This window comes from Triturus cristatus, chromosome 7 (assembly GCF_964204655.1).
Source record: "Triturus cristatus chromosome 7, aTriCri1.1, whole genome shotgun sequence".
Taxonomy (NCBI): domain Eukaryota; kingdom Metazoa; phylum Chordata; class Amphibia; order Caudata; family Salamandridae; genus Triturus; species Triturus cristatus.
Window position 1 is genome coordinate 779,957,460 of NC_140590.1, and position 144,179 is coordinate 780,101,638.

The 144,179-nt window shown below is 44.9% G+C and overlaps 2 protein-coding genes across 2 annotated transcripts; one reads left to right on the plus strand and one right to left on the minus strand.

Moving 5' to 3' along the window:
• Window positions 1-10,849: 10,849 nt before the first annotated feature.
• On the minus strand, window positions 10,850-62,418 carry LOC146810543 (tetratricopeptide repeat protein 1-like). Its single transcript, XM_085617583.1, has 7 exons — window positions 61,911-62,418; window positions 41,623-41,683; window positions 21,875-21,987; window positions 13,798-13,834; window positions 13,280-13,428; window positions 12,621-12,675; window positions 10,850-12,195 (listed from the first exon to the last, which is right to left on the minus strand). Exons 1-7 carry the CDS (start codon window positions 62,118-62,120, stop codon window positions 12,059-12,061), a joined length of 762 nt encoding a protein of 253 aa, XP_085473709.1. The 5' UTR covers window positions 62,121-62,418; the 3' UTR covers window positions 10,850-12,058.
• Window positions 62,419-62,834: 416 nt separating this feature from the next.
• On the plus strand, window positions 62,835-69,360 carry EIF2AK4 (eukaryotic translation initiation factor 2 alpha kinase 4). The gene has a single exon (XM_085617582.1). It carries the CDS (start codon window positions 62,949-62,951, stop codon window positions 67,947-67,949), a length of 5,001 nt encoding a protein of 1,666 aa, XP_085473708.1. The 5' UTR covers window positions 62,835-62,948; the 3' UTR covers window positions 67,950-69,360.
• Window positions 69,361-144,179: the final 74,819 nt, after the last annotated feature.

The following is a 144,179-nucleotide window of genomic DNA, read 5'->3' on the forward strand; positions in this document are numbered from 1 at the left end:
TTTATATGGTCTAATAAAAACTCTAGACTATCTTGGAAGAAGCTAAAACGAAGACTGCTAAAGGGTGGATTAGCCCTTCCAGATGTGCTTTTGTATTCTTTTGCCTTCCAGTTTAAATATATACATTCCCTACTCTCTAGTCCTGTTGATACCAATTGGGGGAGGATCTTGAGTGTAATGGCTAATTCAGAGGGAAGGGGTATCGGATTCTTGTATAAATTTGGGGCACCAAGGTTTTTAAGAAGGTCCGTTTAAGGTTTTAAAATCTGCACTCAATGTGTGGTATAAAGTCAAGGCGAAATGGGGGATAAGATATTATTCAGACTTTGCCCCAATTTGGGATTCCCCAGGATTACCCGTATGTCTGAAAGACAGTTTGGCGTCCCCAATCAGAAAGGCAGGAATTAGGATCTGGTCTGATCTAATTTCGTCCGATGGAGTTCCCCCCTGGGAGGTTCGAATATCAAAAATAGGCGACTCCTTTTCTAGATTCAAATATTAGCAATGGTGTTCCTGGTTTTTAGCAGAGAAGGAGTCTATAGGGGGAGATTGAGACTATACTTCAGAATGTAAACTTAAGAAAAAAGGAGGTCGGATTCTGGTATAGGAGCCTATTAGACGCTGAGGATGAAGAGCTTCCCCCTTCTCATCTGGTATGGAGTTCCAATATAGTGGGAGATGCATCAGCCAGCTTATATGCTCTTTCTCTCCAAATCCTATATAAGTTTGTTAAGTCAGCATCTCTTAAAAAAACCATTTCTACGTGATTTAATAGGCAATATTACACGCCTAAGAAGATTGCAAAATTTGTTTCTTGTCCATCCCCTAGGTGTCCCAGATGTGACTTGGTTGAGGCCGACGATATGCATATCTTTTATGACTGCACACGTGAGAGACTTTTGGCATAATCTGGAATGTGCTATAGAAAGCGTTTTTAAATTTAAGATGCATATTAACTTAGTTCGAGTAATCTTTGGATTGGATTATGAGTTTATAAGGCAGCTCTCTACGATGCAGGTGGGGTTATTCTTTAGCTTGATTTTGATTGCTCGTAGAGAGATTTGTAAGCTGTGGAAGGACCCTAGACCTCCGTCTTATGAGAGCTGGTTGGGTGTAGCACTGGGCACAGCAAGATTGGATCAGGGCATGTTGGTCAATGAGGATAACAACATCTGGTCACCATTGATTCTTTGGGGCAAGGAAATGAGGCTGGTTTAAGGCCTCAAAGGTCCTATGATTACACCAAGCCTCGTACAAAAGAAGCTGGCCTGGTCGGCCTAATGCATAGGCAATAACATAAGCCCAGGGCGCCCAGGTCGAAATGGGGTTTTATTGTTAATTTAGCTGATGCAAATGGTGAAATGAGGACTTCTATATAAAAAAAAAAATATATAAAAAAAAAAATGGAGTTGTTACCTACTCCTTGGTGACTCGCACACCATTTGAATTGCCTCAACATATGACTTGTCCTTCTAGAGTACAAGGCTAATTTACATTAGATAACATAAATCAACATTACAGGTTGTTACTTGCGCCTCGGTGACTCGCACACCTTGCTCTGAGTTTTACGTTATTCATCTTTAACCAGTGATTCGCACACTTGCTTTGCAAGTTACTTCTTCAACAGTGACTCACACACTCGCACTTTATACATTCTCAGTCATGCAATCACATGGTGCTATTGTATCTCCCCCAATTTCTTTGGCTTCACCAGGTCCTCTTTCTATTGAGGGGAAAGACTGGCTAACCATATTTGAAACTTATCTAGAAGCCTTGGACAGAGTTTGGTTTAGTGCTTCTCGGAAGGAAGCTTAGCTTCTGAACAACTTGGGTTAAGAGGGCCAACACATATTTAAGTATCTACCACCTGCCACTCAACATAATGGTGACCCTATTGCAGATGTCTATGCAGAAGCAAAGAAAAGACGAAAGCTCAGGTATGCTAAGGAGGTACATTTGGTTATGAACCGTTATAAATTCTACACTCACCAGCAAGTAGAGGGTCAATCAATAGAGGACTTTATCTCCAAATAAAGAGAGCTTTCACTGAAGTGCAAGTTTGGAGCCATGAATGATGAATTGGTTCGTGACCAGTTGATTGTCCATTGTAGGTGAAAAAAGACCCAAGAACGTCCGTGGGCAGCCAAAAATCCATCTCTCAAGGAAGCCATAGATATTGTCAAAGTAGTTGAGCAAGCTCAACATTGCATGCGTGAATTGGACAAAAAAAGAGGGAGCCAGTATGGATGTCCCTACAGTTCTCTGAGATGATTCAGATGTGGTTTCTGTATGCTGGTTATAGATGTGGTAGTGCCTTTCACACTGCTGATTATCGCAAATGTGTGACCTTAGATAGAACTTGTAGGAAATGTGGTCGCAAAGGCATTTTGCAGTAGTATGCAAACAGGTAAGAAAACCAAGAGTAGCTATTGTAGAGGATAACAATATTTCTGAGGGACAACTAAATAGGATTCGAAGTGTAGGTGGGTCTTTAGAGGAAACAATAGACCCAAGGCAAATTTGGTGATTAATAGGAGAATGATCCAATTTATGGTAGACTCTGGTTCTATGTATACTATCCTTCCTAAAGTGGAGTTTGACAAGCAGTGGTTTGTAGTGGAGTTATCTCCGAAAGATATCAATCCAGGGGAGTACCTACGGGGTGCCATAGACTTGTTTGGGTTACATGGAAGCAGCTATAGAACCTGGTGGGAGGACAATACAAGGAAAAGTTTATGGCAGTGGATGGTCCACCCATTTTAGGATGAATGCACCAAGATGACCTGTGTATAGTGGTAAATCCCAGAGCTTCCATTCAGGTGATGGTTGTTGAAGACTTTGGGTTAAGAGATATACTAGAAGAAGCTAAGTCTTTAGAGGGGAGTTGGGATGTTTGGAAGGGTATGTTCACAAAATAGTACTGAAACCTGATGCAGTACCTGTGCAACACAAGGTGCGTAGAATCTCTTTGGTGGCTCGAGAGGCTGTTAAAGAACTACTCAACGATATGGTGCAGTCTCAGGTAATAGAACCTATTGAAAGCTCAATGTGGGTTTCTTCTGTTATTACTGAAAAACCAGATGGCAAACTTAGGTTTTGAATTGACTTACTGTCGCTGAATCAAAATATGGCGATGGACAAGTATCCTTTACCCAATATAAATGAACTGATTTTAGCTTTGAGTGGAGGGAAGTATTTCTTCAAATTAGACTTGAAGAATGCATATCACCAAATCAAACAGCATGAACAGTTGAAGCCAATCACACCGTTCATCACTATGGAGGGAATATTTCAATGTACAAGGATGCCTTTTGGAATGTGTTCCGCACCAAGCGTCTTTCAACGCATGATGAGCGAACTGCTTAAAAACATGACCAATATAGTTTATTTTCAAGATAATATTCTTGTGTTTTGAAGTATTGTTGAGCAACATAATTTAATTTGGAGGCAAGCCCTGCACAAGATAAAAGAGGCAGGGTTATCATTTAGATGTGAGAAATGCAAATTTTAGGTTGCCAGAGTGGCGTATCTGGGTTATGACATATCCGCAGAAGGTGTTAGACCAAGGGAAAATTTAATAGATACCATCAAGTTAGCTCCCACACCTAGTGACAAAGACCAGTTGTGATTTATTTTTAGGTCTCATTGAACATTATTCAAAATGTGTGCAGAGATTCTCAGAGAAGACAGAGATTCTAAGGCTACTCTTAAAGAAAGGAACTGCCTTGCGTGGGGGGAGCATCAGCAATCTTGCTTTGATATGATTAAAGAGGAAATTTGCGAAGCTGGTATTTTCCCACCCATCGACACTAAATTGAAATCCATTCTCACAGTAGATGCCAGTGCCACGGGTCTGGGGGCAGTTTTAGCACAAATGCATGGGAGTCACGGGAGGACCATAGCTTTTGCATCCAGGTCGTTGGCAAGTTCTGAGAGGAACTATTCTGTAATCGAGCGCGAGACTTTGGCATCAGCTTGGGCTTGTGAATATTTTAGGACCCATCTATGGGGTACAAAGTGTGTTACTATCGGACCATAAACCTCTGTTGAAATTATTATTACCGGGAGGTACAAGTAAATGTTCCGCAAGACTTGGCAGGTTAGCTACTCGGTTAAAAGAATACGGTTACAAAGTGGAGCACGTTCAAGGATGGAGAAACATCCAAGCTGACTGTTTGTCCAGACTATCTTTGGAGTGGCAAAAGGTGGGCGAGCCTTCGGTCTTGGACAAGAGAAGTAAAGGTGCAGTTTGCTGCAGGCCAGGATGTTTTAAGTGTTGTAGTTGCCCATGCGATCACAAAACAAGAATGGATTATGGAGATGGAATCGGAACTTACCCTGTGGGAGGTGAAGAGTTTGGTGATGCGAGGGAGCAGGAGACAGAGTACTGTGTCACTTGGGGTTAGGCCTTACATAAAACTCTTGACTGAGTTGTCTGTGGTTGATGATGCTGTGATAATGACAGGCAAACATTTTGTTCCTCGCCAAGGATTGAGGAATAAACTCATTGAAATAGCACACCAGGGGCATTTGGGACAAACTAGAACGAAAAAAAGATTACATGTAGGTTGGTGGTGGCCCGGCAGGGATGTGGAAGTAGATAGGTGGATTGAGAAGTGCAGTGTGTACAAAGAAAGTGAAAAACATATGTAAATAAGTGCACAGGCAGACGTAGGGCGCATAATGGACCCTGGGCAGCTGTGGCATACCATCTGCATGGATTTTATTGGTCCAATGGATGAGTTGAGGGCAGATTGTAGATGTGCCATGGTGGTTGCAGATGTGTACACCAAGTGGCTAGTTGTGAAATGTATGCGGGAGGTTACCACCAGAGCAACTGTAAGCATGTTGAAAGAGATTTGGTATAAGGTATGCATGCCTTCCACGATCATTACGGCCAATGGCACACAACTTACCTGATAAGAGATGCGGGCATTTCTTGAAGCTTCCGGCGTTAAGCACAACCATACCTCTCTTTACAATCCCCAAGTGAATAGTATGGTTGAGAGGGTGAACCGCAAAGTCAAAGGGGCTATACAAATGGCGTTAGTTAGTGGAAGAGATGTTGGCATTTTGGTCGCTGAGATGGTATGGCCTATTGCACAAGTGTACATGGGGTGACGGGCAAAATCCCCTTTGAATTGAGGTGCGGGAGATCACAAGCTACAAAGTTGGTTCCCACGTGCATGAAAGAAATTGCTCATGGGATAAATCATCAGGTATCTGTTCAGGAGGATAAGCTTGCTCAGCGCATTTGTCAAGGTGATAGGGCACACCTACCACTCCTCAGTTTTACCCAGTCTAAGTTTAGAGGTCCGTTCAGAGAAGCACAGGCTTTACATCATGTAGTGGCGTTAGAGAATAGTGAGAGATGGAACTATAGGCTTGTGACGTTGTATAAAAAAAAAAATTAAGTTGTGATGTGGTTGTGAAACACAATGCTCAGCCTTCTAATAGTGCTCACATGATGATGTTGGATGAGGAACTGATCCTTCCCTCCCGAATGAGCTCAGGCGCTAGTGCATCCTCTTTGGATAGACGAGATGCCAATGACAATGGAGGTCACAATGACACCACAGTGGAGATAACAAGGGGTAGGAGAGTTTGCCACCTTCCCGGATATCTTGGTAATTATGTCCTTAGGTGAAATTTAGTTCTTACCTGGTTATTGTTTGGATTTATCATGTTTATGTTACATGTGTTATTTAACCATTTATTTCTTGTTTACATGGAACATTTTGTCATTTTTTGCTGTGATAAGGGAAGGGGGATGCGTTATACTTGTGTAGCACTTGTATGAGGGAGGAATGTGTAATCCGATGTTGAGTTCCAGATTCCTGGGAGCGTGATGAGGTTCTAATGAAGTCAGTTGAGGCAGGCAGAAAACCAGCTACCGGATGTCGCAGGGGAAAGTTCGTGAAGTGAATAAAGTACATTTACCACCTTACCTGCTGTGCCGCCTTTTCTTCATTCTCCTGTTTCAAGAATTTGCTTCCCTAATTGCCTATGACAATTACACCTCTCTAAACAACCTGCTCTTATGTTTCAACCCACAATTGAAAATGCAATAGATCTTGCCTTTTATTAAGTTAAAGCCATTTGCTTTGCTAATGGTATTATATAGCAAAGTAAATGGCTTTAACTTAACAAAAGGCGAGGCCTTTTGCATTTTTAATGCTTGTTCTTTCTAGTATTGGTGTTATCATCATTATCTCTGAGGTCCATCTAAAAAAGTTCATTCAACCATTCATTCATTCGTGTGGCATATTCTTTAAAAAAAAAGAAAAATTAAAAAAAAGAATAGAAGAGTTATCTATTTTAAAATTGCTGCATTATGTTTTTCCATTTCGTTGACATAGCAGTCTTTATGAACAAGGGTTTCGTATAGCTTTCTTCTTATGATATTGATCTGTTACATGTTTCCAGAGGGGAACTTTTTATTAGTTTAGGTATACGAGTGGATAACCTACAGTCTGTAACAAACGTTTTCATTATTTGAGTTATGCATGACCAACAAAGTTTGTTGGTTCAAAACGTGTAATTTTTTCGCTTAGGTAATTTATCTGTTACAAGTTCCAGATGGGAATGTTCATTAGTTTAGGTTTATATATAGCCTACTACAGCCAGTAACAGAATTTCTATGGTATGCATACATTGCCGTGTCATTTCACTTGTACGTGGATATGTCACATACGTTATTACTGTATAGTATTTTACTCATCTGCTCAGAAATAATTTTCATTATTGATGTATGCACTGGATCATAATGTGGAATTTTTCCCTTAGCTAATTAATCTGTTACAAGTTTCTAATGGGAATTTTCATTAGTTTAGGTTTATGTATAGATAGCCTTTTAAATTCAGCCAGTAATAGAATTTTCATGGTACGCATGCATTGCCTGTGGCATTTCACTTGTACATGGAAATGTCACATAAATTATTACTGTACGTTATTTAATTTAACTGCTTGATTATAATTTTAATTTATTAAGGTACACACTGTAATAGCCTCCGGCTATGTGGTCTTCCACCGGTACGTGGATTTCTCACCTATCTTTTTTTGCATTATTGTGTATCGCTCACAGTGCTTTCTTCGCATGTTTAGTTAAGGGGTTGCCATTTTTTCATGTTTACGGTGATATCCACTTTTACGTGGACAGGTCACTTTCAGGTATACATTTTGAAAGCCTAATGTCTTTGTGATATTCACTTGTACGTGCAGATATCACCTGCTGTGTTTCTACTTCTTATTTCTTTACTTTACTGGATTTATTCACTTCTCTTGGTTCTGGTACATGATTCCACACCATTTTCTGTCACGTTGGACTTATTTTATAGTTCAACAGGGTGCAGTTTTCACCCTCTTAATATACTTTTTTTCACAGTCTTTCCTTATATTTCTATGAATTGCTTGATCTTTCCTACCTTTTTTTTCTACCATTTGCTATTTCTTTCCTTCATTTGCTCCGTTAATGGGGATGAGGCATGCTATGTCTTTTGCTCTTAATTAATGCAATGTATTTTCTTTTATGAATTATTGCATGTCTTTTTCCTTTGGATGCAGTGCTAGCAATTTTACCGCTATGTTGATTCATATTGTTACTGTACTTACAGAATTCATTGTTTCCGTTTAAAAGGGGGAAGGTGATGTAGTAGACTAGTATTGTAGGTCTTGCTGCTCAGCCAGAGTGGAATGTTGGTGTGTGGTTAGAATGGAGTGTTGGAATGCCTGAGTGCGAGGATCAGTTGAGGACGGGCTGAGCAGCAAGTGGGCTGCTCCTGGTGGGGCCCCCCTTGATACTTATCTTCTGATTAATAAAGCATTCTTCATATGCTACACCTCGTCTAATTCCAATTATTTCATCTTATTACAGTCATGTTGCAAGGGTTCCTGCTTTGAGGGGATGATTATTTTTATGCAGGAAGGGACACCTTCCTGCATAAAAACAATCTTTGATGGCATTTTCCTCTTTATATGCGTGCTGTATTCTGCAGCACGCATAGAAAGAGAAAAAGATGAAGAGAAATACAAGTATTTCTCATCGTTGCCCCAGTCCTACACCTCCCCTGGGGAAGCGTATGATTCTCACTCATTGCCAGTTTTACAATACGTTGTAAATCTGGGAATGTGTCAGGTTGCGTGTGAACGTCCACAGCCACACTCATGGAACGCCCTTTTCACACAGAGTAATAAGTAAAACGGGGCACAGATGTACAAGGCCATGAGCAGTCACACAGGGTGACTTTACGTGGCCTTGTAAATATGGGCAAGCCCATTGCACTGCCAGTGCTTAAAAAAAAATTACGCACCGGTGGTGCATTGGGCTTGTAAACGAAGCACCTGGGGTCTTATTTATAAAGCCCTACGGGTGCTATTGCGCCGCCGGAACGTAACTTTTTTGACGTTCCTGTGGTGCAATGTGCCACTTGCATATTTATAAAGCCACGTTATGTGGCTTTTCATGGCCTTATAAATATGTCCCCCTTTCACGCAGAAAACTGCGTGAAAAGAGCGTTCCACGGGTGTTGCTGGGGGCGTTCCCAGCAACATCCAAGGCTTTTGACGCTGCCCCAGGCTTACAAGAAATCGTAACTCTGAGGCAGCGCCAAAAACCTTATGTAAGGGAGGCACGAGGAGAAATATCTTTATTTATCCTCGTTTTTCCTCTTTCTGTGTGTGCTGCATTCTGTAGCACACATAGATGCTGCATTCAATTGTGTTTTGGGTGATTGTACTTTCACCAACAGCTGCTAGGAGCACCATTAAGGTGGAAAACAATTAGGCGGGTGGGTAGAACTCCCTTGATGTGAGTGGTTTGCTGGCGACATGGTTTAACAATTACTAGTGTTTAGAAGAGGACCAGCCCCAGCAGTCAGCACTGCACAAAAAAAATGCTGCATATTACTCGATTGTTCACGACACACACCCTTGCAGTACACACAAACACAGATGTCCAAGAAAACAGGGATCACACTTAATTTCAACGCCAGCATACCCACTGAATCAACGTGTGTGACCCTGAGCACATACATTTATCCTCATAAAAGACGAACGCTCAGAGTCCGGTGATGCGCTATACTTTAATAAACCATTCATCCAATATAGACTCGTATTTCACCACGCGGCAGGAAAGTGCGCCATGCGCAAATAAGCGCTTGGATATGGTTTATGTAAGTGCAACGTATCTTCATACGGGACATACTACAAGTATAACACAGTCTAGAAGTGATGTAGCCCCGATCCCTTCTGCAAATCATAACACAATGTGCCTGTGTGGTTAGGGAGGAAAATACATGATAGGTTTAAACACACCACATATCCCTGCCCCTGTTGGTCTAAAACGCGAAGTGAACAAACTTAGTCCCCGCTTTTAAGCACCTCTTTCCGCATCCAGAAAGAGAAAACTGACAACCCCAGTCCCAGAAAGGAACGGCTGACACAGCCGTAAGGAACCCCGTCGCTTTTACGACAAGAAACCTGCTCTTCCTACTAAGGTTTTGAAACCCTGCTATTTTGATGGTCTCGTGGTCCTTTGTGTGGAGGGGTTCTCTTATTAAAAAGTGGGCGCAGAGAGGTTTAAATGGGTCGAAGAGCGCTATGGGGCGATCCCGGACCGAGCGAGAGATGCAGAGACCACGCTGGAGACGGTCATGAAGGGAGAAGGCAGGACAGGTAAGGGTGCCCAGGTGGGAGCAACGCAGCGCTGGGAGAACGAGGAGGCAGCCACGTTAAGGACTGTGCATCAGGTCCCGTGCTAAAGTGAGCTAAATCAATGCGTCATTCACCAACATAAGTCCACCCTGGGTGAGTACACGGACTTTAGGCGGCCAACATAAGTGCGTGCGCGCGCTGGTCTTGAAAGTGCTGACTATCGCTTCGTAAACTTTGAGGAACGAGATTCCTCGGAAGATTTCCTCTGTGGAGGGCTTCGCACCAAACAATAGAACAGGTCTGTGCGTGTTGGGGTGGGGGTCTTCCCAGTACCCCCACAAAAGATACGCATACTTACCTACCTAAACGTTGTTGGAAATAGCGAGTGGAGGGCTTGACGAGGTTTCACGGAAAGCGTAATAAATGTTGGCAGACTTTTTGGGGGAAAGTAGATCAAAATACGTCGATGTGAATAACTGGTACTACCGTCTTCACTCAGGTCAAAGTGGGAGGCAGGGGTCCGTTCTAAAGCTAGTGAAACAAGGGGGGAGATTATTATTGAAGTCTCGGAGGCGCACACGGCAGCGAGCATGAGCAGCGCTGCTTAAGATACAGAGAATTGGCCGCACGCGCGCCTCGCGCTTAAAGTAAAAAAAAACAAAAAATGAAAGACAAGCCTGGCGGAGCGTGGGGGCGGGGGAGCGGACCCTTTGAAGTGCTCCCAAAAGGCGGATTGCATGGCGGCACGATGCGCGTGATTGTGCGCGTGCTAGCAATGCAATCCGCTTTTTGGGAGTACTTTTCAAACCCGCTTTCTATAGTCTCGCTTTGCGATCGCTTACGAGATAGCAAGGTCGAGACCTAAAAAAGTATTGACTATTGCCCTGCTCACTATGAAAGCCTTACAACAAACTACCAGTAGCTGGAAAGAATCTTCACAACGCACCCGCACGCAACTAAGGAATTGAGTTTACTGTGTTCATAGAATATAATTCAAGCAGACCCTATCGAACAATTCTAAGAGAGGTATGCGCACCATTGAGTTTCTAACAATGAGATTCACTAAGCTCACCACTTAAGTGCCTCTTCAGAATTTACTCCGAGACGCTTTTTAACAAACTTCAGGGACTGAAGCAATAATGAAATCACTGAAATCAACATATATGCATCTTATTATTCATGAAATTAGCCAATTAAATATTTTAATTAAGGTTTATTATGTTCTGCCTTCGTACCAGTCAATAAAATATGCACATGATGACACTTTCTCCTTTCCTGTTCTCAACATTTGATGAATTTGTTAAAAGCTTAATAAAAACTATTCAGCTGAGGAATGCTCACGTAAGTCACAGTAAACATGCTCTAGTGCCAGCTGGCACACCAGTGGAAGCGCAATAGTGGCAACTTATCCAACAGTAGGAAAGCTTTGGTATTCACGTACACACTAATACAGCTGTTACAGTGTCATTTTGCATTCCAAGAGTGCTTTAGTCTGATGTGCATTAGGTCTGTTGTAGAGTTGTCTTGTAAAACAGGGACGCTCAAGTATCAGCTTGAACATGAGAATTACTATTTTCTGTTTTGCTGTCAGCTTGCCTAGCTGAAAAAATGCCTGGGCAATAACCTGGCCTGCTCAAACAACAGTAGTACTCCAAAGTCAACTCACAAATCACCAGCAATGCTCGGTCAGGTCACAGTTTGTGTATTCTAGTGTCAGCATGCACACAGGTAGCAGCGATACAGCACTAGCTTGGGCCTCAGGGAGTGAGATATAGAGTAGACTTTGACATTGGTAGCGCTCTACTGAAAAGAAAATCACAGAGCCAGAGAATCACTCAAACCATGCAGTAAAATGACGTCAACTAAAGGATATATAGGACCCACATGAAGTGGAATCAAACTAATAAGCACTCTGATCAAATAAGCAAGTTTTTTTAAGTAGACAGACAAGGGAGGCAACATATTTAAAGAGTGGCATATCTTGAAAGAACGCTGGAGATCCCTTCAGGGATTCCTTTAACGTTCTGTAAAAGCATCTAAGTCAGTAAAATAAAATCCCACCTTTATTTGATGAACTCCCCTTATTTGCCGAAGTAGACAAGCGTCTCATGAGAGCCCGCAGTGAAGGAAGATAGAAGTTTGCCTATCTTACATTCACAGTGTCCCTAATACAACGCAGATGAGTGTGTGACTGAAACATTTTATTGTATTGACAACATGAACAAGTCATTTCAGTTTTCGGCCAGTCCACTTGTTCAAACCTCGAGTGCATACAGGAAATCCCAAGCGTCCACATGTGGGCTATTGTCCTGGTAACTGTGAAGTCTTTGGCTGGATGCAGCAGATTCGTTAGTGCAGACTCCTTAGCCCCCTCAAGTGTGGATACCATCAAGGAGATACCTGTGTGCTATCTGTTGTTGTTGTTTGGATTTTGTACAAAATTGACAGAGTAAGATCCACTGTTTGAATCCTGATTCACCCGAAAGTTCTCAGTAGACAATCCAAACGGACGAAGAACCAAGTTGCCCAGATCTTTCAGCTTACCTGTGCAAATAGAGGAAAATAGCACATGAGAGCATGGACAGATTGCAGGTGAGGCACAGGTCTCCAGAATCACAGGCAGTCACTCCCAGAATACAGAGGTGTACGTCTGTGGGAGAATATTAAAGGAAATGCCCCACCTCACTCTAGAAATGACATTACGCATTTGGATTTGTATATCCTCATGTGCAACATACAGAGAGCCATGTAACGCCTTTAATATCCTCTGTAGTGCTCCTGCAGAAGGAGGGCAGCACAACCGAGCAAAATCCCTATATTAAATATAAAAAATCCCCAGAAATAAGATGGAAAACATGTTATGGTTAGCGCTTTTATTAGTCTTCACATTAAGTAGGTTGCTGTAGGGAATACAGAGTCCCTATGAAAACAGGAGAGATAAAAATCGAAGTCTCTATAGCACAACTTACTGATCATCTCTTCTTTCATTTTCTCGTTCCTTTCTTCAATCTGTTTTGGTAATCGCTGCAAAAGGGGAGGGAAGAATAAGAGTGTATTCTTCATAGACATATACAACTATGTACAGCATTTAATAACAATGAATTTACCAAGCTCTCTAACAGAGCATTCCCTCCCTCCCGAATGGAGCTAAAAAGATGGATAATCAACTATATTCACAATGGACCTTCCCAGAACTGATGCAGTAATATTTCACAATGAAATTTAAGAATTAAAATTTTATAAGTGTAGAAAAAATGAAAGAGTATTTTTCAAATTGAAAATCTTATGCACATATTATGAAACATTTAAAGCCTGGAATCTCTCCACTCTAATGCAGGAGTAAATTAAGACATGCGCCATAATCTGTCTTCAAATCGGTCTACCATCTACAGCAAAAAAGTGGAGCCTTTTAGGTCAAGGTTGACATGGGAGACCTGGCGGTGGCGTGGCTGCTGCAGTGCTTGCTTACATTTGTATTACTTTTCACAATATTGACATAACAAAAATACATTTGTAGTAAAATGTAAAAGGAAAAAAGGATGCTTATTTTTTTGGGTGCACGATTGCCCGTCTAGGACTGAAGGAAGGAATAACTGGCACAAGACCAGTTAACACACTATCTTTTTACCATGCAGGCCTCTCTGGCGGGATGCACAGAAGGATCTCGCTCCAGGACACGTTTGTAATCCTCCAGGGCCTCCTCCAGTTTGTCAGTTTTCTCATAGAGTTCAGCTCTCCGCAGTAATGCACGGATGTAATCCGGATCTAGTTTGATTGCTGAAATATAATGTAAAATGTAACCTTTACACCCAGTAACTAATGTAATGATGTCGCAGATTTGTAACATTGTTTGTATATATTTGTCTGGAGACAATAAATTGGTATTATTACACGTTATGTTGGTGTTAAACAGGCATCTAAAATTGAGACCGTTTGGCTAAAACACTCAAAAAAAGATCAATCTGCCTGGCACCGTCTTTAAGCAATGCCCGCTCCAGGCACTAGTCTGGGTTATATTCTCAGGGCACACCTGCCGCAGTAACATGGCGGACACCAAGGTTTATTTCGTCTAGTCATTTGTAGTGCATAACAGATCATTTAATTAGATTCACCAGTCCATGCTTTTGATCTGACAGTTTTCTTTACCTTTGCTGCAGTCGCTAATAGCAGAATCTTTCTTGTCCTGAGAAACAGAGTGAAATAAAAGTATATTTCAAATAATTGATTTCAAATTAGTTTTAAATCACACAAATTAGATCAAAAATCCAAAACACCTTGCTTCAACATAATTACATTTAAGCCAATAAGAGTAGCCCCCACAATAAATACTTATACTGCCTCCCTCTCTCCCCAGAAAACATTTCAGCTGCTCTCAAAGAGGTTAGAAGGTAACCCCTTTCAATTAACCAAAGCAGGAGAGTTCCAGAACTATCATATCATTTCAAACTTAAAATACTTTCCACAGTGGTGTAACACGTGGCTTCTCGAGCAACCCATGGACAATGGGGTTAATAATTAAAAAATCCATCAACTGGACACTAGGTGGGCGGTCCTTTGTCTGCCTCAGAGGAAACGATTTGTCCAGATATCCATAAGGTAATATTACCCTTGCAAAAATTCCACGAGGGCACTTATTCTCCTATGCCTCAACTGTGGAAAAGTGGATTGCAACACCTTCGTGTGCCTTCAGTTGTGCATGAGAAACACTAGTGCGCACTCAATACATTGAAATACATTTACACTGGAGGCACATTGATGCATTCCACTACTGGAACGCTGCTAAGAATAAGGCGAGTACTAAGGCAATGTATGCAGGGTGACAATAAGGGATAGATTTAGGTAAGGTGGAGATGTAGGCAAAGCTAAGGTAAGTGTTTGAGTAAGGTATTGGGTTAGATATAGGCTCAAGGGTGATTCATAGATGCAAGGCACTTGTTAGGTTTGGTGTAGAAGGGCAGGTGTTTTAGAGTTATCGATGTAGTGGTCGATTACATTGCATACTTACCTTTTCCCTAATGCATTAACATAGAACCTTCAAATGTGAGCCCTCATTACCGGGTAAACACTACACAGATGTACAGTTAATTCAGAGTCACTATTTCCATGCACAGCATTTCTGAAACTGGCATTATATTTTGAACAATTCCCTAAACACAGTAACCTTTCTACACAAACTGAATGCTTCCTTTATCAGACCACTCATTATGAAAAAGAACCTCAACCCATCTAACCCTGCCAATTAGCAACTTACTTCCAATGCCCTATTACCAGCACATATCAAAATGGGTTATCTTCCAGCTCTGTTGAGGAGAACGACCTAATCTCAAATCGACAATCCCGATTTCGCCCAGGCAGAGGCATGGACACAACACAGATTACATTCTCAGCCAATTAGCAGTGGACAATAGGGTAACAGCAGCACTACTTTTGGTACCATCTGCAGCATTTTACACTGTCCATCACTCAACATTATTACTGAGACTAGAACATTTGGCACACAATAAACTGCCTTAAATTGATCTCGTGCCTCACATACATGCCACGCAATGTGATACTTCATGCCCTACACAGCAACATCCCATAAGGGTAATTTTCCCACTTTAATTCAACCTTTAACTCACCCAACTACTGGACATGAGCAAGTCATTCAGCCTCAAATGGCACAACTTTGCAGGCCCTCAAGTTGGCGACCTTCTACTGATGAATGGATGAAAAACAGTTATTTAAAACCCAACTCTGCAAAAACTGAGATCATGACCTGCAGACAATGGAACAACTACCAAGCTACAACAATTTGTATCAAAGAATTGCTCTAACAGCAACAGCAAGTGAAGTAAAAAAATAAGTTAAAAAAAACTCAGATTTACCACAGACTCAAACCTATATTCAACCCACACATGTCAATAAACTACCTCGAACCTAGAGTGGTCAATTTAGCTCTCAAATCTTTTCTGTCAGCTTTAAAAGATGAATCAACCATTCAGATAGATACGAACAGAGATCAGGCAGATGCTACAATGGGTTAAGAGACCCTAAGAAAGCTATTTTAAGTATTTGTTCCTCTCTCATGAACGTTTTAATTTGGTCCTTTCCAAGTAATTCTATTCCTACTGCTCAACAGCCACCATCTCAAGGGACCTTTTTTAGCTAGCTGTTTTATGTAAGTATTTATGACTCAATGAAAATCCTACGAAGAAAAAGTTACTTGCTTGTAGTCCTGGTTCTGAATCATAGGTCTCTTCATTAAAGACATAAACAACCTGCCTGCCAGCCCAGCTGGGTAGGGGTGAGAAATAAAAAGCAAATAAGTAATCTAAAACTTCATTACTTACCTTTCCAAAAAAAAAAAAAAAGATCTGTCGCTCTGAGGTAAATGTCAGTAAAGCGCACTATGGGTAGAGGAACATCCTGGACTCTACAAGAGACACAATGTTTTTTCTCATTCTGCAATGAAAACCTACCAGGCTGCATTTGATTTGTCTTCAATTCAAACAATTTCACCTTCCTGCACATTAAATACTGCAATACAGGCTAGAAACAGTTATTCATATTCATCCTATTCACCCACAAAAACAAACTGAGCCTCTGATCACAGGGCGTCGCTCATCATCAAGATCGATGGACATTAACACCCAGTGTAAATTTTAAATGAACAATTATATCTATAAGAAGTGCTCCATAGTCCATGCAGGCAGCGCAGAATTATTCTAATGGGTATGACTTTAATGAAGATTTCTACGATCTAGAACCAGGACTACAAGTAATTAACCTTTGCTAACCCACTCGAGCAAAATTAATTTCTAATCTATAAAGTACAAGGAATTAGGCCAAATGTATGGTCAGCTACACCCTCCTCCCAGAAACCTGAAAGGCAGAAACTAGCAATCACACCTGAAAAATCCGAGATCTAAAGGGCTCAGTTGATACTTAAAAAATGGGAAGGGGGCGGGGAACATTGAGGAAGAAGAAAACTAGGACTTACTGGTACACACTGGGCCTATACAAATGAAATGCTACATTGTAAAAATATTCACTCAGTGTAATTTTAATGAAAATAATAAAATAACTAGTTAACATTCAATACATTGTAGGCAGAGACTGTTAAAAACCCACCCACCTCCAATAGATAACTCATATGTGAGTGAATGACCAAGTGGCTGCGTTGCAAATGTCTGTTAAAATAACTCATTTAAAAACCAGCCCAGGAGGGGAACTCCTCCTGGTCAACCCCCTGAACAGAACCGGACAGTCTCCCTGGAATTCATAAGCTTGAGAAGCCACAAAACCGATCCAAAGTCTTATGGTTGTAGCGGTGGGGAATGTGGACATGTTCTTAAGGACCACATGTTACACATAATTAACCATTCCTGCAAATAAAAGTGGTCTTAGGGCCTTATTATGAGTTTGGCGGTCTGTGGACCGTGGTACCTGTGGTACGATAACCGCGAGCTTGTTGGTCCGACCGCCGTAATACGAGTTGAGTGGATTGCATTTGGGAAGACCGTGGCTGAACCGCCAATACCGCCAGCACTCTGCAGACCACCGGGGTCGCGGTCGGGGAAAGGTAGCTGCCTTAGGGCGGTACAGGGGAGTTTCACCGCTGTCTGTATTAGAAGTTGGCTCTACCACAAGCTGACTGCGGCAGTGAGACCACCAGCTTCAAGTCAGCAGAAACAAAGGATTTGGGGTGTGTACTCACCCCTCTTTTTTGTTCTTTCCGTAGAGTTCGCAAGGATCCCTTTCTTTAACTCCCTCCCCCCCCCCCCTTCACAGCAGCATCTTCACTTCGAGGATTACAACCCTGTTTGCGGCGATGTACAGGTGAGTACTTTTTGTACCATATACCCACTGCCTGGACTGCCACCATAAGGGCCCGACACTGGCAATGGGTAGGTGGTATGTTTCCACATGTATCATGCATGTGTGTGCATCAGACACATTTGCAGTCGAAATGCTCAAACAGCCATCAATACATGTGGAAAAATAATCACCACCGCTGCAAAATCTTTGCAGCTACACCGTGGTCAACTCTTAATACGATGGTCTATAGACCACTGGCGCTGCGGTCGCTTGGCGGCCGCAGTGTTCAGGCGGTTGGACCGCTAAATTAGTAATAAGGCCCTTAGTCAGGATCATAGAGTTGGTCCTGTGTAAATATGCGGAATGCAATAGTCCTTCTGATTGAAAGAATGGAGAAGGACAAAATACAGGTAGTACATCCTGAGAGCAATGGGATGCAAAATAAAATTTAGGCACAAAATCAAGAGACAGCCTTAAACTGCCATGTATGAAAAAATAGTAATCACATAACAAGACCTTTCAAAACCGATGACAAATCCCATGAAGAACAGGAGAATGTATCATTGGTCGCTAAAGCAAAAAACTGCTCAATAAGCAAGAGGCCAACTCTGCAACTGGGAGAACTTCAACCTTGCTTCTTCGTGGAGCTGAAAATGTCAACCTCAATAAGAAGCCATCTTTCAGAAAATACAGGACACAGCAATCACGTTATCCCATGACGCAGCCACGCAGCCCTTAGAGTAACACCATTACTCAAAATACTTCTAGTATAGGAATATTTCTCATGTTTGTGATCACCTAAACTGCTGCACATATAAAGCAGTTTCCGAAGAGCAACCCTGTACTTTCACAGCTACACTCTCAAGCCTCAAAGTTCTACCCTCAAACGTTTGAGGCTAGTGTCTGTAGGGGTGATGGAATACTTGGAAAGAAATAGTGAGGCTGGTCCTCTAACTGTACAAGCAGATGAACATCAGCCCAAAATACCTAGTAACAATACATAGACCTTGTCCTCCAGAATCTTCTTCAGAACTCTGGTATTTAGGGGTATGGGAGCAAAGAAATATAAGAGACCTGGAGGTCAGTGCATGGAATGGGCCATCCATCCCACAAACAAGAGAGCAGAAGTTGGGAAGTAAAGCATTCTCCTCCTAGGTAAACCGATCAAACCCAGGATGGTCATATCATGCTATGAGCTTTTGAAACAGAATGGGGCTCAATATCATTGTAATTGATGTATGTTGGTAAGGCATGACTAAGGTGGTCTGCAGATCAGTTCTCTCTCTCTCCAGCAAACACACTGCTGTTGGAAAGAAACACTTCCCCCAACCATCCATTATCCTACCCTTACTAACTTGATCCAGAATACTTCCCTGGTTAACTGGACAGATGAGGATCCAACCATGGCTTTTTGCCATGATTCCACACCCTTCCCTCATATCAGTCTTCTCCTACAACTCTTTCTCTCCTTCGGGCAGTGTCTAGAGCTACACATATGAAAATGTTAAGAATTAACTACCTTAGCTGTATTTTTGACAACTGAGTCCCAGTGATCCATTCATATGACAACCCATATACAAATACAACAAGCCTTGGCATAGCCAATAGGTCTCGCCTTTGGGACCTTATAAGTGTTTAGTTATCCAGAACAATATCCTTGGTGCAACAACATCAAGTGTTGCATGGCTAAACACTTATAAGGTCCCATTGGCGAGAACTATTGGCTATGCCAATGCTTGTTTAGAATTGGCAAATGGGTACGTCACAGATCGTCGCTTATAAATAAATTAGGGACAGGAGTTTATACAGGGATTGCAGAATCCCATATATTGTATGTATCTAATTATTTTATTTTCTGCAATAAATGCTAATAAAGGGTTATTTCCAATTAAGTAATGCTTTTGAAAAGGCATGCATCTGCGTGCTTGACCATATCTGTTCTCACTTATTCCTGCACCAACTCCTGCTTAATTAAGCATTTAATTAAGTACTACGAGTACGACATAATTAAAGCATGTCCCTGAGCAATATGCACTAAGCTCAGTGCTTCTTGCAAAGACCATACAAGTACCCCACAACTTTCCAACCGTACACTCGAAATGGCTTCACAGTTAGCCAATCACCATCAAAGTGCTTTCTGGCCTCGTCAGTAGTAGGAAGCGCTATGTAAAAGCTTAAACACAATATCAGTGGTTGGCCTTATTGTTAGGATGTCTCGGTTGGAATTAAAACACTCTAATTGAAGTCACCATTGAAGCACATCAGTTTCTTTGCAAAGACAGCCTTCAACATGCAATGGAAATGGAAACGCGGTAGCAGTAAAGTGGTCTGTATGGGAAGACAGCAGACTGTGCTTAGAAGACAAGGGAAAGCCACTGCGCTGCACTCAACAGCTTCCGATTCATAACACTCATTGCATATTGAAAAAATGCATGATTTAACTAACTGTTTCTAAAATATCACCATCACAGCACTAAGAAGCAAACGTTTTCGAATTCAAAAGTAAGGGGGCAATGAAATGCCAATTCATCCTGCGTCATCGTGCGTGGCGTGGGCGAGTGTGCACGACTTATCCTGCATATTTGATTTACATTATATTGACCCACAATTTGCACACTCACACACTACATACGAATGAAGTGAATCCCCTCTGGGGAGGCCAAATGTGCACATAAGGACCGAGGCCAAACGCGATACAGTGATGTGTCCAGCATCATTCAATTGAGTCAAGGGAGTTGTGATTTGAACCCGCATCTTTAATGCAAGAGGTCAGCAGGATTGCCACACAGCGTTTCTCAGCCACACAGCACATATAGACACGCTCAACGTGCACATACCCAAACATACATCCTCACACCTAACCCCATGGCCCAGTCAAACTAGCCGACAAGCACGTCTGTGCACCGATATGGTATCTCAGTACATGGATTTAACCCCTGAAACTCAAGGTACGCTATTTAATGACCAATTAGCAGCTCTGTTAGTGCCAGCAACCAGCAACAAATAAAACTGTTTTTCTAAAGCAGGCACATGCATAAGTACAATAGCATGCTAACTGAAGCATGAACGGGTACACAGATAAACACACAGAAATGTGCGTTCCATTACCATTCACTCACATGCCCTGGTTAAATCAAGCACACATCCCTCCCTCTCCTATTCCTCGACGTGACTTAGAACCCCAGGGTGGCAGCAGCTATGCTGAATGAGAGGCGCCCAGGGTCTCTTCATCAGCACTTGACGTGCCCAGCTGCCATTGGACGCTGGCTGGCCCAGGGGTGCTAACCATTATCTGAAAGGACAGTCTGCTCTACACAGAGCCTGAACCTTTCTGACAGGAATCCAAGCAGCACGCCCAGTAGAACAAAGTGTTTGAGTGTTTTTTTTATTTTTTATTAAAGTTTATCCAGTCTAGGGGCTGCTAGGATGTCGGCTATGTAAACTGGAAGCTTACGTTTTTATCCTAGCTTATCAATTTGCGAAACGTGTGTGATCGTGCGCAAATCAATGTGTCAGTTTCCATATCTGCAAAAAGCGCGTGCAAACAGGCACACCCTCGGTATGAGTAGCTGCATTAAAAACGTGATGTGCCTACTATCAAGTAAACCGACTGTAAATGTATGTGTCTTGTAAAGCGCACTGCTGCCCTGAGGCTTCGTGGCGCTGTAGACCGCTGGGGAACCCGTCCTGGCTATCCCTGTGAGATGGTCCCTCCTGGGTATCTCCAAGGTGAAACCAGGCATCCCCGGCGAATGTGGGGGGCCGTTGTGGAGATGAGGCAAGCTAATGCCCAGAGTTGCCGAGTGTGTTCCTGGTTAGAGTAGGTACCGAGGCGAGAATTATCGAGTCCGTTTTTGACCCTGGTCCACGACCCTGCCGCGTCGGGAATTGAACCCTGGTCCCTGGCCGATTCTCTGCTTGCGGATCTGCCGCCTCTAACCAGTGAGCCACACCTCTCCACTCACCTAAATACTTATAAAACTTGCAGGGTATTAAAATGAGAGGGCTTTGGCTTCGATTAAAACAAGCCGCTTTTATTACTTGCTGGGAAGCTGCGTCCCCGAAGACCCGGCGGAGGCGAGCTGCTTTACGGAAGCATCGCCGTCGCAATACACATTTTTAGGTCTCACTGAGTCAGCGCGCATGCGCTGCTCGGAGAGACTTTAGTAGGTGAGTTTTCCAAGTGCTGCTGAAGGCTGGCGGTTCGCGCGTACACACTCGCGTGAACGCAAGCTTGTCGCCAGCCAGCAGCACTTTGAAAACTCACCTACTAAAGTCTCTCCGAGCAGCGCATGCGTGCTGACTCAGCGAGACCTAAAAAGGACCCAATGGCCTTTAGCTCTTTAAATTATGAGGTCTTCATCCAATTGTCCAAAAAGCCACTGCATTACAATTTGGAGAGCAATAATGTAGGAGATCCTACCTGTTTCATTCTTGCAGCTGCTCTGTTCGAGAACAGAATGGCCCTGTCCTTCTGGTAACAGGCTGGACATATCTGCAACCCTCGTGTGTAGCAATCTTCTGCCTCAATGTATTCTGAAAATTGAGAGATATGGAAATGAATATAATACTTTAGTGATCAATATTCCTTGCAAACCAACCAGACACAACACATACCAATGGCCATCAGCTTCTTCAGACCTTTAAAAATTTGTTTTTTCTCTACATTTCCTACATAATTTGGTTATTTGGGCCATCTGCTGCAAGTCTTTTTGCCCAAAAGAGGACTGTTTTACTGCTTACAAGTATCCCCAGTCGGAGGTCAACAGCTTAAAATATGCAACAGGAGCTTGGTAAATATTTCTTCATTTATCAAGCGCCTGTTTACCTTGCATAAAGGCAAACACATGGTGTTGATGGCAAACTGTTGGGAAAAGGGACACTCTCTGATGGATTATCTTACTCTTAAATGTTTTTCCTGGCATTTTTTTGCATGCCTCAGCTCCTGTCTGAGTGCGCGTTTGACATTTTTCGGCTGTAGCAGGCTGTCAATTGTTTGCGCGGGAGACGGAGGTTTTGCTTCTGAATGGATTCACTTGTTCTTTTCTGGCTCTTGTGTTGCGGTTCACCCACTGGAGCATTCCCTACAGTTAAATATCAGCTTTGGCCCCTATAGGTTAATTCCTCTTTTGGGGTGTTTTTTTTCCCCAGCACCGAGCCAGAAGTCTTGGTTCTGCATAAATTGATACTACATTTTTCTATTTAATTACTTACCTGTGGTTTGGATACCGGCACCCTCATGGCGTCCTATGTAGCTAGCCGTATTCGGAAGCCAATGGACCAGGAGGTCCGTGGTCGCCTTAGGGCAGAGTGCCTCCGGCCATCCCTGCCAAACAAAGTGACTTGCACCCCAGAAATCGATGCCAGAATGGCCACCTTCATTGGCAAGTTCATCAAGGATCCGAAAAAGGGTCTGGATCGCTCTTGGCGGGCCTGCCAAGATAAGGTCTTGGATTTGCTGGGGCCACTTACCAAGATATTGGACATGGCAGAGGATGCCAAGAAGACAGGCCATCTCATAGACCCCACGATCCTCTCAGGTTGGGCGCAAAGAGCCCATTGTTTTCTCATTAATGCAAATTGCGCATTATCTACCAAGCGTAGACGCTCATTATTGATTAAGATTGAGCCTAGTCTTGGGAAATTGGCCTCTACTGAGGCTGGGTCAGTAGCGAACGAAGGTCTCTTCGGAAATCCGTTTATTATGGAGTTCTCGGTTCGTGAATACCTTCTCACTGGATAAGGCCCAGCAATCGATTAAAAAAGTATTCAGTCAGCACATTTTTTGGGTCGGCCGGAAAAGGTATGGGGCGCTCCACCGGCGGTCCTTCCAACACCAATGCCCACAGGGCTCAAATCAGAAAATCCATGCAGTGGCAGGACCAAAGGAAATTTGGAGGGTTCTAATCCTCGAGAAGCCGCGGCAAAGGTTGCGGGGGAAAGGCAACCCCTGTGGAGCCAACAATGCACCTGGTGGACCCACCGTTAAGGAATACCCCTTTTTTCCGACCAGAGGTGGGGGGGAAGGCTGCAGTGGTTCAGGCACAATTGGGCAGCAATTACAGGGGATTTCTGGGTGTTACAGACAGTGATGGGTTTTTACATAGAGCTCCATGGAACCCCACACCAGACTTCTCGCCCCGCACCTCTTGATTTTTACCAGAGAAAAGGCGCGGGTGGTAGACCGAGAGATACAAGACCTCCTGCAGAAAAGGGCTATCGTGCACGCAACCCTTCACTCAGAGCAATATCTTGCTTGTCGAGAAGAAAGACAAGGGTTTCAGACCGGTAATCAACCTACAGGACTTCAACCAGTGAGTGGTGTATCACCACTTCAAGATGGGAGGTATTCACCTTCTCAGAGACGTGCCCTTACCGAACGACTGGTTGGTTCGATTCGACTTGAAGGACGTGTATCTTACGGTACCCATTTTCCCACCCCACAGACGTTTCCTACAATTTCAATGGGACGGACTCGTTAACGAGTTCACCTGTCTACCGTTTGGTCTGTCATCAGCCCCTTGGTGCTTTACAAAGCTGTTGAGATCAGCCATGGAGTGGGTCCGGGCCCAAGGCATGCGCCTCAGTCTACCTCGACGATATTCTTTTGATGCACTAGGAAAACAGCGTTTTGATTGCCCAACTCAGACTGACTCAGGATCTTCTTTGGAATCTGGGTTTCATTCTGAACCACCAGAAATCGGTTTACGTGCCGGCACAAAAGTTGACCTTCTTGGAGTTCCAAGGTCGATACAGTACTGCAATGCCTCCGACTGCCCCAATAGAAAATGCGTTTGATTTGCAGGGAACTGAGAACTCTGGTTCGAGAGGGCAACCTCCATCTGATGGGTTGGAGGATTACAGGGGACATTGGGAAGTCCCAGGCCTTTCGGAGACAGCTTCATCCCTTATCAAGAAGGCATGGGCAGAAACTACAGTCAAGCGATATAGATCTTCCCTGAGGAAGTGGACATGCTGGTGCTTGCGACTGGGTTTTGATCCCAAGGAGACCGATGTGATCAATGTAGTTACCTACCTGTCAGAATTAGTCGACAGAGGTTTGGCCTATCGCTTGATCAATGCGAGTAGTTCAGTGATATTGGCAGGTCACATGCCCATTCAGGGAGTCCCGGTAGGGGAACACCCTCTGGTATGCTGGTTGTTGAGAGGCATACGCCTTGCTTTCCCACCATTGCCGAAGTATTCCTCCATGTGAGAGGCAAATTCAGTGTTACGTTTGCTGCAGTCTTGGCAGGATAATTCTCATCTTTCCCTTAAGGAGTTAACAGATTAGCTGACGATGCTCCTTTATCTTATCTTGTGCAAACGGGATTTGGATGTCCGAGCCTTGGAAATTACGGCGCGCGTGTTCACACCGGAAGGGGTGTCGTTCACTGTTGGTCGTCGCACAAAGTCTAATACTAGGGTGGTTCACTACCCGGCTTTTCTTTGTGTGTGGTTCGATGTCTCAGAGCATACGAAATGATGATGGATGAATACAGACTTCCAGGGGTCTCTCAAATTCTTATTTCACTTAAGAAACCTTTCAAAGTGGTGACGGCCGCCAAAATTGCCCGCTGGATGAGATGGGTGCTCCAGGAAGCTGGCATTGATACAACGGCCTTTGGAGCCCATTCGACAAGGGGAGCCATGGCTTCCAAGGCCTTTGCCATTGGTGGGCGATTAGAGGACATTCTTAGCGCTGCTATTTGGTCCTCAGATTCTTCCTTAAAGGCCTTCTATTTTAAACCCATTTTGGGCATGGCTACTCTGGTGGTCGATCAGCTTTGAACTAGCATAATCTGAACCTCCGGTCCGGACATAAAATATAAAAATTCCTAGCTATTGTGAAGGAAAGTTTCAATTCTATTAAGGACGCGGAGGCGAGGATTATCCCACCCATTGGACTCAAGTCCCGTCCCTCCCGGACAGTTAGAGTCTGCGTATTGGTTAAGTATCTTATTTTGGGAGGACTTCGGATAATGCTTGGAGTCTGCTTTAATGCTTAGAGTGTCAATGTTTGTTGATTGACCCGATTCTTTATTGTTCATACAGGGATACTAGATGTTTTCCCTTTTTCTGATGCTACCTTCTTGTCTTTGCAGGATCGGAGCAGAAACAACACTATTAATGGAAATGTGGGATCTGTTGTTTCGGCCGAAGAAAGAGGAAGTGTTGTCCTTTTGATATTGTTTATATGGGAGAGGAGATGGCCTAACGGCTAGGGCGCTCGACCTCGGACCTGGGTTTAAGTCTCGGTAATGACGCTGAACATCCTGTGATTCTGGGCAAATCACTTAATATCCCCAAAAGATGAATGTGTGTCCTCATGTAACGTAACTAGTACTATGTAAAGCGCTCTGATACCTGATTGGATTCGGGTCAAGTTCGCACTATATAAAAACTCTGCCAAAAAAAACTATGGTTGTTTTCTATTCCTTACAAAGACTCATGGGATTTGTAGTCTTTGGCTGTTTGTTTCTTAAGGCTGCTGAGCAATAAATATGAGAGAGTAAAGCATAATCCTAGCCTCCGCGTACTTAATAGAATTTAAACTTTCCTTCACGATAGCTAAATTTTATTTTCTTATAAATTTTGTTCAGATACCTAGATCCACAAATACAAAACGACAATAAACGGGGCCTACTTGATTTGATGCTCACTCTGGCATGCAAAATAATCCTGGGTAACTGGAAAACTTTCAAGTTAGTCTCTTTCAAGATGTGGCAGGAGTGGCTAAGAGGCACTGATAACACTACTCTACAACACACCCAGTGGCGCCCAGCCTACAGGAAAACGCGGAATGCTATGGACTCTTCCTCCTTCATCTTTAAACCCCCAAGACAACCTTTAACATTCGATTCACCAAGGGATACATTTGACGATTGGCGTATTCTAGCCGCACAATACACTAGAATTACCTCGAATCCACATCTCAGACTCTCCTCAAGTGCAGCTTTTTTTCAGTAACATGAACCATTGGTTTTATTATTATTATTTTTGTTAACTATAATTTAATGGTGTTATAGCAAGATCTAACTTTAAGTAAAATGTCCTATTTACTCTTAAATTGGCACTGGTACCACTGTACTACTGCATATGCGAATACTTATTTTACGATTTCTATTGCTAACAGGTCTGCCAAAACATGTAGGACTTTGTCCTGTTACAATTTTATAGAATGAGAGATTTGTGCACTAGTAGCCACTTGCTGTTTATTTCTTTTGTTAATTTGGTTCACCGTCTCATTTCCTTTTTGTTGTAATTCTCTTAAAATTTCCAATACAAATTATTTGAACAAAAAAAAATAATGTTTTCCCATTGTATCTTCTTACTTTACAACCACACATTCCTCCCCGTTCTTGAAAGTTAGTTAAATCTAGGGTCTTTTTTTGTAAGGTGAATTAACCAACTTCATGTTTAACTTTCTAAGAAATAAACCCCAAGAGGACACACCGATTAAGTGCTGGAACCCACAGTTAAAGTAGTGTTCACAGGGAGGAACAACAAGACTGCTTTGGATCATAAGATTGACACAATGAACAATGAAATAAACCTATAAACGACAGAGCTGTGGAAAATCAGTGAAAGAGTTGGCCAAACAGCACTGCTTTCAGGTGCAACTGCGGATATAAAATCGTCGAATGAGCTATAAAATCACTACAGTCAGAATATTAAATAATGAGTGCCTGGCTGGAGCACTCATATGGAAGGACAAGGAGAAATAGTTATCTGGTGCAGCTACCAGAGAGAAAGTGAGCAACAGGATAAAGTGCTTACCTATTTATGGAAAACAGAAATACTAATGTCCTCAAGCCCAAAGGTCTCTCAAATGTTTCCCCATAGGGTGCCACTACATCCACTAAGACCAGGAGCATCCCCAGGAGCCATAACAACCCACCTGTTTAATTACAAATGTCAAGAAAAAAAAAAAGGGGCATTTAAGTACGAAAACACTCCCCTTCATTTTTTTCTGAACTTCACACTGGTGGTGCAGAAGCGAAGGAAAGAAATCAATACAGTAAAACAAGCATTTGCAATGCAATAGGTCTCGCATTTATAAGAGTTTGAGCTATTGGCATTGTAAAATTACAATGGCTTTTATTTATGTTTTGGTTTTAAAACAAATAAAAGGCATTGTCATTTGCAATGTCAGTAGCATAAACTCGCATAAAAGCAGTGTGTGGAGTGCAGCAGTGTGCGGCATGCAGCAGTGTGCGGCAGTGTGTGGCGTGCAGCAGTGTGCGGCGTGCAGCAGTGTGCGGCGTGCAGCAGTGTGCGGCGTGCAGCAGTGTGCGGCGTGCAGCAGTGTTTGGTGTAGCAGTGTGTGGCATGCAGCAGTGTGAGGCGTGCAGCAGTGTGAGGCGTGCAGCAGTGTGCGGCGTGCAGCAGTGTGCGGCGTGCAGCAGTGTCGTTCAGCGTGCAGCAGTGAGTAATGCAGCAGTGTGCAGCAGTGTGCGGCGCGCAGCAGTGTGCGGCGCGCAGCAGTGTGCGGCGCGCAGCAGTGTGCGGCGCGCAGCAGTGTGCGGCGCGCAGCAGTGTGCGGCGCGCAGCAGTGTGCGGCGTGCAGCAGTGTGCGGCGTGCAGCAGTGTGCGGCGAGCAGCAGTGTGTGGCGTGCAGCAGTGTTTCATGTAGCAGTGTGCGGCGTGCAGCAGTGTGCGGCGTGCAGCAGTGTGTGGCGTGCAGCGGCGTGCAGCAGTGTGTGGCGTGCAGCAGTGTGCGGCGTGCAGCAGTGTGCGGCGTGCAGCAGTGTGCGGCGTGCAGCAGTGTGCGGCGTGCAGCAGTGTGCGGCGTGCAGCAGTGTGCGGCGTGCAGCAGTGTGTAATGCAGCAGTGTGCGTCGTGCAGCAGTATGCGGCGTGCAGCACTGTGCGGCGTGCAGCACTGTGCGGCGAGCAGCAGTGTGTGGCGTGCAGCAGTGTGTGGCGTGCAGCAGTGTTTCATGTAGCAGTGTGCGGCGTGCAGCGGCATGCAGCAGTGTGTGGCGTGCAGCAGTGTGCGGCGTGCAGCAGTGTGTGGCGTGCAGCAGTGTGTGGCGTGCAGCAGTGTGTGGCGTGCAGCAGTGTGTGGCGTGCAGCAGTGTGCGTCGTGCAGCAGTATGCGGCGTGCAGCAGTATGCGGCGTGGTTTGTAAACAAGAAAAGCGGACATCAAAGGAAGGGTGGGAGGGAACGAGCATATGGGGTGTGAGTTATAACGAAAGTTAATTGTTGTAAGAGGGGATGCAGGAAGTGAGGCCGAGCGCGCGCTGGCGAAAGCAGTCTGCTGCTTTCAAGTCCGGTGCCAGATGCCAGCTTCGCGCTTGAATGCCTCACATGCACTGGCCATAAACCGCATTCCTAAGGTCTTGTGCCCCTTACTAAATCTCTCTGAATCAGTGGTCGAAGTGGGCGGGAACGGCAGGGCACTGCCTGAATGTATCTTTGTAATTTGGGGCTTGTTTTGTTTCCCCAGTTATGAACTCAAGACTATAAATACCATAACGCAAATAAAATCAGGACTGGATGACCTTGTTGCTCCTGGCAGAGTGGGATATAAGAGCTTCAGAAGAAGCAAGACAATATTTAAACAAGGAAATCATCTTGACACATATCAATTGATCCCCTAATCAACCTCCGCTGCATTAACTTTAAGAAAGCAAGCGGTCCTGAAGAAGGTGGATTGAATGACAGGTATCCACTGAAACGTGCGTCGGCCTGTTCCATTCTCCAGCTGGCGGCATTACCATGGTACTAAAGAAGAATCTTCACCAGGAGTTCTTTCTGTAGCAAGCCATTTTTAAGCTGGAAAACAACGAATGTGATGTGTGAATGAGAATGTGTGGTATGCTATGACTGGATGTGAGGTTTGTATTAATGAGATATTGATATGGGGACAAATTTAATATTGTTATATTGTATGTTTTTTCTTGCACAAATCTGCACATTTAATAGTACTGTATTCATGTTTGCACCATTTGTATTATATATATGGACACAGAAAATTATGGTGACTTTTATTACCACCTTAAAAAAATGTATTTATAATTCCCAAAAAAAAGAAGACAGATAGAATTTGCAAAAGAAAATAATAAATAAATTTGAAATGATGTAGATTCTTCTGTAGATTGTTTTTGATATTTCTAAGCACAGGGATAGCCCAATCGAGCTGAATTCAGCCAATGGATAGTTAAGAGTTTTTAGCCAAGCAGCACATTAGCCTGGGTGCTGTGCTGCCAGGGATTGAATCGATATACAATTACTACACACTAGGTCATGCAGTCTACTTCAAGAATACATGCTCTGGAAACATTTATAGATACATTCCAAAAAAGACAAGTGCGCTGATGCAAGTCAACAAGACTATAACATTCTGTGTACGACTGCACCACTAGTCAGATGAAAACATGTTAGTCACAAAGTGTGCAACTATATGGATAAGGGATTGGGCTTAATTCTAGTCAATCTGTGGTGACATTTCATGGCAGTATTCAACTAAACAAATGCATACATAAATAATACCCAATTAAAAAAAAATGTGCTTTCATACGAATAACCGTATCCATTACCTTGAGAGTTTTCATGTACAAAGCTACAAATATATGCAGCCATTTTGGAGCCTGTGCATCAACATTGCAACTAAAAACAGTATATATGTGGGGGCAAGTATGTCATCATGTCTTAAGGTATTGAACTAAATATGTGGACATTACAAGGACACGTTTCATCTCATTCTCAATGCCATGCAGAGAAAATATAATACTCAGGGCACAGTGCATGCATGCCAACATGTGTAGACACGAAAGATGTAAATTTAAAATTAAAAGAATAAATAAATGGGAGAATTTATTTCCCCATTAACGTGCATTGAAGAGGAGGTAATTTCAGTTAGGAGAAAGCAAAAATAAAGTAACTTTTGGCTTTAAAAATCGGGGTCTCCCGCCTGAATATGTGTTTTGGCAAGTATGAGAGTGTGGCTGATGTGCAAGATGGGTAGGGGATGTCGATTTGTCAGAATGCAGGTAAAAGCTGGCTTTGGCAAAGGGCATGCGAACATGAACCTTTTTCCAGTGCATCACCAATTCAAAGTGTAAATTGGGTAATCTAATCATCTGCAAAATCCTCTAGGCTGGCCCTGAAACATAACGGACAACCGGACAAACCAATGCCTGAAAGGAGCTCACCCAAACAGACAAAGGTTAAGAAGAAAAACATTTTTTTAAAGCGCCGCTTCTGTCACCTCTAGGTGCTTTAAATAGAAACGGCAACTGTTGCCATTACACATTGTAAAGCTGTAACATTTACCCACCTTAGAAGTATGGTCCTCCTATAACATCCCAAGTCAGCCACGATGTTTAACTCTCTGAGCCACTTTGTACTGTTATTATGTTTGTGAGATAGCTGTGCGGTGACGAGTGCATGTATGTACTGAGTACGTGCTTTAAGTTTCATTTCTCCTTTTTAATCCAAATTAAATTCCAGGCAGAGGCACAACTAGAGCTAAATTTCGGGGGGGGGGGGGGGGGGGGGGGGGCTAAGCAAATATTTCGGGGTGGGGGGGGAGCTGAATCTTTAAACAGTAGGTAGAGTGGCGCTGCTTTTGGGGGTGGGGGGGCTGAATCTAGGCGGCTGCAGGGGCTCTTAGAAGGGGTGAAACAACAGCGAAGCGTCATTAACATGCAAATGGTCTTTTAAAGACCTGTGAAGTGCTCGGGTGCGGCTGTGTGTGCACCGGGAAGCGGTCTCATCCCGGGCTGCCACACACGACAGGGGGGGGGGCTGAAGCCCTGTGAGTCCAATGGGTGTTGCGCGCCTGATTCCAGGTATGCCAGAATGTGTTCACCCTCATTGGCACAGAGATTTGTACATGGCGTTCTCTGATGGGAAGCTGCCATTTACAAGGGATGACTGAAAGTTCCCCTCGTGAGATTGGGCCATTTGCAAAAACATATTTTAAATGGGCGAAAAATAAGTGATCCATCATACACGGTCAGAACGTGTGAGGCAAAATGACACGCAGCTACAACTTGTCATCTCTCGTTCTGTCTGCTACGATAAAACGCAAGTCAAAATGTAACAAACTGCACAACAAACATTAGGCGGATTATAATTCCTCTCTTCTCCCTTTTCTTTCTAACAAAGATGTTTCTTAGGTAATATTTTATTGTTTACCTACCAAAAGCACCCCACTAGCTGCAAAGAAAAGCGTAGACTTGCAAGCAAAGATGCAAGAACGCGCGCACAAAGCCAATGTGTAGTCCTTACCTGTGGAGTATTTGAATTCAAATAATGAGTAGTTAATGCAGACGTGCTCCGCGTTTCAGACAATATTTTGAAACATTGAACTTCTGTTGATCACTGAATATTGATAAAACGGGAATAACCAGTTCATCTGGCTTTGGGGGTCGGGGCTGAAATCATGCAGCTTACCTGATTCAAACGGCGGGGGAGGGAGAGAAGGCCAGGTACGTAAAAACAAAAAGGTAAGTGAGAGTGAAGATTAAGTCCCTGACAGGAGTCCGAGCTAAGAGGGGAGGGGCAAGAAGTTGGGGCCTGTAAGAGGCTGCAGCGGGCTGGGAAGCAGTCTCTGTCACCGCAGTTGATTTCAAGCAAAAGACTGTCTACCCCCTCCCACCCAGCCAAGATTAACACCACCCAGCCAAGATTAACAACCTTGTTTACAGTGGAGGAAGGAAAAAATGCTTCGGAAGCGGCAGTCCTGGGTAGAGAGAAGTGGAGAAATTAAACGAGACCTATGCTTTTAGTAACCAGCACAGGCGGCATGCAGCGCTCGTTACTAAAAGTATATAATATTGAAACAAGCGCGCACTGAAGCAGACGAGGAGGGAGTGGGAGGGGGGAGTGGGGACGGGCACAGTGGTGCCGGGAGAGGGTGAGATTGAGAAAGGGAAAGATAGGGATCGAAGGAGAAACAAAATAGATAGAAACCACAGGAGGCAGCGCTTTAACACCTAGCTAGACAATAACAAGCAGGAAGGGGGTGGCAAATGGTGTGCACTTTGATGTCCTCAGTGGCCGCGGCTCACTGAGGACATCAAAGCGGCCGTGAAAGTGATCAGGCAGTGCTTTTCAGGCCTCCAAATGGTGCGCGCGCCCGGCGCACATGCACTGTATTTGGAGGCCTGAAAAGCCACTGTTTGCACTTCCAAAACTCGCTTACTATAAGTCTCGCCAGAGCAGCGCTAAAGCGCTGTCTCAGGCGAGACCTAAAAAGGCCTTTGAGAATGGCACATAATGTACATGATCTTATTCCCAGCCTGACTGTACATCGTCTTTCAGGGGAAAGACATGGAACTCTGAAGAGCCAGATGGGGCCTGGGTCTGGCTGTTGGGTTGACCACACAATACAGCCGTGGGCAAACAACAGCCTTGAGGAAGGGCTTTGCAGTGAAACGAAGTTGACAGGGGCAGGAATGACCTCTCTGTGGAGCAATAGGGTGGCACACACCAGAAGAAGCAACAAGACAAAGCCGCAGATTAAAACACTTCGAACGGACAAGGACACTTCTCATGCATGCTGAAGAGGCACAGACGAGATTGGTCCATGGTCTCCTGCAAGGGCATTATAAATCATTTAACCCTAAGGGAACCACAATAATGTTGATGACAGAAAGCAAAAATACTGCAAGTGGGTGGGGTGTTTAAATGGGCCACTTGACAGATGGACGCGGTACCCCAAGTCTGCTAAACTGTGGGACTCCAACAGCTGGAACACTGGAATAAAATACTGAAACGTTTATTGATTGCAAAACAGAATATTTGTGAAAGATACTGGGTGAGGGAACATGTCATGCAATTTTCTTTTATACTTAAGCATACTGATAATTGTGAAGTCTTTAGCGAAAACCCAGGTGGCTTCATGGTCCACCAGAACTGCCACTCGGTGACAAAGATGAGCTAGACACAATGTTAGGGTGAAAGGCTCATGGTGCACTGGGGAAAGTGTGAAGTTATAGGCCTGCAGTGCAAGTGGTGGCATGAGAGGGAAGAGAGTTTTCACTAGTTACGAGGTTCGTAAGTGCATATGATAAAGGGGAAAATGCACATCAGTAAACTGGAGACAAGCTTGCAACAAACTGACAACACACAGACTGTTGCATTATCAATAGGAAAGATAAACACCTTGGCGTTTTTTGTGTGAAATGGATGGAGATTGAAGAAAAGAATAAAGAGGGGCTGGTGCTAAGAATGCGGACCAAAATGAATACAGAGTGAGTTTTCCATGAGATGGGCAATTACTGGCTTTTTATTGGCAGGGGCAAATTTAGAGTGGCCTGCCAATCTAGGTTCACTTCACCCTCCAGAATAGTGGCATATTTTAATAAGGAAATCAACAATTTTACATGCGGCGAAAAAATGGGATGATATGGATGGGAGATATATAGCACCAAGTTGCATGGAGGAGTGAGAATGCTTTTAATAAGCTAGGTGTATAGATATATGCCACTGGGCTTGCAGTCCACAATGTTAGGGGTCATAGAGAGGCAATGGTTAGATCTACTTCAGAGAAGGCTTATCCTAGAAGAAGACTTTATTATGGAAGATGACACAAAGGTGGACAGTCAGACATCAAGGCATATACAGCGAACACCCCATACCAGTCTATGAGGCTCATGAGTTCTCTGGGACTACATCATATGTGGAGAGGCCTTCATGGAACACATATGTAACTCTCATACAACTTAGAGCACACAACATATACTCTTGTATTGACTGCATTTTCAATCAAGGCCCCAGGCACATAGTTTTAAAAGCCCTACTTGTACAGCTAAGGGAGAGTCTGATCACACACTCCTACTGGTTGAGCTGACATCGCCCAAACAGAAACACTTTGGAGACTTGAGGCTGGACCCATGGTACATTACCATTAAGACGACAGCGGAGGTGAAATAGTCCTTCATGAAGAACTTTGAAGATGGTAATGACTCATTAGAATGTGCATTAACAGTATATGAGGAGATTAAACAGGTTAAGCACAACAGGAACAGTCAGGACCAGAAAAGAAAATGTGTTGATCTCGAGACTACTTTCAGAAGATGTATGCATCCAAACTGACAATAACTGAATTGGGGTAGAGGAGTTTCTATTAGACAATCATATCCCACATTTAACAACAGATCAAAGATCCTCTCTGGAGGAAATCATAATGACAGAAAAGGTGGACGTTGCTCTGACGTAGCTTCAGATAGGGAAGATACCAGTCCCCATCAGAATACTATAAGAAGATGAGAATGATGGTGATGACACAAATGTTGACAGTGTTTGAGGAGATGAAAGATATGGGCAAATTACCACTTGACTTACGGCAGCGACAGCCCTGAACATAAAAATCGGAAAAACGACATAAGACTACTCACTCTATTGCTGCTTAACTAATAAATTAAAATACTGGTAAAAACATATTGGCAATAGGTTAATCCTGAACCCCCAACTTGATACATCCGCATCAATCTGGTTTATACCACAAAGGTCAACACGCCAGCCTGGATCGACTGCATAATAACCTGGCAGGTACTAGCAGATCTGGTGAACCCACAGCCATTGCATCAATTGACATTCACAGGGCTTTTGATTCCATCAAGTGGCCTTTTCTGTTTGCAGTGTTGAAGGGGTGGGTTTCCGGGCACACTTCCTGCCCAGGGTGAAATTAGTACATGGAGCTTCACTTGTAAAGTTCAAGAGTGAATGGTACTCAGTTGAGTACTTTCTCAAAAAGAGAGGGGGGGGGGATCAAGGCAGGGATACCCTTTGTTTCCATTACTGACAGAACCCCTAGCAGAGTGGATAAGAAAGGATTCATTGATACTGATGGGAAGTGGTGTGAGCCTGGTATGAGCATCTCTCGTTATATAGAGCAAATATTTTGTTGTATGTAGCTGACCACATCTAATCACTAACCGGATTGAACCTGATCTTCTCATTTTAGTGGATGGGGGGGGGGGGGGGGGGGGAAGGGGGAGGGCTTAGGGAAGCACTGGTATCCAAATAAACTGGGAATAATTGCTGCTGTAACCCAGGGGGTGGGACTCCCCAGCAGTTCTCCCTATGCACCGCAAAATAGACGGCAGTTCACTTTAAATAACTGGATATCAGGATCTCAAATGATCCTGAAAAGTACTTTGCAGGTAATCTGGCCCCCTTGCCGAAAAAACTAGTATCAGACACTGGGCATTGGAAGGAGCAATCATTTACCAACCAACACTCGAAAACACCACTAGGGGGTGGGAATCATAATGCAGGAGGTGAATGGGTTCCACGTCTGGGGCACAATAGGTATCTTTACACTGAGGAATATATGGACTATGTCAGATTTTTCTATTTGCATTAGGATATGGAGAATTTGCAAATATTCCATTACCTATAGATTAAACATCACATCAAAGGGAAGAAAACGGAGGCAGGTGAATCTCCCGTGGGAATGTGGATTTCTGGAACCAAAACGATAAAGAAGGCAGTATCTTGTACATACATTATCCTAATGTCTAATACTCAAACCTGTTTTACTTCTTAAAATGCACTGAAAATAGATCTGGGAGAATTTGAATAAGTCCTGGGATTTTATAAAGAGATGTACAGAAGATCAAACGTTATATTGTTGCAATAAAAATTCTACGTACACCTCACTACACTGCAATCCAATAAGAGAGGTATGGAAGTGTGACACATGATAAATATATGAGGGACTCCAGACAAATGGGATTTACTTATATACAACATGGAGCTTCCAATCAATTATTGAATATTGGAAGGACATCCTGAGGGAAAAAGGTTGAGGTGTTTGAAACACGGCTAGAATTAAAAACCCTCACTATCCCGCTGGATCTATTCAGAATAATAGATCAAACTATTTGTAGACCAAGGGATAAGAGTGGCAAAAAAGGAACGTTGTGAAAAGGGAGTGCGAGTTCACAATCACCAGCATTAATGCACTGGAGAAGATGAGAGATTAATACAGCAGGACAGGGCTGCCCCACAAAGTTTGAGATGGTTTCGGCAGCATGGATAGTAAACCAGGGGCTCGCACTATGAGACGGGACATAGCAGAGACATGCAATATTAACTGTCTTGATTGTATTACATTGAACAATGTAATTCTATGCACTGTGTATTGTAGGAACGCTTCCTCCCTCCTTAATGCATCTGCAAGCAGTGTGGCTGCTAGTAGGAAGCCTTTACTACAGTTGTTTTTATGTACTCTGATGTAGGCTTTGGTTGACCATTCCTATTGCCCTCTTCTAATTGAGATCTGGAAATGCACTTGTTTTTATACTTTTAGAGATTGTAAATAGACAAATGTTTTTACTTTTTGTACACTTTGATGGTTTTTGAACAAACAACCGAATAAAGTTATTTGATGATGATGTTAAGTTTTTGCATTACTTAAAAATTCATTAAAATATTTTTTTTTTTAAAGTTGTGATCTTAACTGAATTGATGGGCACACAATCACACACACAGGATTTGGGATCACTTTATGGAAAAATCTATTTTTAATAAATGAACATACCAGCCAACCTGGCTCCAATTTTTAAAAGGGCAAATATGAACATCAAAGAACTTAAGAGCATTCTAACAATTTTTTTGTTTGTTTAACTTTAGCAAAACTATTTTCTGTCACCAGGCTTCAGTCATTGTTCTTCTCTAGGGGCAGTTTTCACATCTCATTAATGTCAAGAACTAACAGATGGCATGCTAATGCCAATTAGCCTCCAGAAGCTTCAGGCAGGTAAATGGTAACCTTCTAAAAGTTACTTTTCCTAAAGAGTTACAAAAAAATCTAACTTTACCACTAGATTTATATTGTAATAAATATTAGAAAAACTGTTGTTTTTTTTAAAATTCTTGTCCCAATCCAGAGATAGCAGAATTAATACTGTAATCTGTACTCCAGTTTTCCACATGTGAAAATTGCTTTTGGTAGCCTGTCTATGCAAGTACATGGTAGCATTTTTAAATACCATGTGACCAATAGGTTTAAACAGGGATAGTTTAATAATTAAAAGGAAGGTTTTTCCCCTGTGAAAAGGTTTATTCTGACAGGTGGGGGATGTAGGTTTAAATTGCAGCAGTCAAGCTAAAATGATAGGCCTGAAGCCATTTTTTCCTTCTCATACTAATGGGATGGCAGAATACAAGCTGTGGTACACAGGTGACATTTAACTTTCCCTGCCACAAGTGTAGTTTCTTCACCACATACAGGGCCACTGGAATTATGCAGCAGGAGAGGATCAAATTATAAGGCAGGGTTGAGTAAATTATGCAGCAAGAAAAGCAAATTATGCGGCATAATGTCGCATATTTTGTGATAGTATTACTGCATGATTTTGATATTTGAATGCTTGTTAAAACTGTCTGGACATTGGTTCCACCTCATTAGTAGCAGTTTAACACCCAAATATTGCAATAAACTACAGAAAGATTACCAGCGAACCTTTTCAATGGGCCTTTCCTGTGCAGCAACAAGTGTTGCTGTGTCTTTAGTAATTTTTTAACCACTTGAGCTAGAAACAAATTCATTTTTTTTTAATGTCCAGATTATGCAGCAGAGAATGGATTAAAATCTATAATTAATCGAAACGCCGCAGCCAAGCAATCGCATAATTCCAGTTGCCCCAACCATATAATATGGTCTTACAGGAGAGTTAAATATGGCAATCGGTGATTAGCCACGTTTTACGTACATTGTGCAATGGGCAGAGGAACCCCAGGATGCAGAATTTAAAAAACAGCAATAAAATTTAGCAAAAAATGGAGATGAATATGCAAAAAGGGTTAATTTCTCACATCAAGGTTCTCTCCAGGATTAACAGACAATTACAACTTTCTCGAGGCGCATCAATCCAGTTTCTGCATTCGATGCAGCACAAAAAAACACCCCATAACAATGCAATTTGTCAAGGACTCCCTCCAAATCAGGGCAGAAGAGGAAACTGGAAACCCTTACACGTAGGACGTCATTGATGTCTCAGCAGCCTTTGTACAATATCTATCACCAAGTTCTAATGGACACCCTCTCTGTCCACATGGCCATTTCTGAAACAGTCCTCAACTGGTTCGTCGAACTAATAGGATGCGAAACGTCCAGATGTACTCTTGCAAATTATCCACTATCCCTGTCAAGTATGGAAAGCCCCAGTGCTCCAATCTTCGCTTAAAGTATACTTAATCTACTCTTGAGATCTTATTACGTAAATAGCATGACACTCTACACCAGTATGATGACGACTCCAAAGTGTTGCTGGCAATAGACATCCTACACTTTAGAAACTGTTTGGACACCATTAAATTCTGGTATGAGCAGTTTTGCCTGATGAGAATTTAACTTGGTCTTGGTGGAAATTAGCATCAACGAGGACAAAAATCAACAACAAACTGACTAAGGTACTAACTATATAGAGACAAGCATCCCCTTCAAAATAGCACATTTATATAAAAAAAGGTTCTTGGCAATTTGGCACCTAATTAGCCTCTTTTGCAGGATAAAACCCTTTCAGCGCATACAATGGGCTCCACAGTGCATGCGCTGATGTCATCAGTCAGGCTTGGACAACGTCCTACTCACCAACCTCTTTGACTCCAACCGGAACTCCCAATAAACACTTTCCACGCAACTGCCACATGATCAACAACGTCCTACTCACCAGCCTCGCAGACTGTACCATCAAACACCTAAAATCATCTTCCAAACACCCTGCTGCTGAACACCACCAGCACAAATTCAACCACATCATGCCTGCATTTCAAGGAACCTCAGCAGCTCAAAAAACTTAGGCCAGTCTGTATAATTTCCAAAGCCATTCACACCAACAAGGCTAAACGTTTCAGGAAAGCTATCTATCTTTAGCCACACTTGCAGCACAAACGTTGTGACATTTAAAAGTTTCAAGCTATGAAAAGAGACGACACAATGGGAAATAGTCGGCTAGTGTGTGTTCCAACTAATAAGGTGTCCCTTAAGTCAGATTTCACAGCATACAATATAATGCATAGTATTTCCACTTATTATAGATATGCCCCGTTACAAAAGACTTCTGGGGAAAAACTATTATAGTTGAGCGACAATTGCCCAGGGGCAACTACTAGAGAACTAATCACCAAGTTGCCCAAAGTAGAACTACTTACCAAGCGGCCCTACTGGTTCTACTCACTAAATTACCCAAGGTACAGATTCAGTTTCTAGGTCTGGCTTGGATCCTGGGTAGGAGAGGTGCTGGATGTAGCATGGATCCCTCAGTCATGCAGCAAACGTGATAATATGGCTACGGGTATTGAACAGGAATTTTATTTACCAGAATGAGGCACACTCAAAACTATGCTCAAATGATATACACGGAGACTATCAAACCTGTAGGTCTAGAATTCAGAAGGAATGATAAGAAAGGAGTACTGACAATAGGAATATATGAAGTACCCTGCTCTGTTACTTGCCAATGATAATGTACAGTCACGTGCTGATGCCCTGCGTCATGATGGGCTAAATTTTGATTTACTGTCCAACGTTGAGATGACCTGAAACCAAATACGATTTACAAAGAAAAAAGTAGATAGTGAAACAAACCTTTTACCCTTCTGTCACCTCTTTATGATATGCCCCTTCATCAGAGACCTCCTCTTCACTACTGACCTTCAGGAAAGTCAAGAGGGCCCCCTTCTCCATTAATCTCCTCTCCTGCTAATATCCCAAAGATCCCTTCCCATTAAAAGATATGTTTTACTTGAAATACAAGCTTCCAAATAAGCTTCTAGTTTTCATACTTCGACCATGGCTATGTTGTATGCCTCCTTTGAATTATGTAAACATGACAGTACAGCTCTCACCTGAAAGTTTCTGCATGCTGTTCCATTGCATTAAATTTCTCTATTGAGGGCCCAAGTTATATTAATCGCCCAAGTAAAATAATGCTTCCTTGCTTTCAGAATCTCAACTTTGCAGCTAAATCCAACAATTTAAGGTCCTTTCTCTTTTCCAACCCATTCACTCAAGCAGGAAAAATTGATTTAGGTTAAAATAGGTTTGTGACCGCATCAAAATAAAAACTCAAGTAATCAGAAAGTTAAACATCTCTTTTTTCAACTATAGTACTAAGCATACAAGATCAACTAAACTGAGCTGTGCCCACCAAGATTGAAAGTCTCACCATAGAGCCAACAGGTCCTTCCGGGCAAACCTCGATCTAGGGATAAAACATCCACTCCCGCTCTACCCAGAAATAAGCCCAATAGTGAGATTTGCAAAGCATCCACAGAAGTCTGGCCACACCTTTGCCAGGCACTATTCACCTCAACTTAGTTCAGAGTGGATGCTGCAGTAAGTCAAGACTCACTTTAAAAGCGTTTTACTGAATAGCTTATCCGCAAATCTGTTTGTTGTATTTCAGGTGTTTACCTGGCTTTTCATTGTAGATGAGCTTGCTTTTCTTTTCAGGTTTGCATAAAGGTAAATGAAGATCCCTTGATGGAATCAGAAAAGCTACTTACTTGCTAGTTCTCGATCATGGATAACTTTACTGAACTCATTAGCAAGCCTCCTTGCTCTGCAATAAGACAGGGACAGCATTTTTTAAGGAAGCCTTCAAGATATTTTTGTCACAATATGTTCCATTATGAAAAGTGCTGTTAACTGCAGTATTTAGTGTCCAGGGCATGCAGGCTGTCCTAAAGTGTCACTTTCTTGTTTTTGAAATGGAGATATGTCAGTATCTTCCGCTTTTTTATACTTTTGAAACAGAGCACTGAAAAGTGCAGAAAACAGCACAATTTTGCTTGTAAAGTAGTTTCTGATTACAACTGCTTATTACAAAATGAATTTGAAGCTAGGAGCTCACAAGCAGAGGCAAATCTAATCAAGTGTTTGAGTTTCATTAACTTACCTAGGATAAAGAAAAAATAGGTTTTCATTACCAACTATCATGTGCTCCATATTAGGAATGTGTCCCATAGACCCAGATAAATACAGTATGTGACTGCATTATTCTGAAGTATAAATCTGTGGAATGTGGCATGTACTCCGTTTTTAGTATCACAAAACAGCTGCACAGGTAAAGCTGTCCAGATGAGATTTGTTAATAAATTCTTGCTCAAAAGGTGAAGCTTAACACACCAGAAAATTGCATGATGTCTTGGAATAGCATAGAAATGCTAAACAGTGCAGACACTACATAAAATAAACAAACCTCCTTTTTTAAACTCGGTGTTTCCTTGATCCTTGAACCGCCCACTCTCTTCTTTCCGCCTCTGCAGCAGAAAAGGAAAAAAAAAACGTTTACTGCAACATATATTTGCACCTCCATCACCACATACAAAAACTATCTCCTGAAACTTACACCTGAAATCCTTGCATTCAGAAAGGAAATTATCCTGGTACTAGCCTGAATAATTTCGGTTTGAAAAAAAGATTTCAATGCTAAAACGTATCACCTGTGAAAAAGACAGGGCCTAAAATTGACCACTGTATAAAGAGCGACTCGGCAATCGAGGGGGAGGTGCTCCTTTTAAAACGGCACATTTACCCTATCTTATCAAAGTTGATTGCAGTCTACCAGAACTAACAAACTAGTCAGCAGCCATTGAGTGCAGACTGCAACATTAACAGATCGTACACATAAAAACTGTGTGAATATTTAACAGTAGCTGTCATTCAATTTTGGTGACCATTTGGACATATGCAACCTGACTCAACAATGATGTGTTCCAAATGATCATGCGAGATCAATGACACCCAGGAGCACATTAAACAGTCTTGAAGATTGTCAACACTTAACTAACACAACGTCACAGATTCTGCACATCTACTATCATGGTTAATGAAAGGCAACTTTGCATTCTTGGTACGCTGGTTATATAGCGTAGGCTGCACCCTGTATAGAGAAACAAAAAGAAGAAAGCACAAACCTATAAAATGGGACAGGAACATAAAGTTACAGGTAGAAGAGTGGGTCATTAAGAAAATGACGAATATGAAACCCAAGGCACCTGGGGAAAGGTACTGGAAACGTATTCCTGGTGTACATGATTTATAATATGCATTCTGTTATAATCAGCAATATAGAAATGCACAATCAGGAGGACTTTCTCCAGCAATTCAAGCAAAATGGCAAGGCTTGTTTTCTTGATTAATTTTGACTGTTTCTTAGGGTGTAAGAAAGATATCGAAGCTATACAGTATTTGAATTTAAGATGACATTTGTTTATTCACAGTTGAATGTATTTTGTTTAAGAATCATTTTAAATCTTTGGACCATTTGCTCCCTCAATTTTAAATCATACTTTTTTCATTGAATATGCATCAATACGTGGATTGTGTAATGCAGTATGATTTATGTTCATTAAACGATAAAACACATCCTTTTACCTATCAAAAAAGCATTACATAATCCACACGTCAATGTCCAATCCTTGCCCATCCAAGTTAGAAATACAAGGAAAAAAAAAAAAGATATTCTCTAGTCTGGTTTTGTGGCGCCTGCTGAAGCAACCGGTTAGCAACTTTCAAGTAGGGAGACTCCGCTTTCCATTGCGCAAGGGCCTTTTAAATCAGTATCGCTGATATGGGTAATAGCAACATTGGTTATTTATACAGTGCTGTGCAGCTGCAGTAGCAAGTGGTCTATAATTATAACATTTTATTTTCAAAAGATCTGGATTGAAGGATTTTCACTGATAGTCATGAACGTAGAATAGTCTGCGTGCGAGGACACCAAAACACTTCTTTGTACATATTTTGTGATGTTGGAGGTAGTCACCTCAACGTTGAACAGTCTGGTGACACCTCTATAAGTCTAAGACAGGTCAGCTTTAACTGCATTCTTTTCTGCTGAAAAAATTATAGCAATATAATTTCGATTATAAATCTAAACCACTTTGCAGCATTTAAAGTAGAAGTGTGCTCCATAACAAAAAATAACCCAATTCGCTGCTGTAGCTGCAGAAATAAATTAAGAGAACGGTGACTGTCCGGTCAAATGTGCATTAGCTCCACTTACTGTACACTGTAGCTTTAAGAAGAGCCAGCAGTTTCCATTACCCACCTTGCATCATACTGGTAGTTTGCCTCACAGGCTCAGTTCTTATTTCCAGCGTGTGCCGACTTGTTCTCAGAACACTTCAGGGGGATAACCCTATCTATTTTTCTGAAGTTTTATTCTTAAGAAAGAAATCTTTTCATAATTATCTCGACGTCTTTGAAGACTTTAACATGTTCCCTGTTTTTTTATTGTCCTATGGGAGGAAGAAGCCTCCCACATGCGTGGTCTGTTTACCTCCATCTCATTCTGTAAAAGAATGTCCATTTTGTCAAAAAATGACAAAAGGTCTGCAAAGACAAGGAGAGAGGGAAACTGGAGAAACCGCTGCAAAAGAAACAGAAGACAAAAGAGGGTGCTCCCTCCAATACACCTAGTTCCTCCCATGACCAGGATCCCCACAGAGGGCGTTCCAGGGAGAAGAAACATAAAAGGCACCATCATCATGTAAACACTATCGCCAATCATGAGAGCATTGGTCAACGTCAAAACCATCAGCACCCACATGCTTGCTGTGAAAAGGCTTCACGACTGCTTCAACACATGAAGGTACCATTCATCTACCTTATCAGTACCGTTACCAATGACGTGGACCATCAACATCAAGACCTACAATGTCAACATCGCCACCTGAAGAAGTCATGTGTCCGACGCCGTTAAGACTGATGCAAATACAATCAAACTCAGTAATACCTAAACGACACCATTTGACGTTAAAGCACTCCAGGGCACCATCATCGATGTCGAAACAGACTAGGTCGCTATCACCATCGACACAGACATACAAAACTGACACATACAACATTGAGACATTTGAAGTCGACATTCATTTTCAACAATCCACTTCATTTCATCAGGAGATGCAACTGATCATGGTGAAGAGCCAACTATATCAAAAAGACCAAGCCTCATTATTTCAGCACAAAATCCTGTACATGTTCCTCTTCAGCCTTTAAATCTACCACCACTCCCACATCCTAAAGGAATTTACAGCACTTCGGCTCCTCTATCTCTGCAAGGACCCTCATTCCCATTTATGCCGAGACCTACAGACCCTGTTACACCTCCACCACGATCTTCTGACAGGCGTAAACAAAAGAGAATAACTTCAACATCTCAGAGCTCAACTCAATACGACACAGATTTATCATATACACAGACGTCTCCCCCAGTTTCTCCTCATGCAGCACCAGTAGATGATGCCTTAACTTTTCAAGACCTACTTATCAGAAAAGCAGCCAATTTAAACATACAGACAGAAGTTCCATGTATAACAGTCCCTTTCATTATGGAGGCCTTGCAGCCGATGGCTTCTCGGATACCGGTACTTTCACTAGTGCCAAGATTTACAGAACTGGCAGAAGAAAAATTACCGACTCTGGCTACTCTAAAATTGGAAACACCAAGACTTCTTAAAGTATAAAGCGGCAGAACAGGATCTAAGTTATCTCAAACAAGAACTGAAACCAAGGACGAAACCCCCAATTGCCTGTGATTTGGAGCCGAGGTTGGGTCATTTCTACACACGATATGGTCTTGTCCAGAGATTAGCTCTTACTGGAACGCTATAGTGCAGGATCTAAACAACATATTGGGTGCATCAGTCTACCACTAGACCCCAAGTTCATATTGTTGGGGATATCCCCAGAGGTGTAAGTGCCCAGGAGTAAACTTATTTTTAGTAACCCAAGTCGGGAAGCAGGATATCGCCTAGCATTGGGGTGCCTGAGCCACCTTCTTTAAGAGAACAGCAGATAGAAATGGACCTTAATGTGGCCGCAGAGAGAGCCACATACAAGACAAGGGGGTGCCTTGGGAATTCCATAAGGTTAGAGGGCCCTGGCTTACAGACTATGAAATAGATGTGGGGTGGAGAAGGAGAGGATGTAGTATACTGAAAGAGGACGAGTCCAAGTAATTTTCCATGAAGATTTATTGATTAGCAGGTTATTTGGAAAAGAAGAATAAGAGTATAATAAGAGCCCCACCAGGAGCAGCTTCCCTGCTGCTCAGCCCATACACCAACTGACTCAGGCACTCCAACATTCTCTCTCGCAATCATTCTGGCTGAGCAGCAGGATACCACATATCTCCTTCCTTTACAATGGAAAAGAAGGAAGAACTAAAATACATCAGAAAATAAGCAAGAAAAATAGAGAAGAAAATACTCCGGAAAAACATGAAATGAAAAGTGGAAAAGTAGGAAACGCAAACAAGAAAAGATGAAAAGAACACAGTGACTAATGCACCAACACCCTTTCTCACAGAAAGATAAACCCACATCCTCCCTCACATAAATAACAAAACAAACCCATGTACAAAGATATGAAAGCTGGCCAGGCAAACATAAAAATATACAAGGGTATAAGCAACAAGGAGAAGGAGAGAAAAAACAGAAGCAAATACAGTGAAAGGGTGGAAGCAAAAGGACAGTTGCCTTTGACTCAAGCAAGAGTATGGAAAAAAGTCCCCAGAAAGACAGCAAATCCTGGGTATGGCAGAAAATGCCACACGGAATATTGCAATAAGTAAATGCAAAACAGAAATAGGTGTGGGAAGAACCACACAGTACAATGCCATACAGAATGTTAAAACTGGTGTGACATAAAATATCACAATAACACACGGTATGGTGTAAAATACCATACAGAAAAACACAAGGTATGGCGTAAAATTCCACTTGTAATAATGTAAATTGAAACAACAGTGAAAATAGGTTTGGAGCATGCCACACGGCAACGTACAGCAAAACTATGCAAGTGGAGGTGTGGTTCTCTTCCAGGGGATCCTCATCAATAGTCATAAGCATTAGAATATTCCCGCCCATGTGCGGGATCCCGGAAACAGTATATTATATGTGCCCCACATATATATATCCATACATATATACCTATATGTATACACAAGCAATTGCAGCCCATAACACCCTAGAGCTGAACCATGCTGTAAGGAATTTCCACTATACATAAGAAAATAGCATTATAAACATGAGAAACAACATTATAACTTGTTTGGAAACTGTTTTAATGCTTAGAAAACAGCAGAAATTCTCAGAAAACACTGAAAGCATAGGAAGCTCCCAGGCTGCATTGCAAATACCCAGTCTAAAAAGACTGAAAAGCTAACTAATAGCTGCATAGCAAAAAACTGACACCGTGCCTTTAAGGCACACCTGACCCCCACCTTCCCATCATGCCTCAGGGGTGGCAGTTAGGTCAGTTGTTCTTTCCGGCTCCTTCTGGGAGGATCCTGGCAACAGAGCTCCACTTTTTTCTGAGTTTGTCAGAAAATATTGTCTATTTTTCAACTGTTTTTTCCCTTACTTGGACGTTTTACATCTAAGTCAGTAAGAGGCTGTCTTTTTTAGGCAGTTTTGGGCATTTTTTCCAACTTGAAATGCCTTCTCTTTTCGATCATTGCCCTGCTTGTGGCAAGAAGAAGGCCAGGACTGAGACTCATAGGGTCTGTATCCTGTGTGTCCCGGAGGATCATGATTCCAAGACATGTCCTCACTGCCAGAGCCTGTCCACGAGAACTTTGAAGGACAGAGAGCGAATTCGCATTTATGGCCTGGCACAACCATCCAGAGGCCGATCTCCGGTGAGGAAGGGCTCCAAGAGGCCTAGAGATTCATCTAGGAGCAAGTCCTCTCGTCCTTCCGCCTCAGCGTCGGGCTCGGTGCTGAGGAAAGATGTTCCGGTAGGTCGTGTTTCCAAGAAGAGACTTTCGACAGCGGGCTCGCCGTCGAGAGCAGGTACGTCGGCGACGTTGAAGTCCAGACCGCCTTCGTCAACTCGGCGACGATCGGCATCGAGATCTAGAGCCTCTCCGCCGTCGTCAACCCGGCGACGATCGGCGTCGAGAGACACCACCCCTCCGCCGTCGTCAACCAGGCGACGATCGGCGTCGAGGAGCAGGGAACCTCCGCCGTCGCCAACCCAGCGGCGATCGGCGTCGAGGAGCAGGGAACCTCCGCCGTCATCTCGACGACGATCGGCGTCGAGGAGTGTCACCCCTCCGTCGTCGAGGGCACGATCCCCTCCGTCGTCAAGGCTCCATCAGCGTTCGACGTCGAGACAGCAGGATCCTCCGCCGTCGTCATCCAGACGGCGTCGAGGTTGGCATCCGCGTCGACGTCGAGAGTGGCAGCATCTCCGCCGGCGTCCCCACGGCGTTGAGGAAGAGAGGGCCTCCGTCGTCGGCTTCACATCGCCGTTCGACGTCGAGGCGGCATTCTTCGCCCACTGAACATGGCCGCCGGTCCACATCGAGGCGTCGTTCGACGTCGAGAGAAGAGTCCCGGCGAGAAAGAAGGCGACGCCACGGATCGACGTCAAGACCACACTCGACGTCGAGACAGGCCTCGGACAGGTCGGTGGTCCTGGTGACAGAGTCGGCGTCGCGCCATTCCTCCTCTCACTCAGGGGCATCTCCACGACCGGCAATTCCACGAGAGCCTGCCGGCCAACCCCGTAGGTCTTCCCCTCAGACTCAAGGGACCATTTCTCTGTCGCCCAGATGGCTGCTGCCAGCACATCATTGGCAGGACTCAGGGGCTACAAGGAGGCTGCGGGAATACGTCAGTCAAGTGCATGACTCTCCGCTGCAACGGCTGGTGGCGGCTGTGGACAGAGCTAGCCCCCCCAGGCCAGCACGTCAGAAGTCGCCGGACAGCAGGCGACGCAGATCGCGCTCCCCCAGGCGGGAGGGGCGTTCAACCGGATCACGGCTCGTGATCATCGCCGGGAGCGGAGGACTCCATCATCGTCCTCTTCCTCGTCCACCAGGTCCTCCATCAGGGACTATTCACCCACGCTATCGGGCAGCCCAGTGTCCAGGGTCTCGCCCATAGACGACATCAACACCTACCAGGAGGTTTTGAAGCGGGGAGCGCAGAAGCTGGGGATTGAGATGTCAGTCCCCCAAGTCACCACGTCGGTGATTTTTGAAACACTTCACCAGAAGTCTGCCTCTCGTCCACTGCTGCCTTTGGTCCCAGGAATCATGGAACCAGTCATGGACACCTTCCTCACCCCGGCGACCGTCAAAGCGGTTCCGGCTCGTATCCTCAAAAAATACAAGCCAGCTACCTCTGACCCCGTCTTTGTGAAGATGGACCCGCCTGCGGACTCCGTAATAGTGGCGGCTGCAAGAAAGGGTTAGACGGCGTCGGCCTCCTCTTCCGTTCCTCTAGATAAGGAGAGCAGAACCCAGGACTCCTAGGGACGCAGGGCCTGCTCTTCCGCGGCGGCGTCCCGCAAAATCTCCAGCGCGGCGGCGCTTTTGGGCAGATACGATAGGGCTCTCTGGGACTCGATGGAGCGATTCAAGTCCAAGCTCCCCAAGGAGGACCAAAAGGACTTTGAGGAGATTGTTAATGAAGGGGCTCTGGTGGCTAATCAGTCGATTAGCACAGCGGCGGATGGTGCGCTACTCTCAGCCCACTCTTACACACACGGCGTGTGCACCAGGAGGTCGTCCTGGTTGCGGCTGACAGGGCTCAAGCCAGACGCACAGCAACGGATTTTAAATCTCCCGTTCTCTGGCAACTCCCTCTTCGGCACTCACACGGATGAGGAGATGGGGCGCATGAAAACTGAGCTAGACACCCTCAAAGCTGTGAGCTTGGAGAAGAAAAAGGAATTCAAGCGCCGTTATAGACCCACCCAACGCAAGGGGCCTCAACAGAGGGTTCAAACCCCTCAGTGGTCTCAGAGTAAACCCCAAGGAAAATCGCAGTTTCGAGGCGGAAAGTCCGGCAGGGGCAGAGGTGGACACCAGCAGCAGTCCTCCACTACCACAAGAGGAGGAAAGTCATGAGCTGTGGCTTCCTCTACGACCGCTGCCCACTCCAGTGGGAGGAAGTGCGTCACGACATCTAGCAGAGTGGGACAGCATCACAAAAGATCGCTGGGTGCTGAATATACTGCGAAATGGATATGCGCTACGTTTTCGAGCGCATCCGAAAGACATCCTGCCAAAAAGGTCCCGTCCTCACCACTTAAAACTGCTCCAAAAGGAGGTGAGGGCCCTTCTGCAAAAACAGGCCATAGAAAAAGTTCCTCCTTCGCAGGTCGGAAAAGGAGTGTACTCCCGGTACTTCCTTGTGCCCAAAAAAGATCAAGAGCACAAGTTTTGGCCGATTCTGGACCTTCGTCTCCTAAACAAAGTCATCGTCAAGGAGAAGTTCCGCATGTTGGCGCTTCACCAAATATGTCCACATCTGCAAGTCGGGGATTGGATGTGTTCGGTGGACCTCCAAGATGCGTACTTTCACATTGCAATCGCGAAACATCACCGCAGGTACCTGCGGTTTGTGGTTGGAAGCAAGCATTATCAGTACAAAGTCCTTCCATTCGGACTCAAGTCGGCTCCGCGAGTCTTCACCAAATGTATGGCAGTGGTGGCGGCCTGCCTACACAAGCAGGGTCTCTTCGTCTACCCTTACTTAGACGACTGGTTGCTGAAGGCTCCATCCCAGCAGCAGGTGAAGAAAGACTTCCAGATCTGTCTGAGACAGTTGCACGCTCTCGGCCTTCACGTCAACATGGCAAAGTCCGTGCAGCAGCCCACTCAGTCCATCCACTACCTTGGCTCCGTTCTGGACACAAGCGTGGGAAAAGCGTATCCTTCGGGGGAGAGACTGTCTTCAATGAAGAGGAAATGCAGGCTTATGCAGCAGATGCAGAGGCCGTCAGCCCGGCAGGTAGCATCTCTGCTGGGATCCATGGCGTCCTGCATTTTTCTCATTCCCAACACCAGACTGCGAATGAGACCTTTGCAGCAAGCTTTGGAGGACCAATGGGATCAGTCCACAGGCCGTTGGGGAGATCGAATCTCTCTCTCCCAGGTGGCGAAATCTTCCCTTGCATGGTGGACTCGTCAGGACAATCTGTTGGTGGGAGTCCCGTTTCACCACCCACTTCCGGTGCAATCGGTGGTGACAGATGCATCGCTGCAAGGTTGGGGGGCCCACATGGGGTGCCTCCAAATACAAGGTCGGTGGTCTGCAAAAGAACAGGGCTACCACATAAATATGCTAGAACTTCGGGCAGTCCACCTTGCTCTAAAGGCGTTCCTCCCAGCAATCAAGGCCGACTCAGTCCTAGTGCAGACCGACAACACCACGACCATGTTTTACCTGAACAAACAGGGCGGGACTCGGTCACGCCCCCTCTCCCTGGAGGCAAAGGCGATCTGGCACTGGCGGCTCGCCCGGAACCTCTCGGTAGTGGCAGTGCACCTGCCGGGGGAGTTGAATATCAAGGCAGACGCACTCAGCAGGCACTTAGAAGATCAGCCCGACTGGGTGCTGCACGACGACGTGGTGGCAGACCTGTTCCGTTGTTGGGGTCGTCCAGGAATCGATCTGTTTGCAGACGGCGAAAATTCAAAATGCCACGCCTTTGCGTCCAGATTCCACCGTCCAGGGACCAGGGGGAATGCTCTTTTGATGGACTGGTCAGGGACATTTGCCTACGCCTTTCCGCCCCTGCCTCTGATTCCGAAGGTGGTATCCAAGCTGCTCAGATCCGACATGAAGATGATCCTCATAGCTCCGGACTGGCCGCGCCAGTGGTGGTACCCGGACCTTCTCCATCTCTCAGTGCGACCTCACAGGCGACTGCCTTGCAGGCCGGACCTGCTGTCCAAGATGGGCGGGAGGATTCTACATCCCAACCTTCCCTCACTGAACTTAACAGCATGGCTCCTGAGGTCCTGCAATATGGACATTTAGGTCTACCACCTGACTGCATGCATATTCTCAAAGAAGCGAAGCGACCCTCCACAAGAGCGTCTTATGCGTTTAAGTGGAAGAGGTTTTTCATTTGGTGTAGGGAGAATCACCTTGATCCTACAAAGGGGCAGGAGGACGTCATCCTTCCGTACCTCCTTCACTTAGCTAGATCAGGCTTGAAGTATGCATCCATCAGGGTCCATTTGTCTGCCATTACAGCTTACAGGAGGTCTCCCAGTCAACCTTCCTTTTTCCAGATGCAGGTGGTCAAGGACTTCTTGCAGGGGTTGAAGAAAGTTTACCCCCCTGTTCGAAACCCTTCTCCTCCGTGGGAGTTGAACTTAGTGTTGTCCAAGTTGATGGGCCCACCTTTTGAGCCGATCCACAGAGCTTCCTTACAGCATCTGTCGTGGAAGGCTGCTTTTCTGGTAGCCATTACATCGGCACGCAGAGTAAGCGAAATCCAGGCTCTCTGTACTAAAGAGCCGTACACAGTTTTTCACCAGCACAAAGTGGTCTTAAGGGCACATCCATCTTTTCTCCCTAAGGTAGTGTCTGATTTTCATATTAATCAGTCCATTTCTCTGCCATCCTTCTTCCCGAATCCAGCGACCCCGGCTGAGCGGTCGCTCCACTCCTTAGACCTCAAGAGGGTACTTAAATTCTACCTGGCAAGTACCAGAGGCATTAGGAAGACGGATCAGCTGTTTGTCAACTATGGCGCCATGAGAACAGGCTTCCCAGCAGCTAAGCGATCCATTTCCAGATGGATTGTTTCCTGCATTACCCTAGCCTACCAGCTGGCGAAAAGGCCCTTACCTTTGGCCCTTAAGGCTCATTCTACTAGGGGGAAAGCGGCCCCAGTGGCTTTCTTGCATAACGTTCCAATGGCAGAGATCTGCAAGGCGGCCACTTGGAAATCGGTTCACACCTTTACCAGGCACTACTGCCTCGAATCCGATTCCAGGGCGGATGCCCAAGTAGGCAAAGCCTCCTTGAGGAATCTGTTTGGGTAGCGGGGTCTATCTAAGCATACTGTTCCTTCTCTGTTTTTCCTTTCCTTTGCCCGCAGGGGGATGAGGTGAGGCTCGCTATTCTATTCTAATGCTTATGACTATTGATGAGGATCCCCTGGAAGAGAAGGATTAGTTACTTACCTGTAATCCTAGTTCTCTTCCAGGGGTATCCTCATCAAAGTCATAAGCAACCCTCCCGCCTCCCCGGGCAAAGGTGTGATAGTTTTCAGAGGTTATTATTTCTTTGTGCCATGACTTTTCAGTCTCCGCAAAGAACAACTGACCTAACTGCCACCCCTGAGGCATGATGGGAAGGTGGGGGTCAGGTGTGCCTTAAAGGCACGGTGTCAGTTTTTAGGTCTCGGCTGCGAAGGCTGCGCTTGCGCAGTCTCGCTCCGAGATTTAATGACTTTGAGAAGAGGGGCTTGCACCCGCCCCTCTTCTCTCCTGTTCTCCATTGGCTGGCCTCTTAAATGCTGGCCAGCCACTGGAGAAGAGGTCCAGTCACTCCGTTGAAGCCCCGTCCTTTTCGGATCGGGGGCGTGTTTTTTGCGAGAAGTCTCAGGGAGGAGACAACAGCAAAACACGCCCCCAAATCCGAAAAGGACGTGGCGTTTCTCCGAGGCATTTTCTGCTGTGCCTCGGAGAAAGGCGGTGGTGTCCCGGCGTTGCTCCCTCACCTGATCTCCTAGAGAGGTAGGACAAACTCCGGAACCTCTTGTGTTATTCTCGTAAAACTCAGGGCCCGTAAATTAGAGATTATAATCAACAATTATAGGCAGAGAGGTAGGACAAACTCCGGAACCTCTTGTGTTATTCTCGTAAAACTCAGGGCCCGTAAATTAGAGATTATAATCAACAGACTATTTGTCATGTTAAAAAGCCATAATGACTAGGGGTAATATGCGAGTAGTTTAGGTTAAGCCAATGCTCAACCTTCCTATCCACGTTTGTTTTCTTAAATATGCGGAAACTTTTCTATAGCATTATGTTACCAGCTGGCGTCTGACTATGGGTGGGTGGCTAAACCAGAAATAGTTGAGGTGACTGCAGCTGTCCGTTTCTGCCCTTTCTTTGTATCCGACAGCCTTGTTTCAATATGGCGGCGCCTCTGTCGAAATAGGATAGTCCGTCGTTGGTTTTGTACCGCGGTGTCGCCGCTGGCGCAGCTCGCACAGACGGTTGCAGCCAGAGCCGGTGGCAGGGAGTTCATCTCTGGCTGTCTGCCGTTTAGTGCCCGGGCCTGTCTGTAGCGCCCGGTTCTCCTCCTCCCCTCACCGGTGCCTCTCTGCTTTAGGATGGGGCTGCTCTCCCGGCTCTTGGGCTGGCTGCGCTCGCTCTTCTGGCGGGAGGAGATGGAGCTGACTCTGGTCGGGCTGCAGTACAGCGGCAAGACCAGCCTGGTGAACATCTTAGCGGTGAGTGCCGGAGTTGATGGGGAAGGGAGATAATGGGGTTTTGGAAGAGGCAGGTGAGAGCGGTGGGTGGAGGCTGGAAGGGAGCAACTGGAGGGGTATGCGGTGCTTTGAGCAGGTGGACAGTTGAAGTGCTGCAATAAACAACCCAAACGTATTTTATGCTGGAATACAGTAGTGTTTACAGATGTGACTGTGCTTCTACTTGGCGTTTATCAAACCAGCGAGTGCATTCTGGGGAGTGTAGTCATGGTTTAGCTCTCATGGAAACAAATGTATATGCCGAAGGAAAACGCTATTGGAAAACGTGTGTCCTTGGCGACAGCCATCTGGTAACCTCAGGGAAGAGTGGCTCATCAGTGCTCGTTCTCTCGATCTTCTCTTTTTAGTATTTGTAATCGATGACACGATGAACCATTCAAACCTGACATCGGGCAACGTGATCTCACTATAGATATAGAACCTGACCCCGGATGTAGAAATAGTGGAAGCTGCCAGCCAAGAACACAATGTTAATATTGGTTGAGGCTGACTGTATTCAGCTCCAACACATAAATAAACGGATTAGGGATCCGGGGGAAGGACAGCCAATATCATGACAATGTTTTTTGTTGTTGTTTTTTTTGGGGGGGTGGGGGGGGGGGCGTTTGTACGGGACAATTGCACTGTTAAGTGGACCACAAGGACCAACACGGCAAGTAGAAGAAAGGACAGTGTTCACTGGTGTGCCAGACATTTTGAAGCCAGTTGGTGCCTCCCTATAGAGAATGCACAGCGCAACAACACGACTGACATAGCCTCTGTAAACACACTGACTCGTGGTGGAAGGAAGGTGAAATGGTATAGAAAACCAGAGCCACGTCACATTTACTGTTGTACAATTGAAGGAAAATACTTGAAACCAAAAGTAGGCAGCGTGTAGCTCACTACATCTGGGATCCACTGAACCATTGAAAATAGGAAGGATTGTTAGGTCAGCGGAAGCAGATGTATAGGCATTCATGGCAAGAATTCTTAGTCATTTGTTGCAATTGCATACTGGGCAGATGGCAGCCGGACACGCATGATCCAGCCAACTACATAAGTGATTATAGCTCTGTGCTACGACTTGTTTCCCCCTGCATGCATGCCTTGTTTTTCTCAGATCAGTTTGCCGGTGGGCTGGGCCTCGAACCAGGTCCTGGAGATTTGTCTGTCTTTTTGTTACATTCTCCGATCTAATAAAGATTGTTGTTGTATAATGGACACCGGCCCCCCTTCAACCAACCTTGTGACATCTGCCCTCCTCCAGGTCGTTTAGGCCAATCAGCAAATGGATTGTTGTGGTAAATCCAGCAGGCAGGTTACGCGCCCTCTGGTCTTTGTTCCACTTCCAGGTCATGTTGTTGAAACCGAGGGACATGCATGACGAGGCTTCGAGCAGAGCGTTTTGGTGTTATCCTTAGGAAATAAATATATCTCTAGCTGTATCTGTTTTGGCTGCGATTACATTGGCAAAGGTGTAGGATGTTAAACCGGCAGGAAGGGATTGCGTGTAGTGAGATAAGTAGGGAGAAACCGAGACTAACGAGGCATCCTCCCCATCCCCCAAGGTGAGAGCTTTGAAACGTTTCCTATTTTTTAAACAAGAGGGCACAGGGATACCTTTCGCTCTGAGCCATATTCGAATACATTTGGTATTTTTCTATCCACATCTACAATCTACCCTGTTCTTTACCTTCCACGTTTTTTTTTAACTAAACAGTGCAAATTCGACCCGAAGGTTTTGGAGCGCCTTATCACAGCATCATTTATATTACACAGGATAGGTTCATTTTTTAGACACAAAGCAATTACGTGATTTACCAAGAATCCCAGGATATTGAGCGATGCTGGGACTCGAACATGGCTCCTCAGTTCTAAACTGCATTCATAAAGCCACCCCCCCCCCCCCCCCAATCGCTACAGGTCATGTATCCGCTTTCTGCCCTAATCCACGTATTTCTCCACGATTTACATCAGTTCTCTGCATCCTCACTTAACCTCTCCGCATTTGATCTTGACTCTCCTCATGTTGCCTTTCCAACTTCTATGCATGCTCTATCATCTGCACCCTGAACTCTACATGCTCAGTACCTACGCTATCACATTTATTCTAACAAGCATTTACAATGCAACGGTCTCGGCATTGTTAAAGTTAGAGCTATTGGCATTGCTCATGACAATGCCGTTTCTTTAAATGTTTGAAAAACAAAAAACATAAGCAAAAATAATGTCATGAGCAATGCCAATAGCTCTAACTTTACCAATGCCGAGACCATTGCATTGTAAATGCTTGTTTGCTATGCAGCTATTAGTTAGCTTTTCAGTCTTTTTAGACTGGGTATTTGCAATGCAGCCTGGGAGCTTCCTATGCTTTCAGTGTTTTCTGAGAATTTCTGCTGTTTTCTAAGCATTAAAACAGTTTCCAAACAAGTTATAATGTTGTTTCTCATGTTTATAATGCTATTTTCTTATGTATAGTGGAAATTCCTTACAGCATGGTTCAGCTCTAGGGTGTTATGGGCTGCAATTGCTTGTGTATACATATAGGTATATATGTATGGATATATATATGTGGGGCACATATAATATACTGTTTCCGGGATCCCGCACATGGGCGGGAATATTCTAATGCTTATGACTTTGATGAGGATACCCCTGGAAGAGAACTAGGATTACAGGTAAGTAACTAATCCATATAACCACACAGTCCTAATAGGTCCTGTAAAACTACTACAAACGCAAGAAAGATGTGGGCAGGCACCACACAGTACAATACAATAAATAGCAATGTTACGCAAAGAAAGGTTCCCTAGAAAACAACAGCATGTAAAAGAAAACTTGCAGTATTGTAAATGAATAATCCTTGTAGTGCAGCAGGTTGAAGCCTTGTAGCGCAGCAGGTTAAAGTATTGTAGAGCAGAAAATTAAATAAAGATGAATAATCCTTGTAGCGCAGCAGGTTGAACAATCCTTGTAGCGCAGCAGGATAAAGTATTGTAAAGCAGAAAATTAAATAAAATTAACAATCCTTGTAGCGCAGCAGGGTGAATCCTTGTAGCGCAGCAGGCAAAGTTAAAGAACTAGATGGCACAGTAGAAAACCAAATACATTGAGTGTGCTATTAGTGAAACTGTTAGAATTGCTTCACATCCAGAGTCATTCCCAGAAAAGAAGGCTTGAATCAAAGCTCAGCGCAGGAGGGGCAGCAAGTTTAAAACAGTACCTGCAGTGAAATACAACCATGCTTTGGCGATACGATGTCTTGGTAATCAAAGCACACGTTGGAAGAAAAAACTGTAACAGGTGGAGGCGCAGAAGGACTTCTACAGCCTCACGATACGATAGCTTTATTTTAGCAGAAAAACGTGGTTGGCCCAGGCGAAATGGTTGGCAAAGATGTTTAGGCAAATCCAAAATGGCGGCACGCACGGTGACGCCGAGCTGGGTGGCTCCCGGCATCACCGTGCACCAAATATGCTTAGTATCCAAAACCAACTGAAGACGTCACAGTGGAGTGAAGAGAGAAATCACGAGGCAGCAGGAGGAAAGTAATGCTGACAGAGGTAAGGCTGCGCGCTCTGTATGTGCTCGTGGCAGATTTTTAAAATGAAGAAGCGGTTAAACTGGCAATCGTGAAAACGAAGTAAAAATGGGCAAGATAATTCAAAGCATTCAATCAGCCCCAAAATTTCAATGTCGCCTCCACTGAGAGAAATTAGGCAGTCACACAAAAGCACACAAACAGCATCTGCGCCGTGTTCAAATGTCGCATGAAACTAATTACCAACAATTGACAAGGAGTTGAAGTGAGAACGGGAACATTTTCCTTCAACAAAACGAAATTGCAGGCAAACAAAATTCCCACTAACCTCCAGAAGATGAAAGCAAATATCTAAACAGTTCCGTTTTAAAAACCAAGAAAATTAGAGTGCTGTTTAAATTGTCGAAGTCTGAAATTGACAATGCAGCTGGCTTTTGAGCTTGTCAAACGGCCTCTTGTCATGTAAAATTTCTCTGGTTTCAGATTTCTTTCGCTGATATTGAAAGTACCGGTTTAGATTTCCCCCAATCTGGGCTCTGTGTAACCTGCTCTGTAACCTGAGCAGGAAACAAAAAATGAGGGCGAAGGATGTCGTAAGAACTGCAGACAGCAGGCAGGAGGTAATGGCAAAATAAAGTGGTCTCAAGTCTGCGGCAGGAAATGGCAGGCAGCAGGAACTGGCACTTTTAGACTGGGTTGTGGGCGACCAATGGTAGGGTCACTGGTGGGGCTCGTTGGTGCCAGTTAAATTGAAGTGCTCCTCTTAAGTTTCAAAGGAAATACTTGATCTTGATTGTGGGTTTTTGTTCTTCAGCCTCTGCTTTTCAGACTGGAGACACCCCACTCCTTGTACCAAAATGTAGTATACTGAAAGAGGACGAGTCCAAGTAATTTTCCATGAAGGTTTATTGATTAGCAGGTTACATGGAAAAGAAAAATAAGAGTATAATAAGAGCCCCACCAGGAGCAGCTTCCCTGCTGCTCAGCCCATACACCAACTGACTCAGGTACTCCAACATTCCACATCCCAACATTCTCTCACGTAATCATTCTGGCTGAGCAGCAGGATACCACAAGGAGCCATCCAATACACAAAGCACCTGAAGGGTTCAATTATAGAATACAATCTTTTTAGCCATGAAGGACACACTAAGTAGCCTTGTTGTTTGCGGGGTTTTTTTCTTCCAAAAACTAAGTGATATTTTTTTAAAAACAAAAACCTGAAACCAGCTTCTGTTACTGTTGCTACACTCTGGTAAAAACACCCCTCGTGTCCAGAATCTTAAGTTACTCCAGATAAAGAGAGCAAGAAGATGGATGCAATGGGAAGGAAAATCTGCATCTGCAGATCTTCCACAGCTCTCAAAACAGCCAGTGATTCAGCACTATTAAGTTACAACAGAGCCTTGTGGGACTCCTTTCCGAATTTTGTAAATGACTTGCCAAAAGAAAGAAAACCAGACTTCTCAGGAATTTCAAATCAAGGTCAACTGGTCTGAAATCAAGTTAAATGCGCTGCTCTCGATAATACAGACCTAGCAGCGACAAATTATCGTCACTCTATTTCCATCAGATGAGCTTCCTAGCTTACTTTCATTACCCTGAGACCAGATGCCCAACACAAAATATAGAAATCTCCGGTTTTCAGGCTCCATACTCTTCGTTCCTCATGCAGAGATGAGAAAATTGAAAGAATGAAGAAAACGTCGGAGATTCTTAAAGAGGTAGGACTGGAAGAGAATCTTTTTTTCATTCTTTAATCTATTTCGCCTCAGGGATACCAGACAATATCAAAGACCGATATTTCTATCCCCTCAATCGCCCTATTACACACAACAGCAAGGCCTCAATCACAACAGCATCATCAGTATTCAAGATGATCATATATAAGTTGAGGTCAAAAGCCTACACAACCTTAAAGAAACTGAACTTAGGCAAAGTCTTGTTCCCAACAAAATAAGCAATGAGACCAACACTCCATCTGCGGTGTTCGCCACTCCAGTGTGGAGGAGTCGAGAAGATTTATAAACAGACAAATGGGTCTTACAAATTATACAGAGCAAGTACACCCTTCAATTCAAGTCTCCGCTGCCCTTGATACCACCAACAAGGGCTCTACAAAATCATCTGCCCCTACTAAAAATGGAGGTTTCATCACTACTTCAAAAACAAGCAACAGAATCCAATTCTCTATCACAAAGGCTATCTATTGAAGATATTTTTTTTGTTTCCAAGAAGGGCTCCAAGCAAGAATTGTAAACAATATTGGTTCTGAGAAGCCAACAAATATATCAAACATCAAAAACTCAAAGATGTTGGCACTTCTTCAAATCTATCCCCAACTAGTGAAGGGAGAATGGATGTGCACAGTGGATCTCAGAGATGCTTATTTTTCAATTCCAACTGTGTCAAAGCATAGAACGTTTCTCAGATTTTGGTCAGCAAAACCCACCACCAGTACAAAGTTCCCCTCTTTGGCTTCAAATCCACCCTAAAACCTTTTTTAAAAGGCATGGCTCTAGTAGCAGCTTTTCTTCACAAGAAAAAGATTTGTGTCTACCCATATTTAGACCGGCTGATAAAAGCTCCTACATCATTACAAACACAAAAAGACTTCAACTACACACTCAAAGTATTACACCTCTTAGGACTACAAGCAAATGTGGAAAAATCTAGCACATTTCCAGTTAAGTACGGTCCTACCTGGGAGGATCTCTAAATATGATAACAGGAAAAGTGTATCCTTCAGAGGAAAGATTATCTACCATTTTTGTTTTTTAAATGTCTCCAGCTACTACATGCCTTAAATCCAAGCGTAAGGAAAGTGTGTTTGATTCTAGGCTCTATGGCCTCATACATTTATCAGGTACCCAGAGCTAATTTCTACAGGAGACCTCTGCAACAGAGTTTAGAAGGTCATTGGGCACAAGAACAAGGAGACTGGGAAGACACGATTGCTCTGAATCTACTCAAATGTATTGTTTCCATTAAGATCATCCAACACAGACCGTAGTGACCAATGGTTCTCTCTTAGGCTGGGTGGGGAGCTTGCTTACTTATCAGCTACACTAACAGTTTGATGTCAATGGTTTCCACAGATACAGATTTACCATATCAATGTTTTCAAACTAAAAGCAGCCCGTTTGCAGCCCATTTCTTGCAAACGGGTGTCTGATGTTCATGCTTTGGACTTGGCAGGTCGCCGTTTTACACCTGAGGGTGTCACATTTCGCCTTTCCAAACGTACCAAGACACATACTTCCGAGATTACCGATCCTTCTTTTCCTAATCATCCCAACCTTTGCGTTGTTCAATGTGTCAAGGATTATGAGGTAAGTACTGCCCCTTTACGTTCAGATATGCATGGTCAACTGTTGATTGCTTTGCAGAAGCCTTTTTGCCCTATCACCCCAGCTACTTTGGCTCGCTGGGTTAGATGGCTCATGTCTGAAGCTGGCATTGATGTTTCCATTTTTGGTGCTCATTCGGCACGTGGGGCTATGGCCTCTAAGGCATTCTCCATGGGTGTTACTTTATTTGACATCATGAAGGCCGCAGATTGGTCTTCTGATTCAGTGTTCAAAACTTTCTATTACAAACCAATTGATCATATTGCTTCTGTGGTGGTGGATCAGCTTTGAACAAGCATAATCGGAGCCTCCTGTCCTGACATATAATTCAAAATGTGCGAACATACGTGACAAGAATTTTCAATTCTATTAAGGACAAGGAGGCGAGGATTATCCCACCCGTGATTATTGTTTTTGCACATGTTATGCATTTATATTGTTGTTTTCTGCATATGACTTATGTTTAATGCAATGCACTATTTCTCTACCCCCCCTAGTTATGACTTCATTCTATATACTGGGTGTGTATTACGGCTGTTTGTCTCTTTTCAGGTTCTGACCCGAAGTAGCGGTGTTGCTGTTCCTTCTGGTTTATCCGGTTTTCGAAGCCCTTCAGTTTCCGATACTCTACTGCTGCCGAGTCCTGTGTTCTTTGAAGTGGACTTCTGCTGCTGCTGAAAGTTTTTCTATCCCTGATGTTCAACGTTTTTCTTGGACTTCCTGTTTTAACTTGAACTGTTTTTCCTCACCAAAGAAAGAGGATACAATACTTTCTACATAACCTTTTATAATATGGTTCTCTATGGTTGGTCACGTGATACCCTGGTGTTCATGGGTACTGTAGTTTTTTTATTTACCTACTGTTTTCTAATTGGCTGCGGAGCATTTCTAATAAAGAAATGAGAAAGCATAATCCTCGCCTCCTTGTCCTTAATAGAATTGAAAATTCTTGTCACGTATGTTCGCAAATTTTGAATTCTATGCTAATGAGCGCTGTCATTGTGGACGCTTGGTTCAAGTAAAATTGTATTCCTTTTTTGCATTAATGTGAAATGTCCGGTTTTTGTCTTTAAAATTTTGGTCACCCTGAATTAAGCATGACATGTTCCTATTTGTTGTGGCTACCGCAGCTGAGTCTTTGTGAAAACCTCGAATGTTGACTGTGAGGAAACGACAGTTGGAGTCGGTAAAAGAAGGGTGAAGATGTTTTTTACAATGCCGCGGGGCTGAAATAAATGAGTACTTTACTACAACAACTTCCATGAGTCTGTACTACTTCTCGTTTAAAAACTTTTTACTGAATGTTTTGCCATCCTTACACATTATTTGTCTCTGGCAGGCGATCACCATACTCACCTCTCTCTCTTCATGGCTCAGCTCTTTCTCCAGATCGTACAGCGTTTCCTCTTCAGGCTCCTGACTGCATTCATGGAAGATCTCCGGTTCTTTGTCTCCTTCTCCGGGGTCAGGCTGCCCCTCAGACGTCGGAGGCGTCCTTCTGTCTCCAACTTCTGGCAGCGCTTGCTCCTCAGACACCGGTGTTTTCTCATCTACAGCTCCTTCCATTTTAGAGGCTAGGGCAGACTGTCTCGACTAAGTGCAGAGCGATAGCGCATGCGCAGTGCAGAGTGGGTCCTTAGATCAGCACTCTGCTGACAAACGTAGAGTTGCTGACACGGAAATAGAAGACAGGCGTCAAAGCGAAGACTAGAACGAAAGCGAGTCACCTGGTGCTAGGCCAAGGAAAAATAATTATGTGTGGTTAGTTTGTAGACATTGTATCGGTGACCTGCTAAAGACAGAGAAAGAAGAAACATGTGCGGATAAAAAGCATTGCTGCCCCCTCGCTGTGGCTTCCTCGATCGTGAACATAGAGAAGAGACTAGCAAACCAGGCGAGTCACCGGCGGCCATATCGTAGAGTGAGCATTTTTTAGTATCTATGCTTAGAACGTATGTTAAGCCTTACCTGACAGGCACGCACTTGCATTGGAGACCTATTCATCTATGAACCCATGGCGCAAGCAGGTTAGGTTGTTCCTCGCTGGCGTAGGCATGTTTGGTTATTCCGCTCTCATGAACAGCTCATACCGTCATTCCCTTTGATTTGAAAAATAGCCGCCCTCTGCACAGCAAATTGTGCATTCCCTTAGGGTAGTGTTTCTTTTAAATCCAGTGACGTTATGTGGTAAACCAAACGTTGTATGTCCACCGCCTTCCTCTCTGACCATTCCGATATTTGTCTTTTCTCTATGTCCATGACTGGTCGGTTAGTCCGTCATCCCTGCCAATGCTGCCTTGCTGGAAGTAGCTTGTGCTGAGTGGCTGGTGGCTGGACGTGTTGGATTGACTCGTGCATGGCTCCCTGTGAGGAGCTGATGTAGTGCCATGCGATATGTCCGGGGGCAGAGGCTGGGCCATGCCCCTCTCAAGCCCAGAAGGTCCCGATACAGAGACTGCGGACAGTCCTGCCTCTGAGCCCCACGTCAGCAGGCAGCAGACGGAGCTGCAGGTCTTGGAAGCAATCTATGGAGAGGACTTCATTGACCTCAGGCAGAAATCTGTCTGGAAGCAGACCATGCCACCAGAGATTCTTCTTTCTCTGCGTCCCCAGGGGCAGTTCGAAGTCTATGTTGGTGTTGACCTGCAGGTGCGTTGCCCCCACGAGTACCCAGACGTGGCCCCGCAAATTGAGCTACTAAATGCCAGGGGTTTATCTCGCGACAACATCAGTTTGTTAAAGACCAGCCTGGAGCAAATGGCTGAGAGTCTGAGAGGTGAGGTCATGATATTCCAACTGGCCGACTTCGCAAAGTCCTTCCTCAGCGAATATAACAAACCTCCCCCTAAATCCTTTCACGAAGAGATGCTGGAGAACCAGCAGAGGCAGCAGGAAAAGCAGGCTCAGGAGGAGCAGCTGCGCATTCAAGAAATCCGAAGGAAAGAGGAGCAAATGCAGCGTGAAATCTTAGATGAGATTCAAAGGCGGGAGGAGGAGAAACGAGAAGAGCGCAGGAAGAAAGACCTGGCCAAGTTGGAGCGCATGGAATGTGTAAGTATCTCAAACTCAGAAGGGCAGGTTGGAGACCACCACGCTAGCCTGAAGTCACCCACAATGTCTCATGGAAGCCTTGCAGAACAAGGCGGACACAGATCTCGAACTAGTTCTGCAGGGCGGTCGAGACGAGATCGCCAGTATTCATTGTGCAGCAGTGAAGAAGCCCCTGCATCTTATAGTCTTTTGCACTTCAACATTGGTTGTGCTGGTCAGCTAACAGTGCATAGAGGTAAATGTATTGGCCAGAGCGAACAGCTTGGGAAGTCCGTCTTCAATGCTTTAGATGTAACTTCAGGTAGCTTTGTCATTGTGTATCAGTGGGCTCTCCAGTGGAAGAAAAAAATGGGCAAGTTCTTGACCAATCAAGAAAAGGAAAAGGTGGATAAATGCAAAAAACAGATTAATGGTGCAGAGAGTGAGTTCACCTCACTTGTTAAACTAAGCCATCCCAACATAGTGCATTACATAGCAATGAGCACGAATGAGCATCAAGAATCTATTGTTGTTGACATTTTAGTTGAACATGTAAATGGATCAAATCTTTCAATATTCCTTGGGAAAGAAACACCAGTTCCCGTAGACCAGCTTCGTCATTATGCTGCTCAAATATTGTCTGCTCTTGAGTACTTGCATAATAATTCAGTAGTGCACAAGGTGCTTTGTGCTTCAAGTATCTTGGTGGACACAGAAGGAAACATCAGATTGACAGACTACAGTATTTCAAAACGCTTGGCCGATGTTTGTAAAGAAGATGTGTTTGAGGAAACAAAAGTTCGATTTAGCAATGATGCTCTGCCGAACAAGACTGGAAAGAAAGGTGACATATGGAAATTGGGCCTCCTCTTGCTATCTCTGAGCCAGGGTGAACTCGCAAAAGAATATCCTGTAATTGTTCCCTCACACTTACCAGGTCTATTCCAAGATTTCTTGAGGAAATGTGTTTGTTTGGAAGATAATGAAAGATGGAGTGCTTCACAATTGTTAACGCATGATTTCCTTAATACTCCATCACCACCCTCCCTCGGACCAGACAGCCCTGATTATTACTTAGGAGTCGACTGCATTGAGACAGTTGTGCCAAACAGTCAAGTAAACAGAGCAGCATTCATTATGGAAACTCAACACCAGTTTTCACGTTATTTCAGTGAGTTTGAAGAGATCCAGTTATTAGGGAAAGGAGCATTTGGAGCTGTTCTCAAGGTCCAAAACAAGTTAGATGGGTGTTACTATGCAGTAAAACGTGTTCAGATCAATCCTGCAAGCAAGCACTTTCGGAGGATCAAAGGAGAAGTAACATTGCTTTCTCGTTTGAACCATGAAAACATTGTACGGTATTACAATGCCTGGATTGAAAAACATGAAAGGCCGTCTCTTAGCACATCTGAACTGAAAACTACTGAAAATAAAAAGAACTGTGTAAAAATGGAGGGAAATGTAAAAAATGAGCTTGGGCTGTCTGATGATATTGAAGCAAATGCCCCATCTCCCATTTTAACAAGTTCAGTTGAATGGAGCACCTCTTGTGAGAGATCTTCAAGTGCAAACTGTAGTGGAGTAAATGAGGATTCCAGTGATGAAGATGATGATGAAGTGGATGTGTTTTCACAGTCATTTTTGCCGGATAGTGACTCAGACAGTGAAATACTTTTTGAAAACGAAGATGAAAATGTGCAAAAAAGCCTTACTAAAGAGCGTAACAATGAAAATACCCCAGATAAAGACCATCCAACCGAGCCAGAGTCGGCGCCAACTCTTCATTATCTGTACATTCAGATGGAATATTGTGAAAAGAGCACATTACGGGACACTATCGATCAGAATCTTTATCTGGATACAAGCCGACTTTGGAGACTTTTTAGAGAAATTTTGGATGGATTAGCATACATACATGAACAAGGCATGATCCACAGAGATTTAAAACCTGTAAATATCTTTTTGGACTCCGAAGACCATGTGAAAATTGGAGATTTTGGTCTAGCTACAGATCACCCAGCTTACACAAGTGATACAAAACCTGCTGATGAAGAGTTGTGTGGTGAATACACTGTTAAGTCAGACCCAGAAAGCCATTTGACAGGCATGGTTGGCACTGCCTTGTATGTGAGCCCAGAAGTCCAAGGAAATACCAAAGCCACCTATAATCAGAAAGTGGACCTCTTTAGTTTAGGTATAATATTTTTTGAGATGTCATACCGTCCCATGGATACAGCTTCTGAGAGGATCTCTGTTCTTAGTAACTTAAGGCAGCCTGCTATCGTCTTCCCAAAAGACTATGCACAAGAGAAGAATGAAAAGCAAAAAAGAGTCATACGTTGGCTTTTGGATCATGATCCTTCAGCCCGCCCAACTGCCATTGAGTTGCTAAAGAGTGAGCACCTTCCTCCACCCCAAATGGAAGAGTCTGAACTTCATGAAGTGCTTCATCACACCCTAGCAAATGTCGATGGGAAAGCTTATCGGACAATGGTGAGTCAGATATTTTCCCAGCGTGTTTCTCCAGCAGTGGATTATACATATGACAGTGATATCACAAAGGGTTTTTTTTCACCTCATGCGGTTAAGACACAGCAATATGTTTGTGAAATAGTTTGCAGGATCTTCAAAAGACATGGGGCTGTTAAGTTGCATACCCCCTTGTTGATGCCCAGAAACAAGAAAATGGAAGAAAGTAATGAAACTGCATGTTTTATGGATCACTGTGGGATGCTAGTGTCTCTTCCTTATGATCTCCGGACTCCTTTTGCAAGATTTATATCAAGAAATAATATCTCCAATTTAAAAAGGTACTGCATTGAACGAGTTTTTAGACCAAGGAAACTACACAGATATCATCCCAAAGAGCTAACGGAATGTGCTTTTGATATTGTCACATCATCTACAAACGGCTACTTGCCAATTGCTGAAACAGTATATGCAATTTCTGAGATCATCCAGGAATTTCCAGTTTTGCAGGATAGAAACTATAGTGTTTATCTGAACCATACGTCCTTACTGAAAGCCATCCTTTTACACTGTGGTGTACCAGAGGACAAGCTTAATCAAGTATATAACATTCTTTATGATGCCATGACAGGAAAGCTAAGCCGAAGAGAGGTGGAGGCAAAATTTTGCAACCTGTCGCTTTCGCCAAATAATTTCCAGTTATCTCGACTCTATCGCTTTATGGAGCAGAAAGGAGATTTGCAAGACATGGGGCCAATGATTAGCACCCTAACCAAACAGAAAACTGGAATCAGCTTCCTGGCTAAACAAGGTGTCAAGGACCTTGAAGAAGTTGTTGGGATCTTAAAGAAACTTTGCATAAAACAGCAAGTGGTTGTGAATTTGGGACTTGTATACAAGATCCAGCAGCACAATGGCATTATCTTTCAGTTTGTAGCATTTATTAAACGTAGGCAAAAAGTTGTTCCAGAAATTCTTGCAGCTGGTGGCAGATATGATCATCTTATTCCTCTGTTCAGAGGACCGCAAACAGGACCTTTGACGTGTCCTTTAGCAGTTGGTGTGAGTATTGCTTTAGATAAGATATGTGTGGCCGTTTCTAGTTTGGAGGAACCTTCCACTGTGAGCTGCTGTGATGTGCTGGTCGTGAGTGTAGGACAGGTGTCCATGGGAAGAGCCATTGGTATAGTTCAAAAACTATGGACTGCTGGAATTGCAGCAGAACTCATGTATGACTGGTCACAGTCCCAAGAGGAGCTGCAAGAGCATTGCAGGTGTGCTGGAATTGCTTATATTGCTTTTGTATCCGATAAAGAAGGAAGCCATGTGAAGATAAAATCATTTGAGAAAGAACGCCAAAACGAAAAACGTATTTTGGAGTCTGAGTTAGTAGATCATCTAGCCCAGAAACTCAGGACCAAAGTCTGTGATGAAAAGAATTCAAGGGACATTTGTGAGAATTCTTCAGTGCCTAATTCAAAGGGATCCTGTTTTAGTACTTCAAACATGTGTGAACAACATGGAACTGCTGCTGTGTCCCCAAATGTGAATGTTCTAGCTCCTGATAAGCTGTCATCCAGTATGCGGAGAAGGACAGAAGCACAAGTGCTTTCAAAACTCCAGACTTTCCTCACAAACTTTTTGCAAAAGAACACCGAAATTGAAATTTTAGCACTTGACCTACCAAAGGAGACTATCTTAACACTGCTGTCTTTAGAATGTGAAAAAGACGAACAAGCCTTTTATGCTTCTGTGAAACAATTATTGTCTGGTTTGCCAAAGCAGCGTTACCTGAAATCAGTATGTGATGAGATTTGCCGTATAAAAATTGAGAAGCGTGTGCCTATGCTCGTTTTGTACAGTTACAGAGATGATGCTTATAAAATTTTATTTTGAACACATTCTTGAGCTAGCCTTTGAGTAAATTATATTTTATTAAAGGTAAGCTTTTACATTTCCACTTACTTTTCCCGGATACATTTCCAAAATAGTCACTTATGTTTGACAGTTACTGAAATTGCCTACCTTGAGTCTCTTCCAATCCTAGATTGATCTAAAGTGTAGTTTTATCATTCCTTGCTTATCTGAAACAAACTGTTATGTATGTGTAGTTTCAAGCAGATCATTCCATAGTACTGATAGGGAAGGGGCTCATAAGCCTGTAGAGGAAATTTACATTGGAGTGTATCTTTAATATGCGAGTACACGTCGGTAATGGATTGAAGCAATTCTAGAACTTTATTTTGGTATACAGCATTGCTACATTTTATAATGTTAGTGAACAACTACAAATATATAGCCTAAAATGATAGTTAATATTATACTTTCTAATGTCTTAACTTGATCAGTTAAAATGCCTTTGTATGTTAAAAGCATCAGACGGTGTACCTTTGAAAAAATATTTTTCTGTAAAAAAATAAAATTGATGTTTTGTAAACTTGATAAGGGGGTTGGTTAGTGTGTAAATTGAAATTCTCAGTATTTACCTAATCAAAACAAGATGGCCCACTTGTTGCTACAAATCTGATAGTTTTGCTCATGGTTTGGTAATCTGATCAGTCTAACTGCAGACATTTACGTAGGCAGCTTGAGGAACACCAGAACAACCTGGGTTTTGTAACATATTCACATTTTTGAGCAAACGATGCACCTATTTAAATCAAGTGATGTCAGTGTTTTCCTTTTACTTTATAATTAATCTGATCAAAGTTGTGTGGAATATGTCAGTAATTCAGCACCGATCCCATGTTGTGGGGGCGTTTACATTATTTTGCCAGAGCGACAGTGTTTGTAATAGCAAAGTGAATCTGTTAACTTTGCTTCAGAATTGCAAAATGTTAACTCTGAGAATGAATTGGCTGCATTGTCAAATGCATACATTGCACACCACGTGTTAAATATATGTTACATTTCAGTAAGGAAATTAGCACAATTTAAAACTTATTTTCTGTCATACAATCGATGCTTTAATGTGCTCACTCCATCTTAGATTTGTTGGTTAATGTGCTTCATAGGCTTTTGACTTACTCGTCCAAATTCTAACACTTTTCTTCTCCGTGTTTCTCATAGTAGTTTATCTAAATCTACAATTGTTGGGCGGTCCTGTGCTAGTGATTGGTGTGAATACGAAAGTCAATTTTACACTAGTTGATTTGATATTTTGCAGCGTGTCTGCTGTGAGTCCAGCTAACATGGCAAGCCTAAATATATGATGTTGTTGACGATGCCTGGCAGAGTATGTGCCTGTGGTGCAGATTTTGTCCACTCTTTAACAGTTAAATAAATAAACCGCATTGCTTTAATTGTTGATAGTATTTCAGAAAGCTTAATTTAGATTCCTGTTTTCTGTCTAACCGTCTTAAAGGCCATGTCACCTAATACTGTAGGTGTTTATTATGTCCCCCTTCAAATATATGCAAATGCTCTTTGTGACAAAACCATTTTTTGTGGCAAATCACTGCTTTTTAGGGTCCCTTTTCAGTGCTCAAACATATACTCATGTGGAAGTTTTTTTCAGAATTGCAAGCATGGGTGAAATTAGTAAAGGTAAGTTATTCCCACAAGGATCAAGTGGAGTGGCATTAGCTGCCAGCCTTTTAGTTTTGTCAGTGCTCGTTTTGTTTTGTTGTGGGTTTTGGGAAACTTTGTTTGTGGAGCTGCCCCCCAACATAAAAAATTGGCAAAAGTATTTTTTGAGCGCTTATTGTCATAGCAGTCCTTGGCATTGAAGGGAACTACTTTTTGTGCAGATGTACTCCTTGTGACAGAACAGATTGCTGTCATTCACAGTGACGCTTTCCTAAGGCTGAAGTGAGCTGACCCATTGCCTCATGTTCTATATTGTAGTGGGCAGAAATTAAAAGGTTTGGGCTGATGCAAGATGTAAAAATTGCCATACTTTTTTTTTACTTCCTCCACTGTGAAAAGTGAGGGGAAGATAATCACACACTGCTCCTTTCTAAGTTGAAGCCTACCAAACAGCCCAGCAGTGTGGCGGTAAATAGACATTAGGGACATGTTAAAAGCTTTCCTACAAATGCATTCCTCCCATTGCTTACCATTGGCTTTCTGTTTTCGTAAATAACATTTGCTTGCTTTCTATTTTTGCTTTATTTGCTTTAGGCTGTCCAGCATGTCTTTGTCCCCACTGTAGAACATACTCTGTTTACCAGCTCTCTGACTGGCACTTTGTATTCTTTCACAAGTGCTCACTTTCTGGGAACCCTTTTTTTTTTTTTCTTTCGTGAGGCACTATGTAAGAGTACATATGTTTTCCGTTGTGTCGTTTGTATCCTAGTTTACAGCAGTACACATGCTGTATTTGTTTGAAAAGGTTTCCTGCCTCCTATCTTTTTACGTGACTAATTCTGCTTATCTTTGCCATTACCAGTTTATCAATTTTGCATGCTTGTGAGAAGCAATGTTCTGCCAACGAGTGTTATGTTGGTCAGTGATCTTCACCAATAGCAGAACTTAAACAATCCTCTTCCTCAATTTCATGCCCATGCCATAGGTGCTGGAAGTGGGGGCAGGGGGGTGCTGGAACACCCCCAAAATAACCACGCTGGAGGTCCGAAGTGAATGACCAATAAACAAGTATTTAAATTATGTTTTTATCTTGTCACATGATTTGCTGTGCATTCAAAGACAGAGGCCACATTTTAGGGTCTGTCTTTAAAGGGAGTTTGGTATGTACTTTTCTTTCTCTGACTGCTTTGCGATAGAATTTGTGACAATCTTGTTGGGGGCGGGTAAGGGAATGCTCTAGGAGCACCCACTCCAACGCTAGTTCTCTTTGATAAAACATATATACCAGGGGAAGTGAACTAGCTCCAGTACCTTTCCTCCCTCTCCTTTTGATTCTTATTAATGCTCTAGGACAGGCATCTCCAGCCAGTAGCTTGTGAGCTTATGGTAGCGCTCCAGTTACCCATAGAAGCTCGCCTTTGTGCAACACAGCCTACTAAAGTAGAAGCTTTTCCTTAGTTGCATCAATATATGTATACCAAAATTGAAAAGCATGTATCCAAGACGAAAACATTTGAATTTCCACAACTCATAAACTGATGATTGGCGAAATATGGTTGCATTTGCAGAATATATTTATAGCCAATATTTGAGTGATAAATCGCAGGACGTTGGAGCGACTTATTACTAATATCATTGCCTTGGTGGCGGGCACATTACAACTGGAGCTGTTATGTATTGTGCAAGTAGAGGCATTCCATATTGGCGCAGCATTTTCTTTTCATTGCCCGTGGCGACTGTGCCAGATGCGCTGAGGTGATCACTGTTGGTAATCTATGTGGAGGCCACTAATGTAATCCCACCAATTGTGGTCACTACTGCAACACTAATAATATTAATAGCTCTGGATGATTCTCATTGAACATAAGTAGCTCTTGTTACAAAAAGGTTGGAGACCCCTGCTGTAGGGTGTTATTTTTTTTTCAGGCAAAAACAAATATTTTAATATGGTCAAAACAAATCCGTACACTAGGTGATGCTGGTTTCCACATATTATCATGTGTGCTCTGTATAGTTTTATCAGTAAAATTGTATGTCTGTGGAAATGTAATGGTCATTTAATTTGAAATTGGTATCTGCAATGGCAGTGCCCTACCACATCATGCATACTCCACTACTCTCCAACACTCCCATCTACTACACTCTGACATACCACAACACTCCACTCTACTAAACTCCAGTCTACGCTACTCCAAACTACTTTACTCCAGTCTATGCCACTCCACTCTACTCCAATCTGCTGTTCTTCACTCCATGACACTACTCTATGCTACTTTACTCCACTCTATGCCACTCTGCTGCACGACCCTCTGCTCCACTCCACACCACTCAACTTTACTCCCCTCTACTCTAGGATAATCCACTCTAAGACACTACTTCACTCTATGCCACTCCATTCTACGCCACTCCACTCCACTCCATGACAGTACTCCACTTTATGCCACTCCACTAAACTTTACAGCACTCTACTCAGACGCTATACGACATTCTAATCTATGATACTGTACGTCACTCCACTCTACAACACTCTACTCCATTCCAGCCTACGCCACTCCACAGAACTCATCACCACTCTATTCTACAGCACTCCACTCTTTTCCAACTCCACCACTAAGCTATGGCCATGCTGAACAGAAGCCATGCTGGTGTATCACCTTTCTAAAGCACATTGGTAAATAAAGCCAATAGCTCTTGCATAGGCGAGACCTATTGGTTTTGTCATTGCTTGTTATTTTAAAGCTGTTGCTCATGGTGAGTTGCATAGCTCTTTAATGAATAGCATACTAAAAGGAACAAGCAGTTCACTCTTTATGTTCAGTCTTCAGATTAGCTGAAGTTGGAGCCTGGTTGATTTGAGAACTAACTATGATACGCAAGTGTTTCAAATGTCAGGATGGCTCCAGTAAATGTGCTATAGCTTTTGTGTGTTTTCTTATTACTTGAGCCATGTTGCCTGTTCTCCTACTCTGAAGTGTAAGCACCATGGATCTGAAGGAGAACCCAGGAAAATAGTGTTATAAATTCTTGCTTTTATAAACACCGGAACCTGTTGTTGGCTACACCCTTTGTATTTGATTCAAGTGGGCATGTATAAATGCTCCCAGCACTGGCATGTTGGGCTTTTCTTTCCCGTTTCCGAATTCCCGGTTAGACATTAAATCCCAACAGAGGACTGTACAGAGTGGAGAAAAATTACGGTTCTAAACTAAATTGTTACATCCAAACAGAAAAGAGTGATACTGTATTTTGATAGGTAGATGTCATAAAGGGAAATGACCCCGCAACAGCAAAGTGCTCCAACCATATGTTGGAATTCACTAAGAATATATTGTCTCTTCAGTATTGTATTCATGACTTCTTTATTTTAGAAAGGGAGTTTGATGAAAGGACGAAGCCTTCAATGAGGTGAGTTAAAGTCTTTATTGCCGGTCTCCTCTCTTCACCAACTATCAGCTAACTGACATACCTGAACATTCCAAGGTAGCCTTCAGGGAACAGAGGGAGAAACCAGGGAGGAGAAGGGGGTGAACCAAGGGAGGAATATACCAATAATAAACAGTGAGAATAAGAGTCGGAAGTGACTCCAAATAAACAGAAGAATAAATAAACTGATATAATAAATACAGATTGTAACGCATCTTCCCCCTCCAAAATGAAAAGAAGAAAGAACTACAATAAAGAGATCATTTAGACATAACGTAGTCTTGTTGCCAACTGAGTGCCTTACGGATTATTTGTGTCGTTGGCAGTTTTTGTGGATTCTGAATATGAGATTCTATGGTGGATCTGTGATTGGATGTCTCACCATGTATGGGTTGATACTTAGTTAATCTGTCCATGCTCCACATTTGTTCATTATCCATTATGGCTGTGTTTCTTGTGATCGCTGTGATTTCCATAGGTTTGGAAAATTTAGAGTCAGGGTTGCTTATTCTGGGGTTCTTAACACATACCCAATCTCCTACTCTCCTTTGCGGATTTTTGGTTCCGTGTTTCAGGTCGTAATGGGTCTTATGGTTTGGTGTACATTTATTTTGTCTTTGGAGATTTGAGTGTTGTGCTTAATGCTAGTTCCACCTCCCAACCAGTTTGGAAAGAATTTTGTGTAAGGTTTCCTTCCTTTTAAAGCAGAAAAGGGGGAAATTCCTGCAACTTGGTCAGGAGTGGTGTGGTAAGCCCATAATATCTCTTGTATTGCCTGTTCTATGGGAATTTTGTTGACACTAGCTAACTGCATGCAACCTTTGATCATGCGGTTCATTCTTTCTACCAGGCCATTGGCCCTGGGACAGTAGAGGGGTGTTTTCAAGTGGGTTATATTCAATTTATTAAGGAACTCTGTCATAATGTAAGAAGTAAATTGAACCCCGTTGTCAGTGATTATGGAAGCTGGAATGCCTTCCAGAACAAAAGCATCTTTGAGAAATTGAATGACAGAATCAGTGATGATTTGGTTGACCATCTTCACTACAGCCCAGTGTGAATGGTAATCTATTAAGACCAGAGCAAAATGTTTTATTACTCCTCTAAAATTGAAAGGACCAATTATGTCAAGGGCAATCTTCTCCCATGGTTTATCTGGTACAGATTCAGGGGAGATGGGTGCTTTCCTAGTTATTTTAGACTTGTCACTACTGGCACAGGTTGAACAGTTCTTTACCTTTTCTTCTACAATCGAGTCTATATTAGGGAACCAGTAGCGTTCACGCAGCCTGGCTTTAGTTAAACTTCTTCCAAGGTGGCCCTCATGTACAAGATCAACAATTTTGCACCGAAGTGGTTCAGGTGGTACTATTTTGTCATTCCTAAGTAGAACTCCCTGTTCAATGTTAAGTTCATGACGAACCTCCCAGAATTTCTTGATATCTTCATTTATTGAATCAGAGGAAGTGGGCCAACCCCGTACTGTGTAAGTTAAAAGTTGTGTCATTGTGGTGTTTTTGTTCATGCAGTCTAACCATTGTTGGGAAGTGATGGTGGTGAGATTGAGTTGAAGAATGGGGTACTCAGGGGTGTCAAATATCTCTTCCTTATCTAGGACTTCTTGAAAGAAATTCTGCTGCAGAATTTTGAATACCCGGAACATACTCTACTCTAAAGCAGAAACCCTCTAACCCAAGTATCCATTTAGCTATGCGGGGAGTATTGCAAGAACTATTTTTTGGATTGAACATGAAAATTGGAGGTTTGTGGTCCGTGCGTATACAGAATTGAATGCCCCATAGAAAGAATTTAAAATGTTTTACACCCTAGAAACAGGCTAACGCTTCCCTTTCTACAACGGAGTAGTTCATTTCTGCTTTGGTAAGTGTACGTAACACTTCTTTCTTTGCCATCAATGACTTGGGAGAGGGTAGCCCCTAAGCCCTTGTTGCTTGCTTCCGTAGTAAGAATAGTTTTACGATTATGTTCAAAATTACATAAATATGGAGCTGAAAGGATGGCATCTTTTACTTTCAAAAATAATGTTTGCTGTTCGACTGACCACTGGAAGTGTGTGTGGTTCTGTGTGAGTTCTCTCAGGCTGGAGGTTAGGTCAGCAAAATGATTAACATATTTCTCCATAAACTCTGCCAGCCCTAAAATGACTTCAGTTCGTCTTTGTTAGTAGGTGCTGGAGCATCTTTCACTGCTTCTAGTAAACAGTATTTTGGTTTAAAGCCTTCCTTTGAAATGCAGTGCCCTAAGTATTCTACAGCTTCCACACCTAACTGACATTTTTCTTTCTTTAATGTAAGTCCTGTATTCTTGAATCTGGAAAGAACTTGCTTAAGCATTTTATTGTGTTCCTCAATACTAGCTCCATAAATCAATACATCATCCTGAAAACATAATGTCTTGGGAACACTTTCTAAGACATGTTGCATACATTTTTGAAATACTGCCGCCGCAGAGGCCAATCCAAATGGCATGCGACGGAACATGAATGTACCCATAGGCGTAGTGAATGCAGTGAGTCTTCTCGAATCCGGATGTAGCTCCACTTGATGATACGCCATGGAGAGATCCAGAACACTGAAACAAGTGGCCTCTCCCATAGTGCTTAACATCTCATGGATACAAGGTAACGGGTGCCTCTCTACCAGAATGTTGTTGTTTAGGTCCTGTAAGTCAATGCACATTCTAATATCTTGGCTGTGGTTTTTCTTTGCGATAACAATGGGGGCAACCCATTCCGAGCAATCAGTGGGTTGTATGATGTCTAATTTTTCCAGTCTAGATAACTCTTTTTTTCAAAGGTTCCCATGTAAGGTGGGGTATAGGTCTGGTTTTATGAATTACTGGTTTAGCATTATATTTTTATTGGATTTTGTGTTGAAAGTCTTTTTGTAAGCCTAAATCTTCTGAAAAAACCTCTGGGAACTCACTGGCAATATGTTCACTGTTGCTTGAAGGACTTACTGCTAAAACCTGTTCTGGATTATTAGGGTCTAGTTTAATACCCAGTTCTCTTTGATGTTGCCATCCTAGTAAGTTGGATCCATTCTCTACTACGTATATTTTTCACACAGTAGAACGATCTTTAAAGGAGATGAGAGATTTGATCCTGCCTTTCATTGGTATGGGGTCTCTATTATAACCACTAGGAGAAATGTCTGCTTTACATAACTTATCTTGTTCTTTGCCTAGGATGGATTTAAAGTCCGAAAATTTTACCAGAGTGAATGGAGAGCAAGAGTCTGTAAACATTTTAACATCTTTGCCATCGATGGCTACATTGCATTCAGGAAACCTTTGGTGGTTTCCATTGTTGATTTCATTAATTTGTAGTATGATTTTCTTGACTTGAGTCTTGTCATCAGAGATACTGTTTCCCTAAGGTTTCTTTGGAAAACACCCACAGACTGTTGCTAGGTGACCCCTTTTGTTACATTTCCTGCACAAGGCTGATTTGGCTTGACAATTGGGGTTGTTGGCTAGATGATTGCTGCTCCCACACCGAAATCATTTAAATTTAATATTTTCTGAATCTCCTGTTTGGTTGCGCCAATTATCATTCTTAGTTTTAGGAGGATCATTCCTTATTTTACAAACTTCTGATTCTGTTTCTAAGTTTGTAATCTCTGCCACTTTATCGTTGGGATCTGAAGAATTTATTTATTTTATACAAATGGCCGTGTGTTCTATAGATTTTGCTATTTTAATGGCCTCTCGAAGGTTAGGTTGTTTTTCTAACAACTTCCTCTGTATTTCCTTGTTGTTTGTACAACATACTAATTGGTCTCTAATTAATGAATCATTTAGATCCTGGAACTCACATAGTTTGCTGAGACCTCTGAGTGCTGCAACATAAGTGGAAACACTTTCTTGCTTGCCGTGAGAATAACTGAAGAACTTATGCCTTTCTAATACTATGTTTACTTTATCCCGAAAGTGGATTCGTAGTTTTAACAAGGTGGTTGTGTAGGTATCTTCATCATCATCCTCATCTGAGTCAATTTCAGGTTCTGGTAATGTTTCATATATCTTTCTGCCATTCGGACCCAAATTGTGTAAAAGATGTGCTGTTTCCTTAAGACACTACATTTTTCTCCCCCAATTGCTATGAGGTATGATTAAAAAATGTTGTCCCATTCCTCCATTGGGATGCTGGGTTCCCCAAATTTGTTCAAGAATGGTGAAGGTTGGGACATGCTTGTAGCAGCCATCATAGCAATAAATGGAAAAGGAGATTAAAATACACAGCAAGAACTAAGTATAATTGAAGAAAAACAGTAAGCAAGAAGGTTCCTAGCAATTCAATTCAATAGCTTTATTTCGACAGTTTGTCATAAAAGCACAACCATACAACACATAACACACAAATAACACATAATACATTACAATTACAGAATAAAAAGTTATTAAATTCCATATACTGTCAGATATCTAAAAAACTTTAAGAACAGTTAAAAGAGAAGAGGCAGCACAATAAACAGGTCCTAATTAAAAGATACATCTTAAGATAAGATAGCAGCAACATTTTTGTTTAAAGTGCGAGTGCGAATAATCCAGGACCAGCCCAGAAATTTAGCCACTGCTATAGCTATACTAGGGCTACAGTCAGACCCTAAAATTCTCAACGCAACAACACATCTCCGGACACCCAACAGGCTACAGATCGGCCTCAGCCATCTCCGCCGTGGGGCCGCATATAACGGACAAACAAAGAAAACATGGGGAATGGTCTCTGCCATTGTCAAACAGTAGTGGCATTTGTCATCAGTTCTAGAAGCCCATTTACAAGTAAAAATCTTAATAGGCAAACTACCTATCCTAAACTGGAGATAAAGTTTTCGATCAATGGGCCTCTCGATCAAATCCCAGTAAGCCTCACACACTGGCCATGATTTAAAATCCAGAAAACGACCTGTTAGGCTAGTTGGAGTACTGGAATGACCTACAGATGCATAAACCATTTCCCAATATTTCTGTTTCAATTGCACCTTAGATGGAAAGACTGCCGTCTCGGGATTGTCCCATAGTATCTCTAGATCCAGTTTAATGAGTAGGGACCTAACCTCCTTTAACCAACCTACTCTGTGGAAACAGTCCCGCAAGATCACATCCTTGAAACCCATAGCGTATTGCACAAGTTCTGGAGTGACCCAGAGACGCCTCCAATAAAGGAGTAGCTGTAGCTTTGCTATGTCCACTATGTTTTTCCTCCCTAAGTCTAAGTGAAGCGGGATCGTAGGAGTGCTTTGTGGGACACTAGCAAGATTACGTAAAAATTTATTTTCCAGTCTTGCTAGCTGTTTTAAATCGTTAAATCCCCAGAGCTCAGCTCCATAAAGGGCCGAGCTCACTGCTTTAGCGTTATAGATTTCTAGGGCAGGAGTAACTGGTTTGGTAAAGGAGGATTTATATTTCTTGGTCAAACACCCTATATGTTGATGTAGTTTTAGAGCTGTAAGGTCCAAGTGGTGTTTCCAACCCAGGTCCTTTTGGAGGGAGATACCAAGGTACGTAAACGCACTCACCTGTTCTAAGGGCTCATTGTTTAATAAAATACTGCCTCTAAAAGATTTATGCTGATTAAAAGCCATAAACTTGGTTTTTGAGATGTTTATTTCTAGCCCTCTTAAGGAACAAAATTCTACAAATGCATTAATGGCCTTCTGGAGGCCGCTCGGAGTCCTGGAGATGAGCAGAGTATCGTCCGCAAACATGAGGACAGGAACCTGGTTGCCAGCCAGAAGGGGAGCATCGGTGGGGGCTGCCGAAAGATACTCAACTACCCCGTTGATATACAAGGAAAACAGGGTAGGAGCCAACACGCACCCCTGTCGGACACCCCGCCCTACAGGGAAGGAGTCGGTAACCTCCCCCTGTGCCCCCCATCTAACTTTTGCAAAGTTGCCCTCATGTAAGCGGGCGAGAAGTGTTAACAGCTCCGGAGCCATCCCCAGGTCACCGAGCACACCCCATAGTTTCCTCCGAGGGACCAAATCAAACGCTGATTTGAGGTCTACAAAAACAGCGTATAGTGACCCCTCGTTCAGGAGCACGTTCCTCCAGTAGATAGTTATAAACCGAAAAATTTGGTCTATGGTACTGGTGCAGGAACGAAATCCCACTTGAAATGGGGACAGAATGTTAGCATCCTCTACCCAGGTCTGTACTTTTCCTAGCACTAAACGACCCATAACCTTTTGTATTGAATCAATAAGACTTATGGGCCTGTAATTACTGGGGAGGGATTTGTCTCCTTTCTTAAAAACAGGAATTATCTCAGCACCTTTCCATGATGGGGGCACTGGAGCTCCATTAGCCACTGCATTAGCAAGAAGGGCTATGTACTGACACCAAGTTGGCTTGTCGCTTAAAAATATATCGGCCGGGATTCCATCCATACCTGGAGCTCTTCCCTTTGCCACACAGTCGAGTGCTGCCTCGACATCCTTAATAAAAAAAACACTGTACCGGAATAAAATTTTTCAAAGTGTGATGGTAGAGCCTGTTCACTGGTTGCGCTACAAGCGTACTGAGGGCCAAAGAATTCAACCCATTTTGCCTGGGGAACATTATTCTGTGGGGGCTCCGGACGCCCACCCCTGTCCCAGTTGACAATGCTCCAGAAGGTTCTCGAATCCTTCGCTGCACAGGCACTTCTTAAATCCTGCCACCATAATTGATCCCAGTCTTTTTTGGCTTTTTTTTTGCACCTCCCTATAATGATCCCTTGCATCCCTAACCCCCGTGTGATCTCTTAACCTTAGGGCTTCACTCAGCCTCTGTCGAGCCACTCTACATGAAGTATCAAACCAGCTAACATCATTAGTTTTCAAAGCCTGTCTCCCTGGCTTCACATCCTTTAAAAAGTAGGATTTCAGGTTATCAAATAGACTAGTATGGGCTTCTATTACAGTTTGTGGGAAATCATCACTCAAGACTCTTGACATAAGGTAGTTGGTACTCTTGACTACTTCAGCTTTAAGGGCTTCCAACTTATCAGGATATTCAATTAATTTATTCCATTTTACACGGCGTTTGTCATTTGTGATCACTAAATCCGAGGTAACAGTTCCCTCAACATGGGTCACGTCTCCCTCTCTGATAGTGGCCCACAGATCCGTACATAGAGGGTTGTGGTCACTTTCGAGCCGCCATGTTACCTTCATGTCATCAAGTCTATGCCATATCCTAAGATCAATCAGTATATAGTCGATACGGCTGGTGGAACGCCCATTATCAAAAGTAATTTCTCCTTTCAGATCAGATCTAGTACGCCCATTTGCAGCCCTAAGGCCTCTTTCCAGACACAACGCCTTAAGCTGAATTGCAGCGTTAGACCATCTTTTAACAGGGGGTAAGTCAAGCCTTGGAATTCCCCATCTAAGATCTTGTTCTATTGATAGCTCTTGTACCTCGTTACCCAATGGTTCAAATGTGGTGTTGAAATCCCCTGCTACAATAGGAGTAATGTGAATGGGAAGATTTTCTAATTGTAAGTCCAGAGATGTTATGGTCTCTGAGCTAAGACCTCCCCTCTGCCCCCTAGCATACACATTAAAAATGGCAAGGGTACTCTCGTTAACCCTACTAAGTTTAAGCACTAAGATATCTTTATCAGAGGATTTTAACAATACCACATTATAGTCTAGTTTTTGCCGAACCCAGGCCACAAGGCCACCTACAGGGCGCCCTTTAGGATTTTTTTTTTTTGCAGGAATGTAAAAATTAAGATATCCGGCCCTAAAAACAGGATCAACAGCCCAAGACTCCTGAAAAAGGCAGATATCATGTTTGTCAATAAAGTTGCCCCAATCAGGAGACAACAATTTCTGGGCAATGCCTGCAATATTCCATGATATCAGGGATATTTTACTACCACCATTGGGAATTTTTTGTAGGGATCTACACCTATCTCTTGTCAAAGGATTATTTACAATATAGCCGGAAGGAATCATTTGTTCAGGTGGACTATTACAAGCAGATACCACTGTTTGATAGTTACTCTTAGGGGTGTACGACGAGATTCGTGTACTAATGCAGGGAATTGTTTCATCCTGGGTTTTGTTTCTGATCAACTTATTTTCATGGGGGTACATTTGAGCAGGGTAGATATCACTCTCCCTATGTCAATCGCATTCCTCCAGATCGGACAAGGCATTATATCTATTTTCTAGCCTAAGATCAGTAGAGAAACTTAAAAGTGCCCTCCTCCCTGTAGCTATATTTGGGCCATTTGATAGTGTTGGCATCATATTACGTCTCAGGGATCTGGAATTACCAATAAAAAATTCCAATGTGAGTGGAATTATACCAGAATCCCTTTTCTGAGGTGGTAGTAAATTAGCAAGAACATTGGGTAGTAGTACATACATAGTAGCGAAATTAATGACAACACAATCTCCCCCAAACTTTTTCGTATTGTTTCCAAGCCATGGGACACGTCTGGCCATTATAATTTCTCTTGCCAGTTGTTGTTGCCCACCCATTCCTCCAAAGTTCATATTCCTGCTAAGCCAATATAAGGCTTTATCCATTAGTGCAGTTGTAGACTCTACTTGGCCTGGTCTTAAGTGAGGAACATTGGCAAGGACGAGAGCCAAAGGGATAGCCTCTCTAACAAATGGGAGTCCTTTCCCTGGATAAGTTTTATTTACATTCGTAATGATGATAGAGTCAGTAGTAGGAGGTTTATTGTGATAAACATTATCAGTCTGGGAGTTTTGGGTAGGCAAAATTGATGTTGAAGTCGGAATATGCGAAGAAGAGCCTGCCACCACTGAAAGAGGCAAAAGATCAACATTCGAGGGGGCTTCCTTCATTAATACCGGCATCAAGCATTGAGTTTGGTCATGAATACTTTTTCCTGACAACTCCAAAGTAGAAGGTTGCGCAATTGTAGTCATGGCATTGAGCTTCACTTCCAATGACGAAAATCTGTCCTCAATAGATGTCAATCTATCATTGATAGGGGCCAATATAACATCCAGTTTTTTCTTAATTGCTGCCCAGAGTTTATTAGGTAAAACCTCCACCTGGGACAGGTGACCCGAGCCTGTTTTAGCAGATCGTCCCACAGGCTGTTTCTTTGGTCGTCCAACTGGAGCCAGGCCCCCCGCTCTTGTACGTCTTGTCTGGATTGGAATCGGGGGGGAGGGGGAGGCCTCTACAACCGGGGGCACTTGAGTAGGTGTTGGGGAGGTAGACACACAGTGTTCAGTAGTGTATGGTGGAGATGGCATGTGTTCTAGCTGGTCTACTAGATCCCTAGGAATGCCAGGTGATTGCTGCAGTGTGTTTAACACAGGTATCAGGGTTCTCATGGATGAGGGCTGATGTCTTATTCCCTACCCCCATTGACAAGCGCCTTTCCGTTCTTTCTATTTCCTCAGTTAGAACGCTAGCAGCTCTAACCAAATATGAGTCCAGGGTTGCTCCTACCATCCCATTAGGTTTAGTACCTGTGGACTTCTTTTTCACCATAATTACGAATAACAAGCACCACTACACACAATACCTTATCTTTATGAAGATCGCAGAGAGTATGCCCAGCCCGGCCTCTTCTGGCCCCTGACGGCCACAGACGGGCACGCCCTTGGCCCGGGCTTTGCCCGGGCTCCGCCCGCGCGCGTCCCGCGGTGCGGAGCACCAGACACGGCTTTAAGCTCCCCCGGTGCTGCCTGCTCACGTCAATGGCACGCGCCTGGGGAGAGCAGTGGCTGCCGGGAATAGTCGTTTTTTGCTGGCTGTTCCCCTCACGGCGGAATTGGAAGTTCCAGAAACAGCTGCTGGTAATCTCGTCGGCCGTTCCCCTCATGGCTAAGGACAACAGGTGAGTGAGCTGGCAAAAAGGTTCCAGGGCTAACGGCGCGTCCCGCGGTGCGGAGCACCAGACACTGCTTTAAGCTCCCCCGGCGCTGCCTGCTCACGTCAATGGCACGCGCCTGGGGAGAGCACTGGCCGCCGGGAATAGTAGTTTTTTGCTGGCCGTTCTCCTCACGGCGGAATTGGAAGTTCCAGAAACAGCTGCTGGTAATCTCGTCGGCCGTTCCCCTCACGGCTAGGGACAACAGGTGAGTGAGCTGGCAAAAAGGTTCCAGGGCTAACGGCGCGTCCCGCGGTGCGGAGCACCAGACACGGCTTTAAGCTCCCCCGGCGCTGCCTGCTTACGTCAATGGCACGCGCCTGGGGAGAGCACTGGCCGCCGGGAATAGTAGTTTTTTGCTGGCCGTTCCCCTCACGGCGGAATTGGAAGTTCCAGAAACAGCTGCTGGTAATCTCGTCGGCCGTTCCCCTCACGGCTAAGGACAACAGGTGAGTGAGCTGGCAAAAAGGTTCCAGGGCTAACGGCGCGTCCCGCGGTGCGGAGCACCAGACACGGCTTTAAGCTCCCCCGGCGCTTCCTGCTCACGTCAATGGCACGCGCCTGGGGAGAGCACTGACCGCCGGGAATAGTAGTTTTTTGCTGGCCGTTCCCCTCACGGCGGAATTGGAAGTTCCAGAAACAGCTGCTGGTAATCTCGTCGGCCGTTCCCCTCACGGCTAAGGACAACAGGTGAGTGAGCTGGCAAAAAGGTTCCAGGGCTAACGGCGCGATTCCTAGCATATAAGAATGCACACTAAAGATATATTAAGAACAATGTAAGACCCAACGTTATGCTGCACCATGAAAAAGTTTAAAAGAAATGTTGGTGTGCGTGAAAACGCTCTGATAATGAAATAGCGCCACTGGTGAAAGAAAAGAAAAAAATAAAATACTCAAATACCCAAGGTGTGCGTGCCACCGTGGATAGTACACTGCAGACAACAGAGTGACACGCTTTGAAATGCCTAGATTAAATGGTGAACAATGTTAAGAGTGTGCGTGTCACTGTTGACAGGCACGCAGTTATACTTTAGAAACTTTGACTAAGGTGTGTGTCACCAGAAGAGTGCACACAACTATAATTCCCCATGGTGTGCGTGTCACCGTGAATTGTACACTGCTAATAGCACAATGACACTTTATGAATAGCCCTGAGAATGATGATTGATGCTCCAGTGGTTGCGTGTACTACAAAATGACACGCAGATTGCTTTGTAAATTTGCACTGAGATGTGCATGTCACTGGAAAAGGGCACGCAGGGAGTAATGCGTTGAGACCTTTGAACGCTCGCAGCGTTGATTTGTAAATTTGTTGTGAGGTGTGCGTGTCACCAAAAAAGTGCACGCAGGGGTTAACACGGTGAGACCTTTGAACGCTCGCAGCGTTGAAGAAAGAAACCGTCTCCCACGAAGAAATGACGAGAGAGAAGGCTCCTCCAAGGTCCGTCCCTGTTGAAGCAAGGAGCCGCCTCCCACGAACGGATGACGAGGGAGAGAAGGCTCAGTCAAGATCCGCCCCCAAGGCAACCACCACGCCCTTGCCGGAACTAAAGGCGAAAGCAGGGGAAATGGAGGATGAGAGCGCTGAGGAAGGTGCAGCGCCTCAGCACCACAGGAAACAGTCACCTCAGCGTTGAGGATGATGAAAGGTTTGAGGTGTGTTAGACGGGAGCACGTCTGAGGGGGTGCCGCGCCTCGGCACTTGTAGAAGCAGTTACCAGGGTCAGAGGGTGAAAGTCGATATGGAGGACGAGGTGATGCCTGAAGACAATGCTGCGCATAGGCACCTTTCAGATGGCCAGCATAAAGTTATAGCAATAAAAGAAGACAGAAGACGCGCGTTCGCAAGGAAGGGAAAATCGCAGCACCCCTCCAGATCTCGCAAATCTGTCTCGGTGGAAGTGGCACAATAATTAGGAAAGACGTGAGGCAACTCGAAACAACTACCTCGGAGTCCTTCGTGAGCTGCTCTATGCCAAGTATCAAAACAATGCCAGTTCCAAAAGCCAAACAACAAGTATGCTGGCAGCTCTACCCCCCAAAGGTTCAGCAGTCTCTTGTCATCCGTGGTGAAACTCCGTAGAGAAGGTGTGAAGAAGTGCCATCTTTCTTGCATGGTATGACCCCACTTTTTGATGAATTGCTGATGTACTTTGACTGAGTGTGCCCTGGGCTCCTGCCAATTAGGTGCCCAGGGCCTGTGTTCCTTCCCTAAAACTGCATTGAAGCCTAAACCCAATTGGCATCTCTGGCCACATGTCAGCCCCTGGTAAATGTTACCCTAGGTACCCAGGGCCCTGTGACCAGAGAAGGCCCCCTAAGGGCTGCAGCACTTATTGTGCCACCCTTAGAGGCACTGTACCCTGACACACACTGCCTTTGCAGGCTGAGTGTCTTGGTGAAGAACAAAATAGGGAGTCGACATGGCACACACCCCTGTGTGCCATGTCCACAAACACACTGCCCTGGCATACCTCAGTCACCCCTCTAGCTGGGTGCGTGATGCCAGTGGTGTGGGTACATGTGCATGAGCCCTGTACCCCTACAGTACCCAGGTCCATTCCTGGGCACTGTAAGTGCAGTGCTGCCATTAAGAGTATATGGTGCTGGGAGATCGTCATCACGAACTCCACAGCACCATGATGCCGCACTGAAGACTGAAGTTTGGTATCAAACCTCCCAGCATATTAAACCCACACTGATGCCAGTGTGGAATTTAATGTAAAATGCACGACAGAGGACATCTTAGAGATGCCCCCCTGAACCTAACCAACAACCAGTGTCCTGACTGAGAGGCTGCCGCCCAGCAGACATGTTGCTGGACCCCTGGGTAGGGAGCCATCCACTCTCGTGAGTCTGCAACAATGCATATCCTGGGCGAGGTGCTAGGTCTCCTCCCCCAGGATGGGCAGGGGAAGCTTCAAAGGCCTGCCGCCTTTGTGAGCTTCTCCAGGCCACTTGCTGTACTCAGCAACTGGCTCCTACCGGTTCTGACCCCCGCTCTGGCGGGAAGATTGGCGGGAAAACCCAAGTGAGGAAAGGGGGAGTGCCAGCCTCTGCCAACCCCACCCCTCAGGTGGGGGAGGCGAGGTGAAGCACAACTCCGGGCTCTCGCCATCTTGAAGATGTGGAGCCCTACCCAATCTGGACTAGGCTCCTGCCCCCCTCCCACTGGAGAGTGGCAGGATATGGGGGGGGGTGTACCAACCCCAGGGAAGGGACCCATTGGTCCCTGACCTTCACCTACCTGTAACGCCCCTAAATTTAGTATTTAGGGCTTCCTGAACCTTCCTTCCTCAGATCCCGATTCTGAAGCTACCAAGAAGAACAAGAAGAAAGAAGACCTGCCGTGCAGCTGCTAACAAGAGGACGACACCAACTGACTTGGCCTCAGCCCTACAGGCCTGTCGACCCTCGAACCTGCTCCTGCTAAATCCCGGCATCTCCAGTGGTCAGCAACCTCGAAAACCCCGGAGGACCTGACTGCCTCGCTCCTCTAAAAGACTGGGACTCCCACGAGCAGTGGTTCTGCTCAAACAAGCAACAATCCCTGGTGCCAAGCCAGGAACCGCAAATCCAGCACACTGCACCCGCCAAGCCCGGCCTGTGCCTGAGTGAACAAAGACCACAAGGACGTTCCCCCGGCGACTGTGACCAAGAATCCAGCACCCAAGGACCCACCTTGACGCTCCTGACGACGCCTGCAGCCTCACAACCAGGGACCCCCCTAACCGCGACCAGCTGAGGGTAAGATTTCCCGACGCCAAAAGACACCCCGGCGCCCTGCGGCCCCCTGTGCCCAACTCCTGGGTGCCAACCTAACCTACAGCTCCCCAACTTACCTCTCAAAGTGCTGGTCTTCACCTGAAGAATCTTTGTCCCCGAGCTTGCAGCCTTTGCTCGTCTTGCAGCTTCTCCATTGAAATACATTGAGCGCCCGACGGCTCAAAAGCACCCTGCACCCAGCCGCCCGAGTGCCCCTGGAAGTGCAACATCTATCCTATCTTAATTCCCCACTTACCCTGTGTAAGTGACCAGGAGCTCAGCTCCCACAGCCGCGTGGCCTGCCTGCAAGCAGCCACCAACCAAAGGCCCCTTGCCCGCCAAAGGCTAACATTGGGTCTACTCTCTCTGCACCCGGCTGCCGCTGTGCCGCTGAGGGTGTAGCACCTGTACCTACCTGACCCTGGGAGACCCCTGAGTCTATGCCCAGAACCTTAACTCTGCCAGTCGAGTACTTACCTGAAAGCCGAGAACTCACTTTTTCTCCATAGGGTACCATTGAATGGTTTTCACTTGGAATTTCTTCTAAGTGTCGAGTTTTGAAACTTTGAAATATTCACTAAAAATTACCCGATCAACAAAGACAAAATTACTCACCTGTTATCAGGAGAGATCCCAGTGCTGGATCGTTGTGCCCAGCACTGACCCTACAAAGCAATTACAACTGTGATTTACCGATAACCAAATGTAAGGGTTCGCAGGATCTTCTGCAGGAGCGTCAGGAATCAGAAGAGTAAGTCTCCGTCCTCCCCTACGGCCTTCCGTCTCTATCAAACCCTAGAGAACCGGATGGCACGCCAGGGGAAAACAGGGTAACAAAACAAGGGAAGGAGGGTGTGACTTCAGAGGTGTGGCTGGTTGGTACCAATGACGTGGTTCTTCTCTGTGCGTGCTGTAATAGAAAATTCTACTTTACACTACATATCACCTTATGCATTTCCCAGCCAGAGACAAGTCCCTAATCTACATACCACGGGGATCTTGTTTAGCATAAGAGATGTCACCTCCACTGGATTTGCAAGGGACTAAGGACGGGGGGGCAGGCGTGGAGCAAACCAACTTCTACTTCGTATACCCTATAAGACAAACAATTCAGTGAATGGTCTACCTAGAACATTAATGATGATACACAATTCTTATCGACCTCTTACTCACTAGGAAGATATACAAATGCGTCCCTCTATTTCCGCATGGAATGTAATAGTGAAAGGTGTAGTGTGAATAGAATAACTCCTAGGGAGAAAGACAAAACAATAATAATTATATTCGCCCACCCAGTGCTGAATTCCTAAGTGCAAGAAAAAAGAGTAGCGCACAGCGCTGTTACCGTGCTTCAGAAGATCTCTGGTCACTATGGCGTGGTCCACGCTAGCGTCCCCTATGGATAAGTCGGTCTTCTGTTTCAAGGGGAGACCAGCACCACTGAAGAGAGGTGGGTGAAGGGCTGAACCGGTGCAAGGAGGGGAAGGAAGTGTGTGGACTCAACTGAAGATGATACAACTTGGGCGTAATGATCCGTAGAGGAGTTTGGGAGCTCTTATCCTTAGTGAGGGGAACCGAGGGCACAGTGCGTGGGATATACTTGTGTCTACACCCAACCACCACCCAAGAGTGAGCACCCCACGACACAGCAGCCCTGGGGAAGGTAGATTACTGGCACTCACTCTGAAATCCGCCGCAATTGGCGGAAATCAAAAAATGCTACTTAAGCAGAAGCGAGCCTCCAGATGGTCAAGGGGCTCGCGAATTACCGCGGTATGCTTCGTGAGCAAAAGCGGGCCTCCAGATGACAGTGAGGCTCGCGGATCACGGCAGTAAAGTCTCTTCAGAAAGACACAGAACACCCGGGCAGAACCCGAGAAGGCTCGGCGCTGACTAGCGCGACAACGGAAACAGGAAGTACAATCCGGAAGTCAGGCAAGCTAAGCTAGGACGGAAACCAGGCATCCAGCTAGAACGCTAAGCGCGTTCGTACGCGTCTTAGGTCCTTATATACTGGACCGTCTATCGATCCGGATCCCGGGGCATGACAGCACACTCCCCCCACAGCGGTCCCCCCCCCGCTTTGGGCTTGTTGGGATACTTCAAATGAAACTGGCGAACCAGACGAGGGGCGTGCACATGAGAAACCGGTTCCCACGTACGTTCCTCTACTCCGTATCCCTTCCAATGTATGAGATATTGGAGTGTATTCCGCACCACACGGGAATCTACAATGGATTCCACCTCATACTCAGAATCATCTGAAAGAGAGACCGGAGCCGGACGTCGTGGGAGTCGGGTACCAGGTTCAACGGGTTTTACCAAGGAAACATGGAACACGGGGTGTATCTTCATAGAAGCAGGTAGTTCCAATTTCAAGGCCACTGGGTTTATCACACTGTGTACCGTGTACGGGCCTATGTAAGTAGGGTTGAACTTGCGTGGACCACGAAGTGCCAGATGTTTAGTGGAAAGCCACACCTTATCCCCTGGTTCATAAATGGGTTCTAACCTTCGATGTTGATCGGCCCCTTCCTTATATCTTGTTTTTGCTGCGTCTAGGTTCACTAGAGTGTTCCTCTGTATGTCCTGTAGACGAGATAGAAGCTCATTAGCCGATGGGGTAGGGCCGTTCGGGGAAACCCCTGTGGGTAACAACTTGGGATGAAACCCGTTAGCACAATAGAATGGTGAGTAGCCAGTCGAAGAATGGGGGTTGTTGTTGTAAGCAATTTCTGCCACCCACACGCATTCATCCCATTCCCCTGGATCCTGTAGGGCCTGAGTTCTTATGTATTGCTCAAAACATTGGTTGATCCTTTCGGTCTGCCCATCTGACTGCGGGTGATGACTCGAGGACAACCTGACGTCTATCCCAAGTAATGAGCATAAACCCCTCCAGAATCGTGCTACAAACTGGGCCCTCCTATCAGATATTAAAACAGAAGGACACCCATGTAGCCTGACGATCTCACGTAAAAACACTGACGCAAGTTCACTGGCAGTAGGTAACCCACGCAAGGGGACAAAATGAGCGGTTTTAGAAAACATATCCACCACCACTAGCAAGGTATTATGCTGAGTTTGGGTCATGGGCAGCTCCACAATGAAATCAAGGGACACGGTATGCCAGGGTCCAGGAGGAACAGGGAGAGGCAAGAGCAAACCCACGGGGTTTTGGCGGGAGATTTTAGCTTGGGCACATATATGGCACGTCTTGATGTACCTCACTATGTCTTTCAGCATGCTTGGCCACCAGAATCGCTCACGTATTGCTTGTGTGGTCTTTTTGATCCCGGGATGGCCTGCCAAGGAATGTGAATGGTACCAATCCAATACCTGGTGTTGCAGTTCCTCAGTGGGCAAGACCACACCCCCTTGTACACATACACATCCATCTTGAATGGTAGTTTCTTGAGTTCCTACGATGTCCTTCATTCCTGACGACATCTGGTGTTGCCGAACCTTGGCGAGAAACCTTTCTTCAGTAAGTATCCCCCCCTACAATAGCCGCACTGGGAACAATGGTCGGGGTGTCTATGGGCAGATCTGGTTGATGAAAGCCTAGGCGAGACAATGTATCCGCCTTCCCATTCTTCCGTCCCGGACGGTAGTGAATACAAAAATCGTATTCGCAAAAGAATTGCGACCACCTTAATTGTCGCATAGACAAGGCCTTGGCGGACTTCAAATATTGGAGGTTACGGTGATCCGTTAGGACCGTTGTTTGATGCCTAGCCCCCAATAAATACTGACGCCATTCCTCGAAGGCCTTTTTGATCGCAAGAAGCTCTTTTTCACCCACAGCGTAGTTGTATTCTGCTGGGGTGAACTTATGTGAAAAATAGGCCACAGGGTGAGTTAGGCCGCTAACGGGGTCTGTTTGACTGAGAATCCCCCCTACAGCCACTTGCGAAGCATCGACCTCCACAACAAAGGGTAAGGCAGGATCCGGATGGTGAAGAACGGGGGCTCTGGTGAAGGCTAAACGCAACCGTCGAAAGGCATCTTCAGATTCCCTAGACCAGGTATAACTGACACCCTTCTTCAAGAGAGCCGTAAGTGGTGATGCCAATTCCGAAAAATCTTTGATGAACCTTCTATAAAAATTGGCAAAACCCAAAAAACTGTGTAACTCCTTGACAGTATTGGGCGCCGGCCAAGAAAGAACTGCCTTCACCTTACCGGGATCCATAGCCAGACCCCATGGAGACACAACAAACCCGAGAAAGGGCACTTCTTGCGTGTGAAAGGTGCACTTCTCTAGTTTACAATACAACCTGTTGTCATGGAGGCGTTCTAAAACCTTCCGTACATGCAACACATGATCAGACAAGGAAACCGAGTAAATCAAGAGATCATCTATATAAGCTATTACAAACTCCTCCAGCATGTCTCTCAGCACTTCATTTATAAAAAATTGAAATGCTGCGGGAGCATTGCAAAGCCCAAAGGGTATAACCAGATACTCGTACAACCCGTATTTGGTGCAAAAGGCTGTTTTCCATTCGTCTCCCTCCTTGACTCGCACAAGATGATAGGCTCCACGTAGGTCTAGTTTCGTGAAGTATTGTGCGCCTCGTACCTTGTCAAGGAGGGAGGAAATGAGGGGCAACGGGTAGCGATTCTTTATGGTAACCTGATTAAGCCGTCTATAATCAATGCAGCACCTCAAACCCCCCTCCCGCTTGGGAATGAAAAACAAGGAAGAAGAGGCTGGAGAACGCGAGGATCTGATGAACCCTTTTTCTAGCATGTCGTCCAGGTACTGTCTTAGATAGACGTTTTCCTTTTCCGTTAGCGAGTATACCCGACTGCACGGAATTCTAGCTCCCGCCTCCAAGTCTATACGGCAGTCATATGCTCTGTGAGGGGGTAGGATTTCTGCCTCTCGTGGATCGAATACAGCCTTCAGATCATTGTAGCATGTGGGTAACTCGGGCGACTGTTCCAATGTCTCCGAGGCACTATGTCCCAGAGTACCTGCTATCACTACCTCCTGCCCTTGGTTAGGCCGGAACGCTAGGGTGGAATTCTCCCAATCAATGATGGGATTGTGGAGCTTTAACCATGGGATCCCTAATAAAACAGGAATATGCGGGGAATGGATCAGATCGAAGGATAGGTCTTCCTGATGATGGAGTTCAATACTCATGTGTAGCTGTTCTGTTTGATGTGTTACAGGCCCTGAGCTAAGAGGTCTGCCATCAATAGCGGTAACCCTATTGATGACGTCTTTCTTTATACATGGTATGAGATTGGTCTTAGCCCAATCAACATCCATATAATTCCCTGAAGCCCCAGAATCAATCCTGATTCGCACATGAAGACCCTGATGCTCATGTGCGATATAAGCTGGGACGTAAAAGTGTGAGGTGGAAGCTATGTCCTGATCAACAGGGGAGACCGCATAACCTGTACTGCCCGGGAGCCTGGCCTCAAACGACCCCGGACCCTCTAGTTTCCCTGTCGGTTGATAGTGCTTGGCTTGACCGGGCAGGCCCTTACAAAATGGCCGGCTTTACCACAATACATGCAGAGTTTCTCTGCTCGTCTTCTTTGTCTCTCTTCGAGTGTCAAAGGGCCTCGCACCATGCCTATTTGCATAGGCTCACTCTCATCCACAGACTTGGGTAAATCGCTCTTTTTCTCCTTGGAAAGGACATACCGAGGTTCACCCTTTCCTCTTTCGTGTTTTCGCTCTCTTAGCCTGTGATCAATTTGGACTACCAAATCTATAAGGTCAGAACAAGAGTCGGGTAAATCTACTATTTGGGATAACGCGTCCTTTATGTCATCCCGCAACCCTCGGTAGAAGAGCGTACCACGCTTTTCCTCTGGCCAATTGGCCTCCACCACTAATCTCTGGAATGAAGTTATGTATTGAACCAACTCATGACTGCCTTGCTTCAAGGCCAACAGCTCGGTATCCGCCGCATGAGTATACATGTGGCGATCAAATAATTTACGGAATTCCCTCCTAAAGGCTCCGTAATTATACAACAATGGGTCGTCTCTATCTACTAGGGGTATCGCCCAATCCGCTGCGGACCCGCTCAAATAGGATATGGCAAAGGCTACCCTGGACTGCTCCGTAGGAAAGCAGTTCGCCTTGCACGAAAAGTGCAACTGGCATTGGCTAAGGAAAGCGGCACATCTCGCCGCGTCTCCTGCAAAGCGCTCAGGTGGAGCTAGAGGAATGGACTGGGGAGTAGTGACTTGAATCACGGGTTGTTGGTTAGTGCTTCTCTCTCCCGCAGAGGCCACTCTCTGTTGACCCTGTAAAGTATCTACTCTGGCCGCCAAGGCCTGAGTTTCGACCTGCAAATTGCCTATCATGTTGGCTACATCTGCCAACGTTACTGTTCCCAGGTCCATGACGCTCGGGCAGAACACACTGTTAGGCTTAGCGTTCTGTAAGGGTTCGCAGGATCTTCTGCAGGAGCGTCAGGAATCAGAAGAGTAAGTCTCCGTCCTCCCCTACGGCCTTCCGTCTCTATCAAACCCTAGAGAACCGGATGGCACGCCAGGGGAAAACAGGGTAACAAAACAAGGGAAGGAGGGTGTGACTTCAGAGGTGTGGCTGGTTGGTACCAATGACGTGGTTCTTCTCTGTGCGTGCTGTAATAGAAAATTCTACTTTACACTACATATCACCTTATGCATTTCCCAGCCAGAGACAAGTCCCTAATCTACATACCACGGGGATCTTGTTTAGCATAAGAGATGTCACCTCCACTGGATTTGCAAGGGACTAAGGACGGGGGGGCAGGCGTGGAGCAAACCAACTTCTACTTCGTATACCCTATAAGACAAACAATTCAGTGAATGGTCTACCTAGAACATTAATGATGATACACAATTCTTATCGACCTCTTACTCACTAGGAAGATATACAAATGCGTCCCTCTATTTCCGCATGGAATGTAATAGTGAAAGGTGTAGTGTGAATAGAATAACTCCTAGGGAGAAAGACAAAACAATAATAATTATATTCGCCCACCCAGTGCTGAATTCCTAAGTGCAAGAAAAAAGAGTAGCGCACAGCGCTGTTACCGTGCTTCAGAAGATCTCTGGTCACTATGGCGTGGTCCACGCTAGCGTCCCCTATGGATAAGTCGGTCTTCTGTTTCAAGGGGAGACCAGCACCACTGAAGAGAGGTGGGTGAAGGGCTGAACCGGTGCAAGGAGGGGAAGGAAGTGTGTGGACTCAACTGAAGATGATACAACTTGGGCGTAATGATCCGTAGAGGAGTTTGGGAACTCTTATCCTTAGTGAGGGGAACCGAGGGCACAGTGCGTGGGATATACTTGTGTCTACACCCAACCACCACCCAAGAGTGAGCACCCCACGACACAGCAGCCCTGGGGAAGGTAGATTACTGGCACTCACTCTGAAATCCGCCGCAATTGGCGGGAATCAAAAAATGCTACTTAAGCAGAAGCGAGCCTCCAGATGGTCGAGGGGCTCGTGAATTACCGCGGTATGCTTCGTGAGCAAAAGCGGGCCTCCAGATGACAGTGAGGCTCGCGGATCACGGCAGTAAAGTCTCTTCAGAAAGACACAGAACACCCGGGCAGAACCCGAGAAGGCTCGGCGCTGACTAGCGCGACAACGGAAACAGGAAGTACAATCCGGAAGTCAGGCAAGCTAAGCTAGGACGGAAACCAGGCATCCAGCTAGAACGCTAAGCGCGTTCGTACGCGTCTTAGGTCCTTATATACTGGACCGTCTATCGATCCGGATCCTGGGGCATGACACCAAACTTTCCTCCGTAGGATAATATTGCCTGGTTTCTGCCAGAAATTCTTCTAAGTGTCGATTTTTGAAACACAAATATTCCTTACAAATCACCTGCGTAACAAAAACGATTTCTTTCAACTGTTTACAGGAGATGCACAAGGGCTGAATCAAGGATCCAGCCCTGAGTAAGAAAAACCTATGCAAAGTAATTGATATTGTGTTTACTTTAAAATTCCCGTTGACCTCAATGTTATAATTGTGTTTAACTTGTGTTGCCTATTGCAACAACTGTAACTATTGCATTTAAAAGTCGATTGCTTATTGAAAGTATTTAACTAAAGCATCTCATTCTGAGAAAGTATTTTGATACCTACTTGTAGTTCTAAAATAAAACAACTATATATTTTTATATACAAAACAATTGGCCTAGAGTTCAGTTTTTGAGTGTGTGAGATCATTTGCTCACTAAGTGTGTACAACAAATGCTTTACCCTGTCCTTTGATACTGCCTTACTGCTCGACCAAGCTACCACTTTAGAGAGTAAGGTTATATCTAACTTTAGCCTCTGCCAAACCTCTGGGGAGTGTGGACTCTGTGCACACTGAACCTTACTTTGGTGCAGTTTATACAGAGCCACTTTCTTACATTGGTGGATCAGCGGTGGGATACAAACTTGAATTTGTTGGACTACTTGGTTACCATCTGATCACACGACAGAACTCTTAAATTGCCTTTAAAATTCTGATTTTCCAAAATAGTTTTTTCCAAAATACTAAAAGTCTTGTCAGGGCCTTGCTTAAGTCCCCTTAGAATTTTAGAGAAATACAAGTCACTGTAGTCCAGGGTAGAGGTTTAGAACTGTCTGGTTAGAATGTCTCAAAGAAACCCAGCTATTAGTGAAGGTAATACCATGCAGGACCTGGTTGAGGAGCTCGACATCACACCTTACTTACACTTGTCTTTCAAGGAATTGAGGTCCCTATGCAAATATACCAATGGGCCTGCATCCAACCAAGCAAGGGCTCCAGGAGCTCCTGCCTGAGTATGCCAAGGACCACCCATCTGAACATGTTGATGACCAGTCAGATGAGGAAAGGGAGGAGGAAGAGGGGGATAGTGACCCCCCTCCAGTAATCCCTAGGGAGGAAAGGGCCCACGTACCCTTAACTCCAAGAATCAACCGCTGGGGACCTAGAGACCACGTAGGTGGATAGGTCCCAGAGAACACACCGGGGAACTCCCCAGTGAAGAGGACCGCTTTTTAGCAAAGCTGGCCAAGAGATTAGAACTAGAGTCCAGACTCCTGGCTCTAGAGAAAGAAAGGAAAGAGATTGGTTTAGCACCAATCAATAGTGGCAGCAATACCAATAATAAGGATAAAGAGCAGTCTTATGATCCTAAAATCCTCAAAGGGATTGTCCCTAAATTTGAGGAAGGTGATGACATCACCAAATGGGGCAAGGCAAATGGCTTTATTTCGACAAAAAAACATGTCTTAAAAAGCAATACAAGTACACAAACAATTTTTAAAAGCGATAATAGGAGCCAATTCGTAACAAGAATGCATTCAATTCACAAAACGAAGGCGCCAATAAATTACATAAAAAGAGTATATATTAAAACCAGAATTAAACAAGGTTCAAAAGCCTATTTGATCTAATCGACCATGCCCAGCTTAGAAACTTCGCCAGGCCACAGGCATATAGGGGCTGCGGGTCCGTTTTCAAAATTCGCAAGGCCTCCCTATGGTGTCTGGTGCCTAACTCTCTACAGAGAGGTTTCAACCACCTGCGACGTGGAGCTTCATAAGCGGGGCATTCGAAGAAAAAATGAGGAACAGTCTCTATCTTTGACAAACAATACGGGCACGCAGAAGTAGTCTGGGCTGGGACCCTCCACCTAGCAGTCAGTTCACCCACAGGAAGTAAACCAACTCTAAATTTAAAATACAATGCCCTATCTCTAGATTTTGTTATAATATCGAGATAGGGCTCGCGGAATGGGATCTCCTTCACTAGTAAGAATTCAGCAGTAGACCTACAATGCTTGGAATTGGTGTTTCGCCCGTCTATCACCCAACACCAATACAATTTCTTCAAAACAGATTTAGGGGGAGCAGTTCTTGTCTGCCAAGCTTCTCCTAGACCCAAATCTGTCATTAATCTCTTTACTTCCCTCAGCCAAATAATTTTAGACCAGCCAGGCATCGATAAAATCTCTTTTAAACTGTCTGCGTAGCTGGCCAATTCGGGGACTCTCCAAATACGGGCCCAAAGAAGGAGAGGACGCAACCTTGCCTGGTCACTAATGGGACAACTGCCCATATCAAGCAATAGTGGAAGGGTTGGGGTGCTATAAGGAAACCCCATTAGGTCCTTAAGAAATTTATTTTCAGAACACGACAACTGATCCACCTTTTGCACACCCCAAAGTTCTGCCCTGTAGAGCGCCGCACTCACGCCTCTTGCCCTATATATGTCAAGTACTGGGGCAATTGGCTTGAGGGAGGAGGCCCGATGTTCTTTGAGTAAAGCCCCCGCCACCCTCTTGTGGTTCAGTAACATCTTGTGGAGGTGGCCATTCCATCTCATGGAATCACAGATGCGAATTCCTAAATAATCAAATTCTTTGACCCTTTCTAGGGGAACTGAGTTTAGTGTCGGTGGCCTACCAAGCTTCTTTGGGGGATTCAAGACCAAAGTCTTATCAGTATTAATTTCCAATCCCCGCGAGTCACAGAAAGACTGGAAATTGGTTAAAAGGTTCTGTAGACCTACCGGGGTTTTCGAGATCAGTAAAGTGTTGTTTGCAAACAGAAGGGTGGGTACCCTCCTGCCTGCCAACGAAGGGGCATCTGAAGGGGTCTGTAGGAGGAAATCCACCACACCATTTACATACAATGAGAACAGAGTGGGGGCTAATACACATCCCTGACGGACGCCTCTGTTTACAGGTATTCGTGAAGTCTTTTGGCCCTGATTTCCCCACCTAATCTGCGCATAATTTCCTGTATGCAACTTAATTAACAAGGACAGCAAATATGGGGGCAAGCCCAACCCAGATAGCACCCTCCAGAGATGGTTACGGGGAACCAGGTCAAAAGCAGTCCACAGATCTATAAATGCCAAATACAGACTGCCTTTGCCCAGAACAACCACTTTCCAAAAAAGCATCAACAACCGGAAAGTTTGCTCAATAGTCCCAGTACCTGTTCTAAAGCCTGCCTGAAAATCGGACAGAATACCCTTCTCCTCTGCCCACTGTAAGACCCTCCCCAGAACCACCTTTCCAACCACCTTCTGTGAAGAGTCTAAAAGGCTTATGGGGCGATAATTTGCAGGGTCCTCCCGACACCCTTTCTTAAAGATCGGGACGACCTCAGCGCCCTTCCAGGATTCTGGGAAAACTGCGTCAGAAAAGCTAGCATTTAGTAATGAGGCAATAAGTTTCCCCCATACTACCGGGTTAACGCGTAGCAGATCCCCAGGTAGGCCATCCGGCCCCGCAGCTTTATTAGGAACAAGACGCTTAATTACGTCCGCCACTTCCTTGGCCGTAAACACAAATTCTAGGCTCAACTCATGAGGATCTAGTAGGGGGGCATCGATGGAAGTTTCCCCATTATCTATTACTACATTATATAAGTGGGAAAAGTGGATGAACCACGAGGCCTCAGGAATATTACATGTTATGAGCGAGTCCACAGGTTTGTCTCTGGCTCTAAACAATTCCCAGAAGCCCTTCGAATCTTTAGCGGAGCTTGGCAGTTTCAGATCGCACCAAAACTGGTTCTCCCAGTCTAACTTAGCCCTGAAAATGACACCTCTGTAGCTTTTCCTAGCAGTACGAATCAAACCACCATCCTTAAGTTTGACTGCATTAATTAACTCCCTTTTGGCATTACGACAAACAGGCGAATACCAGCCAGGATTGCCCTTTGGGCGACATCTTTTGATAGCCCTAGAGCTTGCATTACAAACTGAAAAAAGATCACCCAAAGCTTTAGTGGTTTGGACGAACAGTGTGGAAATCTCGTGGGCACTAATTGTGACATGGTCCAAGCTGGACAAGACGTTTGCCATAATTGATCTTGCTTCCAACATCTTGTCCTCATTGTCAACAATATTCCTCCATCTTAGCCGCCTCCCACAATTTGACGGATATACTTCACGAGATGACTTCCAATCATGAGGAGTTTGATCATTAAGCCCTACGGTCCACAAAGGGGATAGGGACAAAGACAGGGGATTGTGGTCACTGTCAGTAGAAGGAAGAACCACCATATCCATCAAATGACCCCAGAGTTTAAAATTCAAGAGGATATAATCAATTCTCGAGGATTGACCAACCCTGTTGAATGTGTGTGCCCCACCGGAGTCTGACTTTGTCCTGCCGTTTACAGCTCTTATACCATGTTCCAAGGAGAGAGCATTAAGATCAATGGCACTTTGGGTCCATCTCTTAATCGGAGGTACTGAGAGGTAGGGGATGCCTCGCCTAGCATCATCCTCCTGGATACCCAATATATCTTCTACAGCTAGGGGTTCGAAAGTACAGTTAAAATCCCCAGCAAGTAAAACAAACGAGTCAACACCACAAGAACTAAGCTCATCATCGATGCCCGTGAGGGACAATGTCGATGTACCGCCCCTAGAACCTCTAACATAAATATTAAGGATCTCAAGCGCCCTCCCCCCACGTGACCCTCTAACTATTAGTCTCTGCAGGTCAAGGGACTTAGTGTCTACGGATCGAATAGAATAACCCAAGGAGATGTTTACCCAGATTAATAGGCCGCCGGAAGAGCGTCCTCTCCCTCCGGGCGATGGGATAGCAGGTACAAAATAACTAGTAAAGCCCACTTTATGCCGGGGCTCCAGGCACCAAGTTTCCTGGAACATACCTATCCCGAATGTTTCAATAAATAAGTTCCATTCGGGAATATCCATGTTCCGTGCCAGACCAGCTATATTCCAGCTGACAACATTCAGACTCCTAATGCCATCTGTAGCCTGCCCCAGTGAAGACCCAATTGAAAGAGGGCCGTCCCCTAGGTGGAAATGGGATAACGCACCTAAAGCTAGGCCCTCCCCGCTAGGGGCCTCCAATATGGGGATAACAGGCTCAGATTGCCCATTATACTCCCGACCTTGAAGGCCGACCTTGACGACAGGAGGTGAAGAATGATAAGAAGGTGGCCTCACTACCTCCAGACTTGTGGCAAGATTACCACAATCATTTTCCTCTGGCATGGCAAATAGCTTCGCTGTAGGTTGGCAGACAGCGTGTCAATAGCTGTGGCATGACCAGTTAGACGGAGGACATGTATCATTCCAGAACAGGCTAAATTGAGACCGATTTCGGTGAGCTTGTCTGCCTTCCCATCCCTCCCAAACAGGGGGTCTGGCTGGCCTGGCAGGGATTTTTTGGGGATAAAAATAGCTGAGGTCATACATACCAATACCTCCACTACCTCCAGTTAGACTACCCTCTCTAGAGGAGAGACTACATACATAGCTGGCAACCCTAGGGTCATCAAAATTAATTATAATGCAGTCCCCCCTAATATCTTTCGGCCTAGTGCCTAACCAACTAACCCTTCTGACATGGAGAACCCGTCCACCCAATGCACTAGGCAAAGGTCTATTTTCCTTAAGCCAGAATAGTGTTTTGTTTCTGAGTTCAACATAAGACTCATTATATCCTGGTTTAAGGACTGGGACCCCAGCAAGGACTGCCACATAAGGCTGGCAGTCAGGTGGTAAGTTAACAGTAGGGACCGGCCCCGCGTCCAGCTCCATTCCTGGGAGCGGGGTCGGAGTTGTCAACAAGTGACCAATATTGGCATTGATCGACACAGGACGATTACTATTTATAGGGCTCAATGAGGTCACTGGACAACCACTAGCAGCAACATTTGTCTGGACAGACCCTTTTTTTAGGATGGAACTGGCCTTAGGCTTCTTAGGTCGCACTATGCCATCTGTTTTGTTCGGCCCTGACTTCCCGGCGGTCCCGGACATAACCTCACGGTGTACAATGGGAACATTATCCACGACCACACCGGGAGCTGATACGGCTACAGTGGTAGGACCCTGTAGGGATACAAAAGACCCCCGGGGTACAAGTACCCCCCCAAGATCATCTTCCCTAGTTCTTGAGTATAATTTTATAAGAGATTTTATAGAGAAAAAATTGTCCAGGGTTGCCTGTTCAAACCTATCTAGCCGCTCTGAGAGCCCCTTAACACTCTCAAGAAGCGGCAACAATAATGAGTTCATCATTTTCTCTAAACAAAAATCATAGGATGAAGCCTCAACAAGACCAGCCGTCAAGTCAACACAGGAGTTCTCTGCTGTGATACCTTGGGATACCTCTCCTTTCTCCCCCAGGGGGCGACTAATACCCTGCCCCTCTCTCTGGAGCCCACCCCCCCTGGCACCTGACCCCCTAAGCTTCTTGTAAAGTTTAGCATGGCAACTTTTGCATGGGCTAGCAGTTCTTTTTCTTTTATTGAGGGCTGGATTATTAGCTGCCAGCGTGGCCAATACTGGCTGAGGAAGGGAGACCCCAATGCTGGGAGTAGTGGCAGGAGGGAGCTCGGGAGCAGGGGGCTCACTAGGAGGAGGGACTGGTACAGCATTCTCATCATTAAGCTGTATGATGGCTGTTAGATCCTCCAGTTTGTCCAAACTGACCCTTAGAGCTGCTACCCGTGGGTGATCTAAAAGGGGTGAGGCACCCACCAAAGGATCCAGTGAGGGTACTGGAGATGGAACTAAAGCCAACGGCCCCAACGAAGACCGTTTGTCAGCAGGAAGCCCCCGAGAAAGGCGCCGCTCTGTCATGGCAATTTCCTTCTCAATTACAGTAACAACACGGGTGATGAACTGGTCCATGGTACCCGCTACACACCCAGGGCCTCCCCCGGCACTCCCTCTCAAACTCTTACCCGAACGGGTAGACATTAACTTGAGCACTCTAAACAGAAAGAGTCAAATAAACCTATGGACATACAGCCTAACACAAAAAATGCAAACCACACAGGCACGAGATACTTATCAAGGTAGTGGCCCAGCCTAGCCTTGCACGGCCACAGACGGCCCGGCCCTTTGCCTGGGCTTATCCCGGCGCGTCCCGTGGTGCGCGTTCCTGGTGCAGTTTTTAAAGCACCTGGTCTGCTCTGGGCGTTGCTGGCGGTGTTCTGGGTGCCCCACTGCCTTATGGGAGGTGTAGTCACTTCGTAAAAGACTACTCGCTGGACCCTGTGCGAGCGAGGAGTAGCTGCTGGAGGCGTCCGGTAGAATTTATAAAGGTAGCCCCTGATTCAAGGTCCTGCTTTGGCCACTGCACACGCGTTGATTCTCAGCAAAACAAAAAAAGGTTTCCCAAAAGTTGTTCCTCCGGTGCGGATTTAAAGCACCTGGTCTACTCTGGGCGTTGCCGGCGGTGTTCTGGGTGCCCCACTGCCTTATGGGATATGTAGTCACTTCATAAAAGACTACTCGCTGGACCCTGTGTGAGCGTTTCCCGCAAGGAGTAGCGGGAAACGCAAGGAGTAGCTGCTGGAGGCGTCCGGTAGAATTTATAAAGGTAGCCCCTGATTCAAGGTCCTGCTTTGGCCATTGCACACGCGTTGGTTCTCAGCAAAACAAAAAAGGTTTCCACTTCATACCCTGGCTGCTGCCAATGTGAGATGGGGGGGGGAATTGACTGCTCAGGCTCACCGCTCAGTTGGAAGTTAGACCGTCCTCAAATTGGGCCCCTGCGCAGGCCCCTGCTCCCATTATGTCCGCACTGTGGCCACTGCAGGGGGGGGAGGAGAGGGAAATCACGCCACCCCGCGCTCCTCACCTCGGCCCCAAATCCAGGTCAGCCTTGACCGGCGGTTTGCTTCTCGCCGCCCTCTGCACCGGAGACCTCCCAGGCCGCAGGCCGCTCCCGCACTCTAGGACCCTGCGGCCCGCGCCACTCGCAGGCAGAATGCTTTGTCTGGAGCCAGGCGCTCGGATCAGGCCACGCAGGTCTTCCCTCCCGGGAGTTGCCCGGGTCCGCGGCTACTCTCGCTGCAGTCCCCACTGTCTCCATCAGCCAGGCAGGTCACAGCTGTCCCCCGGCGGTCCCGCCTCCGCTCGATCCGGGGGCAGGCAGCCCACGTACCTCCCTGCACTCTGTAGCATCCAGGCCAAGACTTTTCCCCGACTCGGGTGAACACAATCAGGCGGTGGGAGAGGCACCTGCTGAAAAGAGATGACCAAATGGTTCACAGCCTTTGAGAGGGCTTTTGACATGAGAAAAGTAAAGAAACCTCTCTCGGGGGCACTCCTGTGGGAATTGTTCTCTGGTAACTGCAGAGACAGGCTTCTGACCCTCTCTGGGCCAGATGCAGGGTCCTATGACCTCATGAAGAAGACTCTGAGGGATGTGGGCTCACTACTGAGGAGTATAGAATTAGATTCAGGGGGGCTCACAAAACCCAGACCCAGTCCTGGATTGATTTTGTAGCCTACTCAGTAAAGACACTGGATGGTTGGTTAACTGGACACAATGTGCATGATTTTACTGGACTTTACAATTTGATTATGAAGAAACATATACTAAGTAATTGCACAAATGAAAAGTTGCATCAGCATTTGTTAGACCTAGGTCTAATTTCTCCCCAAGAATTGGGAAAGAAGGCAGACCACTGGGTCAAGACTAGGGTGACAAAGACAACCACTGGGGGTGAACAGAAGAAGGTGGTTACAAAACCTCCCCTGCGAAAAGGTGGTGAGAATCCCCAAGATAAAAAGTCTGAGTCTTCCAAAGGGCCCCAAAAACCTGTTCAGAGGGGTGGGTCCCAAACTACTCCCTATGTGCCTCAACCTTATAGGGGGAAGAACTTTGATCCCACAAAGGCCTGGTGTCACAACTGTAAGAAGTTGGGACACTTAACTGTAGATAAATCTTGCCCCCACAACAAGGCCCCTAAGGCAACCAGTACAGCTACACCTGGGGTGGCAAGTCTACAGATTGGATCAGCAGTGTGCCCACAGCAAATCAGGATGCACACGGAAGCAGTTCTAGTTTCAGAAGGGGAAGTTGAGTTTGCCACTGTAGCTGTGTGGCCACCCAACTTAAAGAAATACTTCCGGTACCCCTGGATTAATGGAACTAGGATAGAAGCTCTGAGGGATACAGGTGCCAGTGTCACAGAGGTTTCCCCTGAGCAATACTTGATTGGGAAAATGTACCCAGTCACCAATGCTGACAGTGTTACCACTAACCATCCAATGGCTATGGTGACATTAGGCTGGGGGGGGGGGGGCGTGGCAAGGCGGATACTGGCCGGAAACAGGTAGTGGTCTCTCAAAAGCTACCAGCTGCATGTCTGCTTGGAAATTACCTGGAAACCTTATCCTGGGCTGAGGTTGAGTTGAAACCCATGCAGCCATGCTGGCTATCCCTGAATTGGTGTGTGTGCAAACTAGAGCACAAAGCAAGAGGAAGGGTGAAAAAGTAGGATTGGAGCCTGAAAGTATGGCTCATCCCACCAAGAGAAAAAGTAAGAAGACTGGGGGACCAGCTTCTGTACAGCAAACCACCCAGGACCCCTCTCCACGGGGAGAGGACTTGGACACCCCTGAGGGAACTGAGCCTATGGAGCTTGACCCTTACCAGGTTGAACTCTTGGGCCCAGGGGGACCCTCTAGGAGAGCTGTGCCAGGGTCAGCAAGACTGTCCCACGCTTGAAAGCCTGAGGCAGCAAGTTGTTTCAGAAGTAAAGGGAGATGTCAGTGGTACCCACAGAGTCTATTGGGAAGAGGGATTACTGTACACTGAGGCAAGAAACCCCACTCCTGGAGCCACCAGGAGGGTGGTAGTGCCACAGAAGTACATGGAGTTCCTCCTAACTTTGGCTCATGACATCTCCCTAGCTGGACATCTGGCGCAAACAAAACTTGGAAAAAGCTAGTTAGTCACTTCTACTGGCCCCAGATGCACCAAAAGGTGAAGGAGTTTGTAAGCTCCGGTGTTACCTGTCAGGCCAGTGGCAAGACAGGTGGCCACCCACAGGCCCCTCTGATACCACTGCCAGTGGTGGGGGTTCCCTTTCAAAGGGTAGGTGTGGACATTGTGGGACCACTTGAACCTCCCACAGCCTCAGGTAACCAGTTCATTCTAGTAGTAGTGGATCATGCTACTAGGTACCCTGAAGCAACTCCACTTAGGACTACTACAGCTCCTGCAGTAGCCAAGGCCCTCATGGGTGTCTTCACCAGGGTATGGTTTCCTAAGGAGGCGGTTTCACACAGAGGTTCAAACTTTGTCTGCTTACCTGAAACACATGTGGAAGGAGTGTCGAGTGCAGTACAAGTTTACTACACCATACCATCCACAAACCAATGGCCTTGTTGAAAGGTTCAACAAGACATTGGAAGGCATGATCATGGGACTCCCTGAAAAACTCAAAAGGAGATGGGATTTCCTGTTGCCATGCCTTCTTTTTGCTTACAGAGAAGTGCCACAGAAGGGAGTAGGGTTTTCCCCCTTTGAACGTCTGTTTGGTCATCCTGTGAGGGGACCACTCGGTCTTGTGAAAGCGGGTTGGGAGAGGCCTCTCCAAGAACCCAAGCAATATATGGTGGACTATGTGCTTAGCCTAAGGTCCAGAATGGCTGAGTACATGCAAAAGGATTCCAAGAATCTTGAGGCTAGCCAGGAGCTTCAAAAGCACTGGTATGACCAAAAAGCTGCACTGGTTGAATTTCAACCTGGGCAACAGGTGTGGGTTTTGGAGCCAGTGGCACCAAGGGCACTCCAGGATAGATGGAGTGGCCCTTACCCTATCCTAGAAAAAAAAGAGTGAGGTCACTTACCTAGTTGACCTGGGCACTAGCAGGACACCCAAAAGGGTTATCCATGTGAACCGCCTTAAGCTCTACAATGACAGGGCTGATATCACCATGCTGATGGTGACTGATGAGGAACAGGAAGCAGAGAGTGAACCTCTCCCTGATCTCCTCTCCTACAGCCCAAAATATGGGTCAGTAGATGGTGTAGTCTTTTCAGGCACCCTCTCTGCCCAACAACAGACTGAGTGCAAGCAAGTTTTGCAACAGTATGCTAGCCTCTTTTCCCTGACACCGAGTCTGACAAACTGGTGTACCCATGATGTGGACACTGGTGACAGTGCACCTGTCAAAAACAAGATCTATCGACAGTCGGACCAAGTCAAGGAAAGCATCAAAGCTGAAGTCAGCAAGCTGCTGGAGCTAGGGTTTATTGAACCCTCTGAGAGCCCCTGGGCCAGCCCAGTGGTTCCGGTTCCCAAACCTCGTCCACAGGGTGGAAAGAGAGAAATGAGGTTTTGTGTAGACTATAGAGGGCTCACCAAGACAGATGCTCACCTTATCCCAAGAGCAGATGAATTGATAGACAAATTGGGAGCAGCCAAATGTCTCAGTACCTTTGACTTAACTGCAGGGTACTGGCAGATTGGCATGGCCCCAGAAGCAAAAGAGAAAACTGCATTCTCCACACCTGATGGGCATTATCAGTTCACTGTGATGCCCTTTGGTTTAAAGAATGCCCCTGCCACCTCCCAGAGGCTGGTGAATCAAGTACTGGCTGGGTTGGAGTCCTTTAGTGCAGCTTATCTTGATGATATTGCTGTCCTTAGCTCCATCTGGCAGGATCACTGGATCCACCTTGGGAAGGCTTTAGAAGCCCTGCAAACTGCAGGCCTAACTATCAATTCATCCAAATGCCAGATAGGGAAGGGCACTGTGGTGTAGTTGGGCCACCTTGTTGGTGGAGGCCAGGTACAACCCTTACAGCCCAAGATCCAGGCCATCCTTGACTGGGCAGCTCCAACAACCCAGACCCAAGTCAGGGCATCCCTTGGCTTGACTGGGTACTACAGGAGGTTTGTGAGGGGATATGGGTCCATTGTGACTCCCCTCCAAGAAAATGCCCAAGAAAATCAACTGGACAGTTAGTTGCCAAAATGCTTTTGACACCCTGAAAGAAGCAATGTGCTCAGCACCAATTCTAAAAGCACCAGACTATGCCAAGCAGTTCATAGTGCAGACCGATGACTCTGAGCTAGGTATGGGAACGGTCCTATCCCAGACCAATGATGGAGGCCAAGACCAACCTGTTGCTTTTATAAGCAGAAGGCTTCTCCCCAGAGAGCAGCGTTGGAGTGCCATTTAGAGGGAGGCCTTTGCTGTGGTTTGGTCCCTGAAGAAATTGAGGCCCTACGTGTTTGGTACTCATTTCCTGGTTCAAACTGACCACAGACCTCTCAGATGGCTAATGCAAATGAAAGGGGAAAATCCAAAACTACTAAGGTGGTCCATTTCTCTACAGGGAATGGACTTTGAAGTGGAACACAGACCTGGGACTGCCCATGCCAATGCAGATGGACTTTCCAAGTTCTTCCACTAAGACAATGAAGACTCCATAGGGTAAGGTTAGTCTCATCACCTTTCGTTTGGGGTGGGGTTGTGTGAGAAAGTGCCATCTTTCTTGCATGGTATGCCCCCACTTTTTGCTGAATTGCTGATGTACTTTGACTGAGTGTGCCCTGGGCTCTTGCCAATCAGGTGCCCAGGGCCTGTGTTCCTTCCCTAAAACTGCATTGAAGCCTAAACCCAATTGGCATCTCTGGCCACATGTCAGCCCCTGGTAAATGGTACCCTAGGTACCCAGGGCCCGGTGACCAGAGAAGGCCCCTAAGGGCTGCAGCACTTATTGTGCCACCCTTAGAGGCCCTGTACGCTGACACGCACACACTGCCTTTGCAGGCTGAGTGTCTTGGTGCAGAACAAAACAGAGTCGACATGGCACACATCCCTGTGTGCCATGCCCACAAACACACTGCCCTGGCATACCTCGGTCACCCCTCTAGCTGGGTGCCCTATGCCAGTGGTGTGGGTACAGGTGCATGAGCCCTGTACCCCTACAGTACCCAGGTACATTCCTGGGCACTGTAAGTGCAGTGCTGCCATTAAGAGTATATGGTGCTGGGAGATCGTCATCACGAACTCCACAGCACCACGATGGCTGCACTGAAGACTGAGAAGTTTGGTATCAAACTTCTCAGCACATTAAACCCACACTGATACCAGTGTGGGATTTAATGTAAAATGCACGACAGAGGGCATCTTAGAGATGCCCCCTGAACCTAACCAACAACCAGCGTCCTGACTGAGAGGCTGCCACCCAGCAGACATGTTGCTGGACCCCTGGGTAGAGAGCCATCCACTCTCGCGGGTCTGCAACAATGCACATCCTGGGCGTGGTGCTAGGTCTCCTCCCCCAGGATGGGCAGGGGAAGCTTCAAAGACCTGCCGCCTTTGTGAGCTTCTCCAGGCCACTTGCTGTACTCAGCAACTGGCCCCCACCGGTTCTGACCCCCACTCTGGCGGGAAGATCGGCGGAAAAACTCAAGTGAGGAAAAGGGGAGTGCCAGCCTCTGCCAACCTCACCCCTCAGGTGGGGGAGGCGAGGTGAAGCACAACTCCGGGCTCTCGCCATCTTGAAGATGTGGAGCCCTACCCAATCAGGACTAGGCTCCTGCCCCCCTCCCACTGGAGAGCGGCAGGATAGGGTGTGTATCCACCCCAGGGAAGGGACCCATTGGTCCCTGACCTTCACCTACCTGTAACACCCCTACATTTAGTATTTAGGGGCTTCCTGAACCTTCCTTTCTCAGATCCAGATTCCGAAACTACCAAGAAGAACAAAAAGAAAGAAGACCTGCCGTGCAGCTGCTAAAAAGAGGACGACACCAACTGATTTGGCCCCAGCCCTACAGGTCTGTCGACCCTCGAACCTGCTCCTGCTAAATCCCAGCATTTCCAGTGGTCAGCAACCTCGAAAACCCCGGAGGACCTGACTGCCTTGCTCCTCTAAAAGACTGGGACTCCCACGAGCAGTGGTTCTGCTCAAACAAGCAACAATCCCTGGTGCCAAGCCAGGAACCGCAAATCCAGCACACTCTGCAACCACCGAGCCCGGCCTGTGCCTGAGTGAACAAAGACCACCAGGACGTCCCCCCGGTGACTGTGACCAAGAATCCAGCACCCAAGAGCCCACCTCGATGCTCCTGACGACGCCTGCAGTCTCACAACCGGGGAACCCCCCCCAACCGCGACCAGCTGAGGGTAAGATTTCCTGATGCCAAAAGACACCCCGGCACCCTGCGGCCCCCTGTGCCCTACTCCTGGGTGCCTACCTAACCTACAGCTCTCCAACTTACCTCTCAAAGTGGTTGTTGCACCTGAAGAATCTTCGTCCCCGAGCTTGCAGCCTTTGTTCGTCTTGTAACTTCTCCATTGAAATACATTGAGCGTCCAAAGGCTCAAAAGCACCCTGCACCCGGCCGCCCCTGGAAGTGCAACATCTATCCTATCTTACTTCCCCACTTGCCCTGTGTAAGTGACCAGGAGCTCAGCTCCCACAGCCACGTGGCCTGCCTGCAAGCAACCACCAACCAAAGGCCCCCTGCCCGCCATTGGCTAACATTGGGTCTACTCTCTCTCTGCACCCGGCTGCCCCTGTGCCGCTGAGGGTGTAACAACTGTACCTACCTGACTGTGACGACTGGTCAGGGACAGACACAACTCGGTGGGTGGATAAGGAAGGTTTTATTGAACAATAACGTTTCTTGTTCTTAGTGGTTAGTCTCTGGGGATCCGTAGTGGGAATGGGGTCCGGTTTCTTTTAGGTTTTCTTTCCTCTCCTCGTTCTAGCCTTTGTCCGTCAGGATGGGTGAGGGCCACGGTACTTCCCAACCGGTCAGAATGATGTCCCCAAAAGGAAAGAAAAATAAATGGGTATCAGAAGAAGCAGGGTTCCTTGGTCTCCCTAAAACCAGGGCCGGGTGTGAGGGGATTCTCCTAAACACGTGACTCTATACAACTGCAATCAGTGAACCCCACAGGTGCAGGGAAGGTTGTGGGGGGAGGTAGGGCAGAGTGACACGCTCGGGTAAAGGGTACAGGGGTACAGCTCACACGGTAGGTGGGTTCGCTCTCTCCCCTCGTCCCATCCAGCCCACCAAACGATCCCGTACCTGTTCTAGCCACACTCCTCCCCTGGGAGTGTGGCGGGGCGAATCGCGGTGTCCGGAGCCTCCTGGCCTCTTCCTGGCGTCCTCGTTCTGCGTACGAGCGGCGTCCTCCGGGTCGCGTCTCTCCTCTCGTCTCTGGATCGCCTCCGCCCAGTCGCGCCTCTCCTCTTCCTCGTCGTTCCCCTCCTCTCCTCTAGTCGCTCCTCTCTCCTCTCCGTCTCGGTCCACTCCAGTCCTCCTCCGGGGATCGCCGTCCGTCCTGTGCTGACTCTCGTTTCCTTTTGACGTCTCCCGCGTCGTGACGTCACTCCTGGGCGTGTTCAGACTATCCCCGGGACTCCACTTAAAGGAACCCTCGTCGTCCGTCTCCAGGGTATGTGATGGAAACCATTCGCTCTGCTGGGGGGGGACAAGAGGTGGTAAATTGGGATCGGGCACCCACCAGTCCTTAACATCAGTGCATTCCTCCACCCTGACACCGTCACACACCTCCCCCCTGGATTCTCCTGTTCGGGGAGAGGCGAGGTGCGGGAAAGATAGTCTGCATTGTTATTGTCCCTCCCCTTCCGATGTCTCACTTCAAAGGCAAATGGTTGTAAAGACAAAAACCAGCGAAGAATCCTTTGGTTCTGGCTTTTGTTTTTATACATCCATTTCAATGGTGCGTGGTCTGTATACAGGATAAACGGTTTACCTTCGAGGTAATAATGCAATTTCTCAATGGCCCATTTGATGGCCAAGCATTCGCGTTCAATGGTGGGATATTTAACCTCCCGGGGAAACAACTTGCGACTAATATAAAGTAAGGGATGTTCCATCCCGTCCTTCCCGATCTGAGAAAGTACCGCTCCTATCCCGGTATTGGAGGCGTCTGTGGCTACCATGAAGGGTTTGTTAAAGTCCGGGGAGATCAGAACAGGGGTTGTGGTTATGGCTGCCTTCAGGTTATGGAAGGCCCACAAAGCGCTTTCACCGGGGTTAGTAAGCTGGCTGTTTGGAGAGTTTTTCTGTAGGAGGTCCGTCAGGGGTGATGCTATCTCGGAAAATTGAGGGATAAACCGACGGTAGTACCCTATCAGCCCTAGGAACCCTCTTAGCTGTTTTTTTGTGACCGGAAAAGGAGTTTCGGTAATGGCTTTGACTTTTTCTGCCTGGGGAGCTATGACCCCGTCTCCCAGGACGTACCCCAAGTATTTGACCCTATGAAAGGCCGCTTTAGACTTCTTGGCATTGATATGGAGTCCCGCTCTTCTAAGGGCATTCAAGATGACCTCCAAATGGTGCCGATGTTGTTCCCAGGTTGTGCTGTACACCACGATGTCATCGAGGTAGGCGGAACTAAAAGAGCGATATGGTTGGAGGACCGCATTCATTAACCGTTGAAAGGTGGCTGGGGCCCCATGGAGGCCAAACGGTAGCACCGTGAATTCAAACAAGCCTTGATCCGTGGCAAATGCTGTTTTCTTTCGATCGGCTTCTTTCAATGGGACTTGCCAATAGCCTTTGGTTAGATCAAAGGTCGTGATGTAACGAGCATCCCCTATTCTCTCTATGAGCTCGTCCACCCTTGGGATCGGGTACGCGTCGAAGGTGGAAATTTCGTTTAACGCTCTGAAATCCATACAAAAACGCGTAGACCCGTCGGGTTTTGGTATCATCACGATGGGGGACGTCCATTCGCTTGTGGAGGGTCGGATCACTCCGAGTTGTAACATGTCGTTTACTTCGTTCCTAATCGCCTCTCTTCGGGCCGCCGGGATTCTATATGGCCTTTGCCGGACGATTTTTCCTGGAACGGTATGTATTTCATGTTCAATCAGTTGCGTTCTCCCGGGTCTATTGGAGAACAATTCCTCGAAGGGTTTCAATGTTTCAGTCAGGTCTTTCTGCTGGGACCTAGAGAGGTCGGGACTGACCACCAGTTCGAGAACTGTGGATTCTGTAGGGGAGGCTGCGGGCACTAAAAAGTGCCCTGCTTTGGGTGGGGGTCCAATCCATTTTTTAAGCAGATTTATGTGATAGTTCTGCGTTTTGTGGCTGTTCATTCGCACTCCATATGTAGTGTCGCCTATCACTTTTTCTACTAGAAAGGGACCCTGCCACTCTTTCGTAAACTTGCTGCTGGTGGAGGGGAGCAGGATCAATGCCCAATCTCCTTTCTGTAAGCGTCTTAATTTGGTTCCCCGATCATAGTATCGTTTCTGTTTTTCTTGACTCCTCTCCAAGGTGGCGGACGCCATCTGTCTTAGTTTGCCGATCTTGGACCGTAGCTGGTTGGTATAGTCAAGGAGGGAACAATGGTCCTGTCTCTCTTCCGTTTCCCAGGCGTCCTTCGTCATTTCCAGTAAAGAGCGGGGCTGTCGTCCATATAACAGTTCGAATGCAGAACATCCTAGACTGCTCTGGACTTGGGACCTTAACATGTATAATGCCAAAGGGAGTAGTTTGTCCCATTCTCTACCCTCCACTGTCAGCATTTTCTTTAAAGTGTTCTTCAGGGTACGGTTGTATCTCTCTACTAATCCATCGGTTTGAGGATGGTACACCGATGTCCTTAACTGGTGGATATCCAGGGTTCGGCATACCTCCGTCATCAACCGGGAAGTGAACGGCGTGCCTTGGTCAGTTAGTACTTCCTTGGGGAACCCCACTCGGGAAAACAACTCTATGAGTTTTTCTGCTACGTTTTTGGTGTTAGGCGTCGGCAGGGGGAAGGCTTCCACAAAACGGGTAGCGTAGTCTACAACCACGAGGGCGTGTTGGTGTCCTTTTCGAGTCCGGGGAAGGGGGCCAATTAAGTCCATTCCTACTCTTTCAAATGGAACCCCTATAATGGGTAATGGGTGCAGAGGAGCCGGGGGCGGCCTATAGGGATTCTTCTTTTGACAGGTCTCACAAGCCTGGCAATGTTGCTCAATGTCCCGATATATCCCTGGCCAATAGAAGTGCCGTAGGACACTGGAGGCGGTTTTTTCCTTGCCCGCATGTCCTGCTGTTAAATGACTGTGGGAGAAGAATAGTACCTGCTCTCTGAATGGCTGAGGGACCAGCAATTGTAGGGGCTCACCCTTCTTCCCTTCCCTATACAACAAGTCGTTCTGTATAACGAACCGGGGAAACACATCAGCCGTTTGGGTTTGATTCTGGTGGGCTTGTTCCCAGGCGTTGAATAGTGTTCGGTCATTCGACTGGGCAAAACGAAAACTCCTGTCTATGATCCAGGGGTCGGTGGCCATCAGAGCAGGAGTCTGTCTTTTACTGTCTCCCCTCTGTTCCCTTACCTCCCTTCTAAACATTTCTAGGAACTCAGGATTGTCTACCCCCAAAATGACGGCCTCTGGTAAAGAATCCACCACCCCAACGGTAACAATCTGTGGAGGATGGCTTTGTGGGGTTATAGGGACGCCGGCCAACGGGTATGGTTTAACGTCCCCATGTATGCATCTAATTTGGACTGTGAGGTGTTGAAGGAATTGATCGGGAAGCACTAGGGTCCTCCTCACTACAGACTGTCTGCAGCCTGAGTCTAACAGTGCTTTTACCTCGGTATTATTAATGGTTACCCGTACGTAATATGAGGGTCCAAGTTCTGCGGAGTACAGCACGGTCTTTGGCAGATACCCGACCTCCATGGGCTCTTCATTCCTTTTCCTAGGACACAGACGGGCGATGTGGCCCCACTCTCCGCAATCGTAACACTGGGGTCCCCTTGCGGCCGCTATGTCCATTCTCCCCGGTTTCGGGCGGGGTATTTCCGGGAAACCTTTTCCTTTCCTTTCAACCCGTGGTGGTACCCCGGTTTTGTGGAGTTTCTCGGACTCTAGGACTGGGTGTCGTGGTTGGGCTCTACTGAACTGGGTAGCCATTTCTATGGTTTGAGCTACCGTTAAGTTGGGATGTTGCCTCAGCCATCTTTGAGTCCCGTAAGGCAAGGCTTCTAGGAACTGCTCCAAACAAATACGGGCCATTATCTCTTCTTTGGAGCTAGTGTCTGGTTGTAACCATTTTTCCGCAGCCATCTTTAGGCGAAAATACAACGTCTTAGGGTTCTCGCCTGTCACTCCTCTCTCTTTGCGGAACCGTACCCTATATGCCTCAGCGTCCAATCCGAGGTGCTCAAGGATGACCTCTTTTATAACTGAGTAGGGAGTGTTCCCTGTCGGGTTGTCTACTTGGTAGGCTGCCTGGGCTTCTGCGGACAGCAAGGGAGCCAGGAAGAAGGGCCACTTTTCCTCGGCCCACCCACATGCTCTGGCCGCTCTTTCGAAGTTTGTTAAGAAGGAGTCCGGGTCTTCTCCCGTGACGTACTTCTGTAATGCGATACCTGAGGGATGAGGATGTTGGGGTCTCGGGATGGCTATCCCGGGATCGACAGGGCTTTTCTGGAAGGCTTCCAGTTGTGCTGCCATAGTATTGTGGAAGGACTCTCGGTCCGCTTGGGCTGATGACATTTGCCGTTCTACCGCCCATCCGAGTTTTTCCTGCGTTTGTACCAAGTGTTGGATGAGGGCCTCCATCTTGTAGCAGCTGGAGTGTGTTGTTACTGATCCCACTTCTGACACCAGTTGTGACGACTGGTCAGGGACAGACACAACTCGGTGGGTGGATAAGGAAGGTTTTATTGAACAATAACGTTTCTTGTTCTTAGTGGTTAGTCTCTGGGGATCCGTAGTGGGAATGGGGTCCGGTTTCTTTTAGGTTTTCTTTCCTCTCCTCGTTCTAGCCTTTGTCCGTCAGGATGGGTGAGGGCCACGGTACTTCCCAACCGGTCAGAATGATGTCCCCAAAAGGAAAGAAAAATAAATGGGTGTCAGAAGAAGCAGGGTTCCTTGGTCTCCCTAAAACCAGGGCCGGGTGTGAGGGGATTCTCCTAAACACGTGACTCTATACAACTGCAATCAGTGAACCCCACAGGTGCAGGGAAGGTTGTGGGGGGAGGTAGGGCAGAGTGACACGCTCGGGTAAAGGGTACAGGGGTACAGCTCACACGGTAGGTGGGTTCGCTCTCTCCCCTCGTCCCATCCAGCCCACCAAACGATCCCGTACCTGTTCTAGCCACACTCCTCCCCTGGGAGTGTGGCGGGGCGAATCGCGGTGTCCGGAGCCTCCTGGCCTCTTCCTGGCGTCCTCGTTCTGCGTACGAGCGGCGTCCTCCGGGTCGTGTCTCTCCTCTCGTCTCTGGATCGCCTCCGCCCAGTCGCGCCTCTCCTCTTCCTCGTCGTTCCCCTCCTCTCCTCTAGTCGCTCCTCTCTCCTCTCCGTCTCGGTCCACTCCAGTCCTCCTCCGGGGATCGCCGTCCGTCCTGTGCTGACTCTCGTTTCCTTTTGACGTCTCCCGCGTCGTGACGTCACTCCTGGGCGTGTTCAGGCTATCCCCGGGACTCCACTTAAAGGAACCCTCGTCGTCCGTCTCCAGGGTATGTGATTGAAACCATTCGCTCTGCTGGGGGGGGACAAGAGGTGGTAAATTGGGATCGGGCACCCACCAGTCCTTAACATCAGTGCATTCCTCCACCCTGACACCGTCACACTGACCCTGGGAGATCCCTGAGTCTATGCCCAGAACCTTAATTCTGCCAGTCGAGTACTTACCTAAAAGCCGATAACTCACTTTTTCTCCCTAGGGTAACATTGACTGGTTTTCACTTGGAATTTCTTCTAAGTGTCGAGTTTTGAAACTTTGAAATATTCACTAAAAATCACCCGATCAACGAAAACAAAATTACTCACCTGTTATCTGGAGAGATTCCAGTGCTGGATCTTTGTGCCCAGCACTGACCCTACAAAGCAATTACAACTGTGATTTACCAATAACCAAACTTTCCTCCATAGGATAACATTGCCTGGTTTCTGCCAGAAATTCTTCTAAGTGTCTATTTTTGAAACATACACATATTCCTTAAAAATCGCCTCTGTAACAAAAACGATTTCTTTCAACTGTTTAAAGGAGATGCACCAGGCCTGAATCCAGTACCCAGCCCTGAGTAAGAAAAACCTATGCAAAGTAAATGAAATTGTGTTTACTTTAAAACTCCCATTGAGCTCAATGTTATAATTGTATTTAACTTGTGTTGCCTACTGCAACAACTGTAACTATTGCATTTAAAAGTCTATTGCTTATTGAAAGTAATTAACTAAGCATCTCATTCTGAGAAAGTATTTTGATACCTACTTGTGGTTCTAAAATAAAACAACTATATATATTTATATACAAAACAATTGGCCTAGAGTTCAGTTTTTGAGTGTGTGAGATCATTTGCTGACTGTGTACAACAAATGCTTTACACTGTCCTTTGGTACTGCCTTACTGCTTGACCAAGCTACCACTTTAGAGAGTAAGGTTATATCTAACTTCAGCCTCTGCCAAACCTCAGGGGACTGTGGACTCTGTGCACACTGAACCTTACTTTGGTGCAGTATATACAGAGCAACTTTCTTACAGAAGGCGCCACATGAGTGTGAAATGAGAAACGTTCTCACAAGGAATACCAATGAAAAGTTGTACCTTACAGAAGAGGGAGGAGTGGATATCAAAAGGGGAGGAGCTGGTGTCATTTGTCTCCTTCCACAGATCGTCGCCAGTGATGAAAGGACGAAGCCTTCAATGAGGTGAGTCAAAGTCTTTATTGCCGGTCTCCTCTCTCCACCAACTATCAGCTAACTGACATACCTGAACATTCCAAGGTAGCGTTCAGGGAACAGAGGGAGAAACCAGGGAGGAGAAGGGGGGAAACCAAGGGAGGAATATACCAGTAATAAACAGTCAGAATAAGAGTCGGAAGTGACTCCAAATAAACAGGAGAATAAATAAATAAACAAAATGATATAATAAATAGAGATTAAAACAGAGTTATTGCTAGAAAGTCCATAATACCCTCAAGATCTATATGATCTGCTGTCTTTGTGGCCAGTCTCTGGGAATTGACACAAGGTCGTGTTTTTCCCTGAATACTCTAGTGAAGACTAGGCCAACACTAGGAGGTTGAGCAAAGGCTTGGACCATAGTTCTATGTTTTTGTGTAGATTAGATTTAAAAAGAAAAGATGATGTGTGATTGGTGATAGTCCTAGAGCCTCTTTCAAATGACCTAGTCAGAACTAGGTATCATATTGACACTGACCTCCCATTCATCTGTTTCGTCCCCACAAAGATTGTGGGTGAATCTTCCATTGTCAAAAGTATGACACACAGATTATGAATACTGCTACATAATATTTAATGATTGTGCATGGCACTGTATACTGGGCGTGTCCACAAGTCAGTGCATTTCTAATTTATTTAGTTCTAATCTGCTATATCTTGAACCAAATCACAGTCAGATGCATGAAAAATATGGGTCAAAATAAAACATGTTGGGACCGTAGAGATTTTGGCAATAGGTTTATGAAACTCCAGTTGGTAAATGCAAGCAGTTCAGAAAACCATCATCCATTCCTACTGTCCTGCAACATGCTCTACAAGGGATTTGACGGCAGGAAGTTAAGGATCTGCATCCTAGATGTCTCCACAATGAAAAGCTTTTTTCCTTTGACGATAAGCAGAGGTGCGGAATTTTATAAAATATCTACTTGTTATAGCACGGAATGCCTCATAAATCTACTTGCCCTGATTTTTCAACCTTTCCGCAAATCTACATAATGGGACTGGAAATAATGAGAAGTGTGGAAGGAGGGCTGTATGCCCGTATTACGCTGTGGAAGGTCAACATTGACAAATATACCGTTTTAAAGGAATATGCCATATAATACCAGCTTTATCCAGGATCTTCCATATAAAACATACAGAAAGAGCACCTAAAGTCTACCCACCCTGAGAAGAGAGAATAATCTTATTGCGTACGGAATACTGAAGAGCCCTGAAGAAGTCCTTTAATAGGAGGAAACGCGTTGGCTACTTATGAAGAAAAAGCATAAAGAATAAAGACGTGTGAATAATCTCATTTGGTGGAACTGATTTATGTACTTTTAAATGTGTGCGGATCAAAACCAATTTTTGCAAAGCTTTGATGTGAAATTCTTTTTCGCATTTTGAGAAACTATGGGGTCTTGTTTCTCTTGATCTTCGCACCATATGTAAATAATCTCCCGAGATAATAATAAGTGCGGTTATATATCCAAGACCTTGTTTGTAAATCGTTTGAAATAATGAGAAGTGGTAGTTCCACGGTTGGAGTGGACTTTTGAGTGTGCACACTACAAACGTGTATGTTTAAGGGTGTTTGCAGCTCTTCTCTAACCTCTTCCCATACTGGGTACGGTTGGAAATTTACACCTGACAAGGACAGAAGGGAAAGTGAACTTGCAATCTCAGCAGATTTGCGCATGAGCAAACATTCACATGCACTTTTTCTCATGCTAAAATACAGCTCACTGCCGACTTCTGTAGATTTGTATGAATTAGTCAAAGTTGAAATACTTAACTAATTCAAGGACATATACCATGGGTGCACTTTTGTGACTTTTTTTTAATAATTGGGCTGCTAATTATGTGTTGCGCTAACCAAGACCTATTGTTTTAATTAAAAGTGTATATATATGTATATCTTTTTTTTTATCTTTATCATTTTATTGCACGATTTACATCACAGTGATCATGTTACACAGTCTCAAGTGTCTTGTAGAGAATACAATTGCATTGCCTGCTTGTTTTCGTTAATCTGTAAGTGCAAAGTAAAATAATCATTAAGTACGATTAACACATAACGTCTGCCATGAATAGTAATCAACAGTGCATGGTGGTCTAAAAGTACATCAGATCGGTATGCTATACGTAGACTGCAGGCTGAGTTTGGCACACTGTGCATGTACATTAAAATATGGCAGTCATCTGATATACCAAACAGGTAGCCTTGTCTGCACTGTATTGAAGGAGTGTATATCTTCAACCCACCCCCGTTGGCACTATGCCTTGTTCCAGTTGTGTGGTTGTGTTATCTTGTCGCGATGCAAGATAGGTTTTCAGTGGCCCCCAACTCTCTTGGCCTGGAGGATGGGGGAACAGTTGTGGAGTACATGTGTATTACAGGTAACCAGGCTTTTCAGCCAGCTTTGCACCGAAGGGGCTGTCTTCCGGCCCCAATGGATTGCCACTTCCCTCTTGGCCAGCAGTAAACTAAGAGCCGCAAACTTCCGAATTTTTTGGGGGAAATTAACCATGTAACCCATGAGTGCAATCTCAGGGACGGGGTCAAGTGGTATGTGTATAATGTCGCCCAACTCCTTATGAACCTTTTCCAGTATAGCTGTAATCGCGGGCAAGTCCACGTCAAATGCGCAAAAATTTAGCATGCGGCGATCCGCACTTGCGGCAGCTGTGTGGTCGTGATGGATCTAGCTTGTGCACTTTGGACGGGGTGCTGTAGGCCCTGTGCAGAAACTTAAAGTGGAGCAACTTGTGCCTACTGTTTAGGGAAATGTCTTTAGTGAGAGCGCAGCATGCGGTCCATTGGTCATCTGTGATCGGGCCTCCCAGGTCTCCCTCCCAATCCCTTCGGATCTTTTCGTCATCGACGGGAACTAGTTTCGCGCAGGCTTTGTACAGCTTGGAAATGAGGTGGGAACCGTGTTCGCTCTCGATGACCAGAGAGAGGGGGGCGAAAGAGTCAGGTTCTACGGGAAAACTGGGTATTGTGGCACATAGCGCTGATTGGATATGTTTAAACTCAAACCGGTTCATGAATGTGGCGTTGGGGAAGCGGGTGTCGTCGTTCCCCAGGAAGGCATGGCCAGCAGGGAACAGGTGCGCTGCACAATCTTCTTGCCTGTTAGTGGTAGCCAACGTGCATTGGGAAGTGGAAGGGCCGTAGAGTATAGAAAGGCAGTGTCTGTGACTCGCTGCAGCTTTTCCCAAGCCCAACTTGTTGTAGAGACTGTTTGGATGTCATGGAGATCTCTAGAGAAGCCTTTGGCAAGGACTGTAGACAGGCGCTCAGGTAGGACGAGGTCTGCTTCTGGGCGGAGGTATGGAATCCTGGCGTCGAGATGGTACCAAGCATAGGCGTAGCTGCATTGGGCTACTAGATAATATAAGTGGAGATCAGGTACTCCATAGCCACCTCGGTCATAGGGGAGGGTAAGAACTCGCCAGCGAACTCGGGCCCGCGTATTAACCCCCTACCAATCGTATCGGGTGTGATCTGAGAGTCGTGAAAAACTGTTTGGGAGGAGGATGGGGATATTGTTGAAGAGGTATAGGAACTAAGGGAGAACAACCATCTTGATTATGGCTACCCTACCCGCTATAGATAGCGGCAACTTTAGCCATTTGTCTATTTGTGTTTCCAGAGCAGAAATCGCCTGTCTGTAGTTGAGGCGAACTATCATTTCTATGTCTAGGTGTATGTGTACGCCCAAGTATTTAGCAGAGTCTGTACACCACTCTAGCGGGAACTCGAGCTCCCAATGGGCAGTGCTGCGGGTAAGGGGAAAAATGACGGACTTGTGCCAATTGATGCACAGGCCAGAGTGTTGGCCAAAGCTGAGGGGGTCTAAATTGACACGCGGCCCATGGACATGCAGGATAGTATTGTCTGTGTATAAGGAGACCAGGAGGGGGCCTGTATTAAATTGCAAACCTCTGCAGGTGTTTTTCTTGAAAACAACTGATCAGCAGATCCATGGCAAGGATGAAATGTAGGGATGATAGTGGGCAGCCTTGCCTAGTGCCCCGTGACAGCGCGAAGGGGTGTAGCGTACCGTTCAACCGAAGGCGAGCAGTCGGGTGGTGGTAAAGGCGCGCTGTGGTGGCCATAAAGCCCATTGGCATACCCATGCGATGCATGATTGACATGAAAAAGGGCCACTCTAGCGAATCAAAAGCCTTTTCCGTGTCAAGCAGAATTGCGGCTGCCGGTGTATCCGGGTTGATCCTGTGTAGTACTGAGAAAAGTGTCCTGAGATTCAATGAAGTGGAGCGGTGAGGAACAAAGCCGAATTGTGCAGAGGAGATGATAAATTTGATTTTGGCGAGAATTTTGTAATCTAAGTTTAATAAAGATAAAGGCCTATATGAGCCGCAGAGTAGTGGATCTTTGCCCGGCTTCGGGATAAGGATAATGACTGCTTCTCGAAGGGTGGGCGGTAATATCTGTCTCTCTAGGGCCTCTGCGTACACTTCAATGAGTTACGGGGCTAGCAAGTCCTTGAAGGCCTTGTAGAAGTCGCCCGAGAACCCATCCAGTCCCGGGGCAGAGGAGGATCGAAGGGAATCAATGGCCTCCAGTACTTCGTTTTCTGATATGGGTTCAGCCAGGAAGTCCTGCATATCCTTCTCGAGATACACCAACGCTATCTCGGACAAGTAGGATTCCAGGGCGGCATGGTCAGTCCCTACTCTGGAGGTGTATAACATTTTGAAGTATGTCAGAAATTCATCCCTGATCTCAGCAGTTCCCGAAAGTGATCGGCCCATTGGTGTCCGTAGTTCGGTAACATAGGCTTTACTATATGGGGGTCTGAGCATTTGTGCCAGAACCCTTCCCGATCTCTCCCCTTCCCCGTATTGTTTCGCTGTGTGATACTTGCCCATGTAGGGAATCTCACAGTCAGCAGTTTCTCTGTATTTAGCAAGTAGGCCCAGACGGGCCTGTTCAGTTTCGGGGCTGTGTGCCTACGCCAAAGTGGCGTCCCAATCAGTGAGTTCGCGTTCCAACCCGGACAACGTGGTGCGCAAGGCACGAAGCACCCCGGCCTGCTTAGAGATACACCCCCCCGTATGTACGCCTTGAACCCCTCCCAGAGAACTGCCATGGTGTCTACAGTACCAGTGTTTATGGTAAAGTAGTCTTCAATCGCCTTGCGGATCTCGCGTTGAAACAGGTAATCTGCTAGCGCGCGGCTTGGGAAGCGCCATTGTTTTCGAAACCCTCTAAATTTGAGTGACCTGGAATAGTCTAAAATGTCACACTTTTAGGAGTGCGATGGTTAGCACTTGTATTGGTACTGTTGTTGGCAGTGCTGGCAGAGGCCTTCTGAGAAAGGTCCTATAGAGTGTTACACAAATCTAATCTAACGAAACAAAGGGTCTTTGAAAATTGGTTCTCACACAGAAATGGTTATTTCAACCAAGTGGACCAAAGACTGAAAATCTGTGATTTTCCACACTAGAGGCATTTATTAGTAGGATCACAGGCAAAAGCTTGATTTTTAAGTGACGATCAAGAAGAGGTTGCTAGAAGGTGGTTTTTGTCCCTCAGGAGGCAAACTCCTGACAAACTTAGGTAAATTGGTTATGTTTAGGTTATGAATGCAGTAAGAGGCATAGATCCCGCAACAAGTCCTCCAGGTGAACAGCTAGATTTTCAGTATTAAACCATGTTTTGTTGGGGAAGGTTCAAATGTTGGAGTAGCCCAACAAAAAGTGACTTTCCATATTCTTCTAGTTCCTCAATCTTATATGCAACCCTTGTATGGTGCATTTCCAACCCCTGAATATTCACCCATTTCTCGGCTTGTTTGTGCATATGACGCTGATATTTCTAGTCTGTTCTCTTTTTTTCTCTATTGCTGTAATGCAGTTAACAGCTAACTGAACAAGTCTTGATTCAGGGTTGAAATTTGTTTAATTACTTGAAGAAAGTGGGTGGAATCTTCTTTGGTATCTCGTAATTTGGGGCTGGCCTGTCACATGGCCTGGGTCAAATCTGCTTGTGGGGCTTCTGTCCTATCTCACCACTGTCCTCCACATTCCTAGTCTACTTGTTAAGTTCAATGTCTACTAAAAATCTGCCTTTGATGGAAGATCTCTTTCCTGCTCATCACTTGCCCGATCTGAACTTCTGACAGTTCATTGGCTCTGTGGCAGTATTGGCGCAAGCTATGCCGACTCTTGCTTTTTTTGCCCCCCTCGTCTTTGCTTCCAAAAAGAGTTTAGGCTTCAGCACATTGCAACTCTGACATAGATTCTAAGCAACAATTTTTATGACACATTTTGTGTGAGTGCCAAGGCCTGGCCTGGAAAAAGGCTAAATTTATATTTTTATCTTTGGCTGCCTTTTTGATACTGATAATTAATCAGAGACCTGCTGGATCCTCCGACGTGTGTGGAAAAACATCCTTGTTGCTTCACCACCCTCTTGTGTCAGATCGGATTAAGGATCAATACTCTGGGTGAACTAAATGTGCGCACGTTTGTGTGTGGGACACCAGTGTTACTTGTATGCATCTCCTCCATGTTTCAGTTTCTGCCAGAGTATGTTCACTCTGTAGTTATCCTGCGCTCTAATGCTTTGTTGCAGTCCTACAGATCCTGTGCAACACCAGTGAGAGATGAACTTTCCTTTGGATGGGGCACAAGCAATCTTAATGGCAGACATATTTGCTATATGGAATCCAAGTGAGCAGGACTGTATTTCAATATTGCAAGAGTTAATGCAGTCAGCAGAGCATTGGACTTTAATGGCTACAAGAGTATACGGCCTTTGGCTGTCCTACACGCAAACCATCCTTTAACAAGCATTGAAAATGCAATAGGTTTCGCCTTTAATTAAGTTAAAGCCATTTGCTTTGCTAATGGTATTGTATAGCAAAGCAAATGGCTTTAACTTAATGAAAGGCGAGACCTATTGCATTATTAATGCTTGTTTAAACTGGTTTTCTTTCGTCTCTTTATCATCTTTTCTTTTTTGTACTGTTGTTTCCTCATCTTGTTTTCCTTCTCTCTCTGTTTAATACCGCTCACTCCCCATCTGTCCATTTCCTCCCTTTCTTTTGTTCTGTTTGCGCCATTTTTATTTCTTTGTGTCTTTTTTACTGTTCTCTCCCCATCTTTTTTGCTCTGCTCTTCTCGCTTGCTACGCTCTCAATTACTTTTCTGCCTTCTCTCATTTGGAGCTATTATTTCATGCTCTGTATGTTTAGTGCTTTGAATGGAAATATACAAGTGGTGGTAACTGGGAGCCCTAATCATGATACACATGTGCATAAAGACACATCTATGCTGTTTAGCATGGACAATTTTTTTTTTTTTTTTTTGGTTTGAAAGAGCATTGGCAAAACACATTTGCAAAGCCAAGAGGGAAGCCCTAACAATTGGCTTTGCTAATTCTTGTTCTGCTGGTGACTCCCTTTCTTCCCGTCTTCCCACACATCTCTCCATCTCCTTTCCCTATTCATGCCTTCATTTCTCATGCTGTTCCTATGTTTTGGTGTCTCTTTTCCAGCCTTTCTTTCTTAGCCCGTCTCCAACTCTTTCTTTCCAGATGAATCTCTGCCTTTTCCTATCTCACTTTTCCTATCTCTTGCGACTTGGCCTAGCTCCTCTTCTCCCTATACCTGCGGATTTCTCTGATCTATTTTATTGTCATTATTTTGTCTCCCTCCCTCCCTTCATCGCTGCCTCTTTCACTTTTCCTGCCTTGCTTATGTCTCTAGGAATCTCTCTTCTTGTCTCCCTCGCTTCTTGGGTCTCTCTTCCTGCCCCACCACTCTCTCACATTAGTTTTTTTTTTCTTGAAGTCCTCTTCCATCCTTTGCTTCAGTTCTGTCTCGTCATGTCAGCTTTTCTAGTTTTACTCATATTTCTTTCTCACGTCTTCCTTTTTTTCACCTTTCTTGTCTCTCTCCCTACTTTTACTTCGCTCTCTTCATGTCTCCTTCACCTGTGTCTCTCATTATGTACCCTCCCCTCTCTTATCCTGTCTCTTTTCCAGCTCATGCTCCCTGTCTCCTTGCCTTCATTTCCTCTCCTCTGGTCCCATCCCTGCCTCCTCTTACTCTACTCCCCTCTCTCCAGGTGTCTATCTCTCGCTTTACCTCCAGCTCTGTCTCTCTCGCGCTCCTCTATATCCATATATATTCCATACACTGTTAACACCTCGCCTGCGGCTAGCCCATCACGCACAGACCGAGGAACTCTGGGAGGGGGGAACGACACAAAACACGGTATCCCATCTCGCGCTCTGCCAAAGCAGAAGTCATGCAATAATGGGCCAAAAAGCAGGTGGCCAATGGGACGCCCACATTTAGGAAGGAACGATCCTGACAAACGCATGGCTTCAGGATGTAGATATGAATTATAGTTTGTAAACTCTGGAATTCAATGAAAGCCATGCAAATTGTGGCAATTTACGCTCATTTAGAAAAGGCCAGCAGGTGTAGAGGCACCAGGGCACCACAGCTACAGCAGTCTTTGCACAAAAGACACAGGAAGGAAGCATTTCCTCCTGGTTCCACTTATTTGCACCCTTGCTAATCTGAGCGGGCATTTGGCCAACCCGAAGAAATTAATTTTCTTACTATGCCCGAGCCCACGTTAAGATGGAGTTCCTTTTGGGTGGGAAGCAGCCTGGCTCCTGCAACTGCCACTCTCCCACTATGTGAATGAAGCAAGAAGTCTCACAGCGTGTGCGCTCACACTTTGAGTGCCAAGGGTTCTCTCACACTCAAGAGTATCAAGGAGTTATCTCACACTGCGAGAGTCAGGGGCTCCCTCACACTCAGAGTATAGGGAGTTCTCTCACACTGTGAGAGTGAGGGTCCCCCTTTCACTGTTAGTGTCAGGTCAGTGCGGAAGGTTTGTATCAGGCTCTTCTCTCGATCAAAGTGCGTCTGTGGGGTCCTGCCCACAGCCTCCTGTGGCTGTCTCTTTGGATGCAGTGGGTGTCTCTTTCAAATCGTGAAAGTAATTGCTTGGTGAAGTTAGGCAGGCACAGTGAGCTGACGTCTCTCTAGGCTCTCTCCGACGGTGGATATCTCCTTCAAGTTGTAGGCAGCTAGTCACCGGGTGTCTCCGTCCAGTTGTAGGCTGTCCATCTCTCGCAGTGGGCGTCTAGTCTCGGTACAGCTGTGAGTGACGCGTCTCTGGCGGTGAGTGTCTCTGTACAACTGCAAGTCGCCCGTCTCTAGCAGTGCGTGTCTCCGTACAGCTGTCGGTCTCCTTTCCCTGGTGATCAGTCTATAGCGCGCTAAAAGTCTCGCCGTAGCTGCATGTTTATTTTTCGGTGGAGTTTTGCTGTCTCTGCCAGTCTGCTCTCTCCGTACATGCCTGCGGTCTCGGCTGGCAGTCCATGCGCCTCTCTTCATTACCTACCGCCCCTCCCCGAGGCCCCTGCGGGCTGTAACCTAACCCCTGGGAGGCGCTGAGCAACATTTTGGCGGCCACCCTGAGCCTTGTATCAGATCCCAGCTTGTTTCTAGTAGTGAAATCGAGTGAAATGCAATCTCCAGAGAATGTGCAAGAAGAGGCTGGTGCAGAAACTTGGCTGGAATCTCGGCGTCGGCTAAGCATCGTGTGATTCTGGGCAAATCACTTAATCTCCCCGTGCCTAAAACCCCTGTTTAATGTATCTGGTGCTCACGCTCCAATACCTCCGGGACCATTTTGCTCTAAATAAAACTACAAAACAAACTAAAAACGGGAGCAATACATTCGTGCTTCCCATGATTTAGCGCTCGCCAGGCAGCTGATGTAGACTTTTCAGTTTCTGCCGTCCCACTTGGACGGACTGCTTTCCTTTTGAAGTAAAAGGTTTATTATCTTTATGGGGCCATGTGTACATTTTACTTCAGAAGGAAAGCAGGCGAGCCAGTCCAAGTGGTATGGTTCAAAAAGAGAAAAGTGTACGTCATGAAGAGCTCTTTCCCAATGGCTGGCCACCGTTTACCATAAACGGTGACGCCGGCCAATGGGAAAGAGGGGCGGGGCTTAAAGCCTGATAGTCAAAGCCCCTTAAAATCATAAGATCTCGCCAGCGAAACTGCGCATGCGCTGCCTACGCAGGCGAAACCTAAAAAAGGGTAAGGGCATTGTGAACAAACATTACCCAATGGTCAGATTGTGTATGTAGATGATATAAGGTTTGTTAACAGTTTGAAACATTAACTTAGATACAGTTATTGCAATTGGGGAGGAGAAACACCAGTTTATTCACATATACAAGTGAGATCTGCTATTGTAATGTACAAAAGAAGGGTGATTGGACTCAGCAGCTTGCTCCTGTTTTGTCCCACTTGTCAGACCGTTTTCAAGGCCCATAATAATGGTTGTGGGCCATCAAACTAGCCTCTCACAACATTTGTGATGAAATGCAGAGCTGTCCACCTGCGTATATAGAATCATCTGGATAAAACTGAAATGTAGTTTGTTTACTGGATGTTCAGAGATTGGCATAGGCAACAGTCTCTGTGGTACAGAATCCATGTGAAGTAAGCTTGCTTCTAGCTGTACCTCCTGATAAGAAAGGGACTTGTCTGACAAAATGTTAACCCCAGGTGGCAGTAGGTTTTGTAGCTCCGGGCAACCTCCCTATTAAACCTATTTCAGGGAGAAAACTAAAGCACTTTTTAATTAAGACTGATTATTCCTTGAAATTGTGCTTTAGAATGTACAGTTTCCAGGATTAAATAGAATTGTTCTAAACTGTGCACTCCTGTTCTGTCTTTCCTTGTGTGTAAGGAAGCTTTCCACACGTTCTTCTTTACTCGTTTGTTAAAGGTTGTGGCGTTTAATCATACTAGAAGAGGATGAGTGTTAAAGGGGTTGCAGGTGGCACAGCTACTGCAGTCTGCACTGTGGAGCAGGCCTACAACCTGTGATACAGAATTGAGACAGGTAAATTGCAAAGGCTTGGAGACATTGCCCGTAAGCCTTTGTCGCTTGTCTTGATTGAATCTTTCCTTTATTTTCCATCGAGTCATTGTCGCTGGCTACTTGCTCTTTTCACTGACGTTTACACTCTTGGCTGCTACTTCCTGCACTGCATTCTTGTCTGTTTAGGATGTTCTCTGGCCTGCTTTTTGTCCATATTACTCTCCTTGAATGTGAGATGATGCCTTGCAATTAAGACATATCCTCTCATCCTGGAATAGAAAGAGTGCTTTACTGAGCCCCTTCAGTAGTTATAACTCTACAGGTGTGGTCCCCAATGAGACCTAATCATATTATGGCAATTGCAATCTTTCATATTACAATCTTTGATAGTTCTCATTTTTAAGTCAGTATCACGTTTTCAGTCATTAATGATCTTTAGAGGAGGTCATCATCTTTCAGCAGTTGCTCTGTCTTGAATACTTCAGACAGCAATGATCAAATACCTTCATTCGGAAACAAGGGTGCATTCTCTCAGCAACAAGCCATAAGGCCCCAGATGCCCACAGTAAATATCTGAAGAGAAGTTCTGGTTGTGTTCAGACAAGGCAGTTTCAGCATTTCTAGTATTTAGGTGTTTGTCACAACTGCAGCTCTGGTTTATTCTGGTACTTGTAGTCTTTCAGTTCACATCAACTTTAGTGTTCAGGTGTTGGTCCCACAAGATACCTTAGTATTGGCTGGTACTTTCAGCCCTTCACATCTTTTCTTATGTGTTCTCTATCTAAAGCTAGCACCAAATGACATGTAAGCAGTCTTTAAGTGTCTAGTTTCAATGTTCACAGTAACACAGCTTTTCATCAATTGTCCTGCTACGAAAAATAATCAAATTCCTTCATTCAGAAGCAAAATGCATTCCATCGGCAACAGACCTGGGAAACACCAGAAATGTTTGAAGTAGGGTTTAGATAAGTTAAAACAAGGCAGCTTCAGTATTTAAACAATTCAGTTGCAGATCCTCAGTGAGACCTCAGTGCCTTCTTCCAACCCCTTCCCAAATAACAAATGAGTCAGACTTCCTGTTTGTTGCTTCTTGGAATTCAATAGAATTTCATTTAAATTCATTAGAAGGAAAGGAGGAGGTTTGACACCATCAAGATTGTAAAGTATCTGACCTCTAAACTCAGGGGCCTACTCCAATATACTCTGTTATCTGGCCATCTAGAATTCATATCCAATGCCTGTGCAGTTACCAAAAACAGTTCTGAATCATTACTACAGGTTAGCTGCTAATAAAACTGTCAACAACTGCCACCTCGGTCATGGCGAAAATGAGCACCCATGACAAAGAGAGGATTCCCCCAAACATATATATACAAATAGAGACACAACTTCCAACAGAAAAATATGCTTCCGCTTATTGCTCTATTCAACGCAAACAGATGATACGAGAGGTTTTTCTTTTGCTTGTATTGGCTCTTTTATTCAAAGTCTTCTTGTTTATGCCCGACAGTTCAGCATAGCCAATGCGATTCGCCCAACATTTGGGCTTCCTCAGGGTTGTACATATGACAAACTAGACTGTTGTTTAATATTGCTTACACATAAAAAATACAAAAACACAGAGTACAAACAATACATCTTAATTGAATCTTAATCTTAATCTACGATCCACTTATTCTTTTCTTGTCAAATAGGTTGCTTTAGATCAAGTGTACACAGTATGTATTAATGGTGGGACATACATTTCATATAAAATATTTTCAGTTCAATACACATAGTTCATAATCGATATTCCATAGTATCCTAGATACATTCCCATAATATCAGCTCTCCTTTCGTGTATTCAGACGTCTCATTAGGCACAGGTAAACCAGCTGTCTGTTTAGTACATGGAATCAAATTCAAGTCCAACCTAGCTTCCCCTGATATGCACAGACTTTATCCTTTTAACATAAAGTGAGCTTCAACGACTGTCCAGCCTGCTTAAATGCAAAATAAGCTTAGAGTTATCCTTCAAGTGCATTAAAAAAGTCTCATTAGTCACAGGTAAAACGCTGTACATTAAGCAAGTAGAATCAATTTCATATCCTACTTTGCCCCCATGCTAAACACAGACGTTACTCCTTTGAAATACAATAAGCTCCAGCAACTGTCTAACCCACTTAAATGCAAAATGGAGTTGGAACTAACTTTCAAGTACTATCATACGACCCAGAGAGTCATACCGGGCAAATATCAATATATTGCCTCACTTACCTAGACACAGAGAAAGTATGTTCTTTCTAGAGATCCATTAACTTCTCCCTTAAGAATCTACATCCATGTGATATCGTCTTTCCTATTCAAGTTTCACCATCAAAATCTATAAATATTACATAACCGTCTGTCCATATACACATTGTGTGTGTCCAGTAGCACATTTCTAACATTTGATAATATGCCGTCAGTAGTGCAAACCGAGATCTGCGTGAACCATAACCTAGGATATAGGTGTTGAATCGACATTTCCTAAAGTTGACGATGGTCTGTGTCCCATCATATCTTGTTAGCTGCCATGATATAGTAATTTAGACCTCGAACGATAACCTTGCATACCTTTTAGATTACCAGAGAAACCGCCCAGACATGCACACGGTGTCCCATAGTGTAAGGATTATCAGTGGTGAGGGCAATGGTCCCCATTATTAGCTTGATCTGCATCCAAATAATTCATAGTAATGTGATGTATCTGTTCAGTGTTTGTCAAACCCGTTTAGTATGCACCGTCCCAGCACTTCAAACATGAACCATACCTCCAAATACGTAAACCGAGTATGATGTCCAAATTCCCTTATTACTTGGTACACATGCCTAAAGTTTGAAAATATATATCCTAGGACATGATTTACTGCCCCGCAATACTGTGGCATAACATTGATGGCCAATAAATCAAACCTGAGCTCACATATGCTGTAATATAACTGATAGTCACACATCCTGTACACACGCTCGGCAACTCCAACATTAATTTGCTGTGCACAAATAGTAAACTGTGACCAAAAACATGCATCGTCCCATCTATACGTACTTAATCGGAATCTCTCAAGACTCACCCGTGTTTTGGACATGTTGCCAAGCAGATAAATGTAGTGTTTCATAAATCGTAGAAACCGTCATTGTTTTACGTGCGGCCTTAAATATCCATGTGATCCATAAGACTCCTAACATCCATACCGCATCTCGCGGTGGCGTGTCCAGCGTCTTCCTGTCACGTGATTCCTACGTATATCAACATATGACGTGATCTCCGTTCATTATTTCTAGACCTGTAACCTCCTCAATCATTATAACTAATAGTCAATGCTGATCGCGGTCTACGTGTGGTAAGAATATCTACTAACTTTCTGATCCTTTTAGGCTGCGATGCCTTCAGCAACCCAACTATTTCAAATTTCACTTATCTGTTAGCACATATACACAATAACAAGACCACATCATTGTCTCTTGCGTTATATTCATCATCCAGTCATAAACACAAAAATTAAAGACCACATCTGCGTCCCCTGTATTGTCCATCTCCACTGACTCGTAACTTGCTATTAATATCCCAGGGACAGCATATTAGTGTCCAATGCACATAGGAACTACATATAGAATACAAAAATATACGTGTTAAAAGATTCAAACCATTGAAAAAACATCTTCATATTATTCTCACGTAATTATTGAGAGTTAATAATATGAATAATTTAATAATTCCAGAAAGATCAGGCATGACTCGTGTGCAATCGTTCTCATATAGTTGCTATTAGTTAATGAAATAGATATTTTAATCAACCCAGAAACACCAGGTGGAGCTCCTGTACTGAGTGCAGGGAACTCTAGGTATAAAAGTCCTCCCTACAACCTGCACTAGTCTCAAATGTATCACAAGAAATAGTGGAGTTCATTATCCAAATTGAGCCCCTCATTTACGGACCTCAGCTTACAAATCCATTTTGCTTCCAGTTGGCGAAGGAACAGTTCTCTGTTGCCACCCCTTTGATTGGGTGGTACTTGGTCTATAGTGTGGAATTTAAAGTCCGACCGGTTTGTTCCTACCATACAATTGTGCGACACTAAGGAGTACGATTTGTTACCATTCAGGCACGCTCTTCGATTTCCTTGTATGCGTGTCCTTAATGGTCGCATCGTACTGCCCACATAGATTTTACAGCACACACAAATACTCACATATATAACAAAATATGGAAACGACGCGTGGTAGTGAATCTTTGCTGGTTAAAGTTAGCCCTGTCTTCAAGCGCAACACACTATGCACTTCGGTTTTGATTTCACAAATCTTAAACCTCTACGTTGTTGCTATTGTTATTTGATCGTTCGAGCCCTGTCTTCAAGCACGATACACTATATGCTTCGGTTTTTGATTTCACAAATCTTAAACCTCTACGTTGTTGCTATTGTTATTTGATCGTTCGAGCCCTGTCTTCAAGCGCGATACACTATGTGCTTCGGTTTTTTATTTCATAAATCATAAACCTCTACGCTGTTGCTATTGCTATTTGATCGTTCGAGATACACATCAAGATTCCAAAGGAAACTTTGCATTTCATGCTCTGGTCAGTACCCTGCATTATCCACTGGATCGTTTCTAGCCCTGAAAAAGCCCGTAAGGGTGAAACACGTTGGCTGTTTTGCATTGTTTACCGGCATCAATAAAAGTATTAACGACAACTTTTGAAAAATTTGCCTCTGTCTTCGTGCTTTTGCTCTTTGTTACATGGATTTATCCTAGGACTATGATTCAGATGTTTCTGCATATGTGCCTCTCTTATCTTTTTGTTAATTGTAGTGATCAAGTCCACGCAGGTAGATGTAGTTCAGAGAGGTTTTATTCAGGATGGTACAAGATCACAGGGAGACCAGATCAAGACTATAACAAGACCCCACCAGGAGCAGCCAGCAGGCAGCTGAGCCCAGTCAACTGTGAACATTTGACTCCTAACAAGAAATACATTGGAGTTAAGATACAAAATATCCCCCTTTCTTCTATATATAAAAGAAACACAAGAAAGAAGAACCAAAGATGAGGAGAATGCAGGAAATGAGAAACAAGAAACCATAGAAATAAGAGGGCATAAGAAAAAGGAATAAAGCAGCAAAGAAGAGAGGCAAACCCAGATATAGGACCATCCTCCCTTCTGTACACAAAAGAAAAAAAAGGACAAAATACAAAATCAGAGAATAAAAAAAAAAGAAGCACGAACGACTGCCCGAAAACACACCCACTGGCCAGAACAGGAATGAAAGGAGGCTGAAAAATTAAAAACCAACAGAGCAAGTAAAAGCGACAGAAAAGCGGAGAAAAGCTCAAAATCCACACGAGACATTAGAGGTAGACATCACCAAGAGAAAAGAAATGAAGAAAGAAAACAAGGAAGATGAGGAAAAGCATAAGAATAATCCTCACCCATGAGAAACACCTTCATCAATACAAAATTAAAATGTAAAGTAAAAACAAAAGTGCATAATAATAATTCATAACTATACGTGAGGTTCGGGAGGACTATGACCCGAAAACAAAACCCTTGGAAGATAAGGCAATACAGCAGTAACAGATGAGACTAAGACCCATAGGAACCATAGTCCTTGCAAAGTTGACATTGTGAAAACAAAGAAAGAGGTTGAGTGATGTAAAAAAAAAAAAAGATTTGGGTAGAAACCCATATGATTAAAACAGATATGGGTAGGGACCCAAATACATGGGTAGGAACCCATCACTAATCTCTTGAAAAAGAGATGCATAAAAAAAAAAAATGACATTCCCTAGCTGATTAATAAATACAAAATATAAACTGTCAATCAACTTTAAAGAAACACCACCTTAAGTAAGGTAAGAACGTGCACTGTAGTGAAGGTATAAGTCATGTAATGTAATGTCCATGTAAGGACGCACCTCGACAGGAGGTCATATGTTATATACAGGATGATAGGGAAAAACCCAACTAACACACCTCCGGAGAGGTCAAGAGATTGTGCATAGTGGATGTACACCTAGTGTAATATGAGACAAAACATTAACCAAACGAGAAACAATGGACCTTGTGTAAAGGCCTGTTAAGCTGCACATGTAGCGATGGCGAAACACCCAGGACTGAAACCTAGACATTGTGCACTGTGTGAAAGTAAAATATTGTGCATCGTACAACACAAAACAAATATTGTGTACCAGAAAAAGAGACGACACCCCAAGAGGTAAACACAATGTGCACTGTGACAAGTAAACTGTGTAATTAGAGTAAAACCTCAGGTAGAGGCACAAAATGTATGTACGAAAGAAAACCTAAAAACTAACCCCATGTAGTGCCAACCCTCATGCAAGCATAACGATACCCCATGAATGGGATCCACTCGTGTGTAGGAGCCATGTGAAGTTCAGCTAACCACTGTAAAGAAAACTAAACATCCCCAACGTGAGGGAAACTTAAACAATGAAATGTGGAAGCTGAACTGGCTTGTGGCTAGAACGTGGGCTAAAACATTTCGCAGTAGAGAATTTGAGTGTGAGCACGTCATAGGAGGCACCACGGAGGCAAGAGAAGCTCGGTATGGCTGGGTGCGAGATAGTGTGCGTGGTAGAGAGGCACGAGGAGTTTTCAAAAAGCAGCGGTTGAACTGCCATGTAGCCTCGCTGAAAATCAATTACTTAAAACGTTATTGAAAATGTATTTCCCTTTTAACAATTGAACACACAACACTCGATTGAATACACAGTACCCAGCAGGCTTCAAAGTGTAGATGAGCACTTCACTCGACAAGGAACACAAAATCAAGCAGGCAATAAAAAAACAACAATGCCAAGAATCCTTGATATGAGGAAATAACCTCTGCATAAGATGAAATCTAGTTGACTGGTACACACATGAGCAAACATACTTCTTCACCAGACAGTGTGCCAGATTGATTGATTTATGCATAAATAAGCAGATGGGACTAACGCCCATAACGTACACCCTGTGTGGGGTTAACTGGACTGTATACAGTATACCCAAAACATATCTCTGGTGACAGTAAAATACATAAGATGCAAAGGGACAATAACCTATGCATAGTTGCCCTGAGTGTAAAAAGATGGGAAATAAAATCAGAACAAACATAGCGTTAATACCCCTAGTGGTGATGACACAGGGAAAACGAAAAGGGGTTGAATAATGTGAGCAAACAGATATGGGTGAGAACCCATATATTTAATGCAAAGGGACTTATACCCATGCATAGCTCCCTGGAGGGAGGTAGAACAAAGTTGTGCACCAAAGGGTCAAACACACCCTACGTAGGGTAAACAAATAAGACGAGAGGTGTCCATGTATGGACAACTAGTGTGGAGCTTCCACACTGTGCACTAAAGCAACATAAATGTTAGCTTTTTCAGGTAGGAACCCGAATACACGGGTAGGAACCCGTGACATAATGTGGGTAGGAACACGTGACAAATCTCTATGGATAGAGAAGCTAAAAAAAATGCAAAATGGACTAAAACTGTTGCATAGTTGCCCTGAGTGAAAAGAGATGCAAAAGGACTAAAACCTAATGCATGATTGCTTTGAGCGTAGCAACACAACGTAAAACAAAGAACAGTAGTTGTAAAATGAGCAGATGGCACTAAAACCCACTGCTGGCAAAAGGGACTAAAACTAAAACCCACTGCTGGAAAATGGGACTACAAACCCATTGCAAACTTTCCACTGCAATGTGAAGGGAAACTCCAAACATAGAACATTGTAAACGTAGCTTGGATTCGCTAAAGCCATTAATACCATTAGGTAAAATAAATAGCATGTTAAAATTCCCCACCCCCAGAAATGCAGAAACACTCACGAGAGGACTGTGAAATTGGCAGAAGCAAAGGCATAAAAGAGTCCGATATACGTGCAAAACTCTCAAACATGTTACAGAAAAAACACTTTTCTAAGAGACATGTAGTGACCGATATGTCACCCGAGTATCGGAAGTCTGGAAAATAAAACCCAAAGAAAACAACACACCACGATTGTCTTCTGTGGTGGCATACAGTTGACTCCAAGAACACCGTGTAACACAGCAAGAGTGCCAGATAAAGTACCTTAGATCCATGAATCAGGGAATCCCACGACGATGACAATACCTGAGGTGCACGCTCATTCCCGGTAACGGTTTACTCACACCATGCATCACGAGTGCCTCAAGATGGTGCGACTTGGTTCCTGACTTTGTTGGTCAACAAAGCGGGAGTACAGAGAGAAGCCGGAAGAACATGCAACCAACCGCAAGATGGCGGGACGTATCCCACGTCACCCCGGATGGCTCACTACACTAACGTGCTTGCAGGAACACTGACTGGCAGAACGCACAAAGTGCGAGAATCAGCGTGAATGAGGGACTGTGTGCAAGGAAACAGCACCCTTAGGACCAACACCTAAAGGGTCAAGTAATGCACTCTGTGTGAATGGGGCTTGTACCCATCCGCACGCCCATTCCCAATTGAAGAGAGTAGAGCATGAATGCCACCTACAAGAAAATGAATGCGTCCCTAATGAAAGAGAACAAAAGATGTGGCATCACTGCACAATAGCATATTCACAAATTAAGCAATATTTTTCCATGAATAAATTGCAACTATAAACCAGACTACACGCCGGTGAGCGATCTCTCACCCGAGTTGTGCTAGAAAAGAAACGCCCATTGCGTAAGGGAAGCAGATCAAGAAAATGCGTAACTGTAAAGAAACAAATTGGGGAAAAATGCCACTATACGTGAGAATGTATGCATAAAGAATGTGCTACACAAGAGACAATTACACGTATTGCCAAGACTATGACATGTTACCTAAATCAAGGAATTCGGCAAACTAGCATCAAAATTGAATAATATGCGAAAATAGGTAAAATTAAGAATCATGCACACTATAACATTTGTAATGACGAGGGGAGTAAACTTGCAAGAAATACATCAGGTGTGTGTGTCACCGCAGAGTAGTTGGTGTGATGACACGCTCAGTCTGGGTCTTCCAGCTTGAAGAGACGTGAAGCAATGAACATCCTTAGTCAATCGTAGCACAGTGTAAAAGTCAATTATGACTCCAGAAGAGTAAACTGTCACTCACCGCAGAAACTCAAAGCAGATCCCACGACGGTGATCGTAGGACAAAACTAACCAGCAGGGACAGACAGAGCATGAAGGCGAAGGAAGTCTATTCTTCACATAATTGCAGCGTGGTTGGTGTAATGAAACAAGACCTGCCTTTGCAGTGTGCACCAAAGCGTCCACCACACGAAGGAGCTTGAAGAGGCTGCGGACGTCACAGAAGGCAACTTGAAGGCATGGTGAGAAAGGTAAGGCAAAGCGCGCTGAGTGTAAGTGCGCGCTCGGGAGGCTCGAGGGCAGTTTGAATGGCAGCGGTTAAACTGTAATGGGGAGGTAACTGTTTGAACATCCAAATAAGCAAAATAAAGATTAACACTCACCGGAAATCACACGACCACAGTCCCCGCTTTCCCAAATGTGTGCATTGAATGGCCGAGATGCCGCCCCTGAGATAACAAGATGCTCGGCTAGTTAAAAAAAAATGTCCCGACTCACCGCACAACATCCAGTGTTTACTCACAGAAACATGGGCTTAAACTGACGAATAAAACCGCTTGCACAGCTGAAGAGTAGGCTTGAATACAGGTTCCCCTGCATGGTACAAATACCTTGAAATATGACAGTCACTTGAAAGCGCAATGGAACAGACATCAAGATAGTAGAGACTGTCTTGAATGGAGCACAAATATAGACACTTCTTCTCCAGACAGAGTGCATACGTAGATATGTGGCAGGTGAACAGACTAGATTTGGCTTACCCTCGCTGAAGGCACAGCACAGGGAAGAAACGTTGGAAGGCTTGAAGAGCGTCAGGCTTACCCTCACTGAAGGCACAGCACTTCCCCAGACGTCGGTAGGCTTACCCTCACTTGAAGGAACAGCAGAGATGCGTAGAGATGATGAGGCGTAGACACCCAAAACTGTACGGGTAGCTCTTGAAGTAGCACTTCCCCAAAAACACAGGAACAACTGGCAGACTGCTGTGGACGACCGTTGTGAGGTCACTGGTGGGGTTAAGGATGGCAGTTGAAGGTAGATGCTTAGCTTGAATTACTGTAGAGTCTGTACTTGGAGTTGCTTGAAGTTTAAAGAGGTGAAAGATGCAGGCTCTTTTGAAGATCTTCGCCAAAAATTGTAGTGATGAAGTCCACGCAGGTAGATGTAGTTCAGAGAGGTTTTATTCAGGATGGTACAAGATCACAGGGAGACCAGATCAAGACTATAACAAGACCCAACCAGGAGCAGCCAGCAGGCAGCTCAGCCCAGTCAACTGTGAACATTTGACTCCTAACATTCCGTAGAATGACATCACAGCAAGGTTCCACAGTTAGAGCAAGAAATACATTGGAGTCAAGATACAACATTCACATATAACAAAACATGACTAATAGTTCATGTAGTGTCTGATTGTGTGGGTTTTCTTCGTGTTGTTCTCGAACCTTTTTGTTTTTAGCGTCAATTGGCAGATGTTACAATCCCCAGAAAGAAAAAAAAACATAGGGCGTTGTAGCCACTTCCTCTGTATTTCTTTTCTGGGGCACGTGTAACTAGGGAAGATCATCTCCCTAATGGTTCTACATCTCCTGTATATTACACTCTGTTTCTGTTCAAGAAGGTTACCTACCCCAGGTACCCCCTTTAGTAAACTCCAATGTCTATTCAAGATCTTAAAAACCTCTTGATTAAGTGTGGAATTTACCATAATAAATTAAAGACCTTCCCTTGTTTTCTTATTCCTTTTTGTCAGCGTGTCACATCCTTTCACCTTACTAGCTCGTGCTACTGCCTGTTTCAAAATGCGTTTCTCATAACACCTCTTTTCAATAGCTGCTGGACCACTTGATCCGTGTGTCTCCTGCATTGATTGTCATACCTGCAGTTTCTACGTATATGGATCTCCCAATAGGGGATGGCTTGTTTCGTACATTGAGGATGTACACTTTGCAGAACAGACTGCTCTGCAAGCTTTGGTTGCGTACATACAGTTCTACATCCAAAAAATGGATGTTCGTTTTTGACATACTCATAGTGAATCTCACATTCTAGGGGTTGCTGTTAAAATTGGTGAAGTAAGATTTAAAATCAATCTCTGTACCTGTCAAAATGATAAAAATATCATCTATATATTGTCCCCAGAAATGAATGTCCTTCCCGCATGGTGCAGCTGATGGACCCCATGCATGCACATGTTCCACCCACCCCATGTTGAAATTTGCCTGCAATGGGGCAAATTTGGACCCCATCGCTGTCCCCTGGAGTTGTTGGAACCAGGTGCCATTGTATAGGAAACAGTAATTAGTCAGAATCAACTAGATCATCTCAAGAAGCATTTTATTATGTTCAAAGTAGTTAGCCCTGCGAGTTGAGAGAAAATAATCTACCACACTACACCCAAACTCACTCCTAATGCAAGTATAAAGGGATTCCCCCAAACATAAATGAAAATGTTGTGATGTTGAGGACTAAGATGGAGAGAACTAAAGTATATTTAGCATAAAGACACAGAAAATGAAAAAAATAATTGAGTCAAGCCCCTCCTTTGGGACACATACCGCATAACAAAATTGCAGAAGCCATAAAATTCCAACTACATTTTCTTTAAAACTTTAAAAATCTGTTGTCTACTCATCTAAGAACAGTCAGCCCATGCTGTAGTTATTTCATTCTTGAATTTGAGCAATTTCATTTTCTCTGTGATATCCGGATTCTTGCTCAAGTGTATTAAGCTAAGTGGCGAAAATCTTCTATTTAACTGGAAACTTCATCCATATCACACCAATTATTTCTTGCCGTTGCTGATTGAAGCAGTAGATACATTTAAAAATAGGTGCCTGTCTTGCAAGACCCTACACTTAAACAAATCTACTCAACATCTCTGGTAGACAGTGAGACAGGAACAAAAATTCTCTGCACTTAGAGGCAGATGGATTGAGAATTGCTTCAACTCCACCAATCTTTTCAGGAGCTGCTACACTTTTTTTTTTAACTCTGCCCCAGAGGACCTAAGGGCCTGTCATTCATATGACATTTAAAATCTCACCTGTCATATTAGAACTAAGGAGTGTCTTGGTTTTCTTCCTCTTACCTATTCCTTGTCCTTCTCTTACCCTTTATATGTTTGTTATTCAAATGTAAATCACCCCAATACTTGTCAGTTCTTGAACAGCATTCATTCTCAAACTAAAGTAACTGTTCAACCACCAAGGAAACCCAGCTCATGTCCCAAAATGAAAGGGGGCGTACTGTGCGGAATCTGATACATTCCTGAAGAGCCATGTTGAGTTTCCTGTCTGTGTATTAGAGAACTACAAACCACTATTTTCCCATAGGGCCTTATTTTGGGTTTTGCGTGACATCTATCTTGTCTGCCGTATTACAAGTGCCATATGCTGTAATGCACTTGTAATACAGCAGAAGGGACGTGCCATGTTTCTTATGGAGTATCATGTCCATCAAAATCTAAATAAGGTCCAAGGTCTTTTCATTGTTGAACATGTGCGAGCGCGTTCTTCCCTTCAGTGTGGACGTGCTAGTGGTGTGCCAAACTAGTTCATTTGTGTTGGTTGCATCCCATTGTCACTTATTTGAGGTGACCTAGATTCTTGGCTCCTACTGAAGGTAGCAGCTTGCTGAAAAACTTAATTGGCAGATGAGGAATAAACTTCCAGTCCTTCCAAGTCCACCAAAGCCATGTTGCGCTGGTCACGTTACATCAACATGGGGTGGATGGGCTATTCAGCCTTACCCTGCTCCCTCTCAGGCCTGCCTGCATCTACACTCCCTGCAATCCAAAAAAGAAGGCAGACCTTTTGCAAAACACTAATTGGTTTGATTCAGTGGTTGATTTTTTTTCGAAATATTTGATTAATGCTGCTTTTTAAAGCTTGTAGACCCAGTAACATCTGTCAAGACTGGACGCGCTACCATTCTGAAAACTAAATAATTACTTGCATCCCCAGGACCTTAGACAAAATAGCGAGATAACCATTCACAATAAACTATGTCCTACCCTCTGATTATCATATAAATCAGAAATCTATTACAAAGGAAACGGGTAAGGATTAGGATGGGGTCTTTGGGAATCAAACCTTCAAGTACAAAAAGGAGAAATAGCAGCCCTGAAATTCTTCCTCTTGTGAAGAAGAGAACCTATAATAGCAAAGTAATATATTTTACATTCAGGCCTAGACACTAGATCATGACCTTTCAGGGAATGATGCACACAGATCTTAATTGAATGCGTGTTATCATGCAAAAGGAAAAAGAAATTATGAGAAAATACATGTAAACACTTGTTCTGTTCAGAATAAGCCAAATATTCATAAATTCTGGCTAATATGGCCTTGTCCAAAATAACTCAGAGTAAACATATTATCTCAAAATAAAAACGCAAAATAGGTAATGAAATAAACCAGTTGGTTGCTTTGCTTAACTTGGAACGGACTCCGGTGTTTTCACATTCTGCATAATGTGTAGTTTAAAGCACACATTCTTGGCAGTGAAAAAATTATACTTATTGATACTAAATTCAGCGGTACTGCAGCCTAGTCAATGGGGCCTTACTGTGGTTGCACCATTTTTCCTGACTTCTAAAGTACTAGATCTGTGGAGGTGCCATGCGGAAGCTCGTGCAGGAGATCTCTCGCTGTGAAGGAATCCACACACTGAACGCTCATGCCCACCTTCATGCAAAATACAACACACCTCTTGACCTTTCAATTTCTCTTGAAGGCACAACTTCTCAGGGGGCTGTTGCACAATAATACAGATCATTCACAGTTTCTTATGTCACCATTCAAGTCACACGTTCCAATCCTCACAAGTCTGACCTAACTTTTATCCCCTTGAAGTTCATAAAACAAAGATAAATGAGGGGACACCGTTGTTGCTTTTGTTGTTGCTTTTTCTGTGTTTGTGGGCATTTTCAACCTGGCCATTACACCCTGGTGGGACCGCAGTCCCAGGGGGCATCCCCACCTGCTGTTGCCCACGTTTGCCTGCATTTGTCAAAGACGCTGCACACCTTGGTGAGGACTATGAGTCCCAAGGTGCAATGCCACTTATTCCCGCCGATGCGGGGGAGGCGCCAGCATTGCTCATAAAGCGCTGACTTACCCACACTGCGCAGGACGCAGGTGTTGCTTTCTGTGTTTGGGGGCATTTTCTAACCTGGCTGTTACACCCTGGTGGGACCTCAGTCCCAGGGTGCATCACCACCTGCTGTAGCCCGCATTTGCCAAAGACGCTGCACACCCTGGTGAGGACTATGAGTCCCAGGGTGCAACACCACTTCTTCCCGCCTTTGACCATTAGGGGGAGGCGCCAGAATTGCGCATAAAGCGCTGCTTCACGCCCGCGGCGCGGGAAGCTGTTGTTGCTTTTTCTGTGTTTGGGGGCATTTTCTTTTTCAGTTCCGAAAGTATTTATTGATAGAAACAAGGGTGCAATACATAATTCACAATATTAAGAGCACATCATAAAAGAGAAATCATATCAATAAAATTGCGTCATGAAATTGTGTGAATCGGGCATAAAAATAAAAAGAATAAATAAAAAAATTAAAAAAGATAAATGTATAAATAAAATGAGGCATATAAACCATGAAGAATAGTGGAGTACCAAATATATGAAGAACGTTTGGGGGATTCAAGGAGGTTTCAAGACTTCTTGTTGAATTGGCTGCAACCTGAAAGAGCGACTGGCACTTGTGTCAAGGTATATTGTAACCGGTGACCATAGATCTAGTCTTTTCGTTGCCATGTGTATAGGGTGTATAAAGGAGGTGTCCAACCTATGATTATGACAAACGCTGTACCACCATGCCCTATAAGAGATTTTAGAAAAGTCCTTCCAATTAGTTGTAATCTGCTGGAATGCGACTGCTAATAACAAATCAATAATTTTAACATTAAGCGTAACATTTTCCCAACAGGATGAAAGACTTCCTAAGAAAACATGAGTATAAGAAAAAGGAATTCTAGTTCCAAAACTCAGGTTAATTTGGGACCAAACTTGTTTCCAAATATCATGTACAGTACAGCAAGCAATTAACATGTGAAAATGATCCGCATTTGAGGAGGAGCATGTCCAACAAGCATCTGGTATGGTCGAATTTTTTTTGCTTATAGCAAACGGTGTTAAAAAAAGTCTGTTATAAACAAAGAACAACGTCTGCGTTATATTAGCTGCTCTGGATGACTTACGGATTGTGGTCCATATATTGTTCCATAGAGACACTGGCCAGGATCCTGCAAAATCACGTTCCCATGTTTCTTCCACTTTGGATTTCTGCCTAACAGTACCAGTGTTATGTAGGTAACTATATATGATAGAAGCTTTGGGTGTAGTTTGTAGTAAGGTGTGAAGTTGCAAAGAAGAGTTTGGGACAATGGAGGAAGTAGGTGTGGCAGACAATTGGGTGTACGTATCCATTACAGCTTTCTAGAGAAGAAGGTATTTGTGAGAAAATGAGGTGGGTAAGTTAAATGATTGACTGAGTGAGGGGAAGGGTATAAAATCTGACTGTGAGAATAACTGATGAATCCAGATTAATCCTCTCTGACGCCAAGTCTTCCAATAAAATGGTTTATTCTTAATAAGTAGATTTTTGTTGTGCCAAATTGTAGAGTTGAGGAAGGAAGCTATGGTACTATGAGAAGAGAGGGGTGAGGATAACAGGAGCTTAGATGTCAGTTTCATAATAGGAGTGGATAAGGCTTGTGGTTTACGCGAAAAGGAGAGGTATTCCACAAAGGAAAAGGGGGACAAAAAAAGACGTTCAATTGTAGTCCATAAAGGACAGTCATCTGTGGGATCGCGCAACCAAAGGGAGGCTTGATGCAAAAGGAATGGTTTTTGGTATGTCGGAAATCGGGAAAATTAACTCCGCCTTCCGATTTAGGACGTGTTAATTTGAGTAGTGACATTCGGGATTTTTTGTTATTCCACAAGAAAGAAGAGAGGATGGAGTTAATCCTCTTAAAAAATCTAGTAGGAACAGGGACCGGGATATTAGATATAGTGTAAATGATTATAGGTGACAACATCATCTTGATGGTGTCAAGACGACCCCACCATGATAAATAAAGGGGATGCCATTTAGCAGTTAGATCTGACATCTTTTGTATGCATTTATTCATGCAAAGTGATACCGTATCTGATATTGAAGGGGTGACATGCAGTCCTAGATACTTAATGCAATTAGGACTCCACGTGAAATTAGAGGCACTAAAATCTGATTTGAAAGTATACTTTGTTAAGGGTAAAATCTCGCATTTGTCGTTATTCAGTTTGTAGCCAGAAATATTGGAGTACGTATGTACTTCTGCGAGGAACGCGGGAATCGAATCGCTTGGTTTAGACATGAAAAGCAAGATGTCGTCAGCATAATCTGCAAGTTTGATGTGGGAATTTGATGTTTGAAAACCATGTATATTGGGGTTCTGGCGTAATTTAGAGAGGAAAGGTTCCAAAGCCAAGTTAAAAAGGAAAGGGGAAAGGGGGCATCCCTGACGTACACCTCTTCGTAAATCAAAAAATTGAGATATTAGACCATTGGCACAAACAGCCGCTCGGGGACTAGAATAAAGGAGGGAAATTAAAGATGTGAATTTGGGGCCAAAACCAAACCATTTGAGGGCATAAAATAAATAGGTCCATTCAACTCTATCAAACGCCTTTTCTGCGTCCAATGCAACCGCTACTAGGGGTTGTTTTAAATGTGATGACTTGGATAGAACATTAAAAAGTAGTCGCGTGTTATCAGTTATAAAGCGCCCTTTGACAAATCCAGATTGTTCCTTCCCCAGCAAGTCTGGTAAGTAGGTATCTAAACGTATAGCTAATGCTTTGGAATTTTTTTTGTAATCTATATTAACCAAAGAGATAGGCCTATAATTTTTACAGTATTTAGAGTCCTTACCGTCTTTGGCTATGAGGCATATGTGTGCTTCGGAAAAGGAGCCCGAAGAACCACCAGATGTACTAAAAGAGTTTATTAGGGAGTACAATTTGGGCATAACCAATTTAGAAAAATGTAGATAGAATTCGACCGTGAAACCATCTGGTCCTGGTGCTTTGTCTTTTTTAAGGTGTTGGAGG

Excerpts from the sequence above, each read along its gene's own strand:
- EIF2AK4 (XM_085617582.1), top strand. The coding sequence starts at position 62,949 with ATGTCCGGGGGCAGAGGCTGGGCCATGCCCCTCTCAAGCCCAGAAGGT.
- LOC146810543 (XM_085617583.1), bottom strand. The coding sequence starts at position 62,120 with ATGGAAGGAGCTGTAGATGAGAAAACACCGGTGTCTGAGGAGCAAGCG. Across the intron at positions 13,835-21,874 it reads CAGCTGCAAGAATGAAACAG|GACAAGAAAGATTCTGCTAT; the intron begins GTAGGATCTCCT and ends TCTGTTTCTCAG. Across the intron at positions 13,429-13,797 it reads TATTAGCGACTGCAGCAAAG|CAATCAAACTAGATCCGGAT; the intron begins GTAAAGAAAACT and ends ATTATATTTCAG.